The 144,179-nt window shown below is 38.5% G+C and overlaps 2 protein-coding genes across 2 annotated transcripts; one reads left to right on the top strand and one right to left on the bottom strand.

Moving 5' to 3' along the window:
• Nucleotides 1-35,866: 35,866 nt before the first annotated feature.
• CUNH4orf54 (chromosome unknown C4orf54 homolog) lies at nucleotides 35,867-73,083 on the top strand. The gene is given in 6 exon segments (XM_090267358.1): nucleotides 35,867-35,912; nucleotides 39,994-40,111; nucleotides 57,088-57,120; nucleotides 57,122-62,503; nucleotides 69,792-69,942; nucleotides 71,994-73,083. Coding segments are annotated over 4 exon segments (5,538 nt in total). The 3' UTR covers nucleotides 62,463-62,503; nucleotides 69,792-69,942; nucleotides 71,994-73,083.
• A 23,624-nt stretch (nucleotides 73,084-96,707) lies between these two features.
• On the bottom strand, nucleotides 96,708-141,831 carry MTTP (microsomal triglyceride transfer protein). Its single transcript, XM_090266335.1, has 18 exons — nucleotides 141,687-141,831; nucleotides 136,000-136,187; nucleotides 134,619-134,762; nucleotides 127,395-127,502; nucleotides 126,133-126,249; nucleotides 125,696-125,835; nucleotides 123,741-123,891; nucleotides 121,491-121,648; nucleotides 118,444-118,612; nucleotides 117,485-117,592; nucleotides 112,778-112,990; nucleotides 111,076-111,287; nucleotides 108,885-108,982; nucleotides 108,666-108,787; nucleotides 107,053-107,280; nucleotides 101,804-101,928; nucleotides 98,480-98,650; nucleotides 96,708-97,032 (listed from the first exon to the last, which is right to left on the bottom strand). Exons 1-18 carry the CDS (start codon nucleotides 141,745-141,747, stop codon nucleotides 96,861-96,863), a joined length of 2,685 nt encoding a protein of 894 aa, XP_090122461.1. The 5' UTR covers nucleotides 141,748-141,831; the 3' UTR covers nucleotides 96,708-96,860.
• Between the last annotated feature and the right edge of the window lie 2,348 nt (nucleotides 141,832-144,179).

The raw sequence follows: 144,179 nt of genomic DNA, 5'->3' as shown, positions 1-144,179 counted from the left end.
GAGAAACTACGAAGAATTCCAAGGAAGCTACCAGAAACTTACTGAGAACTATACCAGCATGAAAAAAAGACATAGAAACTATCAATAAGAGCCAGGAAGAAATGAGGAATACAATTTCTGAACTGAAGAACACAGTAGAAGGAATCAAAAGCAGGCTAAATGAAGCAGAGGATCAGATTAGTGAGCTAGAGGACAAGGTAGAAAAAAATTCCCAGACAGTGTGACAAAATGAAAAAGGACTGAAAAAAATGAAGAGGGTTTAAGAGAGCTGCAGAACAACATGAAACATAATAATCTCTGTATCATAGGGATACCAGAAGGGAAAGAAGAGGAGCAAGGCATAGAAAACCGGATTGAAAAAGTAATGACAGAAAACTTCCTGAACACAGGGAGAGAAAAAGTCTCGCAAGTATTGAAAGCACAGAGGGTCCCAATGAAGATGGACCCAAGGAAGCCCACTCCAAGGCACATTATAATTAAAATGGCAATGTTCAAAGACAAAGATAGAATTCTAAAAGCAGCAAGAGAAGAACAGCAAATAACATACAAGAGAGCTCTGATAAAGCTAACAGCTGATTTCTCAAAAGAAACACTACAAGCTAGAAGGGAATGGCAAAAAATATTCCAAGCAATGAAAAACAAAGGCCTACAACCAAGAATACTCTATTCAGCAAGGCTCTCTTTCAAAATGGAAGGCGAAATAAGGAGTTTCCCAGACAAAGGAAGACTAAAAGAATACACCTCCACCAAACCAGCATTGCAAGAGATGCTAAAGGGAATGCTGTAAGAAAAAGAAGAAAAAGAGAGAGGGAGAGGAGCACAGATACAAAGGGAAATGAGTACATACCTGTCAATAATAACCTTAAATGTAAGTGGATTAAATGTTCCAATCAAAAGACAAAGGGTAACGGAATGGATACAAAAACATGACCCACATATATGCTGTCTACAAGAGACCCAACTCGGAACGAAAGATCTACACAGACTGAAAGTGAAGGAATGGAAAAAAACGATTCCAAGCAAATGGACATGAAAAGAAAGCTGGAGTAGCAATACTTATATCACACAAAACAGATTTCACAGCAAAGGCCATAAAAAGAGAAAAGAAGGACATTTCATAATACTTAAGGGAACAATCCATCAAGAGGTAAACATATATACATCCAACATGGGAGCACCCAAATATATAAGGAAATAATAAATATTTATTGTTGTTATAATTTGCTGAATTTGGAAATTTGTTATGCAGAAACGTAACTAAACTAATAAGTCTTTTTTTTTTTACCTCATTTCACCAATGAGACAATTGATACTACTCAGTGTATCATGAATGACAAAAGTTGACATAGATATTTGAAAACCTGGCTAAAAGTTTGACAACTTGTTAATTACAGCCAGCACACATACACACAAGAACAACAGCAACAACAGCGTGCATCTCCCTTTACCTTATAGTTCCTAGTAAAAAAAAAAATTGCTGATACATTTAAACATAATATAAATGACCAAAGAAGGATGTTACTCTAAAAGAAACAAAGTAAAATATAGTATTTATGTTTTACTTTTCAAATGCAACAGTAATTCTACAACTCAAGACAAACCATTGGTCAAAACATGGAAAAAAGAGTGGTAGAAGGACCTAAATTGGGTATAATAATCAAGGGGCACTATAGACACAGATATTTTCAACTAGGAAGATAAAGGTTGAAAGGAAATACAATTTAAGTCTTTAATATCCTACAGGATGTGGGCAAATTAAAGAGGACTTGTTCATGTGCTGTCAGCGTGAACGCTTAGGTCTTTTTGAATGTCTAGTCTATATTTGGATTATGAAAAAAGGTATCCAAACTTGGAAACAAAACATTTTTTTCATCACATAGAAGTTATAGGTTGAAATATAAACAGATACGTGTAAAACTTATAAACATCACAGGCTTCAAAGATGACATGGAAAGGTAATATCCCAACCGCTCATTAACTAGCCTTTAGTCTTAGTGTGTCAAGGCGTTCTTAAAATTCTTGGAATAGCTTCATCCACATCAGCCTTCTAACTAGTGTTCTCACTTCCACACTCGCCCTTTCCCAATCTGTTCTCCGCAAGGCAGTTGTCATGTTTGTTTTAAAATATAAAACAGATTATCTCTCTTTTGCTTAAGGCTGTAGGGGCTTCTCATTGTCCTTGCCATAAAGTACAGCCTCCTTACCATGACTCAACAGTCTATCCTGGCTGGATCCCTCATCTTCTCTCAAATCATTCCCCTGCGTCCTTTCTCTTCCAGCGGACTTCAAGCCCTTTCCTGTCTCTGGCTTTGGCACTGGGGGTTTCTCCTATGGTTGATTCATTTTCCTCCTTCAAGTGGCAGTCTAACTCTCACCTCCTAGAAAGGCCTTCCATCCACAATCTCATCAGAAGTGTCCTATACAGACTACTTGTTATTTGATGACATGTTGCTTTCCTTCACAACATGTATCATTATCTGAAATTGCATATAGTTTCTTGTTTATTGTCTGTTTATATGACTAATCTGTAAGTTTCAAATGTCTTTTAAATCATTGTTTCACAATACCTAACACAGTGACTGACATTATTTTCTTCTTCTTCATCACCATCATTGTAATGAACGAGACTAAATAGACAACTGAACGGCTCGATATTAAATAAAAAATTTTCATAACCTAGACCATTTCACCAACATTTCCCTCTGAGCTCTTCTCTTTCCTCCTTCTGTCCCTCTCCCAATCCCTTCTCTCTCTTGATTTCTCTATGACTTTAAATATACTTTGCTGCTCACAGAGTATGAAACAATGATATTCTGTCTTTAGCTCCTGACTTTTAACTGCTGGCTCACTATTTACCTTACTTTTCTTTCAGTGTAGTGAGCATGCATTTTCTATCTGATAAAGACTTTTTAGCATGTTTAGCTTAATAGTGATTTTCCTTTGAGGAGTATTATTAATGTGTGACAGAAAGTGCTGAGGGAGTGAAGAAAAGTGCCATGGTTGGCAGCACTATTAATAGTGCAGGAGTAGGACTCAAGTCCAGCCTGAGAACTTGATGCCTGTGCTAGCCAGGAATGACCAGAGCTTTCTGGTAGCACTGCCCTGTAAGCATATTTACTGAATTCCTGCCACCCCTCTTTTATTTTATCAAACCAAAGGTCAGCATGACCCTAATTAATATAAAATAAAACAAAAATAATATTTTATTTGTTAAATTGCTTTGTGTTATATTTACTCTGATAAGTTTTCATTTTGTTACTATTTTCCTGAAATTTATTATATACTTTTACATTAGGAAAAAGAAAGAATTTAATTAATTTTTATTTTCACTTATATTCTCCCCATACATACACATGTATTACTTGAAATAATAATTTTTTGCATAATGATGAAATATAAAAGTCAAGGCCTGAGAGACTGTTTATCGTGTTAGCCTTGAAATTTGGAAACTAAGAGAATAAAAATTAAGAAAAGGCTTTTTATATTTTTTAATGGTACTACCTCTCAAAGGGTTAAAAAATATACCCTAGGCTTATTTAGCAAACTTTAATTACTTGTAACACAACTTATAAATGAATTATTAATAATCAGAATTGAGTACACATACACAATTGCATATCCTCAATTATGAAGTTTAAAGTAGTCTGAAAGCCAGAAGCATTTTTGTTTATTTGCTTTTGTAGCAAACTCAAATGGCAACAAAATCTAACCAGAACTGATGCAAAGCTGTTGATTAACTTTATTTACTTTGCTGAGTGTGAACAGCCAAACATTTTACTGCAGAAATATTGATGTGTATGATTTTGGGGTGTTGCATTAGCCCCATTGGAAGTGTTATAAAAAATAATTTATGCACTTTATTGCCTTTGAAAGAATGTAAAAAGTATGATGTCAGTAATATACACAATCTTGAGGTTTTCAGATAGAGGACTGAGGACTGGTATCATAGAATCATAAATAAATATTCAAGTTGGAAGGTGCTTAAGAGATAATATGCGTATTCCAACCTCCTTGTTTTATGAATGAAGACAGTGAATCCAGAAAGGTGCAGTGAGCTGCCAAAGGTCTTACTACTCGGTTAGTAGCAGAAATAGAAATAGACTCCAGTCCCCAGGTGCTCCATTCCTGGGGTTCTTCTACTCACTGCCTATAATGAATGAGCTGTTACCAGTGGCTGGGATTCCTAAACAAGTGAAATAGACTTGACTGTGTCCTTTACTCAAGATTCACTATATCAGTGTGGAGACACAAAACGGTGCACACAACTACTTTTGAAAGAAAATGTCCCTTTTCTTTTCCTAAATTGATCCCTATAAAACCATTCTTCTAATCAGCACAAAGACAGTCAAAGTCACAACCTCCCCAGTTTGTTAGGCACCATTTCAAACACTAAAAAGGCAGCCCGATAAAATATATAGGTTAGTTATCATTAACCGTGTTTTAGAGATAAGGAAAATGAGGCCTCAAGGGCTTTCATGATTTTCCAAATGCCACAGGGGAGATAAGTGATCTCATACTCTACTTTAACTTCAACTTTTGTTTTGTTTTGTTTTTGTTTTTATTCATTTCTAAATATTTATTAATTTCCTTTATAGTCAATAATATTGTAATACTTTGTTTCTTTCTAAAATTTTAAAATTGTTTTTCTATTACAGTTGTCCCATTTTTTTCCCCATTGCTTCCCCCTACTCCTCCCATACCTTCTCCCACAGTTAATCCCCACCCCGTTGACCATGTGCATGAATCATTTATACATGTTCCTTGACTAGATCTTTCTCCTTCTTACACACCTTCCTCCTCCCCTCTTCCTCCCTGGTAACCGTTAGTCTGTTCCTTGTTTACATGCCTCTGGTTCTGTTTTGCTCTTTTGTTTGTGTTGTTCATTAGTTTCCTGCATTAGGTGATATCATACACTATTTGTCTTTTGTTGCCTGGCTTATTTCGCTAAGCATAATTCTCTCTAGTTCAATCCATGTTGTCGCAAATGGCAGGGGTTCCTTCTTTCCTTCTGCTACATAGTACTCCATGTGTAAACGTACCACAGTTTTTTACCCACTCATCTACAGATTGACACTTAGGCTGTTTCCAGAACTTGGCTATTGTAAATAGCTCCGTTATGAACATAATGGTGCATAGGTTCTTTTGAACTGGGTTTCAGGATTCTTTGTGTATAATCCTAGCAATAGAATTCCTGGTTCAAAAGGCAGTTCCATTTTTAGTATTTTGAGGAAACTCCATACTGTTTTCCATAGTGGCTGCACCAGTCTGCATTCCCAACAACAGTGCACTAGGGTTCCCTTTTCTACACATCTTCGCCAGGACTTGTTATTTGCTGATTTGTTGATGATGGCCATTCTGACAGGTGTAAAGTGGTATCTTGTTGTGGTTTTAATTTGCATCTCTCTGATGGCTAGTGATGTTGACCATTCTTTCATATGCTTATGCACCCTCTTTATGTCCTCTTTAGAAAAGTCTTTATTCAGGTTCTTTGCCCATTTTTTAATTGGGTTGTCTCTGTTCTTGGTGTTGAGGTGTATAAGTTCTTTATATATTTTGAAGATCAAACCCTTGTCCGAGGTATCATTGGCAAAAATGTTTTCCGATATGGTTGGTTCCCTTTTCATCTTGCTGATGTTTTCTTTTGCTGAGCAGAAATTCTTTAGTTTGATGTAGTCCCATTTGTTTATTCTTTTCTTTATTTTTCTTGCCTTAGAAAATGAATTGGTAAAAATATTACTACATGGAATATCTGAAAATTTCCTGTCTATGTTTTCCTCTAGGACTTGTATGGTGTCACAGTTTACATTTAAGTCTTTGATCCATCTTGAGTTTATTCTGGTGTGTGGTGTAAGTTGGTGGTCTAGTTTCTTTCTTTTTTTTTTTGCACGTCCCTGTCCAATTCTCCCAGCACCATTTCTTGAAAAGGCTCTTTTCACTCCATTTTATGTTCTTTCCCCCTTTGTCAAATATTAGTTGACCATATAGACCTGGGTTTATTTCTGGGCTCTCTATTCTGTTCCATTGACCTATATGTCTGTTCTTATGCCAGTACCAGACTGTTTTTGATTACAGAGGCTTTGTAGTATAGTTCGATATCAGATATTGTAATTCTTCTTACTGTGTTTTTCTTCCTCAAGATTGCTGTGGCTATTCGGGGTCTTTTTTGGTTCTATATATATTTCTGAAGTATTTGTTCTAGGTCTGTGAGCTATATCATTGGTATTAGAATAGGGATTGCATTGACTCTGTAAATTGCTTTGGGTAGTATGGACACCTTAATGATGTTGATTCTTCCCATCCATGAACATGGTATCGTCGGCAGCCGTCCGTCTCGAGAGACGATGGTGTAGCTTCTTAAGAGTCTATCTGCACCGCCGAGAATGGCTGTGCAGTCCGACTCGGGAGTGACACGGTATCTGTCTCCTCCCGTGTTGAATCGACATCTTGCGATGACACTGGAGTGTCCTCTCCAGTGAAGCTGAAGCTACAGAGCCTGGGCAGGGTGATATGGAGGGTCTGCTGTTGCCCATGCAGCAGACCCCCCCTCTCTTCGTAGCTGAAGGGTCCAAGGGAAAGACGGAGTCAATACAGCTTGGCTTCAGGTGCGCCGCAGGAGTTGCCGGTGTTGACTACAACGTCAAACCGCCTTAGGGACTCCGGCTCCGGATTTTCTGTCGGGGTTTACTCCCTTAGCCTTTCCCCTGAAGAGGTATGCCGCAAGGCAGCGGAGGTTTTTTGGAGTCAGAGTTTTCCTTCTCTGATGTGCCCTGACTGGAAGATCGAACCAGCGACACTTAGCTCGCAGGCCGACGCTCAATCCACTGAGCCAAACCAGCCAGGGTAGATGAACATGGTATATGCTTCCATTTATTTGTATCTTCCTTAATTTCTTTCTTCAGTGTTATGTAGTTTCCAGAGTACAGGTCTTTTACTTCCTTGGTTAAGTTTATTCCTAGGTACTTTATTTTTCTTGTTGCTAGAGTAAATGGCATTTCTTTCTACTTTTTATCTCTGATATTTTATCATTGGTGTACATAAATGCGTTAGATTTCTGAATATTGACTTTGTACCCTATTTTGCCAAATTTGAGTAGTTTTTTCGTGGAGTCTATAAGATTTTCTATGTACACTATTATGTCATCTGCAAATAATGAGTTTTACTTCCTCTTCTCCAACTTGGATGCTTTTTATTTCTTTTTCTTGTCTGATTGTTGTGGCTAGAACTTCCAAGACTATGTTGAATAGGAGTGGAGAGAGTGGACGTCCTTGTCTTGTTCCTGACCTTAGGGAGAATACTGTCAGTTTTTGCCCATTGAGTATGATGTAGGCTTCAGGTTTCTTGTATATGGCCTTTATTATGTTGAGATATGCTTCCTCTATTCCCATTTTGTTGAGTGTTTTCATCACAATGGGTGTTCTACTTTATCAAATGTTTTTTCAGCATCTATGGATATGATCATGTGATTTTTGTTTTTCATTTTGTTTATGTGGTGTATTACATTTATTAATTTGTGAATATCAAACCATTCTTACATCACTGGGATGAATCCCATTTGATCGTGGTTTATGATCTTTCTAATGTGTTGCTGTGTCTGGTTTGCCAGTATTATGTTGAGGGTTTTAGCATCTATGTTCATCAGTGATATTGGCCTGTAGTTTTCTTCTTTTGTTGTGTTTTGACGTGGTTTTGGAATTAGGGTAATACTGGCTTCACAGAAAGAGTTTGGGAGTCTTCCCACTTCTTGGATTTCTTAGAATTTTTTGAGAAAGATAGGAGTTAGTTCTTCCTTAAATGTTTTGTAAAATTCACCTATTAAGCCATCTGGTCCTGGGCTTTCTTGTGCCAGGAGTTTTTGGTTACTGCTTCAATTTCATTAGTTGTTTTCAGTCTGTTCAGGTTTTCTGCTTTTTCTTGATTCAGTTTTGGAAGATTATATGTTTCCAGAAATTTGTCCATTTCATCTAGGTTGTCAAATTTCATGTGATACAGCTGTTTGTAGTAATTTCTTACAATCCTTTGTATTTCTGTGGTATTGGTTGTGATTTTTCCCCTTTTGTTTCTGGTTTTGTTTATTTAGGTCCTTTCTTTTTTTCTTGATGAGCCTGGTTAAAGGCTTGTCGATTTTGTTTATCTTTTCAAAGAACCAGCTACTGGTTTTATTGATCTTTTGAATTGCTTGTTTAGTCCCTATGTCATTTAATTCTGCTCTGATCTTGATGACTTCTTTACTTCTACTCACTCTGGGCTTTGTTTGTTGTTCTTCAAGTTCTTGTAGCTGTTGCATTAGATTTTTTATTTGAAATTCTTTTATCCTTTTAGGTAGGCCTGTATTGCTATGAACTTTCCTCTCAGGACTGCTTTCTCTGTATTGCATAGATTTTGGGTTGTTGTGTGTTCATTATCATTTGTTTCCAGAAACTTTGATTTCTTCCTTGATGTCATTGTTAACCCATTCATTATTTAATATCATGTTATTCATTCTCCATGAGTTTGAATGTTTTTGAGTTTTTTCCTTGCGGTTGATTTCCAATTTCAAGCCATCGTGATGTGAGAAGACTCTTGATATAATTTCAATTTTCTTGAATTTTTTGAGGTTTGTTTTGTGTCCTACCATGTGGTCTATCTTTGAAAATGTTCCATATGCACTTGAAAAGAATGTGTATTTTGCTTCTTTGGGGTGAAAAGTTCTATATATATATAAACTGAGTCCATTTGATCTAGAGTGTTGTTCAATGCCTCAATATCCTTGGTGTTTCTTTGCTTCAAAGATCTGTCCATTGTTGACAATAGGGTGTTAAAGTCCCCTACTATGAGTGTGTTGCTGTCAATATCCTTTTTGAAGTCCCTCAAGATTTTTCATATATATTTGGGTGTTCCTATGTTGGGTGCATATATATTTGCTAAGGTTATATTTTCCTGATGGATTGTTCCCTTAAATATTACAAAATGTCCTTTTTTGTCTCTTTTTATGGCCATTGCTGTGAAATCTGTTTTGTCTGATATAAGTATTGCTACTCCAGCTGTTTTTTCAAGTCTGTTTGTTGAAATATTTTTTTCCATCCCTTCACTTTCAGTCTGTGTAGATCTCTTTTTCTGGGGTGGGTCTCTTATAGACAGCATACACAAGAGTCATGCTTTCTAATCCATTCAGCTACCCTATGTCTTTTGATTGGTGCATTTAAGCCATTTACATTTAATGTTATTATTGATAGGTACATATTCATTGTCATTTTCGTCCTTTGTACCTGTGTTCTTCTCTGTCTCTCTGTTTCTTCATCTTCTTTTTTTAAATATGCTCTATTGATTATGCTGTTACAGTTGCCCCAATTTCTTTTCCCTTTGTTCCTCTCCACCCAGTGACCCCTCTCCCTCCAGTTGTCCCCCCTCTTTAGTCAATGCCCATTGGTTGTGCATGTAGTTCTTCTCAACATCTTCCTATCTACTCTATTCTCTCCTACTATGTTTCTTAATTCCTGTACCATCTCCCTCCTTTCCCCCACTTCCCCATCCCCGCTTACCTGCCCCCATAATGTTCCCCATACCTATAATTCTTTTCACACTCTCGTTGCCTACTTAGTCTGCCTTTGTTTCAGTTCCCTAGCTTCTGTTGTTGGTTGTTGTGATATAGTTTTCATTTTAATGTTCATAGTTTTGATCCTCTTTCTCCTAAACAAGTCCCTTTAACATTTCATATAACAGTGGTTTGGATCTGATGAACTCCTTCAGTTTTACTTTGTCCTGGAAACACTTTCTCTGCCTTTCTATTTTGAATGACAGCTTTGCTTGATAGAGTAATCATGGTTTTAGTTTTTGCTTTTCATTACTTTGAATATTTCTTGTCAGTCTCTTCTTGCTTGCAGAGTTTCTTTTGAGAAATCAGCTGAGTCTTATTGGGACCCCTTTGTATGGCACCCTCTTCTTCTCTCTTGCTGCTTTTAAGATTCTCTCTTTATTCTTCATTTTCGACATTTTGATTATAATGTGTCTTGGTGTGGTTCTCCCTGTGGCCAGTTTTTTTGGAACTCTCTGTGCTTCCAGGACCTGTAGGTCTACTTCCTCCGCCAAGTTTGAGAAGTTCTGCTTCATTATTTTTTCACATAATTATTCAATTTCTAGTTCTTCTTCACCTTCTGGCAATCCTATGATTTGGATGTTGGCCCGCTTATAGCTGTCCCTTAGCTTTCTGAGCCTCTTGACACTTTCCTCACTTTTTGTTTCCTCTTTCTGCACCAGTTGACTGTTTGTCCCTTCCCTATGTTTCGATTTGTTGATTTGATCCCTGGTTTTCTTTCTCTCACCACTAGTTTTGTATGTGTTTTCATTCATTTCAGCAGGACTAGTGTTCATTCTTTCCCCATCTTGTTTAAAATCTGCTTTAGGTCTGTAAGCATTTATATAACCAAAGCTCTGAACTATGCCTCAGAAAGATTTCCTATCTGCTGATCTGTTAGATTAGATATTTGTTGGCTTGTCAGCTGCATCTTTGGAATCTCTATCATGATCTGTGTTGTGCCATCCTGACAGTTTTGTGTTTACCTTTGCTCCCTGGATGGGGCTGTCACACCTCCTATGCTATAGGGGGTGGAGCCCAGTGCACTCATCACTACTGGGCTACCCTTCTCACCACACTGTGGCACTTTGTGTGGGGTAGGGGTCCAAGATGGATTCCTGCCATTTGCTCTACGCTGAGAGACTGGGAGCTTCCTCCTCTATCCCACCCCTTCCAGCCCTCACAGTCCTAGGCAATGGGGGTCTGCCTTCCTCAGAATTGGAATTGCAAGCTGACAGGTTTGGTCTGCAGCCAGGGGCGCTCCCCAGGTGCTTCTCACCTCCCCTTAAATATGAGTTACTGTGCTTACTGCCATCCCGCTGCTGTCACCACAGCTGCTGCCACCAGCACAGCTTGACCTCTCCGCCCTGGCTTTGCCCCTCCTACCCATCCGAACAAGCATTACTTCTTTATAACTTCATACGTTGGACTTCCATGTAGCTTTATTTTCTGGAACTTCTCGTTATTTATTGTTTTGTGGTAGTTGTATTCCTTCTTAGTTGTGGAGGGAGACAGAGTGTGTCAGTCTAGGCCTCCATCTTGTCTGGAAGTCTGGAAATACCATCTGGAAGGCAGCTATGAGCCCAATCTGCTTCTCCATCTTCTTAAAGCATTCCCCTTAGCATCTCTTGCAATACTAGTTTGGTGTAGATGTGTTCTTTTAGACTTTTTTTTTTGTCTTGGAAACTCCTTATTTTACCTTCCATTTTGAATGATAGCCTTGATGGGTAGAGTAGTCTCGGATGTAGGCCTGTGTTCTTTATTGTTTGGAATACTTTTCACCATTTTCTTCTGGCTTATAGTGTTTCTGTTGAGAAATATGATGATAGCTTTATCAGAGTTCTCTTGTATGTTATTAGCTGTTTCTCTCTTGCTCCTTTTAGGACTCTCTCTTTGTCTTTGAACATTGCCATTTTAATTATAATGTGTCTTGGAGTGGGCCCATTTGGGTTCATCTTCATTGGGACCCTCTGTACTTCTTGGACTTGCATGACTTTTCTCTCATCAAGTTAAGGAAGTTTTCTGTCATTACTTTTTCAAACAGGTTTTCTATCCTTTGCTCTTCCTTTTCTCCTTCTGGGATTCATATGATACAGATATTACTACATTTTTTGTTGTCCTGCAGCTCTCTTAAAACCTCTTCATTCTTTTTCAGTCTTTTTTTTTTTTTCTTTCCCATTTTGTTGCACTGTCTGGGAATTTTCTTCTATGTTACCCTCCAGCTCACTGATCCAATTTTCTGCTTCCTCTAGCCTGCTTTTAATTCCTTCTACTATGTTTTTCAATTCAGAAATTGTATTCTTCATTTCCTCCTGGCTCTTATTGATAGCATCTATGTCCTTTCTAATGCTGGTGTAATTCTCAGTAAGTTTCTTGTAATTTCCTTGGAGTTCTTTGTAGTTTTCTTTGAGCTCACTAAGCTCATTGAGCTTCCCTATAATACATATTTTAAATTCCATGTCTGATAGTTTGCTTTCCTCTTATTTCATTTAGCACTTTTTCTGGGGGTTCCTCCTTTCCTTTCGATGGGGGGTTGTTTCTGTCTCCCCATTTTTTTGTGACTCTTCTTGTTTGTTTCTGCTTCTTAGATTGATCTGCACTTTCTGGATCTGTCCCTGGTGGCATCAGATCCTGTACCAGTCTTCGCCTAGGCAGCCTGTTGGAGACTTCCAGGGATCTACTGTCTTTGTCTGTCTCCTTTAGTTGTTAATCTATTCAATCTGTGATCAGCCATCATGCTTAAGCACCATGGATGTGGCAGATTAATTCTTGTGGGCAGGGCTATTTCTTCCCCTCAGGCTGATGCCACTTGGAGGGGAGTGGTCTACCTGCAGTGTGGGGATGAGTCAGCACTGGGCTTCGGTCGGCTGCTCTCTAAGTTTTCTCCTCAAAGCCACCACCCCAAACTCTCCTTAAGCATCTCTACCCCTCTCTGCCCTCCCTCTGCTTGAGCCCAGGGTAAGTGGGTGTCAAAATATTTTAGTATGTGATCCCTTTAAGAGCTCTTGGTCTCCAGCTGTTTCTTTCAGGCCAGCAAAAAACAAACAAAAAACCAACCAACCAAACAAACAAACAAAATAACCCAATCCTGTGGCTTTTCACTCTTCTTTATTTTTATTTTAAAATTTTGATTTATTTATTGTTTTTCTGTTAAAGCTGTAACTTTTCACTTTTTAATGCTGGATGCTATCCTACTTTCTGCTCTGTTGTTGTAGGCTGGGAGGCCCAGCTGGGGGTTTAGACCCTGCCATTCTTAGGGGGAACTCCCAGCTGCTGAGATGTTTCTCAGTCGCTTCAGCTGCCACCTGTGGGAGCCCAGCCAACCCTTTCATGTCTCTGCACTTCCTACCAGTCACATTGTGATGAAGTAGCCTTTTCTGTCTGTCCATGGTTATAAGGCTTCTCTCCAGCTAGTGTTCAGTTCTTATTCCAGATTATTTCTCCACAATTAAGTTGTAATTTCAGATTGGTCCTGGGAGGAGGTTAGTGTAGCTTCCACTTACTCCTCCACCATCTTGGATCCTAACTTCAACCTCTGATGAGTTTTTATTAAAATCACTTCACAATGGATATTAGTTTTCAATTAATCACCAGGAATTTACTGGGCTGCTATGTGCCCAGGATAATGAAGAGACCAAATCAGTGATTTTCAACCAGGGTTGATTTTTTCTTTCAGGGAATAATTGGCTATGATTGAATGCATATTTATCTGTCACAACTGGGGCATGCTGCAGGCATTTAGTGGGTAGAGGCCAGGGGTGCTACTAAACACCCCATAATGCACAAGATAGCCCAGGGCCCAAAAGGTTAATGGAGTTAAGATTGAATACTCTGGTACTAAATTAATACCATTGTCTTCTTCTTCAGATATTATATGCTCTAACTGCAAAACAGCAACATAACCAATGTTCATGAAGTTAAGAAGAATAATTAAATACTAAATTTAGTGGCCTAATGATTTAGAGTCAGAAGACCAAAGTTCAAGCCCCACCCTGCCCCTTATTTCCCCTGTGACCTTTGGCAAATCATGTAAGCACTTGGGGCCTCAGTTTTATTATCTCTAAAGCACAGTTAATGATAACTAACCTATATATTTTATTGGGCTGCTGTGAGTATCAAAGGAGATAGCATTTTTGAAAATGCTGTGAGAAATATAAATATGATGTAAATATAATATAAACAAATATAGTGTTGGTATTCATTATAACACTGTCTTTCACAAAATGTAGAAAGATGTGTTCCGTATCTATCAACCTAGCACTGAACTTGTAGAAGTATCCATGCTGATCTCAGTAAACAACATTATCACCCACTGGTGAACCCAGTCAGGAACACCACATCCTCCTTCATTCCCTTCTTTCTCTCTCTCCCAGTCAGTTACTGGGAAATCTACACTTTTTTCTTATCTAAAGGAGGTAAGGGCAGGAATATAAATCTAAATTAACATTCCACCAATGTATTCACTGATGAGTCATAGACTGATGTCATGACACTGTTTAATTATGCTATATTGTCCTCTACCTTTTCTTGCATCTTGCCCTCTTATCCCTTGAGACTTCTTCCCTTGTTGTTTGGGAGAAAATATCTTGCTGGAGACTCAGTAATAGGTCTATTGTTTCCTGACACCTTACCACTTTTGTTTTGGAATAGATAGACTCAATACCAGGTAAACAGTCATTTGCAGAATGAAAATTAGGACTTAAGCAAAGGTGTGTGAGGTCATCATTTGAAGTCTAGTGGACGAGCTCAGGTCTTTGGAATCTCGGGGTACCTTTGGGACATCTTTCTGGGAAGGATGAGCTACTTGGCCAAACAGAACATCTGCCATATATGTAGATGGTACCACGATTTACTACTTTATGTGGGGTATTTTGCATTATGCACTCTTAGTATATGTACTCCTATTTATGTAAAAAAGATTTATTATGATTAAAAAATTTACTCTCTAAAAGCTGTTTTGTTAGTGAAATTATTCTGAATAGTGTAACACTGTCCCAATGCAATTAAAAATATTTTGATTTACAGGCATGTTTTAAGGCACATCTCTTCTAATGTGGCAAGTAATATACATGGGGTAGAGAAGAAAAGACAAATGGCACTCACTGCATGGTTGGAAGAATTGTACAGGTACAATTAGAAAAGGGGAGGAAAATTAATTCTTTCAAAAATTGATTAGTACAGATCATTCGATAGAACCAAATCCACTTTTTAAATCCATAGTCTCTTTATTGCTATTAGCATACAAATTTCACACTAGTTTAATGTGGGTATAAATTAACATAAGTAAATTATTTATTTTTATTTTCTTTTCCTTCATGTTTTGAGCTCTACAGTAGTACAAACTTCAGCATGCAGAAGTTCTTAATGAAACATTTCTCACAATTTCTCACAAATTCCCAGTGTCACTCAATGGAATTTAAATAGTTACACTAATATACAATTAAATTATATTACTTGCTGGGTGTTAACAATACAAATTTTTCAATTTTTTTCTTCCCCATGATACTCAGAAGAGTTATATTTTTCCCATGACACATACATTTCCACCCTTTACACAGGGTCATGCACATTCTGATGTGACCCTACCCATAAAGCAAACTTATCTGGCTGTGCCATTGGCTTGACCAACATACATACTGTCACCCAAAGCCAGGCTTCCTTCTGACCATAAGCACTGACTTGGCCTTTTTCTCCCAGGCCATTCATCTCTTCAACGCTAGCTTTCCCCATGAATGAACACTAGAACGTCTCCTGGTGGTGGGGATGATTGAGGAGCAGAGAAATGGAAATAAGATAGATCTCATTTTACAAATTATAAGGAAATCTGGGTTTGCTTGTGTACTCTAAATTCTAACATGGTACAAACTAGATTATTCTATTTGATTTTAGTATCAGTTCCTAAGGCCCTATGTTTCATACTTGCCGGTTTCCTCTCTGATGTTCATGCTTCAGAGTTTGCACTGATAACAGCAATGTCAGCGGGATGTCTGCTGGATGTATATGCAGGCTTACTCTGTAAATCCCATAAACTTGACCCTTTAAGTTCCAATAAACTTTCCAGGAAAAACCTCTTTCTAACCCAGAAAAAGCCTATTCTCTATTCTTTCTTTCATCGAGCTCCATCTAATGGCAATTTCATGCTTTTCAAAAGGGAAGGAATTCACAGTGTCCACGTAAAGGGGCTTCCAGGGTGCTGAATTTGGGCTTTTCTCAATAACAGTAGTAAGCCCTGGGGTTTATCATTTGCTGCATCAGGATTTTACTGATTGAATTGACCAGTCCTGGGCATGAAGAAAGTCAATGAAACAGAAAGTGTATGCTTTCACTTAACCATATCACAAAGCATCATACCACCAGTGCATGGATCCAAGGGGCATTCGGTAGGGGTTGGAGTCATTCAGCTGTTCTAAATGCCGAGTCAGATAAGAAAATTGCAGACTTGAGACTGAAGATTGCACGAAGCCTAACTAGCCAGCACTTTACTGCATTGCTTTATAATACTGAGGCAATACAGAAAATGCACAGTGATGGGCATGGATTTCAAGATGGAAATAGCGAGAGCAAAGATATAATGCCTCATTGGTCACCATGTTGCTCATAAGGGTGGAGAAACCCACAGAAAGTGCTCTGAGGGTGTCATTCAGTGGCTGCTGGATGCACACTCTGCTGAGTCACTGGTCTTGGCAGAATGAGTTGGCTGGGACCTTGCAGAGAGGTGATAGAGGGAGAAAAAAACCTGTTCTTTAAACTCAACAGCAAGTCCCATTCCTAAGGCTCACTTTTTAATTTAGTCTAATTCTTTGTATTCTACATCTCTTATATTTGAGTCAGACAGTACTTATAAATGTCTTTAGTAATTGCAAATATTTTAGTCTCCAGGAGGAGGGAGGCTCTTTCTCCCCTCCCAATGCCTCTTCTCTCCAAACATATACAGGCACATGGATAGACACACACACACACATGCACACACATGGCATGCAGAAATTAAAGAACCTAACACCAGAAATAATAATATAAATAAATGAGAGAGACCCCATCCTCACCACCCAATCCTATCTATGTCTGTGACTAAAGGAATCTGATGTGTACAGAAACACTCTGGGCCCAGCATGGACTCAGGCTGCCGTTCAAGGTGAGATCCACGAGGAAACTTTGCCAACTCCCCACCTTGTGCCTTTATACCAACTTGCTTAATTGGAAAGAGTTTCTATTCCATGAGTGAGCCAGTAAATATTTCCGCTGAAAGGCTGTGAAAGGTGGGAATGATCCATCCGGAAGCAGCTGTTTGAGTTTCAGAACACCCATCAGGCCAGCTGGAGGTCCCTCTATTATCTCTTTGTTCTTGAGATGAAGTAGCTGCCTATAGAGGAGCCCAGCTTCTCAAAGACATTGCATTTCGAGTGTCTTACTATATTTATTTACCCATGACCAGTGGGGGGTGAATGATTATTACAAAAGACAATCTAAGCACTAAGGTGACTCTGAAAGAGAGGCAGGCAATGCAGTAATATGTCTCCATTTATTTCAATTCATTTAGCATCACCCCCTCTTGCCAAACTAAACATTCCTCTGCTATTTGCTTTGACTTTTTGTCACAATTTGTTTGCTAGTAGCAAAATTCTTGTCCTGGATTGACTTCTCTTCAAGGGCATAAAATGGCAATGTCTCTCAAGAAATCTGAATTAACAAAACAGAATATGCCTTCTGTGCCTTGCCATCATTATCATGCTGCCTCCACTGGAACAGCCAGATTGCCTCCCAGGAGGAGTTTGATAGCTCGGCAGTGGGAATGGATCTTTCACTTCTCTTACAACTTTGCTTTTTACCCCTCTATGGAAGACAAACTTCAAATGGATTCATTAGCATGCATGCTATCTTACAACCAATGCTCACACTGCATCTTAGGCCTACTGGTAATAACCTGGGTCTGTAATCTTCTTTCTTCCTTAAAAGAGGGGAAGGTGTGTTTCCTGAATTCTTTTCATTCATCCACCCCTCTGGGAAAATTTTAGATTGGTGTAGAAATAAAAAGTTCAGGACCTGTAAACCCTATCATTCCTCTGGCAGATACCCACATCATTTCAGTGGTACCCGGGTTTGCCTTTTGCTGTGTTGTCAGAAATTCATTGAGTTGCAAGTAACAGAGTGCTGTTTCAAGAATGGCTTACATTTGTAAGAAAGATGTCCCCAAAGCCCTCAGTTTGTATTTTATTGTCCCTAGTGGTGCCTCTTAACCACCTCCTACTCTGAGAGAGTCTAGGAGGTTGAAATTTTTAGCCGAGTACATTGTTACCTTGAACAAAATTAATATGGAAATGGTAGTGGTGGTGGGGCAGGGATTGGGTTTGGGTAGAAAACCAGTCGTGACTGCTACTATTCCAGAATCTAACACTATAAATTATACATATTTGTTGAACAAGGTCCTACAATATTAAGACAAGGCATGGTCAAATCCTAAAGTTTTAAGACATGGTTCAAAAGGAGGTAAAAAGCATTGTGATAAAAATCTTCAGGCTAAAATTCAGGCCCTGCTAGGAGGGAACAGTTGCTTCTTTGACAGCCTGAGAAGCAATTCTTGCTCCCTCCAACTTCCGCTTTCATGGTCTTTTCCAGCTAACATCAGGGGAGCAGAAGAGAGCCGAGCTCAGAACTCACATGGAGGCTGATGTTACAGGAGATGTTGCAGGGAGGCTGGTAGCTGACTGACTACACTGGACTTAAAATGATGACACTGATGCAGGGCTCTGTCACTCTGTGAACACTAGTTAAATAACATTTTATTACTTCCTAGATATTCCATGTTGCTGGGTTTTTGTTGTTGTTGTTTTTTCCTGAGTTTTTAAAACTTCTGTTAGCCAGGCTGTCTTAAGTTTCTGTCTTTCAAAGCTCTCTGTTCCACATGAGACATATCAGAAGTTATCATGACTTTTTCTGGAGAGAGAGCTTCCTATGGTTTACAGCATATTTGCTGTGGTATTGCTTTTTTTCAGTTGTGGCTGCAACTTAGCATGACAAGATTGCCTATTTCATTTATTTATTTATTTTCTTGCACTGCTCTTGTATTTTTGGAAGAAATTTACACCTAAGCCAGGTTGGTAGTTGTTCCCTGAATGAGAGTCAGCTCACTCTGGAATGCAGGCAATGGAGGAACCCTCAGTCTCTTACAAAACCAGCCAGGCATTGGCAGATAACCTGTATCTGTTGAGGAAGGGCAGTATGTTTCCATGATTCTAGTTAAAAGGTCAAGGATACAACTTCAACTCATTACATTGTCCTCCCTTAATTGGGTGTTTTTTTTTTTTACAAGCTATCCTATCACAGGCATGACACATTCAGGACATGGCCTCCCCTGGCCCTCTCCCACAGTTCCCTGGATGGAGGATACCACTGTGTGGACATTGATGCCCTGGGGCTCATCAGCACTTGAAGATTCCCAATTGTACCAGCAGCCAGGGTATAGACCCAGAACTGAGGATGGCGCGTGGGCAAAAGGGAATCCTTGACAACAGCCATTTCTTTTAAGAGGACTTTTTTTGCTTGGCTGGCTATGACAGCATTTTCTCATGGAGTGTATAGACAACTCTCTGAAACACTCATTTTCCTATTTGTTGCCATTAAAAATCAGGTGTTTATGAAAAAAATATAAATCTGCTTCTAGTAGGTGACTTTAGAATTTATATAGCTCAAAAAAATGTAATTTCAGTCAAATCTTTAGAAACTCACTATTCTGATCCATTTAAATATTTTTCTTGCTACAGAGCAGATCTCTTGAATGGAAACATTTTGCATATTTTCTTATTTCTTTATCAGAATCATGTATAGATTAAATCAAACAATAACCAACCAATTAGCAAATGGTAGCATGTTACTTACTCTATCTTAATTTATTTTCTTAATTTAGAATGTTGTCATCTTAAGATGGTATATCAGACTGCTCAGAGTGTTATAAAAATGTACCACAGTCTAGATGGCTTAAACAACAGAAAATTTCCCATGTTTGTGGAAGCTAGAGGTCTGGAATCAAGATGTTGGCAAGGTTGTTGTCCTCTAAGGCCTCTCTTTGATTTGTAGATGGCTATCTGCTCCCTGGATCCTCACATCATCTTCCCTCTGTACTTGTGTATGTCCTAATTTCCTCTTTTTATAGAATACTACTCATGCTAAATAAAGCCTCACTCTAATGACCTCATTTTAACTTAGTCACCTCTTTAAAGGCCTTACCTTCAAATACAGTCTCATCCTAAGGTACTGAGGGATAGCACTTCAACAAATTAATTTTGGAAAGAGGACAGACACAACTCAGCCCATAACAGAAAGTTTAGCCAGAAATATATATTTTCAGAGTGTATAAATTTATTGAAGCCTATTCTATACCAGAAACGGCATAATCATTTCATATACATTATTTCATATACATCCTATAGTGATCTTAAAAACTAGATTATTAGAATCTTTATTATACAAATGAGAAAATTTGGGCTCACAAATTAACTAACTTTCCTAAAGCTATAGAGAATAAATTGTCAAAACCAACACTGTAAACAGCCTTCAGAAAGTGTGCATTAACATTATACTCTTTTGCAATTCATTCAAGGTCACAGGGCTGTTTGGAGCAAATGCAGGCCTCCTAAATTCCAGTGCAGTGTCCTATTGCACAAATATGTAAATGATATTAGACAAATATCATTTTCACTACTTTGCTTATTAAAAATGAAGACATTGAACTTCTGGCCAAGATGGAAGCCTAGGTAGACACTCTGCATCTCCCTCCACAGCTAAGAAGGAATACAACTATCTCAAAACTTGAGACAACCAGAAGTTCCAGAAAACAAAACTGCACAGAAGTCTAACAAACAAAGATATAAAGAAGAAATATTCATCCATACAGGTAAGAAGGGCAGAGCTGGGGTAGAGAGGAAACAGTGTGGTCACAGCAGCAGCAGGCCAACAAAAGTGCAGTCACATGTTTTAAAAAGTAGCAAGGGACACCTGGGGAGTGCTCCCAGCACCAGACCAGACTGCACAGCTCACAGTTCTAGCACTGGGGAAAATAAAGGCTCATTGCTTCTGACTGTGAAAACCAGTGGGTGTTGGGGCAGAGGAAGAAACTGCCAGTCTTTCAGCAGAGTCTGCTTGTTTAAAGGGTACCCACGGTCCTAAAATGTCCATAGACCCACCCACTCTTGGAGCGATGGCCATGCCAATAGCTACAAGGGCACCAGTTCCACACAGGAAGTGGGAGAAATGCCTGGAAAAGGGGCAAGTGCTGAGCAAGTTGCATTGTTCCCTCTCAGACCCCTCCCCCATATACAGTGCCACAACACAGTGAAATGGGTTGCCCTGTACTGACAAATACCTAAGGCTCCGCCCTTTATACTTTAACAGGTACGACGGCTCTACCTAAGACACAAGGCAAAAATACACGGGAGACTGTCAAGATGAGGAAGTAGAGAAGTATGGTCAAAAGGGGGAACTGGATCAAGTTTCCAGTGGGAGAACTAAGTGGTGAGGAGATCACCAACCTAACAGATGAGGAGATAGCCAGCCTAACAGATGTAGAGTTCAAAACACTGGTGTTAAAGATGCTCACAGACTTGATAGATATGCTTAAGTATGGCAATGCAGAAAGGAAGAAGTGAAGGCTTTGTTAAATGAAACCAAGGAAAATCCACACAAAACCAATAGTGAGGGGAAGGAAACCGGGGTTCAAATCAATGATTTGGAACTTAAGGAAGAAAAAAACAGTCAACCAGTACAGAATGAGGAAACAAGAATTGAAAAAAATGAGAAGAAGCTTAGAAATCTCTGGGACAACTTTAAACATGCCAACATCTGAATCATAGGATTGCCAAAAGGAGAAGAGGAAGAGCAAGAAATGGAAAGATTATGTGAAAAAATAATGAAGGCAAACTTCCTGAATCTGGCAAAGGAAATAGACATACAAGTCCAGGAAGCACAGAGTCCCAAACAAGCTAGACCACACCAAGACACAACATAATTAAAATGCCAAAGGTTCAAGATAAAGAGAGAATCTTAAAAGCAGCAAGAGAAAAGCAGAGAGTTACCTACAAAGGGGTGCCTATAAGACTCTCAGCTGATTTCTCAAAAGAAACTGCAGGCAAGAAGGGACTGGTAGGAAGTACTCAATGTGATGAAAAGCAAGGGCCTACAACCAAGATTACTCTATATAGCATAGCTATCATTCAGAATGGAAGGGCAGAAAAAGTGCTTCCGAGACAAGGTAAAGCTAAAGGAGTTCATCATCACCAAGCCATTATTATATAAAATGTTAAAGGGACTTAAGAAAAAGAAGGTTAAACCTATGAATATTAAAATGACAACAAACTCACAACTGTCAGCAACTGAATCTAAAAAAATAAGAACAAAATCCAACTAAGCGAACCAGAATACGAAGAGAATCATAGGTATAGGCATCATTTGGAGGGTTATCAGCTGGGAGGGGAAAGTGGGAGAAATGGGGAAATGGTGCAGGAACTAAGAAACATAATTAGTACAAAATAGACAGGGGGAATTTAAAAATAATATAGGAAAGGGTGAAGCCAAAGACCTTATATGCATGACCCATGGACATGAACTAAGTGGGGTGGGATTGTTGAAGAGAAGGGGGATACTGAGGAGAGGGGAGCAAAGGAAAAACAAATTGGGACAACTATAACAATATAATCAATAAAATATACTTTAAAAAATACAAATAAAAATGAAGACATCGTTTTGCTTTGTGTTGATTATTAAGCAGTTTTACTTGTCAAAGGATAAAGGATATTTAGCTGGATTATATCTTAGTAACCATCCATGCTTTTCTTGTTAACTCAGTTAATTAGAAATATTGAAAGGACATATATAGGTATGTACACATATGGTTGGCCTGGAACTGAGGGCTGTCTCAGGATATGAGAGTTTTTGTGTTAAACTTGAGACAATCACAGTTTTAGAAACAGAAGCAGAAAACATAGGAAATAGTCTCAACAACCACAGTCAGACTCTCTGGAGAACAGGATTATCAGTTGAGGCATAATGGCTTTGAGACTCCTGAGAGACTGAACATACAAATGGACAATGGTCAGACCATATATAAAAATAGACTTTTGACCCACAACCTGCAGTAACCTGCCCAGGAAATCAGTCCCTTGTCTGCAATAAACCACCCAGGAAACAAACCAGCCTACTGTAAGTCACAAATGCAGGAAACCAGATTACTATCTCTAATGGCAACCCAGGAAGCCAAACAATGACTTCTATAACAACCAGCCCCAAATAGGCAGGACTTGATTAATAACTGACAGCATCCCTAATTTTTGTCCAACCAGAAAAAGTCAAATGTGCACCCTTAATGAATCACTTAGGATGCCTCGCTTCTAGTTAGCCCACTTACAGTTTCCCCATGCCAGCAGCCTCCAATCAGGGCACATCTGAAGCCTTTCCTTTTTCCTACTCTACAGTTTCCTATTTCTCCATTGCCTTTAAGTCTCTGTCAAAATGCAGACAACACTGTCAAACTCTCACTACAGAAAGCTCAAATACATAGCCTTTGCTTGCCCTCAATGGTTAATACACATCATTCTCTCTCCAGTGTTCCACCATTTCAGTGACTCAGCACTTTGCTTCTGCTCCTCTTACCTCCCTGCTGCTACTGAAAATGACCTGTATCACCTTCCTGTCTCAGACTGCTGTTTACTGCCTTATTTCTGCATCCTTTAGGTTCCCCTCTTTTCTACCAGCTGCATCTCTCTTTGAGTTAAACTCTCTGAGAGAGAGAATCTGACTGTGATGTGCACCCAGTGCCTAGGGAGCATCCTTATTATACATTATTATGGCTTCAGCCAACTCATAAGCTGCTGGCCGGATTATAGATGTCTGCCTTTGGCTCAAGAGCCTGCCCTTGTCCAATTAGCTATGTTCATGTTAACATGTTCATGTGGTAAAAAGCACAGTAACATGCACAAAGGATCACTTCATTAAAAAAGGTGTGTGGTGCCCTGACCAGTGTGGCTCAGTTCGTTGTTATCCCATGAACCAAAAGGTTGTGGGTTCCATTCCTGGTCAGGGTGCATGCCTAAGTTGCGGGTCCATGTTTCTCTCACACCTTGATGTGTCTTTCCCTGCTTTCCCCTCTCTCTAAGACCAATAAGCATGTCCTGGGGTGAGGATTAAAAAAGAAAAGAAAAGGAAAGAGTCTGTGATTATGTTTCCACTTGGAATGTGCTTTTTATAAAACTGGCCAATAGCAATAGCCTTTAAGGGTTATGCCTAAAAAAGACATTTGATTCTTACTGAAATTATATATATATATATATGTACATATATATATACACACATATATATAATATATATTTATATTTGAACACGTGAAGCTCACCTAGCTTTCTTGAACAGAAATTCTTACAAATTCGATTCCAAGTGAACAACATGAAATTCTCCCACTTTATGGAATGGTCCCTTGCATAAGAAGCATTTCAATAAATAACTTATAAATTGGTATTCATATGTAATTATATAAACTATTTTCTTCAGGAAAGAAGTTGAACCAAAGAATGGCTACTTTTGAATCCATTTGTCATAGACTTTTTCAGGAATATTGTATTCCTTCATTCATCATTTATTTCTCATATTTACTAAGTACCTGACCCTGGCTGGTTTGGCTCAGTGGATTGAGCGTCGGCCTGCGAGCTAAGTGTCGCTGGTTCGATCTTCCAGTCAGGGCACATCAGAGAAGGAAAACTCTGACTCCAAAAAACCTCCGCTGCCTTGCGGCATACCTCTTCAGGGGAAAGGCTAAGGGAGTAAACCCCGACAGAAAATCCGGAGCCGGAGTCCCGAAGGCGGTTTGACGTTGTAGTCAACACCGGCAACTCCTGCGGCGCACCTGAAGCCAAGCTGTATTGACTCCGTCTTTCCCTTGGACCCTTCAGCTGCGAAGAGAGGGGGGGTCTGCTGCATGGGCAACAGCAGACACTCCATATCACCCTGCCCAGGCTCTGTAGCTTCAGCTTTACTGGAGAGGACACTCCAGCGTCATCGCAAGATGTCGATTCAACACGGGAGGAGACAGATACTGTGTCACTCCCGAGTCGGACTGCACAACCATTCTCGGCGGTGCAGATACTCTTAAGAAGCTACACCATGGTCTCTCGAGACGGACGGCTGCCGACAACGACGACTAAGTACCTACTATCATTAGGCACAATAGGATTATTTATCTTGAATAGTCTAATTTCCAAAGCAACATTCTTATGCCTAAATCCCCAAATTACTTTTCTGTAGATTTATCAGTAGATAAGTGTCCAGAGAAATATAATTTAAATATCAAAGGTCACTAGGTTCGAAAGCTCTAGTTTTAGGCTCTAGTCTTCCTTGTCTGTGGAGATGAGAAGAACTCCTAGTTTGCAGCACATGACTTATACAGATTAGTAGAGTGATGAGTTGCAGAGGCAAAGGAGAGTCATTGGTGCTTTGTCTCTCCTGTATTTCACCTTTTGCTTTGAAAATACTACTGCCTCTTTCAGAATCCTGAGCTAGGCTGACCCCTGTCATTTCCACACAACATCCTCAGCCACATGCTGCACTCCTTACCCATTCCTCATTGTCACCAGTTTAGGAAAATTGCTTCATCTCTTAGTTCACCCGAGGCAGGGTTAATCTTTGACACTAACATAGAATTGGCTGACAAAGAAAGCATAGATTTCTTCATCTAATTTGACTCAACATAATCACATGTGTCTTAATAAGACAACCCACCTTGGTTCCTTGTTATTGATCCCACTCTATGTTTTGTAGACTAAGTTAAGTAGATTTGGATGAGCATTGTTAAAAAATATGGTAACAGTCTCATTCAAAATAGATTCTAAATATCCTCTCTGAATCTGGGCCCCAGGCTGCTCAGTCACTGTGTCCTGAGTTCTGCCCACTCACGGGCCCCTAGGGAGAAAGCCATTTCTCAATGTGTCTGAGTGTCCTCAGGCTTTCTATTTTGAGCCATTGCCATTTCATTAACTCCATTCCTGGAGGGCTCTCTGACATTGGGGCCCTGAATGTTTAGCCTTAAGCCCTTATCCATTTATGTCCAACTTCTATGATTTACGTGACACATGTTCACTAGCTAGATACTAAGGTTTATTTCAAACTCAAAATAAGCTTAGCTTCCTTACCTACTATTCCAAGTTAGCATCAGGTCTTAATCTTATCATTATTTATCTGTCTTGGACAACAGATCCCATCTATCCCCATTTCTAATCTCTATCCATTACTTCTAATTATGAGAAACAAAACCTCAGTCTTTTCTTTTGGAAAGGACCCATTATCATCTGGGTCTGCCACTAAGTTCCTCTCTGAAAGAGACCTTTAAATCTTAGCTCATCTTCGGAACAGAGAGGCCCTTAATGAGTAACCAAACTCACATAAACAGCTTTACTCTTTGCACAAGTTCTGCTTGGTGACTCACCCATTAGGAAACTCCAAGGTGCCATTTTCTGGAATCCCATACCTCCCACTTGTTTTACAATAGCAAAACTATTCTGCAGTGACTATAAATGCAACATATATTGTTTCCATCCAGGGGAAAAAAAGACTTACTAACTGACTAATCTCAATTAATATTAGAAAGAGCCCACAGTCTCAATGTTAAGAGTGTCCTTCTACCTTCACAACACATGAGTGTGGCTGACCTCCATAAGGGGTTTTAAAAATTATTGACTACATGTAATCTTTAGCTTAGATAATTTGGGCAATTAAAATCATCATAACCACAATTCAGGAAAAGTAAGAAGTTATTTCAGAATAGATTAGATCTCTTGCACACATTGTTGCCATTATTTAGACAGACATTGCACCTCATTCAGTATATAGGGTTTTAATTCACCCATGAGCATTCTATATACTTCTTAGATATATTTTTATTGGAAAATTTATTTTCATAATTTCTTATGTTTTTGAAATTGTTTTAATCAAAGAACATTCTGTATTGCTATGTAATTTTCTTAAGAAAGATTAGAGGATTCATGTTCTGATAAATCAACATAGCCAGTTGGCCAGTCAGAAATGATTCTGTGTCCATCACTGTCAGCTGTGACAAGTTTTCACATCAAAGGACAACCATGAGCATTTGTGGGGATAATATTAATCAAAGAAAATGTGTGGCATGCAAAGGGTTAGGGTATGCCTTTTAATGAATATTACATGAGTAATTCTTTTACTTCTTCTACAATATATTATAGCTGATTGGCAATACAATCAGAATAAGCCTTTAGTTCTACTAGAGGAAGTAGTAGTAATAATCCTGTAGGTTTACTGCCTATCTTGGTTTAGCATTTGAATTTTCTTCCTCAGGAAACATGGTATAAACCAAACTGATTGCAACTGAAGATAAAGGTACATGGTCTGTTAAAGCTCAGACATGGCACAGAGTTAAAATTCTTTTACTTCTATCCTTTTTCAAACTTATGATTTTCCCTTTACAATTTTAAAAATTATATTTCATGAGGAAGCAATACACTTCCATGGGTAGTATTGGGACAACAGATTTTCATGTTACAAAATAATAAAAAGAAAAAGAAGAGAGCCCTGACTGGTGTGACTCAGTGGATTCAGTGCTGGCCTGAGAACTGAAAGGTTGCTGGTTGGATTCCTGGTCAGGACACATGCCTGGGTTGCCGGCCAGTCCCCAGTTAAGGCTGTGTGAGAGGCAATGCAAGAGGCAGCAGATCCATATACCTCTCACACATTATCTATGTTTCTCTCCCTCTCTTTCTCCTGCTCTTCTTCTCTCTCTAAAAGTAAATAAATAAAGTCTTTTAAAAAGAGAGAGAAAAAAGAAGAAGAAAAAGTATTGAATGCCTACTAAATGCCACACACACACACACACACACATCAACCCCAAGTAGACTAAAGTTAACTGAGGAAAAAAAGATTATAGAACTTTTAGAATTATATATATTATAATATCTTTATAAAGTTGAAATAGGGAAGGATTTCTTAGATTAAAAAATATTCAATCTATGAGGGAAAATATTGATAAATTCAACTACATTAAATACAAGAACTTTTCCTCTTTCCCTCCCTTTCTCCCACTCTCCTTTTCTGCTTCCCTCCATCCCTTCCTTCCATACTAATGCATCTCAGAAGTTGTTAGGGTCCGAAGCCTGAGATAGGAAGGTCTGTCTTGCAGAGGTGGTAGCCTCTCAGAGATATTTTGTGGGTTCTTGTGAGAAGGGTGCACCTGGTTACCTACTTATGTGGCAGCCAGACAAGGTCAGTAGCTTGCTTTCATATGAGGACTAAGCATATAAGTAAGTATATTAAGGATAATAGAAGCCAGATTCCTCCAAGTTGGAGAAAAAAGTTACAATTATAGAAAGGGGGACAGCTTAAATAAAGCTTGTAGTTTGCAATATGGAAAGAAGACCGTAAAAGTAAATAGATGCGTATATATGTGTGTGTATATGTAGATGTGTGTGTGTGTGTTTCTCTCTCCGTACATGTACACACCGAAGTCTGTCCAGAAAGTATCCAGCCACCTACTATGAAAAATAGAGATATTTATCGAAGTAGATAAAAGATACAGAAACACTAGGACAATGAAGGTTCAGTCCCCTTCAAAGAAGGTACCTTGGGACCTCACACAGTTCTCCCAGCATCTCTTCCACTGTTCAAAACACTCTGAAAAATCCTTTGTTGGAATCACCATCAGCTACCCCATTGTATTTTACTGAATCTCATCGATAGTCTGAAATCTCTTCCCTTTCAAAGGTAATTTTAGTTTTGGGAAAATCCAGAAGCCACAGGGCACCCAATCTGGGCTGTAGGGGGACTGAATCACCTGGGTAATTTGTTGTTTCACCAAAAACTCTGCATGAGATGTGACGCATGAGTGGGCTAATTTTTGTGATGAAGCTGCCAATCACCAGTCAGTCGCCTGTAGTTGTGACCTTCTGAATCATCCAAATAGTTTCCATGGAGAAATGTTCAAGCTTCACACAAAATACGATGCAGATTCATTGCTCTACTCATTCAGTCATTTTTAATGGGACAGCCATACTATACACATGCTCACTCAATGGCATCTTCCACCCTGACTGACTAGTACAGTGAAGTCATCATTGTTCATGCATGCACATTCCAGTTCACTCTCCTTGGCTGCATCGTTGCATCGATGTTGCACAAACCATTATTGTTATATTAGAAATGGCTGGACTTTTTCCAGACAGACCTTGTGTATTTATTTCCCTAATAGCAACAAGCACACCCAGTATCCACATCTTAAGTTTATAAATACCACGCACCATTAAAAAGAACTGGAATTATTCAAGAAATGACTGATTCCAGGGCTGGCTCACGGAAATTACAATGTTAATCCCATTGGGCTAGGAAGTAAGGAGGAACTCAATGAATGATAAACACATGTAAAAAGGACAAAGAAGCTAGCTTGAAGGATCCCCTCTTAGCCAAATCTGAAACAGTTTAAGCATCCAATAAATAGTGATATAATGAATTACAGCCTACTGATTTAAACTGGAATCCATGAGTTCATACTTATATAAATTAATAAAAAGCCCTGGCTGGTTTAGCTCAGTGGATTGAGCGTCGGCCTGCGAGCTAAGTGTCGCTGGTTCGATCTTCCAGTCAGGGTACATCAGAGAAGGAAAACTCTGACTCCAAAAAACCTCCGCTGCCTTGCGGCATACCTCTTCAGGGGAAAGGCTAAGGGAGTAAACCCCGACAGAAAATCCGGAGCCGGAGTCCCTAAGGCGGTTTGACGTTGTAGTCAACACCGGCAACTCCTGCGGCGCACCTGAACCCAAGCTGTATCGACTCCGTCTTTCCCTTGGACCCTTCAGCTGCGAAGAGAGGGGGGGTCTGCTGCATGGGCAACAGCAGACCCTCCATATCACCCTGCCCAGGCTCTGTAGCTTCAGCTTCACTGGAGAGGACACTCCAGTGTCATCGCAAGATGTCGATTCAACACGGGAGGAGACAGATACTGTGTCACTCCCGAGTTGGACTGCACAGCCATTCTCGGTGGTGCAGATAGACTCTTAAGAAGCTACACCATCGTCTCTCGAGACGGACGGCTGCCGACGAAATTAATAAAGAGAAAAATTCTTCTACTGTTTTCTACTATAATATGACACCTAATTAAGAATAAAATTAAAATATCATTCTTTAACAAACACATAGCAATAATTCAGGCAAGAAACTTTAATGGAGGTAAAAGTTTGATGAAAAACAAGATATTTCCATAGCATCAATATATCATTCCACAAAATGTTTATTGAATACAAAGGAAAAAGAGTAAATTTATAGTGGAGAAAGCTGGTAACATCAGTTTAATCAACTGATCAAAGTTAGCTTAACAAAGAATGGGAATATTAGAATCATGCTCCAACCAATAGGATGCAAAGAGAAGAGCACAGCATCAATTCTAGGGTCACTTACCCTAGTATACTGATAACTGCCAGTATATTTACTAGATCTCCTAAAGACTCATTCCAAATTTTTGGTTTCAGGACCCCTTATACTTTCAAAATTATTGAGGTCCCCAAAGAGCTTTTGATTTTGATATTATTGATATTTATGGTATTAAAAATTCTAACTGAGAGATTTAAAAACATTTTATTAATTTATGGTAATAATAAACTCATTGCATGGTAGCATAAATAACATGTTTTAATAAAAATAATTATAGGCATTACATTTTTAGAAATTTAAAAATGTCTGGCTTAATAGAAGACAGCTAGAGTCTCTGTTTTGGTTTCTGTTCTTTCTTTTTTAAGATTTTATTTATTTCTTTTTAGACTGAGAGGAATGGAGGGAGAAAGAGAGGGAGAGAAACAGCTTGTGGTTTTAGAATATTTCTATTCTTTTTACTGTTGTTTAATAAATTTTGGAGGGAGAGGTTAGAGATCAATATTTGTGCTTAATTGTTATGTTTAACTAGAAGTCAAAGCCACTGCATGAAGAATAAAATTTTCAAATTTGTCTTTCTCTTCACTGGGAACAAACAACATCCAAGCCTGTCTTATCTTGGATTCATTTCTTAGATTCCTCCCATAATGTAAAGGATATAACCCATGTTTCTTCGACAATGAAATTGCAAACTTCCTGGTTGGTGGTAGAAGGTAATAGAGGTGATGAGTACAGAGGTTATTTCTGTGTGTGCTAATTTCCCCTGTGGATTAAAGTTCATTTTGGAGTGTGTTCATTTTGCCCATTTTTTAATTGAGTTTTCTTTTTTTTTTTTTTTAGTGTCTATAGCTTGGATAAAAATCTTTTGTTATATATATATATTTATATATAATATGAATGTATGTATCTTATGTAATTAGTGCTTTTTTTGTATCACCTCTAAGAAATCTTTGCTTTCCAAGTTTCCAAAGATATTCTTCTATGCTTTCTTCTAGAAGCTTTATAATTTGAGCCTTTACATTTAGGTCTATGACCTATTTTGAATCAATTTTTATGTAAGGTGTGAGGTTGAGATTGAGTTTATTTTTCCCATATATTTATTCTACTTTTCCCAGTTCCATTTGCTTAAAATGCTTTTCTTTACCTATTGAATTGTCTTGACACCTTTGCAGAAAATCAATTGATTCTATATGTATGGGGTCTATTCCCAATGTTTTAAACTGTTCCATCAATTTATTTGATTATACTTATGATAATTACACATTATATTGATTATTGTAGCATTATAATGTCTTAAAATCACCTTAAATCTTGTGAGCCCTTAAAAGTTTCGTGGAATAATGCTGGATTAATATTGGAGTCAATTTCTTAAAAATTTTTAGTATTTTGACTGGGATTATATTTAACATATAGATCACTTTGGTGAATTTGACATGGTAACAATATTATGTCTGCTGATCCATAAACATTCTATGTCTTTCATTTATTTAAAACTTTTAAATTTCTTTCAGCAATGTGTATAGTTTTCAATAAAAAGGTGTTGCATGTCTTATATTTTTATTTTGAATATTTTATGTATTTATTGTTATGATTTAAAAATCATTTCCTAATTGTTTTCTGCAAGTACATAAAAATAAATTTTTTTGTATATTGACCTCATATCCCATGACCTTTATAAATTCACTTACCAGTCTTAGTAGTATTTTTAGATTCCTTAGGATTCTACATTAACAATCATGTCATCTGAGGATAACAATGGCTTTATTTTTTTCTTTCCATTTTTATGATACTTTATTTAGTTTCTATGCCTTGTTGGAGGGTTTCCCAACATTGGCACCAATGCCAAGATGGGTCTGTTGTGAGCCTTGTAAAATGTTTAGACAGCCTCCTTGGCCTCTCCCCTCTGGGCACCTGAAGCAAACCCCCTCCCTCATGTCTCTGCCCTTCTAGGTAACTCCCAGGCAAGGGAAACTAGTGAAGTCTTTAGGAGGCAGAAGCTGTGAGATGGCAGGAAAAGAAGGGTAGAAAGAACACATGAGCTTGGGAAACTGAAGACAAGGACAGAGAGGCAGAGAGACAAGAGGGGTGCTAGAGAAACAGCAACATGGCCAGTAAGATGGGAGCAAAAGTGTTCAAGGACAGGGGTCATGGTTACATAAGGGATGGTATCTTGGGTAAGTTTTTGAAGGTTCAGAAACACCAAAATTATGAAGTTTAGATTTTTTTCCTCAGGCCAATTGTTTTTAATTTTTTCCCTTCTTTTTCCCTTCCTATTTCAATCTCTTCCTTCCTTTCTCTTATTTTTTCCCCAATATCAAAGCAAAGCCTTAAAGAAATCAAATTAAATCGTACATGGCTGACTAGTATTGAAAATAGATAAAATCAGAGAAGCTTCATCAAAATGCAATCTGCTTGGAGGGACCCTGGACTTGCCACATGATTGAACGATATTCCAAAAGCTCCTGAGGCCACTCTGTGGCATCCCCTAGGGTTTTTTGAAATACAGATACAAATGGCTATCTTAGGAAATGGGGAGTCATTAATGAAGTTCTGAGCTGAGAAGACAAGTCTTTTCTTAGCTGGGAGCCTTGAGAAAGTTATGTAGCCTCTCTGGATCTCATTTTCTCCTTTATAATAATTCCTTCCAGGGAGGTTGTAACAATTAGAAACAAAGTACTTGGCATAGTGCCTGATATGTAGGTGTTCAAATAAATGTAATTGCAAAGTTAATGATCATGACAGTGATAATGGAAACAGAGAGTATCACCAGGCACCGAGTTTCAAATTCCCAAACCCTTAAGATTTCTATTTGCATTTGTATTCTTGGCTGACTTGATACTGGGTTCAGAAAATCTCTGACCTTCTGTAGGCACCATGAGGAGTTACAGCCTCCTTATCTGTGTACCTCTGTCTGGTCTTGGATATCTAGGGAATGCATTGTACCTGAAGCTCTCCTGAGTCATGACACAAACTGAACTTGAGGCTGACTCTCTGATGGCTCTGTGTCCTGGCATTCCACCAACACTGAATGAAGTAATCATTGAAAATACACAGACAGACTAGCCTGCAAAGTAAATACTACATAAAAATGCTAGCAAAGTTTTATATATACATGAATGATGTGGAAAGTGAAAGCCAACTTTTAAATATGTTTGTGTCTTCACAGGGTGACTAACGTGGTACTGCCAATGCCATCTGCTCTGGTGTAGAAAGGCTACTTAATAGGCAAAAGCAGCTGCCAGCTTAGGCTCCAATGAACTCTTTTTGTTCCCTCCAGGATGACCTGATGTGACCACCCTTTCTAGGTAAAGAGGATTCTATCTCCATTTGACAATAAATCCTCAACCTGCTGAAAGAGAGGTCATGTCACCCTGGCTGCCTAAGTCACAGGAGGGTGGTGTTTTTATAACTTAGTCCTACCTCGCAAAGGCCAGTATGTTGATCACTCAGGCGGGTGAATTCAGGTTAATTTAACTTGGAATCTGATTGTCTCTCTCAGTACCACTGATGTGAGGAAGGATAATATTTCTGAAATACTAACACGTGACTTTGCCCCTGGTATTCTGAGATGTAAAGAAACACTGTGGCTAACTCCCTAGAAAGGAGGTGGGTTTGGAAAGAAGGGGGAGAGAAATGTATTCTTGAAAAATAAAGATTTTAAATAAAAATTAATTCTTCATAGAAAGCAATTTTAAAAATCTCTTTCTTTAACCTGACACTGTGGGCTAAGAGTTGAAATTACCTCAAATACTCTTTGGGGATTTGGTCTGAAATTAAAGCACCTCAATGCTAATTGCTCTACAGTAGGCAACTTTGGAAAATTGTTTAATAATAAAAGCAAATACAAGGTAATTGCAAGATATTTGGAAATGCATATGTGGCTAAATACAGAGAAAATGGACTCATTTAAACATTTGTACCCATTTCTTTTGGAATATTCTCTCTTTTAGAAAGCAATTGAAATTACATAGTATAAAAATTTATCTTACTGGTAATTGATGATACTACATAAAGGAATTTTTTGTTATTTAAAATATTTACATATATTTTTAAATTAATTATGATTTATGGTAAAATTAAGCTATGTTCATTGCAGAAAATTAGGGGAGAGAGAGAGAGAGGAAGGGGAAGAGAGAGAGAGAGAGAAGCAGTAAACAGTCCTAACTGGAGAAGATTACTATAGTTAGCCCTGAGCCACAGGCAAGGGTTTTGTCTCTAAAAGCTTTATTTTCCTTATCTTGAAAATGAAGATAATAATAGCATCTTCCTTATAGGACTGTTATAAGATAGTTCATACAAGTGTAAAATATTTTTCACAGTTCTTTGCCTATCATAAGCCCATATTTATAATGTTATATTAATTTTAAACAAAATAAACCAACCTCTACAAATTTTTTATAACCTGCTCTTTTTTTCCTGAAGAATACCACAAATAGTTTTCATCAGTCTTCAATGACTGTCTACCATGTGCTTAGCATGTGTCCGGTCTCTGGAAGTCCAGCACAGTGGCTGACCCAGTGCACATAGGGACCTGGCTCTGAGTACATGAATTACTTTATTTACTTCTCCCAGTTACCCTATAATAAAGAGATTAATATACTTCATTTTACACACAAGGAAATAGAAGCTTGGAAGGTTGAGTCATGCCTAGGTCAGATGGCTAGTCCATAGTAGACCATGGATTTGAACCCAAGCACATAGTCCGACCTCAAAGTCAATACCCTTCTTGTGGAACTCTATGACTCCCTCCCCACTGACAGAAGCTGAGGATCACAACTCTTTCTCTCATTAAGAACTGTGCCCCACTTTTAGCTTGGGAGACTCTATTAAGCTCACTCAGCTCCCCTGCTCCCCCCAAAGAACTAAGCACAGTCCTGGATGAAGGGAAAAATATTCACCAAGGGAATAAAGACTTCTTATAATGGCTTGACTCTCACCAGAAAGACTGGTATTTGAATATTTGACTCATACTTAATAAGTACCTTAGTTGAGGTACTATAAACCAGCAGAGATCAGTCAGGGATAGTGAAAATGCTGGAGGAAATTAAACAAATTTTCATTAAGCCTGAGGTCAGCCCTGAAATTCACAGAAGAAAACAAGGCTCAGCACCAGCAGGCCTATTCCTGCTCTCAAAATTGCTAATCCTCAGATGCCAGCCCGTTCCCCACCCCTCAGAGTGTCTCTTATATCTCCCAGATTTTCATCAGTTTTTTAAAAAAATATTATATCCATCTGCTTTGTTTTAATGTTTTCCACCATTACACCCATAATTCCCTGTATAAAGTAAGACATGACCTAGCTTGCTAAATAATCTTTAGTAAATACATAGAATTGTACACTATGGTATTACTTAAAAAGTAAGATGCAAAAAACAAGTTGCAGAACAGTATAGAGGATGTGATTTCAAACGTGTTATATATTTCAATGTGCATAAAATATGTCTGGACTGAGACAGTGGCTCTCAGAGGGAAGAAGGGCTGATGGGGTCAGAGAGTGAGTGGTGAGATGCAGGAGCTGTTTGCTTTCCAGAGGTTTAAAAGACCTAGTCATCCAAGGTAGATTTACACAGGTGACAAGATGCCACTTAGGAAGCTCATGCTTTATCTATAATTTTAGGCACTAAGTTCTTCACTTGTTTACTAAAGTTTTACTTTAATTACAGGTCATAGATACTCTTAATAAAATAAATTGTTAATCGTTCACAAAACCGCTTTACACACCAGGGATCCACACTCAGATTTCAGAATGGCTATACCTTTCACCAAGAAGTCAAACACATCTTCCATGCACTAATTTATTACTCTTTTCAGGTTGCTATTCACCTAGTTGACACAATTCTGTTGACCCCTGGCAGTGCTGATTTTTCTGTAAACAGCTGTAACTACCACTGGCCAAAGATGGCTTTGTATGGTCAGTGTCCTTTCACTATGGAACAAAAACGAGGTAAGTCATTCAGTGACTGATCACAGCTGAAGGCAGAATCAGTAAATCTTGGTAACGTTGGGATTGTCAAGCAGAGCTCTCTGGCACTGCACACGTCAGGAAGAGAGCTTCCTGGCCACACCATTCACTCTGCACCCCCGACTATCTTTCTTCTTCTGCCCAACTTTTTTTTTTTTCCCCCATGATCATACTGCAGTCTCTGCTGAAATTTAAGAAAGACTAAAAATCAGGGACACCTGTTGTAGTTGAAAATGATGGTGTTGTCTGTGTTAGAGTGACCACTGAGAATGACAGCTGCACAAAGCAACCTGTTCAGGGTCTCCATCAATAGACAAGCCTCCTCTGTTTGGAAGAAAAATGCCCAGAGAACCTCAGATCCTAGGTTGGTGCTGAAGGCTTGTTTGTTTTTGCAGGAATAATTTTTTTTTTTTTTGCCTGTCTCTATATATACACCACACATACACACATTGATGATTAGACTACCAATTAATTGAAAAAGTAAAGTGGGGAATCATAAAAATAACATATATTTAAATATTTTGTTTTATCTTAAAAAACAGACATCTGTTTTCCAAAGTCTAATGTAGGGCAAAGTCTTCATGTAGGTGTGGAAACACTGTTTGGAATTATGTTGTTGCCTCTTTGGGGTAAACTGCAGTTTCTGACACACCCTGTACAATTTCCAGGTTGGATTCCTTTAAAGTGGAATTGGAACTCCAAGATATTTTTGAAACAGTCTGAACATAGATCCCATCTAGATTTTACAATCCTTCCCCAAAGAGTGAACTTGCCCATATATATCCCACAGCAATATTTTTAATGACTTATTTTTATTCTTTCTGAGGCATTCTCTGTAGTATTCATAGGGGATAAAAAGGGACTGTCGCTTCACGTTATTTCAAAATAATCAAAATAACAAGTACAACTGGATTGACTGGTTTAGGGACAAAAATCCAGTGGATCCTTGGACAGTGAGCAGGCCAGCTAGAGAGAGCCAAGGGAGGGAAGTGACCGGGGAAGCAGCCATAAGCAATACCCATTTAGCCACTGAGGGCATCGGTCAATAGGTCTGCTCTTAGCAGCATGACCCTTCTGTCAGATGCAATGTTACACAGAAGAGCAGAATATCTGATAAGAGTGAAGGTGTTCTGGGGGCGTCATCTCCTCTACAGTCCTGTTATTCCTCTGAGAGGGCCCTTGAAGAACATCCTGAACACCTAGGCCTGAGTGAAGTGCAACATGAAATCTCTGACAGATTCCAATCCTTGCATAGTAAAAGTGATAAACTAAGACCTAAAGATATTATAATCAGAAGCAGTTTTTCTGGTTCCTAAGCTTAAACTTTATTGCTGCCTTTTCTGTCTTTACTTTCCCAGGCAACTTGAGGATACCCCTCATAGGGCCTTTCTGCCATCTGATTGTCTCTGTCTGCATCACAGCCCAGAGGCAGGAGGGAACAGAGTAGAACACGTGTAGCATGGCCCTTCCTCTCAGTATGTGGTGGGCCAGGCATGACATTCATTTGACCTTTCTTCAAGGCTGTTACTTTTCATTGGGCCAAAAGATTTGCATTGCTAAGTACACAGTCCCTGCATTTGCCTTCAAATTGCTCCCAGGGGAGGTAACATCTGATGCAGGCTTGGTCAGGAGAAAGAGGAGAGGAGCGGAAGACATTCTAGGTAGAGCAAATCTCAAATGCAAAGGCCTTGACTTGGCTTGAACTAGTACGATGTGTCAGAGAAGATGTGAGCAGGGACCGGATTCATGAAGGGCCTATACCCATGCTAAAGAGTCTGGATTTTATACTGAAGGCAATGAAAGTTATTCAAGGATGGCAAGCAGTGTAATGACATGATTCGATTTGTGATTTAGAGGGGTCACCCTTTCAACCATAGAAAAGAGAAAGTGGTGAGAGGTGAAACTGAATGCAAGAAGACTAGAGAGGGGGTGGCTACAGTGATTCAGGGGAAAGATGATAGAGACCTGAATGAAGGCAGTCACAATTTGATACTCAGATTTCAAGGCATTAGGAATGTCTGTATTTAGAATACTTTTCAATGCTGAATAGTAAGCTAGATCAAAGTGGCAAAAACAATTTGGGAGGCATGAAAGACAGTGCACATTTCACATGTGATCAAGCCCCAGATTCAACTTCAGGAAATAATCCAGAGCTTCCAGTTTTCCTATCAGGGCTAACAGCTATATAGCTGGACACTGCGCAACTCCTGAAGATGCTACTGGCATAGACTGCAATGTATTTGAAACCCCTTCAAGTTGTGCAATGCTAGCATCCTGCTCCTTATGGTTGCACAAACGAAAGTTTCCAGAGGTAGTCTACACAGCTTCTTGAGAAATGTTACGTGGGTTATTTAAACCCTATTAAATAGAAGCAGTAGGCAAGGCAAGATTCTAATGGTAGCTTTTAGAATCTAATGCAAAACTGCCATAGTCCCTGTTTCACACAGGTGCTGAGAGGAGAGGAGTGCAGATGGCAGGAGGCCTTCAGGCTGTTAAGGAAGGACACATGGAGGTCATGCAAAGCACTTGGCAACAGAACAGGCTCTGGCAGAACTCCCACCAATATCATGCACCTATGGAACATAGTAACCAGCCCCACCAAGGACCCCCGGTCATCATGCCCAATTCAATATCTCAGGATATGGACTGCAATAGTGTCCACAATGCTAACCCCCTCAGTAGCATCTGTACCCACATAGCAAGGGGCATTTTCTTTTCATTCTATGTTTAGGAAAGGCTGATTCATGCATGTTACTTTGCTTCATATTATCCAATAAAGATGGTAAGTCTTCTTGAAGTAGGACTTCGTTCACAATTCATGATGCATATGAAATATATAAAGAAGTAAATAAATATGTGTAATTATCCTTGACTATACACTCAAATTTCAACACAAATTGGAAGTCTCTAAGAGATGAAAATTGCAAATGAAAACAGCACATTCTGTGTAGATCATAATATCATTGTCTAACAGTGCTTACCACATAGTAGATGCGCCATGAATGTTCACTGAAATCACAAATTAATGGATTATGTTAACCAAGTTCTTCTACACATATGATCTCATCTGATGTTAGCAAATCTGTGAAGTAGGTGCTATTATCTTGGTTTTATAGAAGAGAAAACAGAAGTGAATAAAGGTTAATTGACTTAAAAGCTCAAGGTCACACAGCTAATAGTGTAGCTAGAACATTTATTGAGATCTTTGATTCTTTCCACCACTTGACAGCTGCTTATAAAAGCTTTGGTTTGCATAATTCTGATTTAAAGGAACCTACTGGGGAATCCTCTTGTAAAAAAAGAAAACCGAGTCAAATGTATATTTTTAAGTCTTTTTTTTTTTTTTTGCTATTATTTTGGACTTTCTTAGAGTGGGGATCTCATCTTGTAAATGCATAAATCCATAGTTTACCCTAATTTTGAAAATGGAATATCTGAGGCACACAAAAGATACACAAATGGCTGGTGGTCACAAAAAGAAAAAAAGGAAAAAGCAGAATCTATCTATCTATATCTATATCTATATCTATATCTATACATTCTATTAGGATCTACTTCTCTCATGTTGAGCTTGGATTCTATGTTTTACTTCTTTAATCTGTTTGATTCAAGACTAAAAGATTTAATTTTGAATTTGGGAATATACTTTGTTGGGTTAACTTGATAAAATAATGAAGTAGAAATTGGTCTATAGAGGAATGAAAAACCCCAAATGACAAGTATTGAAAATTATAGATGGAAAGAGTCATGATCATTGGAGCTCCCAGCTTTCTTCTTTGTAAAAACGGAAGCAGTTGATCTCAGCGGTGAGAAAAGCTGATCTCAGAAAGACTCACTTTTCAGAGGTATCCTGGAGAGTGGGCTCTGCCCTTATGTGGTTACTCAGATTCCCATGTCTCTTCTACGTACACGGGGACTTCACGGGCCAAAGTCAGCTCCAGATTTCCCATCCTTTGGTGGTGACCCCCATGGCTCCTACTGAAGATTGTGTTCTTGGTTCTTGTCCTAAATTGTTGTTGAGCTTTGCACACTTTGTGTGCTCTCGCTCCAGATCTTTTTTTAGGTGAGAGTGAACAGAAGCCCAAGGATCAGCTGTTGGCTGCAGAACAGAGATGTTCAGTTTCCACCAAGATCAAAGGTGAACATAAATCAAAAATAAGGATAGCACCTTCACCTTCAGGGTCTTTCAGACAATAAACCAGAACATATATTTATAATTATATCAGCAGACACTGCTCAGGAAAATTTGTCTAAAGAAATGCATTGTCCTAATTTGATCAACCTAGTCTTTATTTAACTGGTGGAAGGGTCACATCATGGACATAGGGCAGTAGACCTTAGCAGCCTGGCTTAAGGTGGTATTTTCAAAAATTTCTGACCTCAACTTTGTCTTTAGTTAAACTTCATTGATTCAATTTTATCTGATTCAGAGCTCTTCTCCTCAAATTAATTTATCTAAAGTGCCTAGCAGACACTGATAGAATGTCAAATTTTAAAATAAAAAGGGAATTTGCTTTGAATTTTAGTTGATAAAAGGAACCCAATAATACCTACATATTTACATGCATGCATAAAATTTTGGTGGAGGAGGCACTATATTCCCCAGTAAGCAAACTACAGATTCACAATGGTGTTTACTGAAGTGCACTATATTTAGAAAAAGCAAGTCTGGTGAAGCCTGGCTTTGAGAGAGCTGTTTGATCCTCCCTTTCATTGCTACGTGGTGGAAAGGGCCTTGGCGAGCCCTGGGTCCGGAGAAAGCACCACCAGGGCTTCCACTGCACGAACCTCGGCTCCTGTGACCAAACATAGCCCTGCTGCTTCAGGAAGGTTTGCATAAAAGGGATTGATTTTCATTTGATTCTGCAAATAAACTCACTGAGTGAGCCTGGCAGAAAGGAAGAGAATAAGGAGGAAAAAAAAAATCTTAGGCAGTCTGGCAAGCTTCCAAATGCTTCAAGCTGACAGCACAACTGGTTTAATCTTCTTTAGAGCTGCTGAAGGCATGCTTAACTTTCAAGGCCAGAAACTTGGATTTAAAAAAAAACAAAAAAGCAAACCCCCAAAACCCCAAGCAAGCTATTATATTCAAGTTATTCTGCATTTAAAAATGGTGGTCCCTCTTTTTTACTTAAAACATTTCTTTTTTTGGTTAAAATGCATGACTTCTCTAAGAATTATCATTGCATCTCTTACTATATGATGAAATTAAAACTGTTAAAGACAAAAATATATCCCTCTTTAAAATGAAATTCATCAAATGAATCTAAAGTAATGTCATTTGTTTATTTGCTGACCATTTACCATGGGAAGGAATTAATTTGATTTAGTTACAAAGACAAATAAAACATATTCACTATTCTCAGGGACCCACAGCCTAGCAAGGGAAATACAAATTCATGACTATGTAAAGGTATATATTTTAATTTTCATACAGGGTGATAAGTATTACATAAAAAATATGGGCAAGATGTTATAGAAACGAAAAAAGAGGGCAACGAGTTTGGCCTGGGGTGGAGCAGAAGTTTGTTACAGCTCCATATGGATATTAACTTTAAGCTGGGCTTTAAAAGATACTATCCAACAACACTAAGGCCAGGGCTGAATAGGGACATATTGTGCAGAACTCCCAAACAGTGAGGTCAGCCAGCTCTGTTCAGACAAGGTGGCTGGGCCAGAGACAGGGTGCCTCAGCTGCTACCACCTTGTCCATGCCTCCATCAGCTCTCACCTGGACTAGGCTCCTAACTGCTCATCTTGCTTCACTTCTCACCCTTCTATAGAAGTCTTTTCTGCACAGAACATCAAGATGTATCTTTTTAATATGATGACCCCATCCTTAACACATATTTACAGAGCACTTGCTATATGTCAGGCAATCTGTTAGACACTTTGAATTGGTAAGTAAAACAGACAGAAACCCCTGTCCTTGTTGAGCTTATTTTCTAGCAGCAAGATAGTCACATGATGATAAATATAAATAAGTTGTAGAATATCTTAAAAAGAAGTAAGCACTGTTTTTGTTTGTTTGTTTTTGTTTTTAATTTAGCAGAGATGGTATCAGAAGTAGTGGAGTGGGAGCAGCCTGAATCTTTAAATGGGGTGGGGGGGGGGGGGCAAGGTAGACCTCACTGAGAAATTGACATTTAAGCTAAAACCTAAAGAAGGGGGAGGAGTTAGCCATGTGGACAATTGCGGAAGAGTGTTACAGGCAGTGGGAATAGCCAATGTAAAGAGCAAAAGTGAAACAGCAAAGAAGCCATTGTGGTTGGAGCAGAGAACAAGGGAAAGAGAAGTTAGGATGAATCAGAGATGTAATGGGGTTAACGTCACAAAGGATTTATTTGGATCTTCTAATGAATATGGCTTTTGCTCTGTGGGAAACGGGTTTTGAGTATTGGAATGACTTATTCTTCAAGAAGAAACAATATGGCTGCTATGTGGAGGATGAACTGTAGGGAAAAGGGTGAAACAGGAAGAAAGGTTGGGAGGCTGCACAGTAACCCATGAGGGAGAAGACGGGGACTGCAAGCAGGGGAATAAACAAATGAGGTTGTAGGGAGAGGTAGGGCTCTGGATGTATTCTGAGGGCAGAGCCAGTAGGATTTGCTGATGGATTGGTTGTGAGGTGACAGAATGAGAGGATTCAAAGATGACATGAAGGATTTTGACGTGAGAGTCTGAAAGGATAGTTTTCATCAGCTGAAATAGGAAAGACTGCAGGTAAAACAGATTTTAGGATAAGAAGAGGAGTCCGATTTTGGACATATGAGGTTTGAGATGGCTTTTAGATACCCCATGGAGACGTGAATCTGAGATCATGAGAGAGGTTAGGATGGTGATACTCATTGGGAAACTATTGCTCTATAAATTGTACTGAAAGTGCTGAATTGCACTGGGTGAAATTACGATGTGAATGTATACATAGAAGAAAAGAAGACCATGTACTGAGAAAAAGATGAATGACCACATAAAACTGAGAAGGAACAATCACTGAGGAAGGAGGAACACCAGGCAATGTAGTTTCCTGGAAGCCACATGAGGAAGGTTGTCATCGAGGAAGGAAGGATGGTCAGCTGTGTCCAATGCTGCTGAAGAAAAGTAGAGAACTGGCTTTTGTATTTAAAATGTTTGGCGTATTGTTAAATCCCAGGACTCATTGATTACTCAGTAGTTTTGATGGAGTGGTGAGGGTAAAGCTTGTTTGGATTAAATCATTTGTAGTCTGTTTCAGAACTGTGTTCCCCAATCTATTCCTGTTTCTTCCCTGCATCTTGTTCTTCTGCCTATTTACCTTGTTCTTTCCTCATTTCTGTCTTCATATCAGGTTTGGACTTGGTGCTTGGCTCCATTTCCATGCTTATAACTTTGACTCCTTAATTTTTTTTTTTTTTTTTTACTTTTTATTAAAAAAAAAAATCCTTACCTGAGGCTACATTTATTGATTGAGGTTGGGTACCAGAGGAGAGAGAAAGAGAGAGCTATCAATGTGAGAGAGAAATGTCAATCAGTTGCCTCTCATACATGCCCTGACCAGGGACTGATCCAGCAAACTTTTAGTATCTGGGATAGTGCTTTAACTAGTTGAGCCACCCAGCCAGGGCAACTCTGATTCCTTTAAATAATGACTATGTGTTCCAGTCACATTGCCACCAGATGTCTCAAACACAAATTCCTTCAAGCTCCCTCTTAACCTGACCTTTTCTACTCTGACATTTTCTTCATGGTTTATTGTTACTGGATTTGTCTTGGCTTAAGACTGGACCAGGTACAAGTATCAAAGAGCATTACCACAGGTTGGGTCATGGGCAGTTTTCCTGGTTCACATACCCTACCAAGTTTTTTTCTTCCCTTCAATTCAGGCTGCTTCATGTTTCCTGAAGCTGACTCACCAAACTGAGGCTAGAACCCTTCCTGTCTTGAGTTGGCTGGATGAAGTAGTTTCTTTTAGTGGCCATATGGCTTTCATGAAGAGCTCTATCTTCCTAGTAGCCTGTCTTCCTCTGAATTCCTTTGAATCTAGTTTGGGACTTTCTCTTTCAAAGATCATTCCATATGGAAACTTCCACTAAGTTCTTGTCACCCAGAATAGCATTAATATTCATCTTATTTGTACCATTATATGCCAGACTATGCTGAATATTAGGAACACACAGATAAAAAGACAGTCAGAGGATTCCTAATAGATATTTGGCATCCAGAGAAACATGATAAAGAGTATTCTTCAGGTGCTTTTGTTGGTTCTTATGCTATGGCTCCATTTGATATCAAGCTGGGGCCATAATGATGATGATGGTCATAGATTGCAAAATCTAAATTCCTTTGAAAAATAAATGATGAGATGAGTAGGAAGTATACTAAAGTATACTATCCACAGAGAACATCCAAACTAATTTTCTTTGTCCACGTTCTTTAGTCTAAATATTTTATGAAAGTTTCCTGAAAATAAACACAATGACACCTTAGAATGACCCAGTGGTTAGATTAGGAACCTTAATAAAAAACTGTATGTAAAATTTACCATTTACTTAAGTTGACAATGGTGGAAAATTTGGAAGGTGTCTGTGGTAGCTAGCCTGCAAGATGGCCTTCAATGATTGATCTCTTCTAGTTTCACATTACTGTACAGTCCCCTCCACCACTGTGATTAATAGAATGAGGCAGAAATGATGGTATGTGACTTCCAAAGTTAGATCATAAAGGCATCCTGGTTTCTGTTTTGCTCTCTCCCAGATTTTTTGCTCTGGGTAAGCCAGATGCCATGTTAGGAAGACACTCAATCAAACAGCCATATGGAGCGGCCCACATATTCAAGAACTGAGGCCTCCTACCAAATGCTAGCAAGGAACTGAGTGAAGAAGCCATTGTGAAAGTAGATTTTCTGGCCCCATCTCATTTTTCATATATTTTCATCCCCCTCTAACAACTTCATTGCAACCTCATGAGAGTTTCTGAGCCAGATTCCCTTAGCTGAGCACCTTCCAAATTCCTGACTCACAGAAATCATGTGAAATAACACTTCTTGTTTAAGTTGTAGCATAATATGTTATACAGCAATTGATAGCAAATACAGTGTCATAAGGAACTTTTTGAAGGTACTATCCTCCCTCAAATCCTAGAGTGCTAAAATTAACTTCATTCATCTGATCTCTCAATGTACAATTTAATTTCCCTTTGAAAACATTTCAGAGTTCTGGACATTTTACTCCTTTACCATAGAGCTTAGTGATTTAGAAGCTGGGCTTTGGAGTAAACAGACTTAGTTAAATCACTGTCCTGCCACCACTCATTACCAGTATGACCTTAGGAAAGATGTGCCTCGGTTTTCTTGTCAGCATCATGATTATAATAAAGGGCTAGCCGAAAAGAATGATGTAAGCATTTATTAAATAATATATGTAAAGCACTTAGCACATTTCTGGCTCTTAAAAACTACTGATGGTGATGATGATAGTGATGGTATTATGATGAGGATGAGGATGATGGAGAAGGTAAAAATTTTCTTGTTTCAACTTGCAGGTATATTCTTTATAAGGTTAAAAAAAACTTTGCAATTCTATATAGTGGTCTAAGTTATCATCCTTTACTTCTTCCTATACATATGTAATTATATCTATAATAAACATTATTTAATTTTGCAACAAATATATTTTTCTAATTTTTTCATTCCCTTTTCTATAGCCCACAATAAAGCAAGTATGTTACATGAGAAAAGCATATACTACTCAGCCAATTAAAATGCAATTTTAGCAATAAACTTAATTTTGATCATTAGTTATATTTCTATTGTTCACTTTTTATAGGTAAGTGACCTATCATTAAATCTATAATAAAATGCATAAATTGTTCAATTATTCAACTCTTTGTGGAGGCATATAACTATAGCTTTGGCCACACATCTGAAAATTTTGTGGGGTAAATTAAATATCTACAATAGGATTAATTTTAAAAGTTACATAGAGTTTGCTTTATTTAGAAGATCAGGCTATGTTTCCATTTCATGGTTAAATGTAACTTTGGTCTTCCTTTCCTCATGGAATTTGACAAATGATGAAAGAAGACCTGTTTTTAGTGTAGACCTACTGATAGTGAGCGACAGGTAGCTATTACCTTGGTGCCTCCATTGTTCTTAATTTTATCAAATTTAAAGTATTTGAAACAAACAAACAAAAAATTTAAAGTATTTGTATTGAACTAAATGACCTATAGAGCCATTCTTTTTCATATTTCTACTCATTCTCCAACAGGGAACTCATAGACTCACTTCTCAGCCCCTACCCAAAAGGCTACCAAAGATGAAAAGCTTGATTGAATCTTTGTTTCTAAATGACGAGTCTTAAAGGTGAACTCTACCTGCCTTTTATATATTTTTGGAATATCTTGGGTCAGTAAGTTAAAAAACTTCAGTAGATCGTTCTGAGAAGATCTAAACTTATTTCTAGGATGCCTGTTGTCATGGCACCAGCACTAGAAGCATTATCAACAACAATGGAAGGGCCCTGTGTGCTGAGCAACATTTTAAGCAACTGATGGGTTTTACTTCCTTTAATCCTCACCTCGGCCCTATTAACTGTTGTTATTCTCAGTTTACAGAGTTGCCTGGTATCTCAGTAAGACTACCCTACATTCTCCACTCACCAGACAAAGCAAGAGCTTTCTTTCTTTCTCCATAGAGTCATCAACACAGTCTTCTTCCTGCCAGCAACAGTGGGAGCTGCACTTTAAAAAATGCAGTTCTTCAAAATGAGAACGGAGAGAGACACATCATTCATAGCAAAGGGGTATGCATGGTCGAGAAATCCATTGTGACAGATACAATACTTTGCTTAGAAGTTGTAAAATTCAGTCCTCTCCACACGCCACTCCCACCACACACACAGTGCACACATACACAAGGCATTTTCTTCAGCCATTTAAAATAACTTAAGTTTGATTGCATACTACAATATTAGAAATGGCACATACTTTATGTCTTCTGGCTTTTTAAAAACCTCCAGTCTCACACTAAAAGTCACCCAGGTGAATGAATCATTTTATTAAAGAAAGGCAGCAAACAACAGACATATGAAAAGCTGAGGGCTCTGTCTAGAAAAGAAAAAACTGCCTTTCCAGATAATCACATGGGTCAGTGGGTGCCTAGATATGTGATTATTTGATTTATCTTATTAAGATTGTTGATATTCATTAAAGTTTCTCCATGGAAACAATTTCTAAGATACATGACTGGTTCCAAAAGGGCTTGTTTGAAGCAGTCTCATGGAAGGGGATATATGTTTACAGGGACTAAAATAGGAGCACATTAAAGTCAGGCAGGTGCTTGACTGGGGAATGCAAACCCATCTTTTCAAAAGAGGCTCTGGAAGTTTTTATTTAAATGTTTTCAGCAAAATAAACTGTTACTAGGAAAACATCTTGTTATAAATATAAGAAGGGTCTGCAGGCCTGAAATGCATCTGCCAGATTTCTCCTTCCTTTGTAATCCCACTAAGCCCAGAAGCTCAGCAATGCAAGCCAGACGTCCCTGTGCCTCCATCAACCAAGACTGCTGGCAGAAAATGGCCAACTTTCTCAGCTTAAAGTAAACAATCTTTCTTTACTAATGACCCCTAATCTTTTAAAAACTACATATTCAGAAGCCACCTTTGGTCCAGGAGGCTCTTGCATAATACAATGTGCCAGTCTATAGACAGCAAAGAGCTGCGTTGGAGACAGTGACTGATTTAATGAAGTGTTGTGGAATATGGCAAAGAGGCCTGTTCTGAATTTACATCAATGACTATTGAGTTGAATTATAAACAAAAGTCATTGTTTAAGGAATTATTCACTTTGAAATTGTATTATTTGATAACAATGTACAGCACTTGGAAGTTTATCTTAGCATTATTTTTAAAAGTTTGTTACTTTATAAAGTTAATGAGAAGACAGGAATGGTTTGCTAACTTTTGAGTGCTAAGTATTTTAAGGACTTTGGATATGACCATTAATAAACAATATATTATTAATACCCATGGATCACAACAGTTTAATGCATTCATTATAAATCATTTTAAACTATTCATTTAAAGAGAATTCTTCCTAAGTAATTTTGATAACTTCTCTCTAGTTATCCAAAAATAATAATTAAACTATTAATTGATTGATTTAATAATATAAACAAAGTAGCATTTCCTGAGTCCCTACCCTTCATTAAATAGTCAACAAAGATTCATTGTGTGCCTACTGTTGTGGGAGGCCCTTTTGTAGGTGCTGGGGATGATACTGGAGAACAGAAGTAAAAGAGAGAACAAGAAAAGAGAAAAAGAAAGAAAAGAAAATCTCTGCCTTTATGGAGCTTGTATTTTCCTAGATGTTGGAATTAAAACATCTCAGACATGACTGCCTACAGAGTGTGTAAGTTCTGGTGGGAAAATGGGCACTGAATCAAGACAACAATTTTATAAAGGTAATTGGATTGTAATGTCATGTGACATACAGGGGGATACATGGTTCTTCTGAAGTCACTTTAGACAGAGTGGTCAGGGAGGATCTCCTGAGGAAATGAGATTAAGCAAAAACAGGAAGGATAATAAACCAGGTATTTAAGAACCAGGGGTAGGGCGGAAGAGGTTTCAGACAGATTGATAGCCCAAGGCAAGGCGTAATTTGCTACTGGAGTGTGTGTGTGTGTGTGTGTGTAGGAGAGAGAGAGAGAGAGAGAGAGAGAGAGAGAGAGAGAGAGAGAGAGAGACTGCTATGACCAGAGTTTACTGTGAGCAACCCCTGAGTCACAGGTGGAAGCAAAGTCATGCATGGTTTGGACCTTAAGTGCAAAAGGAAAGGGTTTTAAGAAGGGGAGTGGCAGCACTATTTGTATTTGCATAAAAAATCATTCTGACACTTGAGAATAGAAGGCAGAGGGGCAAAGTGGGAGCAGGGAGAGAAGCGTGGAGGCTGTGTTAAAGTGGTGAGGGCTTGGGCCATGGTGGTGGCTCAGGAGATGGAGAGAAAGCAACGGCCTTGGGATATATTTTGGAGGTTGTTTTGAGAGGGCTTATTTAAGAATGGGATGGGAATGAGCAGAGTGAAAGGAAGGAACTAGGTCTCAGTGGATGGAAGTGCCAAATATCGAGATGGAAAAGAATTGGATAGAAATAAGCTTGGCTGGGAAAAGGGAAGGGTGTTGTGAATAACTGTGAGTCTACTTCTTAACATGTTACATCTGTGATGTCTATTGGGCATTCACATGGAAGTGTCATAAAGCCTACATATCAGCAATTTTCAACCTTCTTCATCTCAGGCAACCATAAACTGATTACTAAAATTCTGCGGCACACCAAAGAAACACTTTTTGCTAATCTGACAAAAATAGGTATGATTTTGATTCATTCACACTGGACAGCTATTGTGTTGGCTGTTGTCATTTTTTTAATTTGACAATCTTAAGGAAAAGATGCTGACGCACCCCTGACTAAATAGTCAGATATTGCATATTTTAAAAATTCTTGCAGCACGCTAGTGTGCTGTAGCACACTGGCTGAAAACCTCTGGGATATCTGAATCTGGAATTGAGGGACAATGTCTAGGGTGAAGGTATAATGTTGGCACCACCAGCAAATGTAAAGTTTAAAACTATAGGTCAGAATGAGATCACCTGAGACTACAGATGATAAGGGGACAGTTAGTCAACACATTTTTTATTGTGGACTCCCTACATACAAGGCATACTGCCTAGTCATTGCAGGCAACAGATATGTAAGTCAAAGCCTGCGTATCCTCAAGATACTTAAGTTCTGAGTGTGAGAGAAAAACACATGAAAATGAAATCAAATGTCAAAAAAAAAAAGGGGGACACTTTATTGATTCAGAGAGGAATTTCTATGGCATTGAAAATAAGAGTCACTTTGTCACAGTGATGGCAGTCTAAGACCATAGATGGGAGATTGACCAAGATTCAGGGGAACTGTGAAACCTTCAAAAGTGGGTGGTTTGTATATATGTACCTACTTTTTTCTAAGAGAGAAAACTGTCAGATTGAAATTGTTAAATTCTTTAAGGGTTTTGTGAATCAAAAAAGATTAGAAACATTTCCATAGGAGAGAATTTAATCATAGTCTTAAAAACATTGGTTGAATTATAGAAGTACAGAGAATGAGGAAAGATATTTCTGGAAGTGGGGAGAGTGCAAGACATAAGCATAGACACATTATGAGAAAGAAAAATGCAAGGCATATTTGAAAATGATTTTAGACTTGTGTGATTGGGATGAGCAGTGATATAGAACAGTGAAGAAACCGAAGCTGAAAAATAGGAGAGAACTGAAATGTGGGACAAAGTTAAATGCAAACTAAGGATATGGACTTTCTGTTATAGACCATGAGGAATCATTGAACTCAATTCAATTAAAACAATATTGAGCATCTGATATATACAAAACAATGTGTGGTACCCTGGTTGCAGGGATGGGATGGGAGATGTACATGTAGGGGGAGAGGGTTAAAATTTCCGCATAAAATAACAATAGTTAGTAATAATTAACATTTGTTCCCTGCTTACTATTGGCCAGGCCCTTTGCTAAGAGCTTTACATGGTTTATCCACTTTAATCAACATAAACATAATGAGGTGAACCCTGTTGGAGTAAAAGGAAGTTAAATTACTTGTCCTCAGTTATACAGCTAGGAAAAGTGGAGTCATTGTTCAAACTCCAGTGATGCCCAAGCTCTGGAACGCTATGTTGACTCCCCGGAATATCCTGACTTACTGTCGCAGCCAGAGACGGCCATGACAACATGCTGCCCATCCCATCTAGGGGTATGGACACCTCTGGAGTTAACGAAGTAGTATGTGGAGTGACATAGTAAATACTGTATATTTTAATAAACTATCAACTTTATTTCAAGATTTGAAAAATAGACATGAAAACAGATATGGGTATTCATGGTGGTAAAACTCACACTAATTTTAATGAATATATTTCATAACTTGTATTCAGAAATGTGAACAATCCTAAGCATACAGCTCAATATACTTTTACAAAGTGAACATACCCATGTGATCAGCTCTGAGATGGAGACATAGAACATTCCAGCACTGCAGAGCCCCCACTGCCCCCTGTTTGACACCATCACCAAAAGTAACTGCTGTTCTGACTTCCAACACTAGTTATTAGTTTGTCCTGTTTCATATTTTTATATAAATAGAATCATGTAGTGTGTCCTCTTTGCAATTGTCTTTGTTTTCCAAATATTATGTTTATGAGGTTCATCTATATTGTTGCATGTGGCAGTAGTTTGTTTATTTAACTCATTTTAGTATATAAGATAAAACTAATTCTGGAACAAAATTATTTGCTTTTTTAGAGAATACACCCCCATTTTTTGAGAAATCAATTTAGTTTCCTTTTCCCTTTGGTCAATTTGATGTCAAAGTTTGAGCAACACAGTAATAAGCACTGAATTTGGGGTCAGGAGAAATAAATTCTGGTCCTCTTCTGCTACTCATAGCTGTGTGACCTACATTAAAAAAACAAAGAAGCAGTGTTCAAAGTTCTCTTTGCCCTGCACCAGTATGGGTTGTCTTTGCTTCAATTATAAGCTGAATAGGCTTAACTTAAGGGAAGTTTATGGAGGAAATAAAAATTTTCCACAATAAAATTATTTTCTCTATTATAAAAGAAAAACATGTTTACTGTAATAGTTCAAAAAATACTTGATGGCATAATGAAAAATTTAATAACAATTGTTTAATTTTACTTCCCCACATATACAAATACAATGTTAGTTTGGTGTTTATACAACACTTTTATATATTTTCTGTTAATACAACTATATGTTCACTTAATGAGTTTTATTATTGTTGTTTTTTGAAATGCAGTCATACTAATACATTTTATTCTGTAATTTTCTTTTTTACATGAGACTTCTTTCAGGTCGGAGTATATGTTCCTGTTCATTTAATATCTGCAGAACTAATATCTGCTCAATGTGGCATAGCATCTATGCACTGTAATCAATCAGCCACTCCTCAACTGATAGATATTTAGGTGGTTTCCAGTTTTTGCTATCACAATATGCTGCAATAAACATCCTTTTAGATTTATTATTAAACCCTAATGTTTTTCTTTTCTGTGCCAGATAGAAACTGTCAGATTGTTTCCTAAAAGGTTGCTTAGTTTCCATATTAGTATTTGAGTTTTGAGTGGATTTGAATATGAGATTTGAAGCAAGAAAAGAAAGAGATCTTAAACAATTTACATAATTGTTCCAAATATTTATAGAAAATAGAAAGCTGAAAAATAAAATATTGAATATACCTTTAAAGGTTCATGTTTGAAATTGCTGAAGTCTGAAATCAGAAATGTGGAAGAAATATTTTCCCAAGTAACAAAACAGAAACATGATTTTACACCCCAAAATGCAATATCAAGAATTAAAAGGCAAACAAAAAGTTTTTGTTTCTAAAGTCACAGAAATAATTGATTTGTGTTATTCTGTAGATATGCAGCTGAGTTGAGTGGTTATTTAAATAATGTTTCAACACCAACTTGGAAAAACTTACAGTAGCTTGTTAAAGCCTACCGAGGCATTTTTTCTGACCTGCTATCCCAGACCAAGGAGGCACCCTTCCCCACACTTCTCAGGACCTTGCCTCCTGCAAGCTAGGGTCACAGGCAGCTGGCTTGCATGAGAGGAATGAACATTTATAGTTAGGCTCTTCAAATTGGTCACTATTATACAGAGGAAGATATATTCACTCTGTCAGTGTTTTACTTTGAGGCTGGTCTGGAAGGGATAATTTTCCTTTACCCAGGAAGATCTGAAACACCAAAACCTCCACTGATCACTCAAGAGAGAACCAGATAAAAACTATCATCAAAAGGAAGAAGAAGAGGGATGGGGGTGGAGAAAGGGAGAACAAAATGCCTAGGAGACCATTGAGAAAAGAAAGGAGGGAGGAAGGGAGACCAGAGAAAGGAATCCCTTCATACACATACTGAGTCCAGGGGAAAAGTAAAGAAGATTTTATGCACCACCTCTGCCCTCTGTGTGCAGGCTTGAGTGTCAAAGTTTTATTCCTGGTGGTGAACTGTTTCTTTCTGTCCTTCCAAGTTTTAAGGGCATACTTAAGGGGAGCCTCTGAAATGCACATGGCATGATTCTACAGCAGCGTGCTCTTCTTTGCACGAGAAGATAGTGCTACTTTCATCTTCATGGTACATGCTGTTTTCTATTCACAGAGATAGTTTTACACTAATCCTGCTGCTGCATTTCCTTGGATTCCATGGTGACCTGCTGGTTCCATGTGCAGGCAGCTGGTTAAGACTGTGGAACAGCTAATTGGCCAGCAGTGGAAATGAGCCTCTGACTTCCACCTCATGGGCTGAGTGTTCAATCATCAATCATCAACTGAATGTGGGTGTTAGTCACTCAGAGCTGGACAGGAGGGCTCTGGCACTGATTAATTGTGAAAAGGCAGGCAGGGTGCATGTCTTCATTTAACCTCAATTTTTAACCCATAAAATGGGAATAATAATTTCTCTCCCAGGTGTTTTTGAGGAGGTCAGAAGAGATAAAGTATTTAAAGCATTTACCTCATTAACTACATTGACACTCTTTGGGACTTCCAGGGGAAAAAAGAAAAGGTATCTTTCTTTTGGATGTAATTCTTGGTGTGTCTACCTAAGAAGTAGCTGGTCACACTCTGAGCATGAAGCTGTAGCCAACAGAAAAGCCTCCTTCACATCTTTGTGTGAAAATAGCTGTGCAGGCATTTATGGAAAGCCTTACACAAAGTTAAAGCAATCAGAGAATACCTCCAATTGTATCCCAGGGAATCCATTGTATGACACAGTCTGAGTCAGAATTTAAATATATCTCTTTATTTCTAGCCTAATTATTTACCTCTGATAAAATATTTTTCCTTTTGAATGACATATTTGTCTATCATATTGCATCACTGGCAGAGACCTGAAATATAACCATACCCCTCTTCCAGCTGGGGGATAGTCTGGTCTTCAGTTTAAATTCATTCTTAATTTCTTTAATCATGTTAACATTTTCCATACTATGATTCCATCTCACAAAACTTTCAGAGACTGCTAAGAAACTTTCTCTGCACAGATAAAAATAATGACACTGAGTCATTTCCCTTGTTGCTCTTTGAATTCCCATATAAAGTTATCTACCAAATATACCTTGCCTGGTCTACCAAGTGTGCCTGCTTAATGTGGGTTAATGCCTGTGACATTAGTCACTGGTAATTGCTCAAGAGCTGAGATCAGGTAGGCAATCACTGAGCTCATCTGTAAAAAAAAAAATGACTATAGTTATATTAAGGAATAAAAGGCTCCAAGACTACCAAATGACTGCAAATTATTTCAACGGAATTGAGAATATTTCATAGGAACATATACAGCTCTGAACTCTATAAATGCCAGAGGGCAGACAGTTTGGGGTAATTGTTTTACTTTATCTTTTAATGGGTCATTGTTTTTCTATTTGAGTTTCTTTTTTTTTAAACAATATACTTGAATAGTCTGTCCTACTACAAATTCTCTGCTTGTTTGATTTTTAAACAGAATTTGTTTGAATAAAACCTGACATTTTGAAAATTGACTTTATTTGAAAAAGATTTCCTGACAGGTTTTTTCCTACACTGGCATTGATTGAGATAGAAAACAGAAAAGGAGCCACATAGATATTTTGGAGGTAAGTACCCCTTTTTGGATAACCTCTCTCTGTATCCTGGGGAAGCAGCTAGGGCTATGCTCTCTGGAAGAAGCAAGACTCTGGAAGTGGATTTTCAGAACAAAGGTTAAACAATTATACACTGTAGCCAAGGGCATCTGACCTTCCAAAATCTTGCACTTTGCCAAATGCAGGGGAAAAATACTGAAATCTGTTCAAGTTGTCATGACAGACAGGGTCATATGGAAAGGGATGGAAAAATTCCTCCTTAGGCTGTGATTGCCTGATGGGCAGAAACTCTGCCTTCTATTCAGCTTCTGTATGTGTATGGCCCACAGTGCTTAAGGCAGTGTTTGTGGTTTATTGTTTAAGCCTCAAAGCAACATTAGAATGGGACATTAAAAATACTGTTTGCCTGAAGGAGCACATTATATTTTATTTCATTTGGTTTAATGTCAGATTCCTTAATTCTTGAGCACATAATGTGTATACAAGTTGGTGATATGAAAAAAGAAGAAAAAAACCCAAGATCCAGTTATATGATTTATTTATGGTCATGTAGATGAAATTGCCTAGTGGGTGTGTTATTCCCTTGTAGCTGAGCGTTGGGGTGCCATGGAAAGTATTTGAGCACAGAAGTCAGCAAGGCTCTCTGGTAGTGTAATGGTTAAGGTTCAACCTCTGGAGCAAAACAACCTGGGTTTGAATTCTGCTCTATAATTCCTTAACATCTCTGTGCCTTAGTTTTCTGGTCTAAAAATCACTACAGTAATTCTACCTAACTCATCAAAGTTGTTATGAGAATTAAATAAATTAATATACACATTTAAAAGGACTTCAAATAGTGCTTTGTCAAAGTTATCATTTAAAAATTTTTATTATCATTAAGAATCTAGGATTTTGTGCCATTAAACGTGATTCTTTGTCATGAAAAAGCTGATCGCGCATTTGGCAAATTCTCTTTCTTTATTCTTTCATTCCCTTCCTGTCTCCCTCTCTCTGTTTCTTTTGCCTTCTCTGTTTTACTCTCTTCACCCGGTGCTCTGGCTTCACATTCACATCATGATACTTGATATTTCCAGTCTTTCCCTATGTAGTGTTTTTAGTGGCAACGATGTGAGCAGATCCATGTTATTGTGGGGAGACTGGTAGGGCTCTGCTGTTCACCCCTCAAGTATGAGAAGGTAAATGCTCCAGTTGTTAGGGGCTCCCACTCCATACCTACCCCACGCCTAACAGAGGAAGGAACATTTTTCTGTGCAGGGGTGGCTTTCATGTTGGAAGGAGGTGGTTGATGGTGTTATTTTTGTTCTCCACAAATGGGGATGTTTAAAATAGTGCTTTATTCAATCGGCATAAGTGACACAGAGGCTATGTATAGTGGTGGAACTGGTCCTGGCAGCTGATGACGGCCTGATCTCACCAAAACCAAGAGACGTGGTTCTCCACTGATAACACCCAAGGGCTCTTTCCCGAGGATAGCCAGCACAGGGCCCCCACCATGCGCTGCCTGGCAAATTCACTCACACAACCACTGAATTGTTTGAAATGGATGTATCTCGGAGCCAGTGAACTAGGATTTTGGCTTCGTTTCCCTGGGGCATGCCAGCGGGTCACATTTCCTCTCTGAACCTCCCTCCAAGCAGCACTGTACTCTCGAAGGGTAAGTGTGTGTGTTCGTTGTTCTTCCGTGCCTATTGACTCAGTGCCCTGCAGGTCTGGAATTCAGCCAGCGAAACCGAATCAGGAGGCTGCAGCTCAGGCTATATTTACTTGGAGGTTTATTGTTTTGTCACGGTTTTAGAAGTTTAGGGAACTTTTTTTGAGATTGATTGGATATTGTTGAGAGTTGAAGTAGTGTCAATTTTAACCCCATGTGCTCCTTTTTTAGTGACTGAAATTAAAAATCTATTTAAAGCATTATGTTTTAAGTATTTGAAAACCGTCTTTTTGTTCTTCATGTCAGCCCAGTGAGGATTATATAAGGGACTCTTCCTATTTTGAAACAAACAGATTATGTTTCATGGAGTGAAACTTTGGGAAAAAGAGGATAAAATGTTTTATTCTTATGAAAAGTTTTATTACTAGACCTCATCTGATTTCAGCTGAAAGAGAAGAAAATGCTTAGCTTTTGAGGCAAACATAAAGCCTACCATATGTCCATGAATGACTTTGAAATCATTCTGGATTGTTCTTAAATGGATTTATAATGCAGTACAGAATCTGGATTTTATTTGGGAATGGGGGGGGAGACCATTTAATCAGACTTGGGAGTGAAAGTGGCAGGGAATGAAGAATAATTTCATACTTCTTAGACATAGATTACATAGAACATTTGGTTGATTTGAATTAGAACCCACATGCCTCATCCAGCCTCAACCCTCTCTTTACATTTTAAAGCCTCCTCTGTACACTCAGGTGTGGTTTCACTATGATTAGGGAATAGACTGAAAATATTTCTGGAATGATGTGACCCACTCTTGCCCCATCTAGGGAAGGGACAAGACTTCACAAGAAACAGCACATACTTTCATTTCTGAGAGTCCCCGTGTTGATCCACAGATGTTGCTCCTTCCATGGCCGATGGCATTTGGACTCCTGGCTGCCAACAGTGCCAGTCAAGCAACTGGACAGGACAGCTCAGCTACAGGAAGGTGGCCACAGTCTCGGCCAGAGCAGCAACCCCCCAGCAACAGACCACCTCTACCACCTCATCCAGGAGCCTTGCCACCTCCTTCAGGCTTGCCTGGGCCCCGCCACCGGGGCTGAAGAAATGGGAGGTGGTGGCAGCAGGGAAAGCCTTGGGGACAGTCCAGGCACATAGGACCCTGATTCGGGCAACTCTGCAGCACCTCCAGCACCGCGGAGGGACCCAGGACAGCCTCAGCACTCACCACTGTCTCTTTCTGTCGCTGCTACCTAGGCGAGGGCTCAGAATGGAAGCCACCACTCCTGAGCTGAATCTGCAGGCCAGACTGAAGGAGGTGGGGGACGGGTTGAGCAGAGCTCAAGATAGCCAGGAGCTAAAGCAGCAGCTGCACACACCGCCCAAGTCATCAGCCTCCTCTCAGCAAGAAGCAAAATATGTGGAGATGTGCGCTTCCGTTGGAGCCCAGAGGGAGAGTCCCCAGACCATGGAACTGACTCTGGAATGCTCACCTGGTGGTCAAAGCGCCTCTAGGAATTCCAAGGAGAAAGCCCAAGATGAACTCAGAAGTCAAGAGTGCAAGGCTCCAACCCCCCAGAAGAATCCTGCCTTCTCCGAACGCGCCAGATCCCAGATCTGTGGCACCGAAGAGGGCAGCAACTCCTCCTCGTCCTCCCCGGTGGGCAAAACAGAAGGTGGCCTTTCCAAGCTCGATGGACCCACCACATCAACAGGGGCTCTGGCCACCTCATCTTCATCTTTAGGCTTTGAGAGTGACAGTGGTGAGAGTGCGGTGAGCTGCCAGCCCTGGGGAGGAGTGGGAGGGAAAAGGGCAGGAGGAGGAGGGGGAGAGGGAGGGGGAGGAGGGGGAGAAGATGGAGCAGAGTGCAGGGACATTATTGCTAAGTCTCAGGGCAGTAGGGCCCCCCCCAAAAACGAGCAGGCTCACTACATCACCACCCACGAGATCCAGCTGAGCGAGGTGGAGCAGGACATGGATTTCGACGTGGGGCTGGCCTCCCACTGGGATTTCGAGGACAACAACGTGATCTACTCATTCGTGGACTATGCTTCCTTTGGTGGCAGTGACGAGACCCCGGGGGACATCACCACCCCAACCGAAGAGGAGGACAATAGCTGCTACCTCAGCACCACTCCCAGCACCAACGTCACCCGGACACCCAGTCCCTCCAGCAGCGACCCTCCCCGCCCCAGCGCAGGCAGCAGCGGTCGCGACACCAGTAGCACGGAAGTGGGCAGTGACCCTTCTGACAGTGGCCCGACTCCCCCACCCACTGGGCCTGGCACTGCCACTTGGCCGGAGCCCTCGCTGGAGCCCCCGGGGGCAGCTCCAGGGGCAGCAGCCGCAGCAAGCAGCTGTGGGAGTGCAGCGAGCCAGATCCTCCTATCAATCAAACCGACTTCCCGGGCTATAAATGAGCCTAGCAACGTGCACGCAAAGCAAAACATTATTTATGCTGCCAAGCATGAAGGCGACATGAGCCTCCGAGTCTCTACGGCTGCTGAACACAATTCAAGTTCACCGAAGCAAGACCCGGCTGCAGCTGTGGCTCAGGACCATGCAAAGAAATTCATTGCTGTCCCTGCTCGCCTGCAAACACGGTGTGGGGCCATCCGGGCCAAGGAGCTGGTGGACTATTCCAGCGGGGCCTCCAGCGCCGTGAGTGAACTGGACGATGCGGACAAAGAGGTTCGTAACCTGACCTCCCGCGCCTTCCGGAGCCTCGCTTACCCTTACTTTGAGGCTCTGAATATCAGCTCCCGGGAGTCCTCCACCCTCTCTGAAGTTGGCTTTGGGCGTTGGTCGACCTTCCTAGACCTGAAATGTGGGGGTGTTGGAGCCAGGGTGGAACAGAGCCTGCTCCGGAGCAGCGCGGCCTCGGTGGCGGCAGGTCTTAGGAAGGACGGGGCAGCCAAGACAGGCGCTGACCAGCTCTACACCCACTCCAGGAAATCCCAGACCAAGGCCTTGGAGTTCGTGGTCAGCAAGGTCGAGGGGGAGATCAAGCATGTGGAGACACCGCTGTGCTTCCAGAAGCAGGTCCAGACGGGCTCACGCGTGGTCACCCTTCTCGAGCCTCTGAGTTTACGCAGTGAGAGCAAAGCCAGCTCAACCACTGGGTCCTGCAGGGCCACCAAAGGCTCCAGCAAGGGCCCCGGGTCGGTGTGCACAGATGACGGCTCGGAGACCTCTGAGAGCAGCAAGCCTGCTGCCCGCGCGGAGGGTCCGCAGAAGAAGTCCAAGTTCGCTTCCAGTCTGCTCAAAAATGTCATCTCTAAGAAGATGCAGCGGGAACAGGAGTTCAAAATGGAGAGGGGAGAAGTCACTGACACGTCCCACCATAACCTCTCCAGGACGTCCAAGGAGCCAGAGGGTGCCTCTGGGGGTGAGAGGCAGCGGGAGAGGGGCCTGCAGCGGCAGAGCTCTCGCCACTCGGAGGCTGGCTCCGAGTACACTGTGCTCAGCGTGTCCGATGCGGGTGCGGAGGGGTCCGTTGTGGGCTCTAAGTCCCCAGTTTTCAAAGCCAGGGCTCCTCGGGAGAGCAATGAAGGCTCTGGCCGAAATGTCCCTGAAGGCCCCACAGAGGAAGTATGTGAAATTAAAAAAAGTGCATCAGAGACTGTCAAGGGCATCTTCCTCCGTAGTCAGAACAGTGCATTCCGGTCCTGGAAGGAGAAGGAGGCCGAGAAGCGGGAAGAAAGAGCCCCCATTGGGAAGCTGTCGCTCCCTAAAGGGGGTGACTGGAGGGCTGACCTCGGGGAGATCTCAGCCAGCAAGTCCACCATCATGTCGCGTCTCTTTGTCCCCAACATCCAGCAGACACCCAAGGACAAGCAGCCGGGGAAACAGGCCACCAAGTACCCTGCTGCCCAGGCCACCTCCACGGCAGTGATTCGGCCCAAGGCTCCGGAAATCAAGATCCGGCTGGGGAGTGTGCAGCAGCCGAGCTCCGACTTCAACATCGCCAAGCTGCTCACGCCCAAGCTGGCCGGTGGCAGCTCCTCTAACCTCCTCAAGACCATTGAGGACAGTACCAGGGTGCAGCAGAAACTCTTCCGGGGCGACAACTTGGAAAAAGTGCCCCAATTCCAGGTGAGAGACGTCAGAGACAAGTCCAAGGTTCAGGGCCCCCTCCACCAGGTGAGAGATGTCAGGAAGCTAATCAAAGGGTCAGGCGAGAGCAGTGACAAGGGCAGTGTCACCCCAGAGCAGGGGCTGGCCGGGTCCAAACCCAGGGAGCTGGCTGCTGCAGCTGGCGGACCCAGATCCCTGTCCCCCATGGTGATTACATGCCAGGCAGTGCTGAACCAGAGGGAAGACGGCGTGGACCGTGAGCCGAGGGAGAGCATGGGCCAAGGGGGCAGCAGCGAGGGCTTGAATGCCTCCTCGCCAGAAGGGACGGTCTTGGTTCACAGGGCATCTGGCAGGCTGCCCGTGGCCACCATTGCCCCCAATAAGCCTGAGCAGGGCCCATACCTGCCTGTGCTCAAGATTGTCTCCAAGGCTTCTGCCCAGAAGACCCCCGAGAAGGCCAAGGAGGAGGAGGAAGGGCGAGGCCCGAAGCCATCTCGAAATGCCCTGGAGAAGCTCACTGCCGCAGTGAGGTCCATGGAGGAGCTGTACAGCTTCAACAGAAATGAGTGGAAGCGCAAAAGCGACCCCCTGCCCGCGATGACGGACAGCCATGTCTTGTCGCTCATTGCTCGTGAGGAGAGAGAGGGGGCCGCGAGTGCGGAGGGCGACCCCGACAAGCTGGCCAGAAGGCCAACTGAGACTGGAGAGCGGGACACAGGAAACAAAGGCCGAGTGGTCCTGCGAGGGGCCCCCATGGAACGTCTGCAGCGGAGAAACTCCAACCCGAGCTCTGAGAGTGTGTCTGCCCGCGCCGCTGCCTTTGAGAACCTGGCCAAGGAAAGGCCCCGATCCCTCTATATTCCTCCAGTCCACAAAGATGTGGAGAGAACCCAGCCCCTGCAGCCCCTCCCACCACTCCCCAGCAACCGCAACATGTTCACCGTGAGTTCCAGCAGCGCCCAGAAAACGGGGGGTGTCGCTGGCAAATTCCCACAAGGACTTTCTCCAGAGAGCCCTTCGGCAGCAAAGAGCATCAGGTCTCAGGGACTCCGGTCCCTCAAGATCTGTCCAGCCACCCGGGCACCTCTTGAGGTGACCAACAGGAAAAATGGCAGCAATTTGGAAAAGAGCAGTAGTGACTGTGAGAATTACCTGACCATCCCCCTGAAAGGAAGCTCTGCTGCTGGGGAGCTTCCAGGCAGGTCTGGGGCTGGCAGGGAGGGGCCCCCAGCCTCCTCAGCAGCCACTCTCTGCAGCTTGCCCCCACTGAGTGCCCGCAGTCAGGTTCCCAGCTGCCCCAAAGGCTCCCAGATCAGTGGAATCAGACGGCCAACTTGGCCTACCAAACCTGAAAACCCACGGGAGCCAGTAGCTGCCCCCACAGGGCCCCAGAGCCCCGAGCACCCTCCCTCTGCCATCTACCACCAGCAGCCACTGCCCTTCACCTTGCAGGGCACCCAGCCCCAGGTCCTTTGCTTCTCCCCACCTGGCATGCCTGCCCCAGCCCCTGCAGGTCCAGCTCCCGTCCCCACAGACCCCTTCCAGAAGCCACAGGCTCAGCAGACCCAGCGCAAGATGCTCCTGGACGTGACAACTGGTCAGTACTACCTGGTGGACACACCAGTGCAGCCCATGACCCGGAGGTTGTTTGACCCCGAGACAGGGCAGTATGTGGATGTGCCCATGACCTCCCAGCAGCAAGCTGTGGCTCCCATGTCTCTCCCTGTGCCTCCCTTGGCCCTGAGTCCCGGGGCCTATGGACCCACTTACATGATCTACCCCGGGTTTCTGCCCACAATGCTGCCTGCAAGTGCCCTGCAGCCCACACCAGTTGCTCACACTCCAGGGGGCAGTGAGCTCTCCCAGATGACTGCAGAATCCCCCAGCAAAGAGGCAGCTGCCAAGTTCACCGAGGCACCATACTTCATGGCCTCGGGTCAGTCTTCTGTCTCAGCTTCCTCTTCAGCCCCAGCAGCCACATCCCAGCTGGTGGGGGCCAAGGGCTTTACCCAGCTACACAGCAAACCTGTCATCAGCATCACTTCCCAGCCTCTGGGGCCGAGGATCATTGCCCCCCCCTCCTTTGACGGCACCACCATGAGCTTTGTGGTGGAGCACAGATGATGATCAATCACCTGGAAGTAGGACGGAGCTGCTGCTGGTGGGTGAGTGTGACTTTGATGGTCAGATTTAAGGGATTAAGAGCAATCCTGCTTTGTGTGTGTGTGTGTGTTTGAAATGCCAGGTTTACAGCAGAGGAGGTTGTTGAGAAATGGGCATTTTTGAAGGATAGAGCAAAACCCCATCCAAATTCTTAAGGGGCTAATTTTCTTGACAAGCTTCCTCCTCTCCCCACTCCTCAGTCCCTGTGGCCTTTCCGCTTTGATTTTTTCACATTGCCTGAGTGTTTTTCTCACCTGTTAGTAGGAGTGCATCTGTCAGGTTAGACTTTGGTGAAAGTTCACAGAGGAGAGAAAAACCAGGTCCAGATTTCATGGAGTGAGCCTCTATCCCAATCACAGAAGGCAGAACATGCTGAGAGATCATTAGGGACACTGCTGATGGGCTTGCTCCTCAGAAGTAAGAAGGGCCAAAGACTGACATTTTCATGCGAGGGGGTTTTCTGAAATCTACAGAAAAGCTTTTCTCCCTCCTCCATATCTCCCTCTTTAAGTTTCTTATGTAAAGAGACTGTTTTTTTTTAAGCTCTTGTTTTTCTGTTTTCAGACAATCAGAACACTTTTTCTTAGATGTGTCCCAGGTCTTTAAGGTATCTGACACACACATACACACACACACACAGTTGACCTACCTCTCTCAGAGAGGGAATTACTAAAGCTCTGGTTCCTTGGAGAGGCTGCAATGTTTGACCCAGCTGTTCAGACTGAATCCATTACTCTCAGCTGCCAGTCCCTACAGGCACTCATTTTCATATCTGCATTTTCTTTCTTCAGAAAAGAAGCAACTTCTACTTGCCCCCCTCTAAGGGAAATAAGGTAGATGCTTAACACCTGAATTAATCCAACTTCATAGACAGGAATCCTTGCTGTAAATACAGTCCATGAAACCTGATAGGAAAAGTGAGCCCGAGTCAGGACACTTCAGGTCACACATATGAGAAAGATAAGGGCAAACTTCAGATACAAACACAAAGATGTCAGCCCTGGCGGAGGAGGGGTGGCGGGGAGCAAAGTGTTCCTCATTCTCCTATTCTCTTCAGATTGGAAAGGGTTGACCTTATAAGTGTTTCTTGGACTTTCACTTCTCGGATAAGATTATACTGAACCAAGAAAGGAGATAGAGAGGAGAGAAAGCCTTTCTATGCTTATATAAAAGAAATAAGCCATTTCTCTGAACTGAAAAAGAACAGAGGAACATTGTTTCACTGAGCAATGAAAGAACCTCAAATTAGGAAGTAGGATCATTAGATTGCAGTCAAAGCTTCTTCCCTCGAGCTGTGGGAAACTCCAGCACTCAGGACACTCATGTCAATAATATCTACTCCTCAAAGTGTATCTGAATGTCAGGTGATGTAATGGTGTATTGCAAATTATTAAACAAAACCCTTTTTAAATTAAAGGGTTATTACATTTATTGGAGTATGAGACATTAGGCCACTGTTCAAAAAGTCTTGGGTCTTTCTCAAAAAACTCAGGTAAAAGTGCAAGACTCATTTTACTTGCAACCTAGAAATAGATCATTCAAAATTCGAAATCTTTCTCTCTAAGTTTGCAACAGACACTGTGATGATGACAAAAAAAAAAAAAAAAATGAAGGAAGGGGAAGATTAACGATAAATAATGCATCTTTTGTCTGATGTAGAAAATAAATTAAAAAAATTCAGTATGCATGTGGAAGAAACTCAAAATTAGAGAAGAGTCTTGTAGAAGGAAAAAAGTAGCCCCTAGATGAAAGTGCTCTAATCTTCTGGACCAGTGGCACGTTTACCTAAGGCTATTTTGGAGACGCTAATCCTGCAAGGCCTTTGTGCGATCTGTAGAGGTGCAGCAGCAAGGGGAAGGGAGGACAGGGCAGGGAGAGGAACCAGGCACACACGCTCCTGTTCTGTCCCCTTGGCAGCTGCCTTTGGCCTTTGCCCTGTCTGCTGAGTCTGGAGTGCTTAGGCTTGGATTTGTTTCCATCAGACATAAATAAAAATCAGAGTTTTTTGTATTCAAGATTTGAACAATGATTATTTTAGAAGTTTATTCCTTTTTGAAAACACAACCTTTATTTTAGTCCACAGCCCTGAAGACAAACAGAAATTAAAAACTGGCTTCACTATTTAAGAAGACTAGTGAGAAACTAACAATTAGCTTTTTGTGTATAGGCAAAAACAAACAAACAAACAAAAAAGAACACAACTCATTATTAAAACTCAGATAACTAACAAAAATCCTTCCAAACACACCTTTGTGAGAGTTCTATACCACTTACCAAAGAAAAGTCAGATATATAAACAAATGTGCAGTTCTTTTCCTGGTGTGAAAAAATTTTAAACATTATTTAGCTATATCAAAATTTACATTATACACACTCATTCATCAACTGTTGCTCATATAAATGGTACTTGTGAGAAGTCTTGGCAGCTGGTTTCAGTTCAAAATTTTCACTTGAAAACCAGCCTTATTACAGAGATTTTCCTCGAGGTGGGGTCCAGGTATATGTGCCTCTTTGAACTGAGTCATTTAAGTGATTTGACCCAATCACAACATTTTGCAGAGAAGAAAACTGGGGCTTAGAAAGAAATGGCTTTGCTCAAGTCCACAGAGTGAGAGAGCCAGTATCTGTGGAGATGGCTCTTAGCTCCTGGGCCACACCATGCTCCCCACGGGCCGCCCTGTGCATTAGTTCCTTGGTAGGAGGCGTGAAACAAAGGAAGGATAGCTAAGTGTGCAAAGAGATCTGAACTGGCAGCCAGGACACCTAGGATCTACTCTCTGCCTCTCTGGACACGTGTGAAATGAGTGTTTGAATGAAATACACTAGTTCCCCCATTCATTTAACAAACATGAATGACATGTTTACAGTCTACCAGCCACAGTGTATTCTGTGGTGACTCCAAATCCCCATATGACCTGATCCAGACCCATCAGCCAGGAGCCTACACTCCAGCAGGCAGGCACACACCAGAGGCACAGAACTGCAAAACTAGTGTTCAAGTCCTGTCTTAACCTTTAAGATTCCTTCCAGCTCAAATAATAAGTATTTTGTCCTCTATTTTTAGTGACACATTGTAAGAGGGAGCTTTACTTTTCCCTCTTGTATATATTTGAGCATAACTAGCTGCTGTATTTTTTCTAATTGTTCTGTTATGAATTTCCCTTTAGTTTTGCTTTTTTTAGGTGAGCCTTTCCCACTTTGAAGAAGATAATTAGTAATGTTACTTATTCTATTATTATTTAATAATGACGGTGCAGATTGTGATAAATGGGCAAGGCTATGTACATCTAGTAGCTCAGTGGCCAGATAGTCACAGCGGGAACCCATTTGTAACACACCAGCGTGGCAGGCACAGTAGTTGCAAAACTTCACCGCTTTCTTCTTTTTCGTTAGAACCTTTCTGTTTTAGACCTTTGCTGTTTGTTGATTTTTGTTTTGAATATCCCAGCTCCACAGGATCTTTGATGCCTTTCCCAATGAGACTAGTTTTGTTTTTAGTTTTCTATCACTGGAAGCACGAAACTATATTTTTCCTTCTCATGCTTTCTCTAGCCCATGTACTTAGATGCCATATTTTCATCTTAAAATTTTTACTGAGACTTGATACTAAATACTGTTTACAAGGTCATAAAGATAAAATAAATATGCAATAATAACAAAAGAAAACTTTAATTTGCAGTATGCCTGCTATGCAGTGGGTATTACAATTACTTTGTTGCAGTTGAATGTCTTTTTTTTTCCTGTAAGATTTATCTATTTGTTTCTTCATTTCTGGGTGTGCCTATGCAGCTCCTACATGCCTGTCTTTCTTTTCTCCTTACCTTCTCAAACTTATTTCTCTGAAGAGAGCCCTCAAAGGTCAGAGAAAGAGGGCTGGATTCAGGGGAGCTGTTCTTGTAAAGTGTTCTAAGGGGGTCTTAAAGAGGGCCTTAGATCATCAAACCCTGCCCTCTTGCAGGAGGAAATTGGGCCTCAGGGAAGTAGTGCCCCTTCTTCAGTCACAGTGTTCCTCTGGGGCAGAGTTGGGACCCAAGTCCTGAATCACCCCACACCAGGGTATTTTTCACTTTTCTTCTTTCTTATTGTTTTCTAGTCCCCTTCTTTTTTTCTCCCCAGATCCACTCTTCGATGGTTGTCCTCCTCCCTGGTATTTGTCCCACTGGTTCTTCCCTCCTTTCTTCCCTCGCTATGTGTTTGAGAATTTACTCTCTGTTTTTGGCTTTTTTTTTTTTTTTTTTTTTGTGGGGGTTGGGAAGATGGGGAGGATTTTATGCCTTATTGTGGTTTTCCTTTCCCAGTCCCTTCAAGATGATTTAGTTTAATGTCTCACCTTTCTTCTTCCCATCTCACTTTTTTTGTTTGTTCATAGTTTGTATTTAATCACAAACTGGAAAGCTTAAAGGACCAGTGCTCTCTGCCAGCTCCCTCACCACAATGTTCTTTGCATCTTCATGTAGCAAGCCAGGTGGCTGCAAGGTCGACATTTCATTTCCATTTCACTCCAGAATTACATCCCTTAATCAACTTTTCCCTGAGTTGGTTGTGTCTTCCTTTCTCAGTTATTATATATGACTGTTGTTTTATTTTATTACCTTAATGTTTTCTTTGGCCCTTTTTCTTCTTTCTTTCTCTTTTCTTAGATTGTAGCTTTCCTCTTGCTTTTAATTTTGTGCCTCTCTCCAAAATTTTACTTCCTTTATTATTCTCTTCTCTATCTTCTATAAAATTAATAAAAGTGAAAAGTAATAGCCAATGTGTATTTATCATTTATGACATGCCAAGATTTAACATCATGCCACCTAACTCTTAAAACAGGTAGTTACTATTTTCATCTCTATTTGACAAATGAAGAAATAACTTGTCCCAAATCAACAGATCAATTGAAATCTAGGCCCTTCATGCTCCATGGCCGTGCTCTTACAGGTGACCCCTTGCTTGCCCTTTTTTACTCTCTGTTCCTTCCTGTGAATTGTCCCTCTTCAGGCATCTGGGAAAAAGAGAAAGGAATAAGGTCAGAAATTGACCTTGAGTCTGGTAATATTTATCATATATCAAGCCTCCACATGTATTTTTCTTTTGATTAAAAAATTAGCTGTCTTTAGTTGTTAAAATATTTTATGCCCCAAAAAGGAACTTGAGCCAGTGTTAGCATTTCTGGGGGCTGTGGCTGTCAGTGGTAGGGTAATTCTGTGTGCATGTGGGCAAGGGCAGGTGTGGGATGCACACCTGACAGTGGAATCCCGGCTGAATGCCAATGGATTCATGCATTTTAGTTGGAGGGGAGCTGTGTGGTTTCACTAAAGTCCAAGTATGTGCACATTGAGGTCAAGCAGTCCTGGCCCAGATTCTAATACTCTTACTACTCTGGACAAGTGACTTGCCCTCTCTGGGCTTCAGTTTTCTCAGGTCCAAAATGGGGATACTTTGTAGGAATATTGTGAAGATTGCATTATAAAATTATCACAAAGGACATATCAAACAGTTCACGGCATGTGAATTTGAAGACCATACTCCCATGAGGGCCTTAGAACCTTCTCATCTTTCAGGGGCCCTCACCAGAGCAGAAAATCAGCCCTTATCCTGGAAGCCTCCCAGGGCAGCATCAGAGGCCTGACCCAGGATTGTTTTATATTTCTCTAAACTAGAGGCAGTGTCCACAGCTCTGCAGTCAGAGCTGGCTGATGTCTTGGGACAGGTCAGTTGGCTGTGGGTCAAGGTACTCTAGTATCCCCCAAGGCTTTCCAGAGCGCTACACAACTCTGGGCTTAGATTGCCAGCTGCAACGTGATGATTTTCCTCTCTGGGCACAGGTCTGTGTGGAACAAGGGAAAATCTGACGTGGCATCCCTTCTGAACTCTGTTGTGTATTCTGGTCCTTTCAGTACGGGAAGTCATGTAGGCCAAACTGCGTCGCGCCCCAGTCTGGTCAGCCCTCTTATCTTTTCTGGCTACTTCACAGTCCTCTGATGGGTTAAATTGGTGATTTTATTATTTTATTTAATAAAAATTAGAGTAACTTTATTAATTTCAAGTTTTCAAATAATGTAAGCAGAAGCAATACCCCGTGGATGAATAAGAAGGCAGTGTCTGGACAATGAATCCCTGAAAAATGTCTCAGTAGATTGTATAAACAGATTCTTCCTCCATTTCTCAACATCCTAGAGTGTCCCCTGCTCCCTTTGATCCACAGGGAAACGATTCTTCATAGTCTTCTATTTCTTCTCTTCCTTTCATAAGTGTATTTTCATTTCCTGTTGCTACTTTATATGTCATCAAGTAGGAAAATTTAAATTTAGCAAATGAAAACTCTCCAAACTCACAATGATGTTTTTCATCTTGAAGGTCATTCCTTAATATGAAATACAAAAAAATTAAATTAAATTAAAAAGCAGGAAATATACATATGAAATCATCATTTTTCCTATAGACTTCTTTTTTTAAGCCTATATTATTAACAGGTCAGATTCTAGGTGACAGCATTCAAATATCCCTTGCTGACTACTGTGATTGCATATAATTGATTAGATAACTGTTATTTGATGTTTCTTGGAGGTTATTTTCCACATGATAGAGTCTTCTTCGTCCCTCACATATATTACCTGTAGGTCACTCTATTTCTGTCTTTATAGTATTATGTTCACATATCAACTCTCAAATGCTTAAGAAAATGTTCTTTAGGCAAAGTCCTAGTAGATGTACTATATAAAGACAGTGATCAACAGAAAGGGCTAATTTTCAGTAAGCTTTTAAACATGTCAGTACTAATCTTAGAATGGATTGGACTAAGATATAGGCTTTAACCAGTATATCTCATTTTAAACAAAATGTACTGGATGAAATTCCACATAATGTAGGTAGTGATTATTCATTTATAAAAATTCTCAGTATAGAGTTTGCTCTTATAACCGGATTACAAACTCATGGTAAATTCTATTTCTGCATGATATTTTAGGAACATACCTATTATACTGTTTTATCTCTGCTATGGATGATTTAAATGAAACTAAACATTTCACTCTAAAATTATTTTTATATAACTCATTGGATTTAATTCAATTTTTAAACAATCCCTCTTTGGGCACTTCCTTAAAGTCAGTATAATGTCTAGGAGGTTCAGAAATACATTTGCCAAACACATTTTAAAATGTGAACTTGATCATAATTAATAATGAAATTAGATAAGTAAATAAATAAAATAAATAAAATGCATTTTGACATATTTCTTGCTTTTTTAAAAGTGAATTTTGCTTTTAGAATTAACCATCTGTTCTTTCCTATGTTTGTTTACAGGAGCAAGACAGAAAGATGGACTATTCTTCTTTCATCTGAAGGTTGCATTGTAACAACACTAAGAATTCATTTTAAGAACTCCCTCTACATGTGTTATGCTTAGTTTTTGCTTCTTATAAACAAAGTATATAAGTTTCCCTGAACAACTCTGGTAAGACAGTTTGTGTTATTTTAGTTTTATTAAGCTGATTGAATGGTTGCATTTCTTTCCCCTGTAAAATTATTTCTTTTTGTACTTTAATACAGGATATAAACTTTCTATTTATCTTTCCCTCCAGTTGGCTAGACAAAAAAAGAAAGAAAGAAAGAAAGAAAGAAAGAAAGAAAGAAAGAAAGAAAGAAAGAAAGAAAGAAAGAAAAAAAGAAAGAAAAATCCCTTAAGTATTTTCGGAATTCAATCAAACCGAGGCAGCAGATCAGTAACTTGGATCCCAGATCTCCTCATAGGTTCCTGGAATACATGAGGGCTAGCTGGCAGAATTGTAGCACATGCCTGGATTTTAAATATGATGTGTCCTCACTTTGAATCATATAGCAGCCAACCCTAATCATTCTCTTGGTTATATTCTACATGTTCTTTTACTAGCTAGGTTTAGCATGATTTCAGATGCAATTGTGAAAAGTAGTGGTTTTTAACTTCTTTGCTTTGCTTTAATTTTTCCATTGGTGCAATGTCATGACACTATTTGTTGCCTTAAAATAGAATGGCTTAAAATAATGAAGAGCCAGTGATTACATTAAAATTAAGTTCTTAGTCTCAGGAACATATAAAATATCTATTTCCCTCTAGTAACCCAAACTTAGTTATAAGTGTATAGCATTTTTTGGTCTTCTTCAATGATTCCCTCCATAGCGGCATACTCCTGGTTCTCATGGATTGTTTGGAGTCCGAAGAGTGACCGGTTTGGGGTGATAGAGTAGAATGTAAGCTCCTATTCAGTGGCTCTGACTGTCTCCAGCCCTAGCCATACCAATAGCAGTGACCTGGGATTACATCACTTGCTCCTTGTGGTTGTAAGCGACATCAAGAGTCCGAATCATGAAATCTTTCATCAACATTCAATACTGACTCAGTTGTAACCCAGTTCTGAAGGTTATTTTAGTGAGTGTTCACAGTGAATCTTAAAGAGCTGATTGGTCAGATAAATACTTAGTATGTCAGAATTAATAAGTTTGTTAATATATATTTGACAAATGTTAGATTGGGATATAATAATATAAATAATACCTTGAAGGTTTTTCCAGGTTTTCTTATTTAAGGCAGCTCCTTAACTTATTTGTTCAAAGAGAAAGCATTCTGGTAATATTTCTAAAAGCCTTATTTTGATCTTAATGTCATCAATTTTTGGTTTCTGCTTATAAATGCTTCTTGAAGCCACAGAATTTTATGCTATTCATGATTGAAAGTGTGGATAAAAACCCATGAGACTGGTTTTTGTATGATTTATGTAACCTCATTATTTTGTAGCTATGCTTCTTATCTCAGACTCTTCTAAAAAAATAATTCAATTTCACTTTCAGGGCCTTCCTTGCAGGAATATAAAGGAATACTTCTCCTAAAAATTATGTTGGATGAAAAGAAAAGTTTGAGGGAGGAAAAATCAACTGGCTTTGCTCACAATTCAATCACTCATTGGGTCCATGAGCTATGGGATGTAGTGATAGCCTCTATGAGACATGAAACATGAAATAAGAAGCAGCCTCTGAGTATGGAAAAGATGCCCCTGTCCCCATATTAGGGAAAGTGTTATTCCTTTGTTACAGAGGTCTGCTTACCCAGGTGTATCCACACATTCACCCTAGACATTACTGAATTTCACCACTGGGGAACTAGTTACAGCATCAACCTTTCCCCATTTTCAATAGAGATGGGCTGGGTATGAGGTCACTTAATATTGAAACAAGAAAGTAGAAGCAATTTCAAAGATCTGAAACCTATAGTACTCAAAACTGTACTATGAATCCTCGGGTATTTGAACACATCTGGTGCAACTTATACAGGATTTGGATTGATACTACCAGAATTGATAAGACTGTTATAAAACTATGTGTGACTTCTAGGAAAACCCAATAGTCATGCTGAGTAGTGAATTGCTTGTCAATTCTACAAAAAGAAAGACTCTCTTAGAATATGTGGTAAAGTTCTTAGCTACCAACACTCTGGGGCCCCATAAGTTATTTATCATTATTTATTGCCAACAGATCTGAGCCTTAAATTCTCACATTGAGGTAAACTAGGACAGACACTGGGAAAGAAGAGAGAACTTTTCACTTGTTGGTTCTATCAGAGAGGCCAAGTCCTCTGAGGAGCCATCAAGGATGAGGTAAATGTCTAAGTGGTTAAGAATGTAACTTTAAAATAATATTCTATGAATATGACATTGTCTATTGCAAATTTTGTGGTACTCTATTTCCTCAAACCATACAAAGCTGCTAGGCCATTCACTACCTCAAATTATTGATAGGGAGGAACATTTTCAAAGACTTGAGATAAATCTAAATCTGCATTGTCATTGTCTTATCATTTCCTGAGGTCGCATTGATATTTGAAAGAAGTTGTGGCACCCTTCCTTTTTTAACCAAAGTTAGGTAGAATAGGAGTCAAAGAATATTCCAACCCATGAAAGTATTTCCCTAGCAAGGTCCCTTTAGCGACTGAAATACCCTCTTATGTTTTAGGTACACAGAACTATTAGTGAAGCGGGTGGCATGTTCTAAATAGTGCCTTGAGCTCAAATCTAATTAGATTTGCAGAGTCTGGCTTTTGCTGCTTTCTCTCAGGGTTACAAGTGTGACTCAGTTTTCCGGAGGAACTGCAGGGCATTGTGTATAGAAATCTTGACCCATTTTCTCTTTTTTTCCTTGTTGGTTAAATTGTGAGGTTGAAATATGCTCTATTTGAATTGTTTTTTTTGAAAACTGAGCACATTTGTAACCAGTATGAAAATTTAATTAACCAGAATGTATTTTCTTAAGAGCACTCACTGAAATTGCCCTTAGGGTTAAGTGAAGCCCAGATATGCTGTCAATGACTTAACTTATAGGCTGTCTGTATGTCTATACATGTCTCTGTGTATATGGCTCTCTGCATATCATTGAGTAAATAAGTTAAAACAAAATACTTTTTGACATCTCTATGATAAATTTCAAAATGTTAACACATATTTCAAATTCATCCTTTTATTACTAGAAAATGCTTATTAATATAAATGTTTTTCTTAATTTCAGATTTGACTTTATGATCCTTGCCTCTTAAAGAGATTTAATGTGTTTAAATTATTTTCATATTTCATGTGTTTACTACAAATTGAATGCTCATGCTATCTGAAATAATACTTTAGACTGCAGGGCAGTATTGATTCCTAAGTAGATTGACTATAATTTCATAAGTATATATAAATATATATATATATATATATATATATATATATATCCATGAGAAAACACATTCAATAACAGTTTCTGTGTTTAAAAACTATCATGGTATACCTTTACCTATGTGGTGCTTGAGGAGTTTCATTCTACAGTTTACAAGGTGTAGGTTTGCACCCCCAGATTCTCAGGGTATGCTATTTTACCCAAATACTTGAAAGTAAAAGGTGCCCTGTATTTTATTAGTACTGTTGAGGGGGAAAATGATAAATTCTCTGTAGGTTTGTTTTAGAAAAATCAAATTTATAAAGTATGTTAGACTTTTACATAATTTCTAAGGAGATATAGATATGATATATATTTTCAAGAGACTGTTTCTACATTCTTAACTAACTTCTGGGTCCTAAGTAGACCTCACAGGTGCATAAAATCATTAACAAAGCATGTAGCATTTGCTAAATTATACCTCGAGCTTGAATCCAATCAGAATTACAGACTCTGGAAAAAAAAGCATGTTTGTCTGTGGCCTGTGTGATTAGAAGGCCCAGGGGAGGATTCTGAAAATCGGACTTGTTTGTATGCCCCGTGTCTCAGAAGAGAACTGAACGTTCACATGCGGTATTTGTAAGCTGTTAATATTCTCGTTCCGTGTTGCAGCAAGAGCATATTGTTAGATTTATTCCTATTTAATTCATAATGGTGCAGTGTTTTATTCTTTTTTAAGTTTCATAATTGCGTTTTACAAGTTGGTGTTAATGGCAAAAAGTCCTTTCCAGAACTTTTTGAAATTATCTATTATACCCATATGTATTTTCCCTTCCCCTTTGAAGATGTAGGTTTCTGAATTTACATTTAAATCATATTGTTGTATGGTAAATACAGTGGTGGTTGGAAAGAATGTGAAGACTGAGGAAGTTATGTCCTAAAAAGAGAAGAGTAAATTGTGTGATGAATGGAGGAAGACATTGGATAATGCTGAATTATACCCCTGGCGATGGAAAAAGCTAGTGGTAAATGGAAAGAATGTGAGAATTTGAACTGCTTTCAAGATAGAAATTCTGGTGGAAGAGTTCCTACTCTAAGTATGATGTGACTCAGTTATAGAATGCACTGAGCTTGGCCAGTGCGCTTGTGAATCCAGCCCAACAGGTCTGAGAATTACATTATTAGTGTGTTGCATATGGACAAAACTACTTAGACAAAGCCTCTATGAGACTAGTCTACTTACCTTAATTGCCAGCATCTGTAGGTGATTGTGCAATCTTGTGTAAAGGTCTTTTATTTTGACTATTGAAAAAAATGTTTTGTTGTTGTTGTTGTTGTTTTTTCCAGTAAAAAGTAACTACAAAGAAAACATGCATTTTTTTGTCTTCATTTTAACTCAAAAATAAGCTTTGGACATTTTCAGTTTCTTCTATATTCTAACTTAAGTGCTTTAACTAAAATACTTGAATGTTTCACTTCCAGGTTATATTAGTTTTCTATTGTTGCTGTAACTGCAAACTTAGTGGCTTAAGACAAAGCAAATCATTATCTTGCAGTTCTGGAGGTCAGAAGTCTGAGATGGATCTTTGCCTAAACCCATAATATTTCACCTGACCAACCCAAGGAATCTAACTGCTTGCATCACTAAGTAACATTGTGAGGAGCATCTAATAGTGTGTGTGATGCTCCAACGACACCAAAGAACAACCCAAACAACCATGTCCGAGAGAGCCCACACAGAGGCCCAGGAAAGTAATTGTAGTTATCCTTTTCAAAACCTAAATATGAGAGGCACACATCTTGGAGACCTATTGCACAGTGAGTATCAATGTTGTAACACGTCCCTTAAGTCAACCACTAGCTAACTAAAGTCATTATAAAGCTTAAGATTAAAGCCCAAGAATGACTTGAAACCACATTTCACAGAGAGGAACATCCAGGACTCCTCACATATGTCCAGGGTTGGGGGTGATTGTGCAGGAAAGAAAACTGAGGGCAGTCCCAGGCCTTCTCATATTTTCCTGAGTCACCTCTGACTTCCAGCTCCTGTTCCCAGTGAATTCTCATATTCCATTCTCCATCTCGCCTCAAGCATGCACTGTTTACTCTGCACTGCATTAGCCCACCAGACTTCAGTGCAGTACCTTTCCAATCCTGAGCACTGTGGACTCAAGCCTGTGTGTGTGGTAGGATTTTGCTGAAGGTTTAGGGTATATGGAATAGAGATTAGCAGGTGCTCCATCATGTAGCAGCCAGCTACATGGGCGAATATTTTAAACCTGAGCCACTTACATACCTGTTTTTTCTTTAAAATTTATTTTTATTTTTTACTGTTTTGCCTATTTTATTGTTATTCTTTTACAGTTATCCCAATTTTCCCCCTTTTCCTCCTCCAACCAGCCTCCCTGCTCCCTCAGGCAATCCCCACACCCTTGTCCATGTCCATGGGTCATGCACATGTATTCTTTGGCTATTCTATTCCCTATGCTGTACTTTACATCCCCATGGCTACTCTGCGACTACCACTTTATGTTTCTTAATCCTGTCACCTTTTTTGCCCCATCACCCTAAGCTTCCTCCCATCTAGCAAACATCAAAATGTTCTCTGTATCTATGTTTCTATTTCTGTTATGCTTGTTTGTTTATTTTCTTTTTTAGGTTCAATTATTGATATCAATACATATGTATTTGTGCCATTTTATTGTTCATATCTTTGACCCCCATCTTCATAAAAATGACCCTTTAACATTTCATATAATGCCGTTTTAGTGGTGATGTACTCCTTTAGCTTTTTCTCATCTGGGAAGCTCTTTATCTGTCCTTCGATTCTAAAAGATGGCTTTTCTGGATAGAGTAATCTTGGTTGTAGGTCCTTGCTTTTCATCACTTGGAATATTTCATGTCAATATCATCTAGTCTAAAAAGTTTCTTTTGAGAAATCAGCTGACAGTTTTATGGGGGTTCCCTTGTAGGTAACTAACTGCTTTTCTTTTGTTACTTTTAAGATTCTCTCTTTGTCTTTAACCTTTGGCATTTTAATTATGATGGGTCTCCGGGTGGGCCTCTTTGGATTCATCTTGTTTGGGACTCTCAACTTTCTGGCCTTGTGTGTCTATTTCCTTTACCAAGTTAGGGAAGTTTAAAAAAATTTTTTTTTCAAATACATTTCCAATTTATTGCTCTCTCTTTTCTTCTTCTGGCACTCCATGATGAGAATGTTGGTATGCTGGAAATTATCCCAGAGGGTCCTTACACTATCCTCATTTTTTGGATTCTTTTTACTTCTTGCTGTTCTGATTGCTCTTTTCTTTCTATCTTATATTTTAAATCACTGATTTGATTCTTGGCTTCATCCACTCCACTGCTTCTTCCTCGTAAATTGTTCTTTATTTTAATTAATATATCCTTTATTTCTGACTGGTTCTATTTTATGGTTTGCATGAACTCTCTCTGAGTTCATCTGCTCTTCCTCTAAGTTCTATGAGCATCCTTATAACCAGTGTTTTGAACTCTGTATCAACTAGCTTGCTCGTCTTTTTTTTTTTTTTTTTAGTTCTTTTTATGGAGTTTTGTTCTGTTCTTTCATTTGGGCCATGTTCTTTTTCTCTTCATTTTGGTTGCCTTCTTCTGTTTGTTTTTATGTATTAGGTAGAGCTGCTACACCTCCCAGGCTTGGTAGAGTGGCCTAAAACAGTCGGTGTAATAGAATCCCTGAAGGCCCTACTGGCTTACAAGGCCACGCCCACTCCCAGTACACTTCAAGCTCTACGGGCTGCCAGGAGCAAAGTCCAGAAGACCGCCCGCCACTGTGCCAACACCTATTGGCTAAACCTGTGCAGAACCATCCAGGAAGCCGCTGATATAGGCAATGCACGAGGAATGTATGAGGGTATCAAGAAGGCAACAGGCCCAATCCCCTCCAAGATCGCCCCCCTTAAGTCCAAGACAGGTGAGGTCATCACTGACCAGGAACAGCAAATGCGGCGGTGGACCGAGCACTACCTCGAGCTGTACGCGACGAGGAACACCGTAACAGACACTGCTCTTAACGCCATCCCAGACCTACCAGTCATGGAGGAGCTAGACACCCCACCTACTGCGGCAGAGCTCGGCAAAGCCATCGACCGCCTCGCTTGCGGGAAAGCACCAGGAAGCGACGGAATCCCTCCAGAAATCCTAAAGAGCGGGAAACCAGTCCTGCTACAGCCGCTCCACCATCTACTCTGTCTCTGCTGGAAGGAGGGTTACATCCCCCAGGATATGAGAGACGCCAACATTATCACCATGTACAAGAACAAAGGAGACCGCAGCGACTGCAACAACTACCGGGGCATCTCTCTCCTCAGCGTCGTCAGCAAAGTATTCGCCCGGGTCGCTCTTGCCCGCCTGCAGACCCTTGCTTCCCGCGTCTACCCAGAGTCCCAGTGTGGCTTCAGAGCTGGCCGATCAACAGTGGACATGATCTTCTCCCTACGCCAGCTGCAGGAGAAGTGTCACGAGCAGCATAAACCACTCTACCTCGCCTTTATCGACCTCACGAAGGCGTTTGATCTGGTCAGTCGAAGCGGACTCTTCAGCTTGCTACAGAAGATTGGCTGTCCACCACATCTGCTTGCTGTGGTCATGTCCTTTCACGACAACATGCACAGCACGGTGTCCTACAACAGCGCAACCTCTGAGGCCTTCCCAGTCAGCAGCGGAGTAAAGCAGGGCTGCATCCTTGCGCCTACGCTGTTCGGAATCTTCTTCTCCATGCTCCTCCAATACGCCTTTAAGGACTGCAGCGAGGGTGTCTTCATTCACACCAGATCCGATGGCAAGCTCTACAACCTGGCCCGTCTACGAGCCAAGACCAAAGTCAAAGAGGTGCTCATCCGTGAGATGCTCTTCGCCGACGACGCAGCCTTGACATCACACTCCGAAGAGGGACTCCAGCAGCTAGTCACTTGCCTTTCCCACGCATGCAAGGAGTTCGGACTAGCCATCAGCCTGACGAAGATGAACGTTATGGCTCAAGGCACGGGGACTCCCCCATGCATCACCATCGACGGATACACCCTGGAGGTTGTCAACGACTTCACTTACCTCGGGTCCACCATCTCGAGCTCTCTGTCAGTTGACTTGGAGGTCAACCGGAGAATCGCCAGGGCAGCCACAGTTATGGCCAAACTGAACCGGCGAGTGTGGAACAATTCCAGCCTCACTGAGAAAACCAGACTGCGCATCTACCAAGCCTGCGTACTCAGCACTCTCCTCTATGGCAGCGAGACGTGGACCACCTACGCAAGGCACGAAAGGAAACTCAACAGCTTCCACATGAGGTGCCTGCGACGCGTCCTGCATGTCGCCTGGCAGGATAAGGTTCCCAACACCGAGGTGCTGAAGCGAGCCAACATGAGCAGTTTGCATGCAGTTCTTAGTGAGAGACGCCTCAGGTGGCTCGGCCATGTCAAAAGAATGGATGCAGGCCGTATTCCCAAAGACCTCCTCTACGGCGAGCTAGCAGAAGGCCAGAGGATGACAGGGCGCCCAAAACTGCGGTTTAAAGACATCTGCAAAAAGGACATGACACAATGCTCCATCAATCTCAACACATGGGAAGTCCAAGCAGACGACCGCCTAGCCTGGAGGCTCACGGTCAGACAAGGTACGTCACGCGCAGAGGCTGCGCGCAACGAGGAGGCGGTCCAGAAAAGATCAAGGCGGAAGCAGCGTCAACAGCAGCAACAACAGCCATCTGCCTTCACCTGTAACAAGTGCGGCAGGGATTGTCACTCTCGAGTCGGACTGCACAGCCATTCTCAGCGGTGCAGATAGACTCTCAAGAAGCTACACCATCGTCTCTCGAGACGGACGGCTGCCGATGAATAGAATCCCTATAGGGTCCAGTGGTATAGCCTCCCCTATTACCCAAACCAGGTACTCAAGGTGTGCCCACTATGTGGGCTGTGTACACACTCCTGTTATAGTTGAGCCTTGATTGCTATTGACACATCCAAGGTCAGCCACTGCCTCTGCTCTATCTGGGGTTACACAGTGTGAAATACAAAGTGATCTGCAAATGACTACTACTTGTACTGGGCTTGAGGTGCCCAGGTGAGGCCAAGTTGTGGCCTAAGGCTGGCTGCTGCTAGTGCCAGGCCTGGGGCCACTTAGTGAGGGGTGTGGGGTTCACTTAAGCCAGATGCTGCTTGTTAGAGATAATTTAGAAAAATCTGAAACATGGGCCAAGACAAGCCATTCATATAGAAAAGCCACTGGAAATTAGTTGGGGTGGGCCAGAAAGTTTGGTGGGGCAGTGTCTCAGAGAATTACCAGGGTGGGGCAAACAGTGTGAGCCAGGTTGATGAGGTTTCAGATATGACACACACCCACTTGCCAGCTCTGTGGGTCTGTGGGGAGAGCCCTCAGAAATGAAAGAGTGGTCTCTGTTAGCACTACTGTCTGGGAGAAAGCTGCCACCCCAGCTTTTGTCCTGGTGCCAGATAGTTCAGTTCCTCCTCATGTCTCTGATGCCTTTCAATCTATTGACCCATGCTTGAACTCAGAGCAAGTGAGTCTGAGTAGGTCTTTGCATGGGCCCTTTAAGAGGAACTGCCAGAGTCTAGCAGTTTTTGTTTTCCATAGTTTCAATCCCTGATGGTTTTTACAGCTAGAAGTTATGGAGACTTATCTTTCTGGGGGCCTGGTGTGGGGCTGAGATGTCTTACTCCTTAGATATCCCTCCTAATTTTTACCTTCCCCATGTGGGTTGGGATCAGCCCATTCCATGTCTCCATCCACATCTTCTTTAATTCCATAGTTGTAGGACTTCCATTCAGCTCAATCTGATGGTTCTCTATTATGATTGTTGTATAGTTTAGTTGTAATTTTGATGTGGTTCTGTGAGGGGGTGAGCCATGTTTTCCTATGCTGTCATCTTGACTGGAAGTTTCACTTTTCTGTTCCTTAGCTTGCTGGCTCAGAATCATATAATTTCCTATATCTTACATAGGACAATTTAGCCACCTATTGAATCCCTGCTAATGCAGACCCACTACTCTATGTCTAAAAGACTTCATATTCATAACCAAGCATGGTCATTGCTCTAGCTGTGTACTGCTGAGTGATAATCCATTTCCAAAGTATGGCTTAGAGTCCACAAAAATTATTTATTTAGCTCAGGAATATGCAATTTGGACAGGACTGAGCATGAGGGTTTGGTTCTGCTTCACACATGAGTTTGACAAGGGACTGGAGAATCTATTTCCGAGAAGGCTCTCTCACATGACTGGAGAGCCAATGCTAGTTATCAGCCGGGACAGTCAGCTGGACTTCTCTGTGAGCTACTTGGGCTTCCTCAAAACATGGCAGGTGGGTTCCAACAATGAGCATCTCAAGAGACAGGAAGGAGATACTGCCAGTTTCTTAAGGTCTAGTTCAGGAAGTGACACAGCATCGCTTTCACCAAATTCTATTTGAGTAGCAATAAAGAACCCAGATTCAGTGGGCAGGAATACAGATCCCATATCCCAATAGGAACAATGTAAAATAATTTGGGAACATGATTGAAAACCATAATCCTCATTAAGGAGTGTTTTAAAACTGTTACTTAAAAAAATGTATTATAAAGTCAATCCTTAGATTACTGTAGGCACGGTAAAAAATTCTAGAAAAAAATCTAGAATGAGAAGTATATATAAGGTTCGATGGGCATGCTTTTTGTGTGTTGGCCATACATTGGAGTCTCATAAGGCAGAAATCACTGTTGTATTTCCATTGTGGAGGACATCAATGTTCTTTAGGAATGAAAAAAAAAAAAAAAGCCTACTATATGCCAGGTACTCTAATTCATGAAGAGGTTAGGATTTCAGGAAGCCTTTAAATATGGTAAGAATGCCTGACATGCAGATGAAGCTAGCTAGTCTAAGCCTTGTCAAAGGCACAGAGATTGAAAGAGGAAACTGGCTAATGGCCACAAAAAAGATATCCAAGCCAACGACCCAGCATGGGGCAGGAAGAGAGCAAAGAGGGCTAAATGTGATGAGAGCACATTAAGGCCAGAGCAAAAGAGATTGAAAGTGAAGGAGTGTTTAGTTGTGCTGAAGGCAGGGGAGTTACTGAAGGGTGATAAGGGAAGAGTGTAACTAGAAGGAGCATGGCCAAAGCCCTTTGATAAGAAGTGTTGTGAAAAGGCAGTCATCAAAGACATAGCAAAAACTGATATTTCTTTCTGCCCCTTGAAGTTACTACCTAATTAACAGATTGTCCCTTGTGTGTTCTCTGAAAGCTTTATACCTTCAGTACTACTGGGTAAAGGCAGATTTCATTATATACATATGTACACATACACACAAACACACATTAGTTATATTATTGCTGAATAACTTTATATACATTATTAAAATGAGAGAATCATAACAAGATATTACCTTTGGCCTGTAGTTAGCGTTTAAGAAATATTAACTACTATAATATACCCCTTCATTATAGTATTTCTGCTTCTGAAAAATTCAAATTCACTGCTATACAGGTTGCTTAAAGATAATTCAAATTTATTGGTATATTCTTCAAAGGAAATTTAGAAAATGTTAAAATGTCATAAAAAACTGAAAAGTAGGGCAAATTCTTAATCACTCAGAGGGACTTACTACACAAATTACCTCTAAAAATAAATACTTATTAGGGTATTCTGTAGACTACTCATTTACTTCATAAAATTATAAACCTTATTTTCCTATATATATATATTTTTTAATATGTTTTATTGATTATGCTGTTACAGTTGTCCCAATTTCTTTCCCCCCTGATCCCCTCCACCCAGTGATGCCCCCTCCCTCCAGCTGTCGCCCCCTTTTAGTCCATGTCCATTGGTTGTGCATATAGTTCTTCTCAACCTCTTCCTGTCCGCTCCATTCCCTCCTACTATGCTTAATTCTTGCATCGTCTCCCTCCCTTTTCCCCCTTCCCCCTCTCTGCTGACCTCCCCCCAATACGTTCCCCATACCTGTAATTCTTTTTCCGCTCTCGTTGCCTATTTAGTTTGCCTTTGTCTCAATTCCCTAGCTTCTGTCGTTGGTTGTTGCGATACAGTTTTCATTTTAATGTTCATAGTTTTGATCCTCCTTCTTCTAAACCAGTCCCTTTAACATCTCATATAATAGTGGTTTGGATCTAATGAACTCCTTCAGTTTTACTTTGTCCTGGAAGCACTTTCTCTGCCCTTCTATTCTGAATTACAGTTTTGCTGGATAGAGTATTCATGGCTGTAGGTTTTTGATTTTTATTACTTTGAATATTTCTTGCCAGTCCCTTCTTGCCTGCATGGTCTCCTTTGAGAAACCTGCTGATAGTCTAATTGGGACCCCTTTGTACATAATTATTTTCTTCTCTCTTGCTGCTTTTAAGATTCTCTCTTTATCCTTCATTTTTGACATTTTGATTATAATATGCCTTGGAGTGGTTCTCCCTGGGCCCAGTTTTTTTGGAACTCTCTGTGCTTCCTGGACCTGTAAGTCTATTTCCTTCCCCAACTTCGGGAAGTTCTGCTTCATTATTTTTTCACATAATTTTTCAATTTCTAGTTCTTCTTCTTCACCTTCTGGCAATCCTATAATTCTAATGTTTGTTCACTTATAGCTGTCCCAGAGGTTTCTGAGCCTCTCCTCATATTCCTCACTTTTTGTTTCCTCCTTCCCTATGTCCCGATTTGTTGATTTGATCTCTGGTTTTCATTTCCTCACCACTTGTCTTGTATGTGTTTTTGTTCATTTCAGAAGGGCTAGCTTTCATCCCTTCCCCATCTTGTTTCATATCTTTTGTTAATTCTGTAAGCTGCTTTATGACTATAATCTGAACCGAGACTCAGAAAGTTTTTCTATTTGTTCATTGGTTAATTCCTTTATCTGCTTTTTGGTTAGCTTCATGACTGGTATTTCAATCATTATTCCTGTCATTCTGGCCGTTTTCATTTATCTTTCTTTCTTGGGCAGGGCTATCATACCTCCTACGCTATCGGGTGCAGCACCCTGAGCACTCATCACAACCCTGCGATCTTTTTCTAACACATTAGAATCGCGAGCTGACGGGTCTTGACTGCCACTGGGACTGCTTCCCTGGTGTTTCTCACAGTCCCGTCGCTATTCCCGCTGCTATCGCGGACAGCACAGCCTGACCTTCCCGTCTCAGTTTCGCCCCTCCTACCTGTCCGAATGAGCACCACTGTTTATAACTTCATACGTTGGACTTCCATGTAGTTTTATTTTCTGGAATTTCTGGTTATTTTTGGTTTCGAGGTAGTTGTATTCCTTCTTAGTTGTGGAGGGAGACAGAGTGTCAGTCTAAGCCTCCATCTTGGCTGGAAGTTTTTTATTTTTTTCTATATTCTAATACTTGTATCATATTTCCTCATATTGCTGCATAACATGTTTAATCAATCTCATACTTTTAAATATTCAGTTTTTATAACTTTGCGCTGTGAAAATAATACTGCAACAAACATCTTTGAACACAAATCTTTCCAGGCATATTTGAGTATTTCCTTGAAATAAAGGCCTCTAAGTAGAATTACTGAATAAAAGGATATAAACATTCTTAAAACTTTTGGCACATGAGATTTTGGGATGTCTCCCTACCTGCTATCCAGAGGTAGATGTAACGACGGGCTCACTGGATGCACTGGGCGCACGCCCTGGGCCCCGACTTCTGAAGGGTCCCACAAAACCCGAACTTCACACATTTTTCTAAGGACACCAAGTTTGGTTTCATATGTGCAATTTTAATTATGTACAAGTTGTAAATTTGCGGGGCCCTTCAGAAGTCGGGGCCCAGAGCGCCTGCCCGGTGTGCCCCCACCATTAAATCCGCCTCTGGCTATATCCCAACTCTGCCACCCACAAACATGCAAACACACTACTGAGAAACTTCATATTTTAGCACCTCACCTGTTTAAAATTACCCTGAAAACGGAGGAATGAGAGGCTCCTAGTGATTTACTAAAATACATATCTTATTGCAGTAAGTACAAACTCTTCACAAACACACACACCCGCAGTTTACAAACATCAGGAGAGACCAACGGTCTTATGATTTTACTCGCAACCTTGATGCATTAGGACGACATTGGAACCAAATGAGCTATCCTGCCAGAGCAACTTCATCTGTTTTCAGTGCAAATCCTCAGCCCACCTCAGGCTAGTTGAATCTCAAATGGAGGTGAGCTGCAGAGATCTGGCTTAACAAACATTTCAGGTGATTCTTATGGACACAATTTTGAGAACCACTGCTCTGGACCAAGTGACAACCACAGGGTGACCATTTCCTTGGAGGGAAACAAGATTGCTGATGCTCCTGAGTAGAGAACTCTGCTCTTGCATACCAGTCCCCAATGAGACATTCCCTTTTCAGTCCTTATTTTCCTCAATGATTTATTTTAAGTGGAGACAACAGACCTTGTTTCAGGGTTTTTGTGAACGTTTTAAAGAGATCGTGCATAAGAAATGTTGCTTTCCTTCTTTTTTAGGCAAAGTTAATCAAGCCTTTATTTTTTTCCTTTGAGGGGAGTGTAAGAGCCCTGGACGATGAAGGGGGAGTAAACTGCTTTGCTCTGGAGGCTCTGACACAGGTCTGTGTGCCTCAAAGGGCTCCTTGGCCACCCCGAAAGCTGTGAGTATCCTGCAGGTGAGGAGTGCACTGACATCACAGGGAATAGCTCTGTAGTTACTGAACACCAACTTTGCACTGTGTGGGGGCTACTAAGGACTATATATGTGATCCTGAGCTTGAGAAACTCATACTTTATTTGGAAAGATGAGATATTTAGATAATAAAAGTAATTTTTAATGACACAAGACAAGGGAGAAGTGCAGTCATCTAAATTGGGATGGTTAATTCCCAAATGAGCGGTACATGTAATAACCTACCTAGGAAGTAGGTACTGTATACTCAGTAGTGGCAGTTTCTATGTGCAAGAAATGTAGTGGGAGCTGGATTTGATTAGATTCATCTGGGCAGAAGGGCTGGGGGTAGGATGAGAGTGGAGAAAGTGGAACAGCCAGTCGTTTGTGTGTTTGCAGAGTACATGTGGCAGGAACAGGAGAATGTTGTTCAAGAAGAGTAGTACATATGAGGCTGGGTGAAATGTTGAACCTGAGTATGGAGAGAGCATTGACTTCCAAATTTAGGAGCTCAGACTGTATCCTGGATAGGTAGCAGAGTACAGCAGGTCCTTGAACAACATCCTTTCATTCAGTGTTGATTTGTTATAATGTTGAAAAATATTGATTTTTAAGCTGGGGCCACTGTCTGGAGTTTGCACACTCTCCCTATATCTGCATGGGTTTTCTCTGGAGACTCTGGTGTCCTTCCACATCCAAAGATAAATTGGCAAGTCTAGATCATCCCAGTGTGAGTGAGTGTGGGGTGTCAATGCTCTGTGATGAAAAGCCATTCTTTCCAGGGTGGGCCCCACCTTGTGCCCTGAGCTGCCTGCAGAGGCTCTGGCTATTCATCCCCCTGAAATGGAATAAACAGGTTGGAAAAGAATGATCTTACTTGTGTATATTAATCTTTCTTAAATGTATGCATAGCTCACATTTATCCCAAAGTTTCATAGTAGAAGTGTTTTGGATCTTTATTTAGAAGTCGGGTCATTTTTTTGTGACCAGAAATATGCCATATGAACTTAACTCTTGTTTATATCAATTAGCCTGTGGTAACATTGATTTCCTTGTATGATTTTTCACTGAAACTTATAGTTCCCAGGAACCTAGCACCCAAAGTTAAGTGAAGACTTATTATACAATGGTTAGGCACCTGAACTCTGGAGGGAGATTTCTGGGTTAAATCCTGAATCTCTCTGTGCTTCAGTTCTCCATATACAGAAGGTGTATAATAATAGTTCTGACCTTATAGGGTTGTTATGAGAATAAAATGATTGCATACCTATCATATGCCTAGTGCAAGTGCGTGGCACCTAACAAATTCAATATAAAGTGTCTGACAAGTAATAAAAGTAGACGAGACTTTGGAAGACTTTGGTTAGGAGAAAATACTTGTAACATAGGAATTATCTGCATCCAATAAGTGCTTTGAATTCAGCACATCTCCCTCAGATTTCATTAAGGAGCTAATAAATTAGCTCTAATAAAGAACCTTATTGAGAAATATATTAAAACATCTCCACTGTTAAGCATTCTCTGTATCTTAATAATTTGAAAGATTCATCCCACACTGAAATCTTCCTCCATGGCTATGTTTACATGTTTAATATTCACAAATGATGAGTGGGAGAAATATAAAAAGGTGGGGATTGGTACCCCCAAACAGAATGGAGGAGAGTCACTTTTACTAACACAAAGAGTCAGGATATTTAAGCCTAAAGCCTATTCTGGAAAGAGAACGTCCAAACTTTTACATGTAATCTTAGAAGATTATGGCAGGAATCTTTCTAATAAAAATAGAAGGGTGAAAATAGCTTTCAGGTTTATGTGATGTTCCAAGTCAACTGTGAATAAATTAAACGTTTTTTAATAGGAGGGTAGCAAAGGATTACTAATTCATTCTAGATGAACTGTGATCCCATGATGGAAGGTACATAATTAGCTGGCATACCTCTGATGGTAGACTTTTTAGCAATCTAAATTATTATGTTATTTTTTAATCTTATTAAGTAGAACACCCAGTTGTACAGTAAGCTGAGAGTGAGAATCATTTGTCTGCATACTCCAGCTAAAGGCGAACAAACCATGCTTCACTTTGGGGTTTTAAAGATAATGGATACTAAAGGAATCTGATACACAGTCAAAGAAAGAAGCCAGTTTTGGTTAAGTAGTTGCTCAGATAGAAGTAAAAAGCAAACAAACAAACAAAAAAACCCCAAAAACAAAAAACACAAAACACATGGCCTTTCTCAAATATCACCTTCTTGATGATGTTTTTCTTACCTTTCTCCCCTTCATGTCCTCTTAGGATTTTGAACACATTTCTTTTACAATTTTTATACCATTGTACTAAAATTATTTTTAGTTGCATTGCTGCCCTTACTTCACTAAGCTGAGGCAATCCATCTTACTTTTTTTTTTTTAAACGTAGTACATTTCTTGGTCCTGATAGACCCACTATGTTATGAGGTAACTGATTAAATTAATTAATTAATCATAAGGGGTAGTTTACTGTGCAAGCTTGGACTGGATTTCTTCCGTTTCCCCCTCCAAATCCCTCACCACCCTTTCCACCTCTGTGATAATCTGGAGCAACAGGCACTGCTGTGCCCTGGTTTCAGGTTGGCTTCAATGAGTACCATACGCAAGAGATGGAGGCAGAAAAGATAGTGAAATCAGAATGTTTGGTTTTCAGTTCCCTCCAGGGGAAGTGGTAAGGGCTGCTTTGTTCCTTGAGCCAAGGCCACAGCTCCACACAGTTTATGCTCTCTGGGTTCTGATGGTCACTCTCTCCCTTCACTTTTCAGGCTCCCTGGTGCTTTGAGTGTCAAGGTGCTGCACCATCCTGGTTTCCCTATATCCTGCCCTTACCTTTATAAAGCTTACTGAGCTCCTCTCAAATTACCCACTTCAAATATGTTGTCAGTTTCATGCAGAGACCCTGTTTCCTGCAGGAACCCTGACAAAGAAAAGGAACCTGACAGTGAGGGAGACAGTGACTAAGAAATAGAAGTTTAGATACAGATATGACAATCTGCTCAAGTCCTGAGGAAGGATAATGGCTGAGTTGTGGTGCAATCTTCTGGGATTTTTTTCCCCTCTCAAAATGCTATCCATTTTACTTATGATGTGGAATCCTCTTATTATTTTTTTGAAGAAATTTCTACTGGAACTTGCTTATTTTATGGCTGAATTTTGAATTCATCCCATGCTTCCTCATTAAAATATGTATACTTTCCTCGTGGTAATTATCACATTCACAGAGAACAACTGCAAAGGAATTTGGTAAAGAAAGGATTGGTAGAATCTTAAGTCAACCTGGGGTTTTAAGAAATGGGTGAAAGTCACATTTTTACAAAATATGAAAACAATTTTTACAGCGTGAAAGCAGTATTTCTTTGATAAGCAAATAAACAATTGGCAATCTTCTCAAAACCCATGGTGCTCATGGGTGAAAGTTCAGAAAAGAAATTCACTCCATGAAGTCAGAACATAAAATGTTGGTTCATTCTGTAGTTCTATAGGACCACACATAAAAAGTTACTGTTAGTAAATAGTTATTAAATGTTTATGTGCCAGGCACTAGACCATTACCTAACTCCATCCCCACAAAAATCTGTGAGGTCTGCTTATTTTACAGCTGCATATACTGAGAGGCTTGGAGGTTTATATAGCAGCAGTATGTGAAAAAGACGAGCTTTCAGGTATGCAGGAGTATGTTACCCTAAATGGCCCTCACAGTTGTACTATTCTGTTTCCCTCCTTCTTGGCTACTGTATGTGAGAGGTTGAGATGAGGAGATTGGGGGTATGGTTTTCTTTTTGTGGTGATAAAATGTTCCCCTCAAATTGAGGTGATATTTGTATAATTTTGTGAATATACTATGTTTATATGTGATATAAAATTGGATTCTATGCTATAAATGGGTGAATTGCATGATATGTGAGTTATATCTCAATAAAGCTGCTATCCAAACAATGCACATTTATTATTGCACATTCAGACCTGCCTCCAGGAATAAAGTACTCTTCATGGAGGAAAAGACACTTGGCAAAGAAAAAAATAGAAGTGTAAAAATGGACAGGAACTTCTCATATTACCAGAGAAAGAGATACAAGAAAGACAGAGAAAGGGCAATAACTCGTAGAAATTTGTAATATAGCTTAAAGCTTTATAGCTGCTTTCCCAGGTCTGTCATTTTCATAACTACTATCCATATTCTTTTTAGCAGCAAAATTTTGAAACCAAATGATATAGGAAATACAGGATAGTGGACTCAGAAAGCAGTTTCTAGGCTTGTTAGAGGAGACGTTTTTCTGCCCAATGGAGAACATCCTGCCTAGTCAAGTAGGCAGGAAAGATAGCTTTACAGCCACCCAGAGAGGGTAACTGACATCATTCATCCTACTAGATTAATGGGTTGTGTGTATGTGTGTGTGTGGGGGGGGGGGGAACAGCGAGGGGGAAATTCTTTTTACTGAGTACATGTGCGGTAGAAGCCAAGATGGTACAGGGGGTTCCTTTTACTAAGTTCTGTGTAGTAGAAGCCAAATGACAAGCAGAACTACGAGCTATATGTAGGAGGAGCCAAAATGGTGACCATAAAAGGGGGAGGGCAAAGCCTGGGGAAAATATTGGATTGGGGAAGGGCACAGGCCTGGGAAAATCCAGGAAAGATTGGTTGGAGGAGGGCAGAAGCACAAGCCCAAGAAAAGCCAGGAAAGAGAATGGATAGCTTGAAAGAAAGCATACTCTTTCCCAAACCCAAGGAAATATATGAAAGCTCAGCAAGGACCTCAGGGCAATTGATGACCTCTAGCTGGCCACTCTCTGCATCTCTGAGAGTCTACTATCCTTTTTTGCTCTAATAAATCTTACCACTATTGCTTAGAATCCTCCCTATGTGAGGGTCCCTGACATTCTTTTCCTGTGACACCACTAAAGAACCTATTTCCTCCAGGTGCAGGGTGAGATGACTTATATCTGAATTCTAGTTTTACCACTTTCTATTTGAGAAAATGTCTTCTGTGGGGTAAATTAAATGTCTCTGTTCCCTAGTTCCTCTATCTATAATTGTACTGTCCCATTTGGTAACCACTAGCCACATATGATTATTGAACACTTGAAATGTAGCTGGTCCAAACTGATATGTGTAATATACATGAAATATATATCATATTTAAAGACCTGATCCTCCTCCACCAAAATAAAGTATTTCATTAATAAAGTTATATTAATTACATGTTAAAAGTCATGCAACTTCAGGAAGCACAGAGGGTCCCAATAAAGATGAACCCAAAGAGGCCTACTTCAAGACACATCATAATTAAAATGGAAAATTACAAATTTTAAAAACAAAGAGAGAATCTTAAAGGCAGCAAGGGAGAAACAGCTAGTAACATGCAAGGCAGCTCTGATAAGGCTCTCAGCTGATTTCTCAACAGAAACACTACAAGCCAGAAGGGACTGGCATGAAATATTTCAACTAATGAAAGCAAGGACTTACAACCAAGGCTACTCTATACAGCAAGACTCTCATTTAAAATGGAAGGTGAAGTAAAGAACTTCCCAGACAAAAGAAGGCTAAAGGAGTACAACTCCACTAAGTCAGCACTGCAAGAGATGCTAAAGGGACTGCTTTAAAAAGAAGAAGAAATAGAGGGGGAGAGAGAGAGGCACACAAGTATGGTAAAATGGCAACAAATAAGTTCTTATCAATAATATCCTTAAATGTAAATGGATTAAATGCTCTAATAAAAAGACATAGGGTAGCTGAATGGATAAGAAAACATGACCTGCATATATGCTGTCTACAAGAGACCAGCCTCAGAACAAAAAATCTACACAGGTTAAAAGTGAAGAGATGGGAAAAAATATTCCAAGCAAAGAGACATGAAAAGAAAGCTGGGATAACAATACTTAGACAAAATAGAGTTCAAAACAAAAGCCATAAAAAGGGACTAAGAAGGTCACTACATAATACTTTAGGGAGTAATCCAACAAGACAATATAACCCTTATCAACATATATATACCCAACATAGGAACACCTAAATATATAACAAAAATCTTGGAGGTATTCAAGAAAGATATTGACAACACACAGTCATTGTAGGGGATTTTAACAACCCACTGTCAATAATGGGTAGATCTTCCAGAGATTCAACAAGGTATTGTGGCACTGAATGACACTGTAGGTCAAATGGACTTAATTGATGTATATAGAATCTTTCACCCCAAAGAGGCACATTCTTTTCAAATGCACATGGAACATTCTCAAAGGTAGATCACATGGCAGGACACAAAACAGACCTCAACAAATTCTAGGAAATTGAAATCATATCAAGCAGGTACACAGATCACAGTGGGTTAAAACTAGAAACCAATCCTCAAAGAAAAAACTCAAAAAACACTCAAATACATGGAGACTCAATAACATGTTTTTAAGTAATGAACGGGTCAACAATGAAAACAAGAAAGAAATAAAAATGTATTTAAAAACAAATGAAAATGAACACCCAACTACCCTAAACCTATGGGACACAACAAAAGCAGTCCTGAGAGGGAAGTTCATGGCAATTCAAGCCTACCTGAAAAAGATAGAAAAATCTCAAATAAAAAACCTAACCCCACATCTTAAAGAACTAGTAGAACAACAAAAAAATGCCCAGAGTGAGTAGAAGGAAGGAAATAATTAAGATCGGAGCAGAATTAAATGACATAGAGACCAAAATAACAATTCAGAGGCTCAATAATTCCAGGAGCTGGTTCTTTGAAAAGATAAACAAAATTGATAAATCTTAAACCAGACTCACCAAGAAAAAAAGAGAGAGGACCCAAATAAATAAAATCAGAAATGAAAGAGAAGTTACAACCAATACCACAGAACTCCAAAGGATTGCAAGAAATTATTGTGAACAACTATATGCTAAGAAATTGGACAATCTGCCTGAAATGGACAAATTTCTAGAAACATACAATCTTCCAAAACTAAATCAAGAAGAAGCAGAAAGCCTGAACAGACTGATGACAACTAGTGAAATTGAAGCAGTAACCAAAAAACTCCTGGCACACAAAAGCTCTGGACCAGATAACTACACAGGTGAATTTTACCAAACATTTAAGGAAGCACTAACTCCTATCCTTCTCAAATTATTCCAAAAAATTGAAGAAGAGGGAAGACTACCAAAAGCAGGTAAAGACACATGAAAAAAAGAAAACTACAGGCTGATGTCTCTGATGAACCTAGATGCTAAAATCCTCAATAAAATATTGGCAATCTAGGTTCAGCAACACATTAAAAAGATCATACACCATGATCAAATGAGATTTATCCCAGGGATACAAAGATGGTACAATATTTACAAATCAATAAATGAATATAAACAAAATGAAGGAAAAAAAGTGCATGATCATATCAGTAGATGCTGAAAAAGCATTTGATAAAATGCAGCATCCATTTATAATAAAAACACTCAGCAAAGTGGAAATAGAGGGAGCATACCTCAATATAATAAAAGCCATATATGAGAAACCTACAGCCAAGGAGCAAAAATGAAAAGCTTTCCTGTTAAGATCAGGAATAAGACACAGGTGTCTGCTTTCACCAGGTGTCTTATTCAACATAGTACTGGAAGTTTTAGCCACACCAATCAGACAAGAAAAAGAAATAAAATAAATCCAAATTGGAAAGGAGGAAGTAAAACTGTCATTATTTGCAGATGACATGATAGTGTACATAGAAACCCATACAGACTCCACAAAAAAACTAATAAGTAAGTTTGGCAAAACAGCAGGATATAAAGTCAATATTCAGAAATTGATGGCATTTTTTTTACAACAATGAAATATCAGAAACAGAACCTAGGAAAAAACTCTTACTATAGCAACAAGAAAAATAAAGTACCTAGGCATAAATTTAACCAAGGAGGTGAAAGACCTATACTCAAAAAACTATAGAACACTGAAGAAAGAAATTAAGGAAGATATAAATGGAAGTGTATACTGTGTTAATGGATTGGAAGAATTAACATCATTAAAATGTCCATACTATCCAAAGCACTCTATAGATTAAATGCAATTCTTATTAAAATACCAATGACATATTTCACAGATAGAGAACAAATACTTCAAAATTTATATGGAACCAAAAATGACCCCGAATAACTTTGGCAATCTTGAGAAAGAAGAACAAAGTAGGAGGGATCACAATACCTGATACCAAACTATACTACAAGGCTATTCTAATCAAAACAATCTGGTACTAGCATAAGAATAGACACATAGATCAATGGCACAGAACAGAGAACCCAGAAATAAATCCAAGTCTCTATGGTCAATTAATATTTGACAAAGAGGGCATGAGCATACAATGGAGCAAAAATATCCTCTTCAATAAATGGTTTTGGGAGAACTGGACTGATACATGCAAAAAAAAAAAGAAAGAAAGAAACTAGAACACCAACTTACACCACACACCAGAATAAACTCAAAATGGATAAAAGACTTAAATATAAGCTGTGACACCAAAAAAGTCCTAAAGGAAAACATAGGCAGCAAAATTTCAGATACCTTATATAGCAATATATTTGCCAATATATCTCCTAGGGCAAGGGAAATAAAGGAAAAACTAAACAAATGGCACTGCATCAAACTGAAAAGCTTCTGCAGAGCTAAAGAAACCATCATCAGAATGAAAAGGGAACTGATCATATGGGAGAATCTACTTGCCAATGATACATCGGACAAGGGTTTGATCTCCAAAATACCTCGTACATAAAGAACTCATACAACTCGATACCAGGAAGACAAATAATCCGCTTAAAAAATGAGCAAAGGACTTGAATAGATACCTCTCCAAGGAGGACATACGGATGGCCCATAGACATATGAAAGGATACTTAACATCGCTAGCCGTCAGAGAGATGCAAACTAAAACCACAATGAGATACCACCTTACACAATCAGAATGGCCATCATCAACAAATCAACAAACAAGTGCTGGTGAGGATGTGGAGAAAAGGGAACTCTAGTGCACTGTTGATGGGAAAGCAGACTAGTGTAGCCAGTATGGAAAACAGTATGGAATCTCTTCAGAAAATTAAAAATGGAACTGCCTTTTGATCCAGCAATTCCACTGCTGGGAATATACACTAAGTATCCTGAAACACCAATTTAAAAGAACTTATACACCCCCATATTCATAGCAGTGCTATTTACAATAGCCAAGTGCTAGAAACAGCATAAGAACCCATTACCCATCAATAGATGAGTGCATTGAAAAAATCTGTGGTACATTCACACAATGGAATACTACACAGCAATGAGAAAGAAGGAACTCCTACCTTTTGTGACAGCATGGATGGAACTGAAGAATATTATGCTAAGGGAAATAAGCCAGTCAGTGAAACACAAATACCATATCATCTCACCTATAAGAGGAATCTAATGAACAAAATAAACTAACAAAAAAAGTAGAAGCACAGGAATAGAAACATGGGACAGACTGATAGTAACCAGAGGGGAGGTGTGTGGGGAATAATGATGGAAAGAAGGGGGAGGGACTAGACAAAGAATATGTATGAATGACCACAGACATTGGCAACAGTATGGGTATTGCTGTGAGAGCGGGAGTGGGGTGTGAGCTGAGCCGGGGAGGGCAAAGGGGGGAAAAATAGAGATGACTGTAATAGAATATCAATAAAAAATGATAATAAATAAATACAAAAATTTATATTAATTACATGTTGATATAAAATATTCTATTAATAAATTTATCTTAATTACATGTTGCTATAATAATATTTTGGATAAGTGGGTTAAAATATATTGTTAAAGTTTATTTCACTTGTTTCTCTTTTTTTAATGTAGCTACTAGAAATTTAAAATTACTTATGTGGCTCACATTATATTACTATCAAACAATGCTGATTTATAACAAAAATAGTGCTATCTGTTAAATATCATTGTTGTGAGAATTAAATGGTTTAATACATATAAAATCTTTTAAAATACCTGGCCCATAATAGCACTAAATAAGTGTAGTTTTAAAAATATTTTTATAGGTGGTCAGGTTCAGAAAAGCAGGGAACAGCTTGTCATGGGCAGTACTCCACTGAGAGAGAGTGACAGCGGCACTTGAGAGAAGGAAAGCAGCCAGGCTAAAACCTTCAGGTCTGCAGGAAGGAGCTGAGTGGACAGAGGACTCATGTTAGGGTTGTGCAGGTTGCAGAGGACAAAGCCAGATGAACACTGCTGTTTGAAACAATGAAGTGGTCAGAACTAGAGGACACAAGTGAGGCTTAGTTATACAAAATATGGACTATCACTCCGTTCTTCCTAAAATTCTATCTCACTTATCTAGAAAAGAGTTCATGCTTGTTCTATGCCTCAGGTTTCTCATTTCTTTGGAGCATGTTAGTTGCTAAGTACTATCCATTATCCAAATGAGTGGTGGTGTTTGACTCAGCCAGGAAGATCAGCAGTCGGGAAGCAGCACAACACTGAAGTCTGGGACACCATCGTCGTCACTCTTAAGTGAATTAATATTTCACATTTCACATACGCAGCTGTGATGTGTTAAAAATCACATGGTTGAGGTTGCTTAGCCATGACCGCTTTGGTTAGTGGCCTAGATCAACTTGCTTTTGCTGCAGCATGAGTATCTTTACAGGTGCTTCCTCCAAGGCCAGTGCCACCACCAAGGACACACCACCCTGCTTCAGTTTTTGATTCCTTTCTTTCTTCTCAGTAACATGACAGTAAGGGTGCTGGTCCAGAGCTTTATGAAAACTGGGTTTAGAGCTTGTTTTCAACTTTTCAGGTCCTTAAGAAGTTCTGACTACTGTTATTTTCAGTGGCCCATTTTCCAAAGGGCTCTAACCTCCTACTGGAGTCTCTGGCCTGTTCTACTGAGCTGCAAAGGTTACTTGTGTGTTTCTGGACTCAGAAATTGGCATGAACAGAGAAATATGGTGTTTGAAGTAACAGAAGGCAAAAGGAATCAATAGGATTTCGCCATATTTATTTCATCACACATCATTTTAAATTTACAGCCAATGACAAACTAGATAAACTTCTGTGTATGTGTGTGTTTAATGGACAAATATGTGTTTCATTAATAAATATTTTAGAATATTTAACATGACTCTTTTCATTCGCACAAATAAAAGTTGTTTCTTGATTTCATATTTTAGAAGTCTAAATCCATCAATTTCTCAGGGCAGTATTAAATTCTCTGCCATTCTGGCTTTTGTATGAATTGTAGTCAAACAGATGGGAAATTTCATCACCAAACAATTGAATGAAAGATAAAATGATGAATATATGAAGATGTCCCTTATAAAGGACAGTGTACCACATTACAGTCTCAAAGAGACACAGCACACACACACAAAAAAACTAACAGAGTTTCTGAAATTAATATGTATTTCTAATTCTTATGTGCTAAGTCCAATGTTTGTGTGGGGCAGAAGGCAGAGGACTGAGTACGTGGTCGGTAGAAAGATGAGATGGTGCTTTAACGCTGTGTGCCTTCTACTTCAATGTTCAGTAAAACAACAGAATAGATAAATATTAATTCATGAAGTTGGCTGAAAAAAGTATTGAAAAAGTCTTGTTTCCTGCTCCCTTCCTCCCAACATCCCCCAAAAAAGGTCTGTTTTTTCCTGAGTGGGAACATGTTTGGTAGAAACAATCCATTTTTAGGGTTCTAACAAGAGCTATGTACACACTGAACTTTATTGGAACAAAATTGGGTTCTTCTAATAGTGTCAGTGGGATATTTTTGTTTTTGTTTTTAATAAACAATAGTTTCTTTTTAGGGAAGAACTATTCTCACTATATCAACTAGGATTTGCTAAAAGTATCACATATTTTGGCTCAAAATAGACACTGTAGTTAATATACTGAATAGGCCCAAATTTGATCATTTGTGGTTTTTTTATAGCTCTTTACAAAATCTCAAATACAGGCAAATATGTAAACACTGTGCTCTCAGGGAGAAAGTACTTTAGGCATGTCATGTCGTGTCCCTCCTGGGGAGATGAATTCAAGTGAAACATCACCAGTCAGTTTCAAAACCAACCCCCGGACGCACTCTCAGGTTGAGGGGGGAACACCACCTTGCACATTTCCGAGTTCTCCTGGTGGAGAGGGAATTCAGATCCTGCTACTCGCTTTTCTTTCCTTTTCCGCAAGACATATCCTCTGCCTGTGGACAGCCTTTCATACTTTGTCTCAAATTGCCTGCAAAACAACAGCAATAACAAAATTACACACATATAAGAGTCACCTCATGCCCGTCAGAGCCAAGCTATTAGTGTACACCTGAAGCTTCTGTTTCAAGGCAATGTGAGAAAGGATATGTATGCCAAAGACCACCTACCAGCTTCCATTTCCTGAAAGGGGTGAATTTTTCCTTCCCCTTTCTTTTTATACAAACAGATACACTTCCAATGCCTGGAATATGGGAGTCTGCCGTACATTTTTCTGGAGTGAAGGACTAAATTTCTGTCAGCTTTTTGAAGTTGCTGTGAAGCTGTGCAAGCCTTGCTATGTATGGCTCCCACCCCGCATTCCAGGAGCCCCTCCTTGGACTCACTCCCCTTATGAGTAAGTAGCAAGTTTAACTGGATTTAGGATGAACATGCCGACAGGGAAACATTCCTGAAGCTGTGGCCCGAATGAAATGTGCCTGGATTGGCGGTTGCTGCATTTTGACCATTGGAAGGTTGATTTTTTTAAATGCATTAATAGAGATTTATAATACACAAATTAGCATAAATTAGCACAGTTTAATATTCTGACTACAATCCACTATATTTTATTCTGTAAAAATATAACCAACTCATATTTATACTTATATTATTTATGCATTTTATATGGATCCTGAAATGTCAGTAATATAAAGAAGGTGCTCAACTCTATCAAAGGAGATGGTGTAAGATATAGCTTACCGCTTTAAGCATATAAATTGCTTTTATGGTTAACAGTGTGTGTCAAGGAAATCTCTATAACTCACAGTTGTTACCTAAACCAAAAGCATTCTAATTCCATATGATAGTGTTATTATAAATATGGTTACAAGATTCAAAGGACATAGGGTAAATGAGAAACTCTAGAGTGGAAGAGGTGTTGGAAAAGTTAATGGGCAATTTTATTTTTGTTTTTTAAGGCACTAAGAATTCTACTGAAAACATTTTTAAAAATTCAAAATCCCAAGCTCTCAGGATTTAGCCTAAACTTAAAGTCAGGTAACTGTGGTATGGATTACTTAAAAACTGTGAATTCATGGTAAACCATGGTAAATGGTTAGATGTTTTGTTTGAGCCTTCTGTCCAGGAGACAACTGTGAAGATAAGTGATAGTAAATATGCATCCAACATTTTTGCTGAAACTACATGGCCAACTCTTGTGGTAAATCAGATCCCTTTGTTTCCTTGATAAATTATTTCTGGATAGAATATGATATCTCCTGAATCAAATGAAACAGTTATTACAGTTTCTTGATATCCTGGGAAGTGGCTCAAATTTCAGCCTCATCAATAATTCTGTTACTAATTTACAGATAGTTCATTTCACTGTTTTTTTTTACCATTTTCTTTTAATTTCTGAAACTGAGTGCTCACAACTGGGTGCAAGTTCCTGGTGAACTGGGGATGGCCTGGAACACAGCGCGGGCACTGCTTCTTACCGGAATGGAGCTTCCGCCTTGTCCATCTGCAGGCAGACTAAGAACGGGTACTGAGAAAACTGCACTGTGGAGATGAACTCCATGCTGGCTTCAGTTTCTGCACTGATTTCCAGGCCAGCTTTCACAAAAGAGGAGTCCACAGTGATGTCACCAGATATCACCACAGCCAACCTAAAGATTTGGGGATGTGGAAGCAAGAAACCCTATTAGTATTACATTTAACTGAGCTGGACTAACAACTATAATTTCACAGGATCTGAACTCATGATGCTGATGACTGTAAAGAACCATTTAAAGGACTAATATGTGGCCTAAATGTGCTTAGAATTCAGTTGGTAACCAGGGCCTGATTAGTCCCAGAGACTGGGCAGTGAAAGTTGCCCTTCTGCTGAACCCTCCCCCAGCTTTCCATTCTAGAGGTGGGATTGAAATGTCTATGACGTGCTAATGTTTGGTATGGGCATACCAAGGGCCAAAAGGAAAACATGCCTGGAACCTGGTCTTCTCAGAAAGTCAGAAATACCTAAGTTATCTTAAAAGGAAGCCTAAACTCATCAAGAAGACAGCTGATGTTTATAACAATTTTCTTGCTTTCTTGGTTTCTCTGTTGGCTTCTGTGTAGCTATTTCAATTCCGTTTTGTTACTTTCTTCAAAGGGTTTCTAGAGCTATACATCTATTTGAAAAAATATTGTGTCACAAAGACCCATTCCTATAGTGGATCATGTACAATACACGCGTCAGGAATGACAGGTATGGTGCGTTCTCCACCAATCGCCAGGGGGCTAGTAAGAGAGATTGGATTGTCTAGGGATAGTAGCTTGGATGAAGATGAAGAGGATCAACAATCTCAGTACAAGGCTTACTTCTAGGAACACTCTGATTTCAAAGATATTGTGGAAAGTTACTCACACCATTAAATCAGAGTTGTATGTCCATGCTTTTTTGATAGAGGTACTCATTTTTTCTGTGCACCTTAAAGCACAGCGGCTGCTGTTGTTGTCAGTATAAGAGTAGGTCAGAGGTGTATCGTTTAATTCCCTGAATACTTCCCTGCACCTTCTAATTTCTTACACTCTACAAAGGCTTAAGAGGTATTCTTTTTTAATGAACAAATGGAACATTGAAGATAGATTGCCTACAATGTGGATACTAATAGATTCGCAGGGATATGGTATCCTTTCTAAAAATCCAGACATTTTGTTGTTGCTGCTATCATTGATTTGTTTTTGCAAAAAACTCAGTTCAGTATAATTTGGGGAAACTTCTATCTAGAAAATAATTCAGAAAGAGGAAATAGATGACTGATTCAATGGCAAGCCCTAAATTATATTGTTGATCCATCTGAAGGCCTACTCCATTTCTCATTTTGGTTCCTTTTAGTAACACCATGGGCCACAAATGTGCCACCTTTTAATTGTTCTCAATTCCTTCACCCGTAGTGCAAAATTTAATTTTATCACTCCTATTTCACTTATGCCTCACCATATTTCAAATACACAAAAAGATAAAAACCAATTGCATTTCAATTTCTTTTTCTTCAATGTTATAAAAAACAAAAGAGCAATTCTTTTGATTATTACACTGGCCCAGAGATATTATTTTATGTTCAAAATAAAACATTTTCATATGATCTGACAGGTAGATTAGAAAAACTAAAGGAGCCTAGAACATTTTATTTAGACAAATGAATACTAACAAAAAACTTAAGGGCCAAATGTTTAATCCTTTGATTCTGCATAAAAGTGATCATTTAAAAATTTTTATCCACTGAAGACATCAAAATTAGAAGGATTTGAAATCGTAAATAGAGGAAAAAGCTAAACAAAGTTTGCTTCAGAGTAAAATTTCCTAAGAACATTGTCAATGATTGAAGTGGAATAACAAGAGAAGATGAACTTGTCATCTACTGGGAGTGCTGTCTATAGATGTCTTTAAAAGCAAGAAGGTTCTTGGTTGAGTTTTATTAGGTACTGATCTTCTCATAAGAAGCTATGGGGAAAATGACTTCCTATGGTTATTTCTTTCTCTATGATTTAATGATTACAATTAGAATGTGCAGATTTTGATAAATGAATGGGACTACATCAAACTAAAAAGTTTTTACACAGAAAATGAAATCATCAATAAAATGAAAAACAACCCACTGAATAAAAAACCCTATTCACCAATGATACATCAGGAATAAATTTTTGAAGAACTTACACAACTCAAAAATTATAAAGAACTTATACAACTCAACACCAAAAAACCCAAACAATCCAATTTAAAAAATGGGCAGAGGACCTGAATAGACAATTTTCCCAAGAGGACATACAGAGGGCTAATAGACATGTGAAAAGATGTTTATGACTAAGCATTAGAGAAATACAAATTAAAACCACAATGTGATCACTTCACACCTGTCAGAATAGCTATCGTCAATAAATCAACAAACCACAAGTGCTGGCAAGGATGTGCAGAAAGGGGACCCCTTTTGCACTGTTGGTGGGAATGCAGATTGATGCAGCCACTGTGGAAAGCAGTATGGAGTTACCACAAAAAATAAAAAATGAAACTGCCTTATGACTCAGAGACCCCACTTCTGGGAATTTATCTGAAGAAACCCAAAACACTAATTCAGAAGAATATATGCACTCTTATGTTCATTGCAGCATTATTTACAAAGCCAGTACTTGTAAGCAGCCCAAGTGCACAACAGTGGATGAATGGATTTAAAGGCTATGGTATATTTACACAATGCAACACTACTTGGCCATAAACTAGAAGGAAATCTTTTCCTTTTCAACAACATGGTTGGACCTGGAGAATATTATGCTAAGTGAAATAAGCCGGTGAGGGAAAGACAAATGCCATATGAATCTAATGAACAAAATTAACTATCAGACAAAATAGAAAAGGACTCATAGATAGAGAGAACAGACTGACAGCTGTCAGAGGGGACAAGGGTTGGAGGACTGGGTGAAAAAGATGAAGGGATTAAGGAAAGAAAAAGAAAAAAAAAACAACTAATAGACACAGAAAACAGTGTAGTGATTACTAGAAGGAAAGATGGTCAGGGGAGGTACAAGAGGTTGTAGGGGGGATAAATGGTGATGGAAGGAGACTTGACTTGGGGTGGTGAACACATAATACAATATACAAGTGATGTGTTGTAGAACTGTACACCTGAAACCTATATAATTTTATTAACCAATGTCATCCCAATAAACCCAATAAAAAATAAATAAATAATGGAAAGTGTAGATTTTTGAAAAGCCAGATAATTAATTCCAAAAAATGAATTTCTGCAGTTCTTTGCATAAAGCATTATACATATGCTTACCGATTATTCACTCGTGTTTTTGACTCACGATACCATAGACTAAACTCCATTGCACCCGAAATATCAATGGCTAGAGCACCCTGGATTTCTATATTGGCCTTCAGTCCAGATTGCAATTGGAGCTCCTAGAGCAAAAATATATAATAATAATAAATTCAGGATTTAGCCAACCCCTTTCCAAAGGCACATTCAACCTCCTGCTGTAGATAACACCATTTGAATTGTGTTAATGTTGGAGACTTTCTCTAAGCGTGGAATCACATCCAAATTCTGATCACAGGAAGTAGATTCTTGCTGTGCTAAATTATGTAGTCAATTAAAATACTAGAAAAATGAAGTGACAATTAAGAAGGGTGTTTTCTTTCAATCATTGCCTCGCTTTGGGAGGGGAAATGGTTTTCAAAGTGCGGTCCCCTGACAAATAGCATCAGCATCAAGGAAACTTGTTAGAAATGCAAGTCCCATACCTACTAACTAGTAACTCTGAGGGTGAGGGCCTAGAAACTTGTGTTGTAATAAGTCCTCATGTGATTCTTATGCATCCAAAATTTAAGAACCAGCATTTTAGGGAAAATGAAGGCATCTCCATCAGGAATACAGCTGTGGTTTTGGGCTGAGGGTGAGAGGTTGGGCTAGATGAACATTTGAGGTTCTTTAGTACTTTTCTAGTTAGTTATGTCTGTGTCAAACATAGACAATCGCATCCTGCTGGCAAATGAAAAGCATGATAAAAACTGCCAGTGCAATATGAAAGTTACAGGAATTGCCTAGATCAAGCTAGGAAAGGAAGGTAAGCCAATTCAACCACACCTTAATACCCTGTTATTTGACATTTGCAATGACTTCAAATTAATATGTTGAGTCCAACATGAGCTCAACAGCATATTCCAGAGGGACAGTACTCATTTACAAATACAGTCCCTCCTAAGCAGTGTTATAATTGTCTGAAAGTCATTGTTTTGTTCTGTTTGTCAGCATTTTGCTTCTAAGTCTCACAGTTTCTATGCAGCTCTGGTGATGTTGGCTAAAATTTCTTCAGCAGGATTAGAATCAGATTGCCTGGGGACAGTGTTGTAAATGATAATGGTTTAGGGGAAAAGGCTCAATATCCTTAATTTCGAGATTCCTTCCAATATCTTAGGTTCAGGGCAGCTGTTAGGTTCATGGCAACTGACAGCATGACCAACTTTATGTAACTGCCCTACTCAGATCAAACAAGCTGTGTTTTCACCAACTATAAGTGAGATAATTTTGCTTTCTAGAATAGATTCTGTTGATTTCCTTGAATTATCTCCACCTTCCAAAAAATGTGGCAGGAAATTTCAGTCAGTGGACTTGGTTTACAAGCAGATTTACTAAAAACGTCTGATTATGGCACGAAGCTACTTTCAGTCTGATAGACACTTGGATGGAAAAAATGAGATACTCAACATGGAGCTAAAAACACTAATATAAATGAACACAAATTACCCTTAGAAAACGATAATAATCATGTCCAAATTTGAAGCTATGCCTATGAACTGCAGAAGCAAAATATCAGAGTTCTGCATTTGCACGATAATTATGATCGTTTTTAAGTGAGTCCTACTATGTGCCCTGACTCAGAAGTATTTCTTTGTTCCCAATGTGAAAAATTATGATTGTGTTAGTCCACCCAACCCAGCAGAGGTCTATGATGTGGACTTTGGCTTTCCTACTGACCATACATTAGTGGATGTCAAAACACACAAAGTGCCATGGAAAAGAACATTTCACAGTGATTAGACAATGTGCCTTCTGTGGGAGATAGCATTTCCATTGCATCGTTGACTTTGAGGAGAGCCTTGGCTTTTGGAGAAGATTCCATTTCTCTCATGTAAAGAGATCATGGGTAGTCACAGAGGAATTTTCTTGGGACCTCACTGAAACACAGACCACTGATCCCTGTACAAGAACAAACAACTCTTTACTTCATGAAAGGGACCAAACCACATAACGCAGTGGTTCTAATTTTTGAGGGGTATAAAATAAGTGGAATTAACAGTTTTTAAGCACCAACTGTGTCCTAAAAACCCTACATTTGACATCTCATGTAATTCCCATACTATTCTTCCATGGTAGGGATTATATCTGAAGACTGAAAAGAAAAATCAGGCTTAGAGGTTACATGTGGAGTCAGAATGAGTACCCAGACTGTTTCTAATTGGGGAGACTATTCTACTCCCTTCCATGGCTATCACAAAATCATAACTGTCTTTTGTTTCCTGGTGTGCAAGAAAGCCTGTTTTGAGGAACACTGAAAAAAAGTTAGAGCATAAACTTATGTCCTTCTTTGACCCAGAGTGCAAATTTATTTAAATTGTGGCCTATGAACAAGATACTGTAGTTTTGTGTTTATAGCTAATGTGACCTCTTTAATCTTTAATTTTGATCCCAAAGGTGTTTCTTACAGCTCAAATACTGGTATTTTTATAACTCATTCCACTGTTCCCGGTCAGGAAAATGTGTTCTTTGCTGAATAAAAAGGATCCCCCCTATTAAGCTGACTTTATCAGACATCCTTCTCTGAAGAGTAATCCAATTAGCTGAAAACAGAGAGAGTGAGCACAGAGTAATTCCATCTGGCCTGGTGGCTGTGACAGGTTGCCCACTGCCAAAATTTCCTTCAATGTCAGCACTTGACCTAGAGTGGTATGTGTCTCTGAAGCTGGGATGACATTACTGGGTGCCCTACAGAGCAGAGAGCCTCAAACAGCTTATTTGTATAATAATCCCAGATCTGCCAAATACTCCAATCTGAAATATACAAATATTGGTTTATGTTAATAGCTTGGGGATGATCTTTCCCTTAGAATATGCCATAGGTACCCTAGCTTAAAGAATAGAAAAACCTTATAAAAATAATCTAGATCAGAAGTTGTAAACTATGGAGTACAGGCATATCCGGCCTACAGGCTGTTTTTGTAAATAAAAAAATTTTGGAACACTGCCACACTTGTTTGTTAGTATATCACTGATGGCTATTTTCATTCTATAATGGCAGAGCTGAGTAGTTGCAACAGAGACTATGGGTCTGTAAAGCCTAAATATTTTCTTTCTGCCCCTTATAAAAAGTTTTTCAACCTTGATCTAGATTACTACTTATGTTTGCTTCAAGTCTTACACCTGGATTTAGGCATTGTTGATGGATGGCTGGGCACACACAGATGGTGTCGAACTATTATTATTCCTGTGTCTTAAAATATAAACTACATCCTCAGCACTCTTATGCTGTTTTCAGAGATTCTTTCATTAGTAATGAATCTCCCAAGAGGTAATACTGCAAAGGAAATGTACACTGTATAACTCTGATATAATATGAGAATTATTTTGTGTGTGTGTGACCTTGAGGATTAAGGGATATAAGAGGCACTGCTGTTTTTTGTTTTTTCTTTTAATTCATATTAACAAAAACACGGTTTTACTCAGAGTGTCTATTCAATCATTGAAAAACTATATTTACCAGCTTCTCTTGCAGCTAGAGAGATCCACATGACATATTTTTGGTCAATAACAGAAGGGATTCCTTTTGTAGATGTTCAACTTCTGTAGGAATAGATAGGGCTTCCAGGAAAGTTCCTGGAAAAGAGTCAGACTCTAATGCCCTTTACCCTTCCATTCTTCCTTCTTGGATTGAGGTGATAATGCTGGAAGTGCAGCAGCCATGTGATAATCATGAGGTGATAAGCATGAGGTAACAGTCGCATGTAAAGATGGCTGGACTGAGGGAAAAAGAGCCTAGATTCTGATAATATCAAAGGATTTCTATATCAATATATTACCTACTGGATTACTACTTCCAAATATTTGTTACATGATAAAAATCAAACTATTTGGTTAAGCTACCCTAATACAGCTATCCTAAACTATTTTGAGGAATAATAAAGATAAGAAATTAACATTTAGTTTTAACCTATAATGTTTTGGAGGAATTTTCATAAAATCTGATATTTAAGGTTTCTCCCAGGTCTTAAAATCTATGATTTCCTAACCAGAACCCAACAAATCAGAATTGTCAAATTATCTGGCAAAGAACAAAGCTGGTAATAACTTTGGATCATCTATTTTGAATGCCTTACTTCATTAGTAGGAAATATTGGTTTAAAGCTATTAAGTAACTGCCCAAGAGTTCACAGGAAGTAACTAGTGGGGGGAAAATTCAAACCTAGGTTATTACTCATGAATTTACGAAACTACAAAAGCAATTTTCCCAAGCAAGTTCTATAGTTTGTAAATCTTAATCTGATCTCATTTACCTTTAATATAATAAGTATGAATTAGAGCACAATGTGACCACTTTAAATATTTCCTTTAGTATCCTTATTTAACAAATATTTCATTTTTATATTGCTATGCTTAGTAAGGCAGGAAAAAAGTCAAGTCACTAAATTTTTTTTAAGTATCAAGCATTTGATCTCAAAGTTTATTGAGATTAACCCTCTTATGTTTCTCAGAAAATCCATTGGGGTAGACCACTCCTGTGCATAGTATCCTGTGCACCTAAATCTTACTGCACAGAAGATAGTATTGTCATACCTTATCACAGTAACGTAAGATTTGGGGGTGAGGAAAATTGAAAACTATTCTGAAGAATGCAGTTCAAATGAATGAAAGTTCTATTCTCTACTAATAAGTAGTTAGATCTTTGTAAGATTCTATGAACATGACAGTTTAGGGCAAAAAGTTTCCATGAAACATGGTTGGTGTCAATGGTTGGTTGTGCCTCTACTGATTTGGCAGGGTCAAAATGATGCATTATATCAATCTTTATCATCATTGTCAAGGTGAGTGTCATCAGTAACTTATGAAGACTTGTGGTTTAGCTCCTGCCTTTAGATAAATATCTAAGCTCTCATGACCAGGAAAGCCAAGTGAACAAATAATTCCATCTCTGCTCTGTTTTATCTTAGGTTATTTCCTCCATAATTTGTTTATGTTAGCATCAGTATTAAGATATAATTGATATTGTACTATACTCATTATTTTGAGTATTTCTCTTTTGCTTCAACAGTGAGATATCTTAATCAGCTAAGAAAGGCAAAAGAAAACCCAACTTACCTATAGCAAAGAGGAAAGGAGAAAGGGCAACAACACCAAGAGGCTGAATGCTTAAAATGTGAGCTCCATGATGTGTGGACCTTGGTCTTATATTCTCTAAGTATAGAGCACGTTTAAAATGTGCTTGGCACATTTTAGAAATTTGATAAATATTTACAGAATAAATGAATTACCTGGGAATGATCTATTAGTAGAATAAGTCCTTTCACCACACTGACAGGGTCGCTAGATGCTGACAGCATTTTGGACATCAAATCACTGTATCCATTGAAAAAAGTGACAGGTCTGAGCTGAACATCAAAGAGAATGGCTGACAGGCCAGCATAGGAGTCTAGGTTCTCCTCCCCTTCATCGGGAGTGGCAGCAATTAAGCCCTCCAGTCCTTGGGCTTCAATGACCACCTAGGAAAAAATGGATATAACATTCATAACATAAGCTCCCTGTCTGTTCTGTAAGGGATGGTGAGCTACAGCTAAAACTTTCCTAGGGGTTAATAATTCTAAAAATCTGCAGCAGCTAAGCAAAAACAAAACAAAACAAAAAAACCCACACAACTTTATGCTTGAATATAAGGCGAGTTAGTTTTCTTCACCCTTTCAGGTACATATGATTTTATCTATTTTGTAGATGAGACAAAAAAAAAAAAAAAAAAAATCTCAAATGGTTGAGGCAGGATTCAAACCCCTCAGCTTAACTACAAAGGCCGTGAGTTTTCCATTTTATGATGTCATTTCAGAGACTCTTAGTCTCTCCAGGACTGTCATACATCATGAATCAGCTATTGTGTAGAACCCCTGAAAGGAGGCGGAAAAATGTTGGGACAATCATTCTAAGGCTGCTTTTATGACTCACACCTTTCAGCTTGAACCTTTTTTCTTTTCTCAAAGAAAACACAATGAACACCATGAAGAGGCTCATATCCTGATCTATGTCAGACATAAGAATCCTACATATGCTTTGTCCTCCATACCAAGCCCCTTAACTACTGGGTGTTTGGCACTTCAGAGTGCATATCAGGAAACAGATGGTGATTTCTCAGGACAGAAGGGCAGAGTATTCTGACTAGAGTTTATCAAAGGGTGTAGTAATATCATGTTGATAGAAACTCAAATTTATATAGCACTGGATCATTTTAAATCCTAAATGAGCTTACTTAGAAGGTTATAATTTGATATGCACAAAAAGAAAGCATATTTCAAAATTAAAAAGCCTTCACAGAGTATCAGCAAATTTTAGATAAAATGAAAGGGATGGAAGTCTTCCAGCTGTCAAATGCCTATATTTTGTTCTTTTCTTCCCAGCAGTATTGGAAAACCATAGATTGGCTCTTTAGAGAGTCATATTCTGTTATGAAAGTTTTTATTATGGAGAATAATAAAAACTTCTCTTCATAGAAACACCCAGAGAAAGAAACTGTATTCTAGAATTAAATATCTGAACCTCCAAGAAATATATCTGTGAATAAAAATAAAATATTTTTTAAAACACATGTGAGAAATACTGGCACAATTTCAACTCTATGAATATGTGTACCTTTGAAAAGACAAATGGGTTTTTGGCAAGCCCAGTGAACTGAATTACTTAGGTTTCAAGTCCATATTTGAAATTCTCTTTGGGACTATAAACCATACGGCCTCTTGCAGATGATGGAATCATGGGTGACATATGGCAGAAGCCACTGTTAACTTATGCATTCTATAGTGTTACCATCAGTACATAACCTTATTTGAACTCAGACTAATTTTTTATTTACTTTGTTCAGCAAAATTAATGGAAAATGAGTTACCTGGCTACCATGAAGCTGAGCTTTTCCAATGTACTGAACGATGTTCAGGTTACTTCTCCTCAGAATGCCAGAACCAGAGTAAAGAATGTCAAGACTGTAAGTAGATGCTGAATGGGGACTACCTAATGGAAAACAAAGAGACAAACCACAAAACCCTGTAATTTAATAATAGTTCCAGCAATACCAAACGGAGGAAGAACCTCTTTTTGGGTTACGTACGTTCTATGTAGCCAGTGTAGGCAGAAGAGGATCCACTCTTAGCGAAACGATCATAATTATGAGCAACCATTTCCTTCAGAACGCGACGGACCATTTTGCTGCAACACATAAAAAGGAAAAGCTGCACATTCATTGTAATAACTGTTTCCCAAGTCAGATTTGGAAAAAACCCAAATCCTCAGTGGAAAAAACAGGGGGGCCAAATGTTCCTCCTGCTGCTCCAGGTCTGGTGAGGTGCCAGTTGGAGTGCCAGCATCAGGCAGGGGCCTTCCCCTTCATTCCTCAGCAAGGCAAGGACACCCAGCTGTGGGAAGGCCAAGTGGCCAGTAGACACTCCTCAGGCAGGGAAGATGCATGTTCTTTGAGTCATCTTGGTTCCATTGTTAAACAGTATATGCTTTTAAGGAAATCTGTACCCAAACTGGAGAGGTTGCCAATATTTCCTTAAACACTTTCCTAGACCCTCTAATTTTGTCACTGGCTCATTATATATCATAGTAAATTTCCAGAAATTTCTTCTATGTTTATGCAGTTTTCAATTTAAAAAAATTTCAGCTACATCCATACATAAATCATTGTCTCCTCTAAAATAAGTCTTGAGCCTTACCCCATGCCTCTAACTTGTATACTTGTCTAATTAGTATTGGAATCTTTCCATTCCTGACTTAATACTAACCGTATCAGTAATTATAAAATTGTAACAATACAGCAAAAAACAAACAAACAAAAATAAAAGATCTGGACCTAGATCTGAGGTAGAAAATTGTTGAGAGGAGAGAATGGTTATCTTAGAGTCCTTCACCCCAATATTACTAAGTTGTAAGATTTTAGCCTGGAGAAGAAAAGCTGAGGAGACTCAGGATAGTTTCCTCAAATATTCAAAGGGCTTGCCTGTATGTGGATAAATTATTACACTTGTTCTGTTTTGCTCCAAGAGTAAAACCAGGGCTAATAGGAAAATTTCAGTTATACAAAAAAGTAATGGCGAGTCTCTGAACAATGACACAAGTTCCCTCAGAGGAGGTGATCCTCCTGCCACCTACCAGGAGACTAGACCCCCTCACTGGAGAGTGATACCAAGTGAGACAGCCTTTAACGTCCCTTCCAACTTAATGTTTTTGGTTTTGAAAATTTGACCTGCAGTGTTCATGATGGCCTCTTTGCCTTTCCTAGGCTGCTCTCTAGCCCACTGCTTCCTCTTTACTGTCTCCAAATCACTAGGTTCACAAGACAAGGGCAGCAAATCCACCCAGACCACCGCCACCAGTCTCATAGAGGACACACAGCAACGGAAGATGGCAGATCCTCCATCCATAATGCATGGCTGCAAATGGGCTCTGCTCCTTCTCTCTCTCACTTCCTTATTTGTACTGCTCTTTTCTCTCTTCTACTCACTCCCCCTGTTTCCTTTTCCTTCATCCTTCTTATTCCTTGTTTTTCTTCCTTCAATCTTTTACTGCCTCCCCCCGCCCATTTCTCTTTATTTTCCTCCCTCCCATGTCCTTTCCTGTGCAACTGGTGAAGCTCAGACTTGATTTTTCCCAGGGGTGTGCTCTGCATGTGACTCGGGGGAAATGGCCCTCTGATTCAGGGAAGAAATAGAGATAGTTTCATGGGAGCCACTTTGAAGAGGGACATCAATGAAATCAGAAGAGACTTGGGAACCAGCAGGAAGACAACCTAGTAAGAGTAACTGAGAGCAAGGGAGTCTGCTGATCCCACTCTTCACACCTGAGTGGTCCTGAAACATGGGCCATGCCTAAAGTTTTAAATAGAAATTAAATTCTTTTGATCCATATTATGAGACTTCAAGATATCTAACATTTAGAAAGTTAAGATGAGAGACCATTTTGTGAGAACTTAACATCCTTTTGTTGTACCATTTATAAAAATTGTCCTGTTAAAATATAGTTGGACTTTCAAATATGACTAACATTTAGCAATATTTATTTAGCAGACTGAGCAGAAGACCTAGAGTAAAACTCATACCCGAAATTGCAAATCATAGTGCCAAAGTGAAGTTGTTTCATCTGGCCCACTAAATAGTTCTCTTACGGAAAATTTGGCAAACTCTTTGATGATGTAACACAACCCAGCATAATCACCACAGCATTATTATTACCCACAGTTGTATGGCACAAATACACAGATAATTCTCAATAAGCAGAGAGAGAGGTGCACTGTTTCATACCTTGCAGGCATTTCAAAACGTAGGATGTCTTGAACAGTGGAAAGCATGTACTTATTCATTTCTTTGGGAAGCTCCCCAATAGAGAGCAGGATGTTTTTTACGTCCATATAGGACGGATTGTTATTTAAAATTATAGCAGCTGCAGTAGTGCGCACAGTCTTTTCATGAACTTTATGATTCTGATGGTATATCCTGTTCAAAGTCTTCTTCACCTGTTCGTAAGATGTTCAAACTTGTTAGTGAAAATCTAGATTTTTAACATTGGTTTTGTGGCAGGCATAGTTAGTGCTCTTAAAATAACCATTCCTACATTTCCCAAGTTCCTTTGCAGTTACGTTGGAGCCATAGTTCTGGTTAATGGATCATAAAATGAATTGCTTTGGGTAGCTTCTAGGCTGAGGCTGTTAAGAACTGGTATGCCTTCTCCTCTCTTTCTTTCACCTCTATAGTGTACTTGGGGCCACAATTTCCCTTACCTACAGTAGGAAGGAGCATAAATGAGAAATAGATTTTTGATAAGCTGAGATTTTGAGGCTCATTTGTTATTATAGTGGATCATGATGTCACCTAAATAATATAGATTTTTTAAAAGATACTACTGCCATGTGGCAATGGAGCTCTGGGTAGATATGGCTATATGAACTGGTATTTCTTTACAACAAAGTACTTCAGAATCTTCTCCTCTCCTTTTTAAAATTAATAGTCTTTATTTTTAAAGCAATTTTAGGTTCATAGCAAACTTGAACTGAAAGTACAGGACGTTCCTATATAGTCTTGCTCCTCACTCCTCTGCCACCCCTTATACAACCTCTCCCTCCCTCTATTCTATACCACAGTGGTCATTTGTCACATTTGATGAACCCATATTGACACATCATTATCACTGAAAGCCCATAGATTACATTAGAGGACTTTAATGATATTAATACCAAAGATAATTTGCCAATATAATTAATTGCATTCTGTATAACGAATAGTTCTGCTGGTTACAAGCATTGCCTAATAATACACAATCTGTGGTGTTCTGTACTAGGCATTTATAAATATTTCCTTCAATTCTACTTCCCTCTGCCTCTTTCTATTTACCCCAAATGTTGGCCTTGTTCTTGGTTATATAGGAGTTAAGTGACTCACTTAAGTGCAAACAACCGGGACAAAGCCAAAATTTATATGCAGGTCTGTATGTCTCAAAAGCCCCTGACCCTAACTCTCATGTTTTTGGAGCCTATCACCCAAAACTGATGGAAAGGTGTTTATCTGCAAACTGGAAACATCATTCTCAAGTAACTAGTTTTGCTGGAGGTTTACAAACAGCTTCTGCCTAAATAAAAGTTAAATTTAGATAGCTTCCTGAAAATGTAGCTGTAGGAACCAATACTCAGGTCAAGATATTTTAGTGTCAAAAAATTTAACAGCCTCTTAAAATTTATGACAATAAAGATATTTCTGAAAATACTTTGTTTCTTAAAGTAAAAGAATATGCTTTAATATTTATGCTTCAGGATATAGGACATTTTCTATTCAAAAGGTGAGGCTGCTTAAGAATAGCCTTAAATCCAATTTAAGAGGTATTTCTAAACAGGAAAGGGAAATTAGTAGTTTCAAAAAAAATAGGATGACTTCAAAGGTGTTTGCATTTGACTCATGTTTAGGCATGCTTTTATCCTTTCATGAATTTGGCAAATATTCTTGGGGAACTCACCTCAGCCGTTATGAAAGACACATCGTATCTCTGGAGACTGGTGGTAGCGAGGTGGCTGATGGGCCCTTCTCCTGACTCTGCATACTTTAGGAGGAGTGGGATGCCTTCCGGGAGCAGGGCATTCTTCAGAGCCAGCAGGTACATCATGATGTCCTCTTTTTTCTCTGCTTTTTCAAGTCCTCCCAGGATTAACTTCTTGGCTTCTACCACTCCCTAAAAAAATCACATACTGCCTCAGACATATACATAGCCATACATTAAACAAGGCTTCACTCTTGGGCCCAAGAAAACGACTTAAATTTTAGGAAGTTTTGCACTGGTTGCCTGACTGAGGTACAAGTAAATGTACCTTGAAAATGAACAAGTAAAACTTGATAAAGGTGCTGTTTTCTTTTAAAATACATACCTTAACCTATTCTTAGGAAGCAATGAGTATAGTTATGAACATACTTACTTTTGAATACATTCTGAATGTATAAAGTCATTTAAAAAATTCCTTTGTGATTGATTATTTATAAAACTGCCAATTCATCAACTTTCTAAAGCAACAATTAGATGGTACCAAAGTGGTAACAGTTTTCTTAAGTAACAACTTCGGTGACAGTGAAGTCTTCTACTAAATGTTTAAAAGTGCTTGTTTCCACTTGATTTCAAATTTTATTAATGCTGCCATACAGGTAAAAAAAAATATTTCTTGAATGCCTTCTATGTAGCTTGTACTTTGCTTGGTACTTTTCAAATATGTTCTTTAATCAGAAAAGCCAATTTTTCCTGCCCTAGAAAAATAGGATTTGAGTACAAGTTAATAGTTTAATAGAAAAGCAAATTAGAAATAGGGACACCTAGATTCTCATTTTATGTTTGCCACTATATATGCTTTAGGGGCTTCAGTTTCATCATTAAAATAAATATTCTTATGATATGAGTTATAGTATTTGTAAACTCTGAAATGAGGCTGCAGGCACACACAAAAACAAGTGCACATGTACAAACCAGGGTCGTGGCAGGAGGGAGAAGTTGGGGGAGACATAAAAGGTCTCTGAATAGAAAAAAAGATACTACACTTTATTTTCTCTAACCATGTCAACTATCTGTGCCAACTATCAAATTGATAAAAAAAAGAAAAAAAAACTTTCAAAAATGTGATAACATACTTTGTTATTGAGGTTATGGGGCAACAGGTATTCTCGTACATTACTGGTGGAAGCATAAAATGGTATGATTCTTACAGAAGATGACTTGGCAAATGCTAACAAATATGCATTTTGATCCAGCAACTCTATCTAACCCTGAAGCTACAGTTCCAACAATAAAAAACAATGTACCTAAGATTATCCATTTTAACATTATTTGTGACAACAAAGGAGTGGAAACAACCTAATGAGCATACATAGGAGGCGCTGTATAAACTGTGCTACATCAACACAGTGGAGTGCTAGATGGTTGTAAAAAAGAATGAGGAAGATCTCTGTAAACCAGCATGGTGTGATTTTTCAGGGTGCAGTAGTCCCTCTCTATATCGCAGTTCACTTATCGCGGCCTCACTGTATTGCAGGATTTTAAAAAATATTATATTTAATTATTTATCACAAATTTTTCTCTATATCTCAGGATTTTGTGATACTGTATACGTATGTTGTTAAAGTTATGTAGGTTTAAGAGTGTAGAATATGTTTGAGAACATAAGTAGTGTTTATGAAAGTGTGAAAAAGGTTAATCAGGGAGTGAGAAAGGTTAATAAGGGAATGGGAATGGTTTGTAAGTGTGTGGGAAGGGTTTATAAAGCCTTAAAATATATATAAATACTAAAATAAATGTAAGGTTCTTACTTCGTGGATTTTCACCTGTCGCAGGGGGTGGGGGGGGTCTAGAATGTAATACTCGTGATAAGTGAGGGAATACTGTATATTGTTAAGTAAAAAAAAATAAGATACAAGAAAGTGTATACAGAGTGCTATATTTTGTGCAAGAAAAAGGAAATAAGAATGTGTGTGTACATCTGCTTACTGTCACACAAAGAAATACAGGAAAGAGAAACCAAAAACTAATAATACTACTTAAGTAGAGAGGTAGGTGAGGATGGAAGGGAGCATTTACTGTAGTCCATCTGGTGGTCAAGTTTCATTCTCTTCAAAGATGCATTAAAAAAAAAAGTTGTTGAAAAACATTAACAAAATTGAATGACAGTGATAGTGGATAGTTTACAGATACCTACAAGGTAACTTTAAAGATGTGATGAGAACCAGGCTGTCCCATTATCAGAACTTTAAATTTAATCCTTTGTTCCATTTCATCCTCATGCTATATGCCTCTAATAGGTATTCCTATTCTTCCCCAAAGTTTCAGCCACTCTCTATTCCTGGGACTAACAAACTCCTCTCTGGGCTGCAGGTACGGCCATCTGCCTGTTGGACAGCTCAGCCCAATAGCGAAAAGGATTCTAAGCTTAGCATGCACAAAACAAATTAATAGCTCTACCCTCATCTCACCTCCAAACCCGGTTCTATAAACTTAGATAGTTGACATCACCATCCATCTAGTGTCCTAACCCGGAAACTTAATAGTCACCTAGATTATTACCTTTCTCATTCCCCACATCCCATCAGGGACTAAATACTATTGACTCTACTTCCTAAATGGCCCTTGAATCTGTCTCCGCTCACCCCAATGTTCCCACATTAATTAAATGTTTAGTAGTTCTTGCCCAGGTTGTTGCAAATGTTTCTAATCAGATCTCACTGGCTCTAACCTAGCCAACACCATTTCGCTTCTTTCTAAATAAAATATCTGAGCCTGTGACTCACCTGCCTAAAAACCACAGTATTGTTCCTTCTCTTAGAGTATAAAGACAAGACTCCTTAGCTTGTCATCAATAGAGATCCAGTCTACCTCTCTTCTCTTTCCCTCTTTTCTGAATCTCCACTCCCACCTATCAACCCCCCAAACATGTATTTTGTGCTCCAGCTCCACAGAATTTCTCACTGTTCCCAAGCATACCAGGCACATTTTGACTTTGGGCCTTTTCATACATTGTTGAATTTCTCCTAGAATGTCCTTCATTCTATACCACCACCTCTTCACCTACAAAGTAATTCTAGACTAAGCTCAAATATTTAACTTTTTGGTGAAAACTTCCCCAGCACCCCAAACAGAATACTTTGTTACATCTTCTGTTTTCTCAGAGCACTCTTTTTATAATTCAATATTATTGTATTTATCTGTTTCTATTTGATAAACAAACTAGTTCTTGGAAGATGGTAGACTATTTTATGTATCTTTATATTAAGGCACCAGCATCATACCTAGCATAAACACTCAAAAATACTGCTGAGTGGATATTTTTATATGTGAGTTTTGTCTTTAGACAAAGTATCTGATATATTATTGCTGAGGTAAACTAGCTATTCAAATAATTCCAGAAACATAATAAGAAGTCATAGTTTTTTGATATCATAAAAATTATACATTTGGTTTCTGACAGACCCTAACATGTTCTGCACCAGGGAATTTAAATGCCTTTTAGAAATGACGAGAATTCTCGCCACCCATACGCAATGAGTATTAATAAGCTAATACTCAAACATTTTCAATGACATTTTTTAGTGATCTTTTTTACACTTAGTTTATATTGTAATTATTAGTTACCTCTTTTGTAATACTTGGTTTCAAGAACCTTCTCTTTCTATTGTTTTAATAGCAAATACTTAGTAAGCAAAATAATATAGTGATGTATTCTAAAGATAGAAAAAGTGCTGACTGGAAGTTGGATGTCCAATAAATGTGGACAGAAAAAAGATTATGTTTTATGTATTCAGCATCTTTAATCTATTTGCATTATAGAAAGATGAGCTATGTTGGATATTAATCTATTTGGATTTTCCATATGTGGTTATGCTTACAAAGTGAGTGTTTTCTTTTAATGAGAAAGATGTTAAAATTGATAGTTCACTCAGACAAGTGGAGAAGCTTTGAGAACATGAAACTTAAAATAAAATATAAAGCTCTAAGCAAATAGAAGTAAATGATTCCCACCATCAAAACTGTAAACCATGCCCTGGCTAGTGTGGCTCAGTGGATTGAGTGCTGGCCTGTGAACCAAAGGGTTGCCAGTTGATTTCCTGGTCAGGGCACATGCCTGGGTTGTGGGCCAGGTCCCCAGTTGGGGGTGTGTGAGAGGCAACTACACATTAATGTTTCTCTCTCTCTCTTTCTTCCTCTTTCCCCCCTCTCTAAAAATAAATAAATAAAATTGAAAACAAAACTGCAAACCACAATTACTATAGATAAAGTCCTGCTCTAGGAGGTAGCCTTAGAGTCTATATATTTCTAGTAATTAGAACTAAACCATACACATCATTCAAAACTGAGTACAGAGTGGGCATGCAATAAATATATATTGATGGGGGATTAATGAACTATTCACTTTTCAGCAAGTGTTTATTGAGCATTATCTATGTACTAGGCACAATTTTAATCAATTGGTATTAAAAAAGGAAGATCCAATTCTGCATAGAGACAGAAGTAAACAATATACATAATAAATAACTGAATTATAAAATATGTTAGATGTCAATAATTGCTATGCAAATAGAGAAAGTGGAGTAGAGTAAGGGGGTTTAGGGGTACTAGTGGTGGGCAGCATGGTGAGTGTTAAATAGGGTGGTCTGGAACTACATACATAATACACAAGATTGGATTCACACTTACTTTGAGTTTGCAGCCTTCATTCTGACACAGCTTCCTGACCAGAGCCCCAATGATGATCATAACAGTTTCTCTGATGTCATTGCTTGCAAAGGAACCTTTGAACTTACTCTGTTAGCCAAAAATGGATAAAACAAGTTACCAAACCTTTTAAACATTTCCAAAGAATTTTTTTAGTTAAGAAATAAAATAACCAGTGAATGAGGAAATTGTATGTTCCTAGATTGCAAACTCAGAATTTCGCTTTGGAGACACAAACTCACTACCTAACTCTGAAGTGAAGAGTTAATAGAATCTCCCCTTTCCAGACATTCTTAACATTGGTTCTTGAATTCCCTAGAGGTTTATAAATTGTTATCATTGGGTTAGTAAACCAAAAAGAAAAAGGTCTGTAAAATTTTACATATGGGCGAAAAGGGGCTTCATTGCTTTTGTCAGATTCTTAAATGGGCCCATTTTCCAAAAAGATTGTGAACTGTTCAATTAGATCATAAGTGAATAAATGCACTTAAAAAAAAAATCTTGGGCCCAAGAGAAGTCTAGCTTTTTTTTCCAAAATAATTTTTTTAATATCGGGAGAACTGTATCTCTTCAACATACTGTGTATTAAATACCATGAAGACTTTTGAAGTCAAAAAATATATTTTAAAATCAATTTTTGAAACATAGCCAAGACTTCTCTTCTCTGAAATTTTGTCTCATGTCATATTATGTGATAAGTAAACAGAATATTTAAATTTCCATAAAGTACAGTTTTTGATTTAGAGGCACTGCAAAGAAGACATTTGCTGTAGAGTTAATAATCAATAGATAGAAAATAGTTCAACAGAATTTGAATATGAATAATCAGAAGGTTCTCAGTCAGCCTTCATTCTGATGCAAATAACTTTTAATTACTGCTTAGATTCTTGAGAGCTCTTTGCTGGCGAAAGCCTAATTTTCCCAGTGTCCACCAGACTTACAATGAGGGCTCTCAGGAGTTCTTCATCCGGATGGGAGGCAAATCCACAGGCATAGAGAAACCTCTCCTGGAGGATAATGCTACTGTCACTTTTGAAATCCAAAAAGTCCAAAACAGCATCTAATGAGTCTGGGGTCTGAGCAGAGGTGACAGCATCCACCAGCTGAGGTCTATTAAAAAAAGGCATAGTTATGGATTATCACTGTTTAGGGTGCTGAGGGAACTATTTAAGATCTCTACTATTTACAGAGTCTCCTTTGGTTTGGATTTCCTAAAGAAGTGAATTTTTTTTTTATTAGAACAAAAAAATAACTGTCTCAAGAAGATCACTCACATTTTATTTTAAACCTTTCTTTTAACTTCACTCTCACTCAATGTATACTCAGAAAATACAAACCAATTTTACTATATTAACTTAAGCCAAATATAATTTGGAGATTTGCAAATAATAATTACATAAATACAATTATAAATTAGGTTCAAATTCTTTTCTATATGAGATGTATATAAAATCTATGGTCCTCCAAAATTGATTCTCTTTCTCTAATTAGCTTTGTAATATACTCATTTCTCAAATGCCTAATTTAACCAGGGTGGTATTATCTAATCCTTTTAACTTTAATTTATATCCAAGGAGAATGTTTTCTTCTTTTTTAAAAAAGTAAAATGCATCATGGTATATATAGTTCAGTGTTCAGCCATGTGTGAGCAGAGTGAAAATCCTACAGGAAAGTTCTAGTTACATGTTCTAGCCATCAAGAATTTTTGGTTGGTTGAGTCTGGGATGATAAAATTTCAGAAACTTGTCATACTAATGGACATAGTATATATGTAAATATTTTATTCCAAATCCATATAAACATGCCATACATGTGTTTACTGCTTTATAATAATAATAAAAAGATATACTTGTACTACCTACACCTAACAAAAACCCAGTGAATGAAGCAGGGTCTGAGAGAGATACTTATTAAATGTCTATTATATAAGCACTACACTAGAACTTTTAGGTATGCAACCTCTTTTTGCTTTAATTTCTTCATCTGTAACATAGGGCTAAAAATAGGAGTTACCTTAGGATTGCTGGGAGGATTAAATTATATAATCTATGTAAAACACATAGAATAGTGCTTACCACATTATAAATGCTATATAAATGTATGCTCTTATTAATACGATCACCTCACTCAACATCTCTGTCAGCTTAATACTACTCTCATATATAAGGAAACAGACTCAGAGTTACCAAGTCATTTGTTCAAGGTCCCATAGCTGATAAAGAGTATAGTTAGGACTGGAACTCGGGGTTTTATGAGTCTGGAGTTCACGGTCTTTTAATTATTATATCTATGTCTCACAAACTGATTTCCATGGAACACTAGTCCTACAAAATGCTTTAAGAAATGTTATTTTCAAGGTCATTTAAGTTTAAGAAATGTTTAAGGAAACTTATACATAAAATTATCAGATCAAAGACGTTACACATGTCTGCAGCAAAGAGAACTATTTGACTTGGTTTCACCCAGTATTTTTCAAACTCAGTAGCTTACAGAATCCTCTCCTCTTGGCAAACTTGTGAATACTTTGGAAATTACAAGACACATACAATAGGCACTTTGGGAAATGTTACATTCCACCACCTTGCCTTTCGCTATCTGACAATAAATATTGTAAATGAAATTATTCTCTGTAATTCACAGATGTTGAAAGTGAGCTTCAGAGGTACTAAATGTAAATGACTTGCTTCCACTGTTGGAAGTCAGAATCTGAAATCAAGTCTTCTGATTTTAGTTCATCCTCGTACCTTTCTACTACTCTATGCTACATGTGTGTTACATATAATATGGTACAATATTGTGTAAATAATCTGATTTAGAAAATACATTACAAAGTCATCCAAGTTATTGCTGCCTTAAGAGTTTTACGATACAAATAAGGTTAAGGTTTAATGTAATTGCTATTCTAAATTATAGCTAATTTTTGTACTTACTAGTATTTTTGTCTTTGATGTAAAGGCCAATCACCCTGCCAATATATTTTAAAGTTTTATAATTAGAACAGTCTGAAAATTTATGATTTTGCATATCTTTTAACTTCTGATTTAAATATTTATTGTTGAAGAGAGCAATCAACTTGTGGTTAATTATATAAAAATATTATCTATTTTTTAATGTCTTCAAGGCAAGTAAATAACATATACAATCAAGAATAAATAGACTTTTCAGAAAAAAAACTAATTTCTCTTCTTTTAACACAGTGACTACTGCTGCTCTGTTATGTGTGTGTGTCTAGGCCAGTTTCCACTTTTGATTATGTTAATGGCTTGTTTTCAAATTAATTGAGCCATGTTCTAATTACGATAACTAGCATCATACAGCTGAATTTGTGTTTACAGAAAAATTCGGTCTTACCTTCCAAAAACACTTGTATTTACAGACCAAGCAAATTTGAGAATTAAGTTAATTGTCTTAACTATGCATGTAAAATTAGTCACTCTTTCATCGAATATCCACATTATGTACTTATTTCTTTTCTCTAGATTCTTTCAGCTGTTTACCTCAGTTCTCACTAATTCATATAAAACATAGCTTTGATTGGGATGATCACTGTATCTTTAATAAAAGCACATTTTTCAGTTGAAAAATTAATACTTTTTTGTTTTTATAATGAACTCTGAAATCTTTTCAAGCATAAATTAAAAGTGCCCAGAACAAATTATAAAAACAGTGAGGCATCATGGCTACCATGGTGTTATGATGAAACCCTGTCCTCCCCTATCTATGTACCAATCTAGACCTGATTTAAACTCATAAACACTCAAAAAAAAGTTTATTCCGAGTCACTGCTGAAAACTTGTTATTGTATTTCTGGTTAAGCCACCATTAAATTACTGCATTGTGGCATAACTGTTCAAAGAAAATGCAAAACAACAAATAATTCATTTGGAGGTGGGGCAGCTAGTTAAAAAGAGGTCTTTCTTGCTTAATAAAAGAACAACCTGGAGATGCTTTCCTACAGACAACCTTATACAATGTTCAGGGGACTTACAGAACTTCCTTGTTTTCAGCCTTTAGGATTTGGAGGATCTCTTCTTTCTTTGCAGTCCTGAGGTGCTTAATGAAAAGTAGGAAGTTCCTGATAGCCTCAGCCTTGGAGAGGTTTTCGGGCTGCAGGTGTTTTCTGATAGACTGCCAGTGCTCCTGGAGCTGCAAAACAGGGCTGCAGACTCACACCCCATTCATAATTTTGAACATCCATCTTTACAAGAGATGATCTCCCCAGAAATAAAGTTTCCCTTGTATCTGACAAGCATAAGAAGCATTTGGTATCTTACCTCAATATACCTGAGCAACCCCTGCCTATACCACACTGCTGGATTCTCAGAGGCAAATATAGAGGCCTGCTGACCTTGTGTATGATTCTTCTGTAGGAGGACTGTTTTTGTCTATTAATATTTAGCTGAAAGGACCTCAGGCATCCAGGCATATTGGTCATTCCATTGTTACAACAAGGGAGTTATATCTGCTACCAGGCTTTGACCACCAAAATGAAATTGTGCAGAATTTTCATTAATAGAATATTTTGGAGGGCAAAAATATTAGAACTACTGAAGAATTGTATCAGGTTTCTTATATAGGGACTTCACAGAAAATCTGGTATGAGCTTCCTAATATCTGTCTATTTTATTGTTTGTATGAAATGTAATGTGCTAATATTGCTAAGGCCTGAACAATGATTACTTGTATTTATGGTATGGTAAGTAGAATAGTAAAGGTAATTCTCATATACACTATTATTATGCTACTGTGGTTTTAAAAATAGTATATAGTTCTAATTAATGACATTGTTTAGCTTTGAAATAAGCTAAAAAAATTATTTTTCATAGTTTACCACTTTCTCCCTACTTGTAAATAATGTGTTAAATCCCATCAGTGACCTCCAACTCTAACTCTGGGATAATCAGCATGCTACCAGTTTCAAAATTAATCATTCCTTCTAATAAGCAATAGATATAATGCTCTTTTTTCAAATCCCTTTTGGTTATCTAATCTTAAGAGGATATTGCAAAGAAAAAAATATCAACTGTACTTAGCTAAAGATTTAGTGGGTCACTTCTGAGGGCAGAGAGCATATCAATATGAAGTCAGATTTTTTTTCTTTAAAGGGTTGCAATGGTAACATTCTGAAAAACTAATTCCTTAAAGGCACAAATCCTTCCTACAATAATGAAGAAATAGTTATCAAAAATCTTAGATGCTTCATAATGTTTGATAACTATGGGGGAGAAACTAATAGTTCACAATGTGAGTAAAGCTGATTGGTTTTATTAGTCACTTTCTAAATAATTTTTATCTCATATGACATTAGAAAATTACACTTGCACATTAAGTGATATATGAAAGAAAAACAAATAAAAGAAAAAATAAAGTTAGAGAATGATGATTTTCTGCTTCATTTTGTTTTCCCTTAATTGAACTTTGGTGTATTTAAGAAATTAGTGAGGGATTAGTGCCTTTTACTTTAAGCAAATTATTGTATTAATTTTTTATGTTTCTACTTTACTGACCACTAATAATACCCAAGGTAAGAGCGTTTTCTGGTACCTATGAATGGAGCATGAAGCCAAGGGTTTGATCTTTTGACAACAGGTTAAGTATTAGAAAATGCTGGACCCTAAAGTCATTTCTGTGGCCCTACATCACAACTAATTCATGCAATAAATGGAATTTCTCCTTGTTGGATTAAAAACGTTACCCTTTGCCTTGGGGGCGTGCTATCTCATTTCTGACTTAACTGTAGGGGAGGTTGGAGTGTGGTAAAGAAGTATTCCTTAATTTAGGCAGAAGGTTGGGTATCCTTTTTGTCGTCACTTGCAAGTCTGGGAACACTGAGCCAGCTCGGTAATATATTTCACCTGTGGATATATTGCTACCAAGTGGAAGAACTTTCAGGATGCAGATCCTTGTCCATGCTTTTGATACCATATGCTTCCCCTGAACTTCATTAGGTCCTCATTACCCCTGAGTTCTAGGTGTTACTTTTAAGAAGCTATCATAAGTCACATAATTTTTGATTTGAGATGAGTGGATGGTAATTATTTGTTAATAATTATTGTGTTATGCATCATCTTGGATGCATATAATTAGGCCACTGTCATAACTCAGTGGTGGCTGGTAGTTCTTTACAAACTTTCTTCGCAAAATTAGTTGAAGCTTCCACTGAAGGCATAAGTTAAATAGAATTTTAAGCCATGACTATTCCCATACTTGGCTGCACATTGCAACTGTTGACACTTACAGAAGGGCATCCTTTACACTCGCTCTGGAAGACCTGCCCCACAATGGGAAGGGCCTTGTACTTGGAATCAATTCCTTTAACTATGGTTGCTACTTGCTTTCCAGACATCAGTCTTGGGCCTGCTTCAGTCGTCTTCAGCTCTAATTTCTGCCTGTATAAACAAAGGAAGATAAATATTGCTTAGCAGCATTCTTTTGAGTGTACAAACTACTAATTGCCACTTTTTTGGCCAACAAGATACTAATTTATCCAAGTTGTGTAAGACCATGTCTTTCAAACTGCGATGTCTCCAATGGTAACAGATGGAAAACTTAAGGCTGGATTTTCAAAATATAATGACAAGAGAATACAGAGAAGAAAATTTGCATGAACACTAAACAAGATATATGTCACCTCTTGAATTTAGCCCAGCTTTTTAAAAATGGTCTCTTCAATACAACCACATGTCACTTATTAACTAAGACAATTAGGTAATCTTTATTTTCCAAAAATGGCCTCAATAGTATTTTTTGTCTAATATGTTCTTTCAGAAACTTGTCTATCTCCAACGAAGAAGTAGTCTACATCCCTCTCCTTGAGCCTGGGCAGGGTCTGTAACTGTCCCAACTAATAGATGATAGTAGAAGTGACACTATGTGACTATTAAGGCTAGGTCATAAAAGGGAGTTCAGCTTTCCTCTGGCTTGCTAGCAGCACATGTATCTTTGTAGACTTAATTGCCATGTGAGAAGTCTAGCTACCTGAAGCTCCCATGTTGAGAAGCCACGTGGAGATACAGATGCATGAGGAGCCTCAGAAGTTCGCGTGTTTTCAGCCCAGATACCAGAGAGGTGAGGGAGAAACCTTTGAACCAGCTCTGGTCAGTGACTACCTACAACTGCATAACAGATACCAAGCAAGGCATACCTGGTGGGCCAGGGCAAACCCCAGACTTATGAGAGAGAATAATAATGTGAATGTTGCTACCTGATAGACCTGATAAGTAATTAAAAATATTAAGTTATATGAAAATATATGAAAACAATAGTCAAATATGAAACTCTACTCCAGATGAGACTTCAGTAAAATTTTAAGACTTTGAGGCACTTCTCACAATATTTTGCATCCACTCAACTCTGACATGATGGCTACTTTAGAGAAAACATTTGCATAGCAATGGCATAAAATATAATATATTTAATGCTAAAATAATGTTCTTCTAAATTAAAATCTGAAATAAGACATACTCTTAGATTTGAAATTCTAATTTTTTAGCCTGTGAGAACTATTCTAACCAGAGAAATTTTCTCAAATTGAAATAACAAGCTTGAATATCTAAGTACTATAAATCACATTTAAAATTTTGTCACATTTACTTTACCATGAAACTTTTTATGTATTTCTTAACAACAGTAACAAAGAAAATCTCAAGAAGAGAACATGCAAATGCCACCACCTTTTTAACACTAATATTGAAAACATTTGACAGAGATATTAGAAAATAAACTAGAATAAATCAAGCAAATTGCCTTTTTAAAATTTAAATTCTACTCAATAAACAATTTATAAATGAAATTCTATTTTAAAGTAGTATTTAATACATGTGATAATTATTGTAGATAATGTGAAAAAATAAAAGATGTGCAAGATATAATTACTGTTTTCAAGGAGTTCACAGTCAAAATGAGGAAGAACTATATATATTTTATTTTATTTTGGGGGTGGATAATAACAAAAGGATTTATTTATTTATTTTTATCTTTATTGTATTTTTCCCATTAGCATTTAGTCCCCTTATACTCCCTCCCCCAGCAATCACCACACTGTTGTCCGTGTCCATGAGTCCTTTTTCCTTTTTGCTCAGTCCTTCTACCCCCTAACCTACCCCCCACCAGCTGTGATCTGCTGTATATATTTTAAAACCAAGTATAATAATATATAAAAGAAAAATAAAGAAAATTTTAGCATAGTCTTACTTTGATACTATTTTGCCTGCAATGGTTCGTAGAAAATTCAGCCCAAAAGCATGTATCTCTTCTGCGAGAACAGCTATAACAAAGCTGTCTTCTATCTTATAGGTAGTGACAGATGTGGCTTTCGAAGTGACACCCAAGACCTAAATAGGTAAATATTTGTAGTTGTAACATTTAATCAGCTTTTTATCTTTAAATTAAGTCAAATACCAAACTATCTTTTAATCTTCAAAAGAGCTTCCCCTTCACACTTCCCCCCATCATTCAAACATATAACATATTAAAATAAACCTATTCATTTCATAATATGTGAAATTATACCCTAAACTAAAAATTATAAATGTTCCCAAAGTATATTACCTCATTCTTCTATTATTTTAAATTCAACCCTACGAAATGTAATTATTTAGATGCTTCAGAGAAAGTGATTTTAATCATACCTGATTTGCTGTTGTAAATCCAGACCTTTCTATTTTGCATGAATCCAAGGCCTTAATTTTGGTCACTTTGTCTTGTTGAGCCTGGTAGGTCACTTTACAATCCCCAGAGATATCTATCTAAAAACAGAAGTAAAAGTACAGTGTTTAGGATTCTCACATGGGCCATTTGAATTCCAGTGGTAATTGGCTTGAAAAATGGTGTCCCTAATATGTCATGGCAGGTGGCCTTTTGTCCAGGCTGACAATTAGGAAGACAGGAAGAACACAATGTTTCCTGCAGCAAGTGGATCCTCTTTCATCTTCTTTGGATGAGTCTTACTAGTGCCTTCCTAACGTACAAGGAATAATAAAGGATTTCTTACTTCTCTCTAATTTCTAATAAGAGCTGGACAAAGGGCCTAGTCAAAATCAAAACCTTTGGTAAATGAGTAATTATGTGGCTGTGTGTTTGTGAGTATGCATGTGTGCTAGTACCCTTTGACCAGCTGAGTATGATTAGAAATCTTTAAAAACTTGTTGGAATAATTCATCTCTATATAAGTCATATCAACAAACTGAATGCAGGCAAATATATCCCAATATAGACTCTGTTTAGCTTCCCTTTGCCTTTGAGCCTGCCTCTGTTAGCACCACACTCAGCCTCCATTCTAGCAAACTAACACTCCTTTGGCTCAGCCCTGCCAACAGATTTTCTCACTTACTCCTGAGCTGTCTGAGTTCAGACCAGGAAACTTGGACTCAGCTCTACCTTTGACTCCAGGTGTGGTACTGGAGGAGCCATTTAATTTCTATAGTTTCACCTCAGTTCCTTTGTAAAATGAAGAGGATTGGTATAGACCAATGGGTCCCCTAACTGATAATGCATTCAAATTATCTGAGAAAATTGTTAAAATATAAATGCTCGGGTTCTTCCTAATCTAGTGAATCAGAATCTTTGCAATGAATCCTAATAAGCTCCCCATGAATAGTAATACAAATTGATGCCACTCGAATGCTCCCCACATTTTCCTCATCTCTTTCAGTCATTCTGTGTCTCCTCAGTGTAACTGAGTCCAATTCCCTTTACCCTATATTTGAGTACACATTGGTGTAAGTGGTAATTTGTTTCATATGTGAGACTTGACCTTTCAGCTTATCTTTTCTGAGTTTTACCATACTAATAATTTCTCTACTGAATTTCTACAACTAGAAATCCATACAAACAGTTTAGGTAACTCTATTGACAAATAAGAGTCTGGATTTTAAATAATATTAGTAAGTACCTCATCGGTGGTTCCAGAGCTTAACTGCATCTGAAATAGGCTAGCCAGGCCTCTCTTGAGATTTTCTATGGCCACTGGTTCATTTTCATATGAGTAGAAGTTTTTGACCTAAAGAGGAAAAAAATGGTAAATATAATTGAAGCAAAAATGCATTGCTTATCATATTTGATTAAATAAGTGGCAGGAAAGGTTCACATTCTTATCCCTTTCAATTCTGGGAGAAAGAGATCTGTTATAGGGATTTATTTTGTTGTGAAAAGAAGCTGTTTACATTTCTAAGAAGTGAGACCATCAGAATATGAAATTGCAGGAGACTGGTAATGAGGGTTCTGAACACAATGGGAAGAGCATAGGGGAAGGAAAGAGATTGCTGATATAGGCTGGCATTTCTGTGAAAACAGGGATTGCCCAGGGAAGACAAACCAGGAACATCCTCTTTGAATATGTCAACATGATCTCTACCTGTAACTGCTTGAAACAAAAACTAACCAAGGTTTAAATAACAGCACAAAAACAGGTTTTTAGAAGAGAATGACAGTCACCACTTCTGAGATGACTGAGATAGCACAGCCACCAAAGGCTATGATAAGGGCCCAGATGTGGCCATAATGCCCATGGACGAAATTCCACAGGGGTGACTTTCTCTGTCTGACCCTCCACAGCACTTATGCTGGCCCTCAGTATAAGCAGACAAGGAGGCTGGAAGGTTCAGGCTGAGGCTGCTACTACTGCATGACCTGCTTTAGGCACTACTTTGAGTTTCCCCTTAGAAGACAGGAAAAAGGTAGGAATGAGGAAAGTGACAGACTTGGATGCAATAGTAAATGGCTTATCTTGGCTTTGTTTCATCCTTGATATTATAGGCACAGGGGTGATAACAATGTCTCATATCATTTTGGTAATTTAGCTCATGTTTAAGAAAAGAGGCTAAAAACACAAAGAAAATTTTCTGGAAATTAGTCTGTCATTTTTTTACCCTGTATTAACTCCCAATACTTAAGATTTAGAACTATAGGATGGATATAGCCTCTCTGTAAAAATTCCCAAGGTCTATGGTAACCATAGCTGAGAATTTCCACCAGAAATATCTTGAATGCTTCCCTATTTTTCTTTAAAGCCAACCATGACTTCTCAAGTAAAACAGAAAGCTTATTAATTATGCAATGAATTCAATTAATATCAATCTGAACAATTCAGCCACATGAAAACTCATAACTTAGAAGAAAATATTTTGCCTGAATTATCCAAACAAGTGCCTTAAACCTCTGTTTTTATTTTCTACATATACACTGCCTAGTGACAGATTTACTAGGTCCTTTATCCAACTCATAATCAATTTTAGTCATTACACTGGACACACCTATAAATGTAGGAACTGTGTTTGTTCAGGTTAAAAGCGAGCTGGAATAAGTGATCTCAGCATCTGAAACTCTATAGTATTGTTATAGGGTGAAAGAAGGCCAGCCCCAAAATTTGGGGGTTCGGGCTCAGTGGAGCACAGCCATTTTTTCCGAAAGATGCCTTTGCATATCTATGGCTGGTAACTAGTGTCTTAGTTATGCAAATGGATTTGGCCAAGGAGATGGGAGGAGTTTGGGCCATAGAATGGTGATGAAAGGACTTATGGGGCCTGCACAAGGTTCTGTTAATGGCCAGAACCAGGTTACCACACCCAGTGTGTCACAGGCCTTGGTCAGGAATTTAGAAATAAGGCAGCAGCCATTAGCAGGGCGAACACTATGCAGTTTATAAAGAGAGAGAAAGCCATGTGGTTTGCAAGGAGGCAGGGGAAGGGTCATGAGGTCTGAGAGAAAGAAGGAGCAGCTATGTAGTTCGTAGGGATAATTCTGTCATGCAGCCTAGGCTAGTAAGGAAGCTGGCATGCTCATGCTTCAATCATGCCAATGTCAGGGGACTCCAAGCTGCCAAGGACTATGCCTTGCACACCTGGACAGTTGGACCTTCGGACTTTTGGAACTCAGAACATGCGGAAAGGACTCTGTTAAAACCTGGACTTCACCATGACCCAGTGCAACATGGTGCATATTTTCCTGGACTATTATAAGGAGGCTGATGATATCATACCCCAGATCCTGAAGGAGAGAGCTGACAGATAAGGGATTGGGAACTATTGGGCTTGGTTTAGACTTACAGCCTTTAGGGGAGCAAGGGAAGTGCTGAGTCCCAGGGGAGAACAGGGCTCTGAGATGAAGTGCTCATTGTCCTCCCCAGGTTGGAATATTGTAAATAAAGACCTGTTTCCCTCAACACTAGTTGTTGGGTCTTACACCAAGGTTCCACGTGAAAGAACCTCCTTTTGCTTGCTAACAGTATCATATTCTCAAACAAATTACTAACAATTTCTTGGATCCAAGATTGAGTTTCTGATGTCTTATTTTGTAAACTGGGTCTTTTTAAGAATTATAGTGTAACTTCCTTTCTAAATAATTCAAATTATGATATCTCCAGATATCATGACTATTGTAGATTCACAACTGATCGCTTAAGCCCAGATATAGTAAGAAGGGCTCACTAGTTGGCAAAGATCACATGCCTATGGCCTATGATTTTTAAGGCCTGAATCTTAAATACTGTAAAAAGCAAGAGCAGCCATTAAGTGGGAAAAGTACATTTACTCATCACCAATAACCTCACATTCCTCCCAGGCTACAAAATGTGTTTGACCCAAAATTTCAGGAAACCCAGTTCTCAGATTTAATCTCTGGACTATGCACAAGGTTAAGTAGTTTTTTGTCAGTGACCCACTTCTGTGGATCAAGACTTGATCTTGACCACTAAGTCCCTAATAGAATGATGATGGAGACTTTTGTATTTTCTGGAAAGCTAAATGATGTAAACTGTGAGACATAAAGAGAATTTTTCATTCTTTCTATTAGTTTTTATTATTTTCCTAGAGCTAGAAAAGTGGTCAAGTCTCTTTTTCCTTGTATGACTGCTACTTTGGGGGCTTAAATTCTGTTCTCTTGATGCAGAACACTAAGGTCCAAACAGACAGCACTGGTAATCCATATTAGCTAAATGTCAAAACTGTTAGAATTAAGCAGGATTTTGATAATTTAAAAAATAGTAATTAAGTCAGAACTTTGTGGTTCAATCCATGTGGCTATCACAGCAGTGATCTTAAATTTATTATTTCATAACAGGAACTGAATAAATTTTATTATATTCTGGCCATAAAAGTGATTTCTTCATTCAGTTTTGAAATGAGCTGTGAAGATCTGAGAGCACAAGACTCTTATCTAAATTCACAGTCCCCAGAGCTTCCAGAGACAGGTGGCAGCACAACCCAGTGACAAACTAATCCTTTAACCCAAGAAAACCAAACGTAGAGAGGATGGGATATGGAGAAGGAGATGAGGTGTCTCTTCCTGCCAAATTTTGAGGGTCAGTTGCCCCTTGAAATCAGTAGGTATTATTCACTTTTCCTTAAGGTAAAAAAAAAAAAAAAAAAAAAAAAAGCTTCTAGACATTCTCTTATATACATTCTTTAAGAATAAGAGAAAGCAAAATTCCATTAACTAGCTAAACAGCAAAAATTTTTTAAAAGGATCCCAGCAAACAGAGATTAGTCATTTTATCTTTTCTGCTTAACTGGCATTATGTCTCTAAACAACTTTTCGATATGTATGTAAGATGGAGCATAAGTAGGAAACAGCACGTTGGAAAACAGAAATGTGAAGAAATATATGAATAATTAGATTTTCAGTGTGTGTCTTTTTTTTTTTTTTTTGGAGGTTCAGTGTGTGTAGAGAAGCCACATTGCCAGATTCAGAGAGCAAATAAATGCCTAGAAACAACACACACAAAAAGGGCCAACTCAGCAGCCACGTGGTTAATTTAAGCAATACTGACAGCGAAAACCAGAAATGGAAATTAGGTAATCATCTAGTTCACTGGATTAGCATTTCACGTCAAGAAAGAATTTATGCTGTAACTTGAGGCATGTTTGGCTTGTCCATATTAATCAACTTAACCAGAAAATAATCATGTTTCCAACTTCATTTATGACTTGCAGACAAAACTAAAGTCATGCTCAAATACTTATGTAGGAGAGATGATTGTGCATGAAAAACAGATGTACAATAAATATGTATATAAGTATTTTAATTGGCTCTCTTTTATAATTTAAATATGGGAGCTCAAAACGAGGGGCTCAAGAAAGACAAAAATACATACTAATGAGCATCCATGAAATCACAGAAATTTCAGGGAGTAAAATTTAATTTGAACCTGGGGTAGAAAATACTCTTTAAGAAAACTGTCAATCAACAATTCAATCTTCCCTTTCACAATTTCTTTCATGGTAAGCTGAAATGAGAGTTTAAATAATGATCTTTCTGACAGTGATGTGGCTGAAAATTACACATAACTTCTTAGTCTCCAGGGTCATGGGTTTTTTTCTGGTAAGTAGTTTATCATATAATTGAAAGATAGCACAACGTACTTTAACCTGTGGCTACAGTAAATCATCGCAAGCCATAGCTCCTATAGAACTGGCACAGTGAAGTTACTGAAATAATGATGTGGCAGCTCCGTCCCAGCCTTTGAACAGTGAGGAAACTGAGTTCCTTCGTGTGTGTAACAAAGGACTTTGTACTCAACTGTTATCTGAGGGGCTATAAAATCACTGGCTGTCATTAAGACTATAAATGCAATTAATATTTTATGGGCTTAAGTGTTTTGCCACATTGGAAGGCCAGATGAGGAAATAACAGTATTTCATGTTGTTAACAAGTTGTGGTACATAAAAATCAAGTGAGTTAATAGATTTGATGAAGAATGAAATAGGAATGCTACAAGTCAACAGAAGAAGTGATATTTTCCCAAATGTTTTCCAGCTATAAGATAGTATATTAGTGGTTTCCAGCATAGATTCTAAAATTAGACTCTCTGTTGGGGTCCAGGTCCCCACTGGGGGTGTACCAGAGGCAACTAAGCAATGTTTCTCTCTCACGTCAATGTTTCTTTCTATCTTTTTCTCCCTCCCTTACCCTCTCTCTAAAAATAAATAAGATACGTAAAAAATAAAATTAAACCCTCTGTTCTAAATTCCAGTTCCACTGTTTGCTAGTTATGTGACCCTAAGAAAATTTCATTACTTCTCTTCACTTTGGTTTCCTCCCCTCATACATGAAAATGATAAAACAGCACCTGCTTCCTAGGGCTATCCTGAGGATACAAGAGATAATTCATGTAATGCCTTCAGTCAGTGTGGGCTATGAGTGCTCAGTGCTTTCAGCTTTTATTAAGCAAACAATAAGCAAAGTATTTCTCAAAATCTGACTCATTTTAGTTCTATAAAACCTTATTTGTTAACTCCTTTAGTTACAAGCATTTATGGTATTCCCACTATGAGCCAAGCACTGAATACATAGACATAATTACTGCCCACAAGAAGCCTACTCTGAATGTGGATGGCGGACAAATAAAGAGAGGATTACAATACACAGTGATCAGTGCTTTCATAGACATAAGCCCAGGGGGGGAAGGGGTTTGAGAGAGTATTGGGAAGGGCTTCCTGGAACTCCAAGTCTGTCAGTGTAAGTAAGGCATGGTTCTGGATGCTTTGGGGAAGATGGAGTGGAAAGGCATGAAAGTGAAAGTAAGGCTGCAATATAAAGAATATAAAGAATGGACATTTTCTCTACCAAAACCCATGATCTAGCAATGAACGCAAATGACAAAAGAAAGTGCTAAGGGCCATGAGTGAGCTACAAAGTGCTAAGGGGGTTCTAAAGAGGACTGGCTATTTCCAGCTGACTTGAAGCATGTGAGCTTTATAAAAGAAAGGCCCCTGAGCAAAACCTGAAGTGTTTTAAGTATTTTATCAAGTAGAGAAGGAAGAGAAGCATTTTTGAAATGTTGGTTCATATTTGGTTGTAGGAGAGGTGACCACACAATAATTCTTGTGAAGTCCTTTTTAGTATGTTACATAAAACCATGCACCATGATTAGATATATATTACATGTCTAAAACTTATATTTTAAAGTATTTATTTTCATCTTTATTTTAAATCTAGAATGTTCAAATCTAGAGAAAATTTAGACATGTGTAGAGTTTGAACTATAAGGGTTCTTTCTATTTTCCACTTTAGTTCCTAAAAATGAGTTTTCATCTTTATTGATGAATTTTTATGCACATTAATGTAATATCTATACTTTTCATAAACCAATCTATGTAATGCCTAATAATTCACTGATCACAATTGCTTCTCAATCCCAAACATATTAAGACAATTTTAATACAGTAGAACCAAAGCACAAGTAATGCACACTTACAGAATTTTCTGAGCAAATTTCAAATAGACATTCTACTGTCCATTCATTACTTTATGTATAAAATGCTTTTCAAAGTCATAGCTTTAAAATGATATCTAAATGCCTTTTGTAAAAAAAAAAAATCATTTAGAAATGCCATATCCTTTCAAAAGCTTCGATTTTGTACTTTAATCAGATATTTATTTTCTTATAACAAGTTAATATCACTTATTTAAGTTTGATCATTTCATTCTCATAACTTGTCTACTTTCTGAATTTATTCAATCATCTCTGATGAACTTTTGTGTTATAATATCTTTCTAGAACAACACAAACAAAGGAACTAAATAGAACAAAGAGCAAAATAGCAGTCAATGGGGGAGGGGAGAGGGAGAGAAGGGGGATAAGTAAGGGAAGGATTTAGTCAAAGGACGTGTATAAATGACTCATGGACATGGACAACGGGGAGGGATATGACTGTGGGAGAAGGAGTGGGCTGGGTGGGGGAGAGAAATTGGGGGAAAAGGGGACAACTGTAATTGAAAAACCAAAAATAAAAAAAAAATAAACAAATAAAAACTATCACACTCTTATAAATTTAAAAAAAAATCTTTCTAATCCTTCTTAAGTTAATAAAGAATGCATCTTTTAATAACCTCATCAATAAACAAGTACTTGCTTTTACTATAATTATTGTTATAAAATAGGGAATACAAATGGTTAGAAAATATAAATGAATTAAATGCCTTGATTTACTTCTGGAACATTTACTTTGCAACCTATTTGTTAGTTCTTGAAAAAAGTTCATTTGCCATAAAAGTGGTGACACCATGATCACCTAAGAATAATATCTACTGAAGGGAAGAGAAATATGAAGTTGGAGAAAAAGATGTGGGACTTCTCCAACCCCCACCCCCAGCCACCTGTCACCCAAACCACTTTTACCTTTCCATGGATTAGATGAAGGAGCACAGGTCTTTGTAAAGCTTCCAAGTTTTCTTTTCTTATGATTTTGGATGGATTTTTTCCTTTAAAAATGCTCTTCTCTCCCCTCTTCTGATTCACATTTTCAACATTTACATCTTTTATCTGATATCAAAGAAAGAGACCTATTAGAAAATTTCTATATCTGTTTTCATCAGATTGTTAGAAAATAAAAGAGTTAGTCATAATTTCTTCTGCTGTTTTTTCAATTCATGGTTCAGAGGACTTAGCTATTAACGTCAACAATTAGGTTTTTCAATTAGGTAAAAATACCAGTACTTAAAGAAATTTGTGACTTCAAGTTTATAATGATTATGACTATAAAATGTCTCTTTTGTGTTACTGTCAGTCATTCATTTTGAACTGTTGATATCTGCCTGATCTCTACACTTTCTGTACCATTTGTTTGGAAGGAGTGCTTCCCATTGTATTTCATCTATATACATAAAATTAAAGATGAATAGTATAATTACTGAACAAGAGGTACTTAATATTTTTAGTAGAATACAGTTGTATTGAGAAATGGCTTAGAGAGTTGGATGATGCAGTTTTGATTCAACTTGGAAGACACAACAGCTGTTAGAGACATCCAAATAAGCAAAGATCACTTGATAAATACATTGCAATGACACTTCATTATAAAGTATAACCACAACTACTTATCAGTTACAATGAAGCAAATTTGGTTTTGTGTACCTGTTTCACATTAATATGTGAAAGATTAACTAACTTTACTAAAGAAACCTACTGCCTTTAGGTCCTTGAAAAGCAAATATGGAATCATCATATATTAAAACTGGGAGACATCCCAGAGCCAAGCTAACTCGAGCTCCTTTCTCAACTCATAAATCTAAAGCATTACAACTGATCAACACTGCCATGCAAAGGAGCACCTAGCTTTTTTCCTTAGAATACAGAATAGGTTTACTCCTTCGCTGGTAAATCCACTTGTTATACCAAGGAACTCAGGAAAATTGGGAGGTCCAATTTATCTTTCAGTTATAGTAGGCTCAGTCGTTTTCACATGACATGGATTCTAGATCTCCAACTCCCAGAACAATTTCAAATGGATTCTAGTTTAATGTGTCTATTAATATGACACTTCGAACTGGACACCATACTCCAATTACTCACCAGCATATGCCTTTTTTTTTTGCCTACTTCAATGATTTGGAAGGATTCAAATCACTTTTGATTAGCAAAAACTTCAAAACTGTAAATATACATGTTTTAGTAATAGAAAAGAAACTAAATGGTTATACAACCAAGAACACAAAGCAAGTGCTCTCAAATGGTACACTTCTCAAAGACTTTGCTGACATCTCTGGTAGAAAATGCCCACCGTGATTTGGATCAGCTGGTCATCATCACCATCGGGATTCCTCCACAGTAAGACAACATCCACATTGGATGAAATTCGGTAACCCACACTATCTTGGAGTTTTCCTTTGCCCTGATTAACAAAAACTTCAGTGGAGTATGTGAGTTTGTACAGTCGGTCATTATTTAAAGAGAGACCAGTGGTGTGACCTGCAAAAAGATAGTGACACAAGTCAAGTGTTAGTTATAAGGCATACATCAGGCCAGGGACTATGCTATCTTGACTTCAATGCATCCTCATCTAGCAAAGTAGTGCCCAATGGGAGCTTAGTGAATATTTGCTAAATGAAAAATGGTTCTACTTTTCCATCTGCTAACATCAGTGGCTTGAACAACAACAACAAAAACAAAAAACAAATGAACTTCCATTTCATAAACATTAGTTTGTATCCCTAGACAACAATTTAAATATTGCCTTAGTTGAACTACAGAATGCTGTTAAAGAAATGTCATTGTATTGCTTTAAATTATATGTATGTGATTTCTTCCCCCACCACCCCAGCTTTATTAAGGTATAATAAATATGATTTCAAGCCGAAGTTGACCCTGGGATTTTTTAATAAAATTAATGAAAATCATTTGTAATTAAATGCAATGGATCATTGCCAAAGTTATTTTTGTGGTCAGAAGGGAGTTCCTTAAATTGGATATTTTGAATATTTAAAAAATATCACTCAATGCAGTTTACTCTGTAAATTTAATTAGTAAACTTTTAGTACAAAAGTACATATCAAGGTTACACATATAAGTTTAAATTAGCTGTTTCTGAATAAAACGATATTTCACTAAATAAAATCTTAGCACAGGCTTTAATTTGACTGGGGCAATTTAATATCAAATAGTATACAAGTCAGTATTGTGAGCCAAAGAAATTGATAAAATATATGGAGGAGATCAATTTAGTTTAATTTAACCCAAAGGAATACATAGGAGTGGGATCAAGTCTTTCTTAGAGATGACTTGAAGTTTGTAGTTTTATAAACTTTTTTTTCTGTGTGTATTTTCTATCTATAGGTCTCAGGAGGTAGTCAAAAAAATTTTTTCAGTGTACATTTTTTCTCAGAGCTAATGAGGTTGCACTACCTAGTTAACTATAATAGGCAACCATAACTTTGTTCTCCCTCAGGAAATATGCATATGATGGGAGGAACAGGAAAGGAGGTTAAGATGAGTAGGCCAGAATTGAGGCATCTGAGAAAAAAGTAAAATTACTTTGCAAAGTCAAAAAATTAAGAAAACCTCTGAAGAGTCTTTACCATCTATTGTCTCCATCACCTACTATAGCACCTACTGCCCAGAGGAAAAAATGGTCAAAATACAGCCTCTAATAAACTAAGTGTTTTCTATGCATTATTATATATAATCCTCAAAAAAACCTAATAGGGTAGGTAACATTATTAATCTCGTTTCATAGATAAGGAAACCAAGGGGCACAGAGATTATACATTTCATCCAAGATCACCCAGATAGTGGTAGAGTCAGGATGTGAACCCATGCTGGCTGGATTTAGAGATCATGCTCTTGCCTATACTCTACACAGCTAAACCTTTAGGTTGAACACTTTTCTATTCCCAGGGAGTGAGCTAGGCATTCATTCATTCAGTCAGTCACTCATTCATTCAACAAGGGTGTACTGGGCACCCACTGATTGGTGGGCACCTTTCTAGGCTCTAGTGCTATACCAGTTAACAAGCAGACAAAATGTCTACCTCTAATGAAGTTTAGGAGGAGGAGATGGGCAATAAGCTTATATACTTATAAGTATATAAAGAAAAATGAAACAGAAAAGGGAATGAAGGTGCTGAGGGAAAGATATTTGTGAGAAGGTAGTATTCTGGGCAAAGGCTAGACACATGGGTACCTGTGGGAAAGCCATCCCCACACCCCTGACTCCCTATCCTCCCTACAGAGAGAATAGCAAGTTCAAAGGCCCTGAGGAGAGTTCATGCAGGTGTAATGGAAGAACAGCAGGGAGGCCAAAGAGGCTAGAACTGAGTAAATGAAAGACAGCAGAAGGAGGTGAGGTCAAACAGGTACCAATGGGTGGCAGGGAGACCTGGGGGGCCTTTGCATAGACTTAGAATTTGACTCTGAGTAGATGTTGGGTAAAGTTCTATGATCTGAAAAACCTTCAAAGAAAGGGGATAAGGGAAGACCTAGGAATCTGGAAAAGCCAGGAGGAGGAAATGTAGAAGTGGGTATTCACATATATACTCATAGACACAAAAAAGACTGTGTCCAAGCAACAAGTCAGGCAGAGCCTCAGGTAAAAGATACGGATGACAGAAAAGGTCAGGAAAAATCTTGGAGGAGATGAAGTCTGTGACTCCCTTTAACCTCCCCTACCTCAACTCTTCTACATTTTAACTGGGGACAGTGCTGCAGGTTCAAACATTGGCTTTCAGGCCAGGAAAGATATTTTGGCCAGAGATTCTGTATAAGGCATAAAGGAAATACATCTTTTCTTATCTAATCCTCACAGCAATTCTGAAAGATAAGCATTATATGACACAAGAAAAGCTGACTCTGTGCAACTCAACAGATATAATGCAGAATTTGACATTTAAATTTACCAAGTTCCAAGTTTTGTGGATCACATGAAGGTGTTTTCTGATTAAAATAACTATGAAAAGTTTGTAACAAGGTACACTCCCTTAGATTCTAAAGCTTTCCAAACTATCATGCTGATTATTTTTTCTTGCTTTTATGTTACTGGCCAATGGAATGTGAAAATGGACAACATACACTAGATCAGTTTTTGACTATGACTTAGAATGGATAAAGCACAGGAAAGAATAAGCCTTGTTCTGGACCTTTTTCCTACCTATTGGAGCCTAAAATGGCTCCAATATGTGGATTGTGTTTTTAGTGTTGTCCCTGTTATCCTTACCTCTTTGATAAATATTTCTGTTGATTTGTTCAGAGATCTGGCAACACTGAGCAATAGGGGCAAGTTCTTTTTATACTATTGACTTCATTATTTTTAAGGTGTTGGTCTTTAGAGTATGCAAAATGGCATATTTTGAAAGTGATGTTAGATAAAACCACAAGAGAATCGGTACCTCTTCAATGTGCCTCTTCAAGTGTATCTAGAACTTTTAAGTGACTTAAAAGCAACAAAATTTAGTTTTAAACATTTTAGGAAATATCTTAAAATATTTATCAAACTTAGATGAACACACTAGCACAGTTAAGTGGCTTAAGCAAGAAGAAAGTAGAGATAGATTAAAGGTGAAGTTTGAAGAGACATGCAATAGTGATAAGGATGATAGGTTATGGGATTTAGGATTCCAACAGAAAACGACAAGGCTGGAAGTAAAGAGTAGCATGAAGGATACGGAGAGAAAAATGGAAGATGATTAATGTGAATGAATTAATAAGTATAGGTATGGCTGGAGAATGAGAGAAAGACTGGAAGTGAAGAAACTACTCAGATTTAGAAGTGATGAAATTAAATAAAAAGTTTATGTGTGGGTTATCAGAAGTAAAAGTATTTAAAGAAAACCCAAAGAAGCACTGACAACAGATCCACCATTACAAAATATAATTCAGAAAAACTTGAGTTTTCAGAATGTTCACACCAAGCATACCTCTTCTAAATAGATTCTCTTTCATATTAATCTGAATCCCCTCCTCCATTCTCTTAACAGTCCAACCAAAATCCACCCTAATCTGGTGATTTGCTCAATAGTTGCATTAACAATTAAATTTGAGATGATTTTTGAGGTGATACATGGAATCCCAAAAACTTATACCAGCCTGATTTTAAGGTAATTTTTCAAAAGTAGTTTGCTTGTTAAATGTCAATCATTACAGAGAGCAATAAATTTATTATTAAATCATGGTACTGTCACAGAAAAGGTTATCATATCACATCTAAGTAAAGAGAGAGTCCTGTACTTTTTACTTATGATATTTGGCATAAGCAGCTGGTACCACGAAGTTACTGACACTTAAGCTTTGGGGCCCTCACTTGCCCAGGGTCATTTCGAGATCTTGGAAGGGGACCGTAGCAATGTGTACACATGCCATATCTTTTTTTTTTAGTAACATTTGTAAAAGTAAGATGTTTTTGTAATTTGTTCTCAAAGGTGGCCCTTAAGTTGCATAGTCTTCAGGTTCTAAAATTCTAAGTTTACCACTGAACTTGTACACAACAAACTATCTGTCTGTCACCTTCTAAACCTGTGTGTTTTTGTTGTCTGTGTGTATTTTTAAATCTTTATACGTGCATGTACTTGAAAATATCAAATTATGCAATTTTCTTATTTATATGGTGGGGGAAAAAGAGAAACCCACAGTAATTACTATACCTCAATTATTTTCCTCAAAATAATCATGGTATTAGGTTTGATATTATGGTGTAAAAATCACTCATGTTTCAAATACACAACAATTTACTTGACAGATAATAAAATAGTAAGATCTTTATCTAATAATTCTCAGTCAGATATAATTTACAAACCTCAAAATTTTTCTCATAATTTTTTTTCATCCAAGTAAGGATTGTATCTTTAAATACCAAGCATTTTAGAAAATGGTGAATAATATTGTTTTTAGTTCAAGAACATAGTGTCATATGCTTACATAAAATCATTTCAATTTAGTCCTCCATTTATTGTTCCAGTAAGAAAGTTTGTCTTCTTGGTGGAAATTTTCCATGCAAAATATGTTGAGAAAAACTTCATTTTATCATCAAAAGCCACAGTTATCCAAAAAGGGTTTTTAAAGTTTACAAATAACTTTTATATCAAGTACTTAGAGTACACAGATAATAAATAGAACCTTATCATGCTAAGTTCTGTGTTAGATCAATTAGCTTTGATAGTGTCCCCTCTTAAGAGACTAAAAAGGTGATAATTTTACAAATGCGACATTTAGAAATCCAAGGAGTGTATAAACTAGCTGATTTTAAACAAGATTCCATATCAATACATTTCATATATCTTTTTGAAACCACTACTCATAAAATGCTTTTTTCTCTCCAGGGTATCAATTTTAAAAAAAATATTTTTATCTTAAAGAAGAAAAGATAACTAGCAACAATATTTTTCCAAAGATAAAAAAATCTTCATTCTTAAACCTCTATCATGTAGTTTTACTTTCTGTAATTCACCAACTCTGATAATTCTATTATTTCTAAAGAGTCATAAAATTAAACATGTGCTTTACCATTTCGTTCATAATTCTTTGGCAAATCAAATGCTTTTTGATTGGGTCTAATTCTTCTTGATGTCACATTACTAAGCAACTATGAGAAAATTGAAGAAAAAAAATTTTAAAACCTTCTCTTACAATTCAAATGAAGGAGCGGAGTTCAGAGAGTGACCAACAGCAGCAGGTAACAATAGATGGCATCTTTTTTCTCCCTTTTAAAAATTGACCATGAATGAGAAATTGAAGCAAAAGTACACTAAACTGAGGAACTGCAACTAAAAGGAACCTCTGGTTTTGTTTTGTTTAAAGTATACAGGGATTTTAATTTGGTTTTTATTCTAACCTAGTTATGCCTTTACAAATGTTCCATACTTATTTGGTTTTGAAGATGGTTTAGTTAGAAACTCTTTCACTATTCACACACACACGCACACACACACTTTCCCCTCAAAGATTAAAATTAAAGTTTAGCAAAAGGCAACACAAACTTACCTTTAACAGAAGCTGAATATGAGGAAATGAAGCAGAGAAAAAGCACAGCAAGAAGAATCATATTGACTAGCCACTCTCTAATGCATCCAGTACCCAGCAAGGAGTCACTAAGAAGTGGACTCTTCTGATGGCAGTGAGGGAATGTCCCTCCTTAGAACCTGTAATGATAATGTTTATCGCTGGGGAAAGGTCAGATTCCAAACTCCAAAATCAGGACCTAAGTTCACCAAAGGGCTCACCATTAATGATTAAACATAGGTGGGCTGTAGTTTTCAGCTTTTCACTCTTTAAATTTATTTTACTCAATAAGGAAAATGAAGAAAATTTTCACCTTTGAGAGCTAAGCTAAACCACTCTACCTTCTTGTAAATTCAGAAGTACTTGGGGACATTTGAGGAAAACCGGTGCTGATACTTCCCTGCTCAAACAGTAATCATCATGCCTATAATATGAAATACCTGTCTTCGTGTTTTACCATTTTATTTGGAAGGGTAGTGAGGATTCTCAAACTCAGCTAAACTTAATTGAATTTTATTATGTCTTCTATGCTCATCTTTGATTGCGTTCTATTAGAAGTCACTCTGCCTTTTAGGGCTTAAATTTAAAAATTTTAAGTTGTGCCACCACCAATCACTTCAAAATAATGTTAGAGTAGGTATAACTTTCATTTCTGAAACCTAGATGATCAACATTGTTTATTATTAATATGTTCACAGGCCAATTGAGTATATATGAGTATATCAGAGTAGACTTCTAGCTACATCTATGACAATAAAGTTAGTTGTTTAAGTTGCCAAAACTGGCTGAATGGAGTCCATGCTTTCTGAATCCCATTTCTAGGAAGAGATTCAGAGGGAGAATTCTAATCATTAGCACTTTTGCTACAGAAAATTAATTAGGAACCATGTCTAAAATCAAAGCAAATACCCTAGTGTGGCTAAGGCCACGCTAACTGAAACAATTTTTATCCTTGGGAACTCCCACAAGAGAGACCTAATATGAACAATGAGGTGGTTTGGGTGGCATGTGGGGTGTTTTCGGCAAAAAAGGAATAAAATACTTATGAAAGGCCATTGAAATGAACTTGAAAATACTTAAAGCCATGTTTAATTATAAAATTGGTTCTTAAATCTAACCCTTGTCTTTCTCAAAATCCTTTTCTAGAATCCTAATCTTAAATTTAATTTAGACAACCCACGTAAAAGGTAGCCAACTTGATAGGGCCACAAAATAAAATAAAAAAATTTTAAATCTACAAAATTTATATAAAAAAAATAAAAGTTGAAAATTGTTCATCTTTATCATCTATTGAGATTAGAACTTCATTTGCTGTCATAAGTTTTGTATATAAATTATGGCTAAAGTATCTATACAAAAATAAAATGTTTGGTTGTAACTTTCACATTTAAGTTATAAATAATACTTTTTCCTGGGATAAAGAGACAAGGCCATTCTTAGAAAAATACTTTTGTTTTCAGATATAGTAGGTATTACAAATATAAGGTAATGTGAACATCTTTTACCATTTTACATGGTACTATATTTCTATATGTTTCCCCAATTTCTGCATTACAGAAGGATATAAAGCCATAATAGTCACTTAAACTTTACACACTTATTTGTTTAAATTAAGAACTAATTTGAATCTTATGTGATTCTATGAGAACTGTTTTTTTGGATTTCCATTTCAGGCTCATAGTTACACAGACCTTTAAGGTTTGTCATGCTAAGTAGTGCATGATACGTGTCTCTTCGGGTAAAGTACCATTCGTTGTCAGGTGTCAGAGTCCAACCAATAAAAGGTATATCACTATTGCCTAATAAATGCTGTTTCACTTGAACATTTCCTTTCCACTGGAAAGCTGTTATAAGTCACTGTATTAGTCATTTCAATATATAGATTGCTCAAATAAGGCTGCTTCTGTTGGTGATAGGTAACATCACCATTTACATATAAGTTTTTCTGTTTACAAAGACATTTGAAAGACTTAGGATTGTTTAATCTGAAATAAAACAAGAATGCCAAACACTTTCCGTATTCAGTGAATTTTGTGTACTAAAAAAGAGGCATTCTCCTCTGCTGCCTTATTGATCAAACAGAACAAACATTGTACAATATATATGAGAGAAAATTGATTTCTTATGAATGACATAGAATTATCAACTGGGACTGTCCTTTAGTAAGTCCACTTGACTACTGTGGTTAGATGTGCCCGGGAAAAATTACAGGGGAAAATACTGATCTGTGTTATCCAGTCAAAATCAAGTAACAGATTTTAAAACAATGCTACTACAATGAAATTTCACTGGTAGTACATGCCACTATGTAATAGTACTTTACTACTACTTTGCAGTAATAAGTAAGAGACTATGAAATAAAGATGAATGACTAATTCCAAAGTACAGTTGTGTTTCTGTTAAGTATCAGAGGTTGTTAGGAGTTAACTTATTTTCCTTGATCAGAAGATAAATGAATTTCACCACACTAAAGGC

Source organism: Furipterus horrens, unplaced genomic scaffold (genome assembly GCF_987537825.1).
Source record: "Furipterus horrens unplaced genomic scaffold, mFurHor1.1.pri manual_scaffold_2, whole genome shotgun sequence".
Lineage (NCBI taxonomy): Eukaryota > Metazoa > Chordata > Mammalia > Chiroptera > Furipteridae > Furipterus > Furipterus horrens.
The sequence above is the reverse complement of the archived record's forward strand: the minus strand, read 5'-3'. Positions and strand labels throughout refer to the sequence as shown.

Excerpts from the sequence above, each read along its gene's own strand:
- MTTP (XM_090266335.1), bottom strand. The coding sequence starts at position 141,747 with ATGATTCTTCTTGCTGTGCTTTTTCTCTGCTTCATTTCCTCATATTCA. Across the intron at positions 123,892-125,695 it reads GCAGGCAAAATAGTATCAAA|GCAGAAATTAGAGCTGAAGA; the intron begins GTAAGACTATGC and ends TTGTTTATACAG. Across the intron at positions 98,651-101,803 it reads AAAACACGAGTGAATAATCG|GTTGGCTGTGGTGATATCTG; the intron begins GTAAGCATATGT and ends CCAAATCTTTAG.